At 42.8% G+C, this 144,179-nt stretch overlaps 1 protein-coding gene across 1 annotated transcript; it reads left to right on the forward strand.

The window, feature by feature from the left end:
• Nucleotides 1-38,608: 38,608 nt before the first annotated feature.
• Nucleotides 38,609-118,251, forward strand: TMX3 (thioredoxin related transmembrane protein 3). Its single transcript, XM_077270113.1, has 16 exons — nucleotides 38,609-38,939; nucleotides 40,468-40,519; nucleotides 48,963-49,002; nucleotides 51,878-52,001; nucleotides 65,974-66,019; nucleotides 69,431-69,511; nucleotides 71,083-71,182; nucleotides 72,579-72,656; nucleotides 75,207-75,273; nucleotides 93,589-93,687; nucleotides 95,422-95,479; nucleotides 105,363-105,416; nucleotides 112,989-113,045; nucleotides 113,636-113,765; nucleotides 115,980-116,048; nucleotides 117,784-118,251. Exons 1-16 carry the CDS (start codon nucleotides 38,903-38,905, stop codon nucleotides 118,045-118,047), a joined length of 1,356 nt encoding a protein of 451 aa, XP_077126228.1. The 5' UTR covers nucleotides 38,609-38,902; the 3' UTR covers nucleotides 118,048-118,251.
• Nucleotides 118,252-144,179: the final 25,928 nt, after the last annotated feature.

Below are 144,179 nucleotides of genomic sequence, written 5' to 3' on the forward strand. Positions count from 1 at the left end.
ATTTCCATGCTGCTTGCCTGTTTAGGCTTGCTGACAGGGAGGATTTCTGCCAACTCATGGCAGCAGCCGTCCCTCGGCACTCCGTCCCCACCTGCCACTTTTTCACCTGGTATGATGTAAATGCCAAATGGGCACATTTCCAGGCTGCTTGCCACGGAAATGTTGCCATTTAGGCTTGTTGACAGGATTTCTGCCGACTCATGGCAGCAGCCGCCCCTCGGTACTTTTTTTCCCGGTATGGCGTCCCCACCTTGTACCAGCACATGTCCATGAACATTGCCCATGCCATTACCACCTCACTTACTGAGATTGTCCACTTAGTGACCGACATGTCACAATTAAACATGAATTTATGCATGCGGAGCGGGTGAAGATGGAGAAAGACATGAGACAGGAAGATACTACCAAGCCAGGCCTCATGTCATCTGCTCAGTACGGATTAGGTAACAATGAGGAGATGGACGCTGAGGAGGAGGAGGAACAGCAACTGACTGCTAGCTCAAAAGAGGCTGGTACCCAACCAACTTAATCCTGTCTCTCCAATGTGAATGGGCTGAGGAGGAGGAGGAAAAGAAGGAAGAGGAAGACATGGAGAGTTGTCATCATGATGGAGACAAGAAAGTGTTGGCTGTAGGGAGCTGGGCAAATATGGCCGACTTTATGTACTGCTGCCTTTCTTGTGACCCTCGCATTATGATGAATGCAATGAGGTTTTCTGGGAGTAGGGACAGGTTTTTGTATTTAAAGAAGCATGCAAATTGTATTTTAACTCGTTAACCCCCAGAGCTTTTTTCGGTTTTTCACTTTCGTTTTTCGCTCCCCTTCTTCCCAAAGTCATACCTTTTTTATTTTTTTGTTAATATGGCTAAGTGAGGGCTTGTTTTTTGTGGGACGAGTTGTAGTTTTGAACGACACCATTGGTTTTAGCTTGCCGTATACTAGAAAATGGGAAAAAAATTCCAAGTGCGGTGATATTGCAAAAAAAAGTGCAGTCCCACACTTTTTTTTACTAGGTTCAGGTCAGGTATAATGCTAAAACTGACTTGCTGATATGATTATCCAGGTCATTACGAGTTCATAGCCACCAAACATGGCTAGGTTCTTTTTTATCTAAGTGAAGAAAATTCCAAACTTTGTTGAAAAAAAAATTTGTGCCATTTTCCGATACACGTAGTGTCTCCATTTTTCGTGATCTCAGGATAGATGAGGGCTTATTTTTTGCGTGGTGAGCTGACATTTCTAGTGATACTATTTTGGGGCAGATATAATCTTTTGATCGCCCGTTATTGCATTTGAATTAAAAAAAAAACAAACCAAAAAAAGTAATTTTTGCGTTTTGACTATTTTCTCGCTACACCATTTAGCAATCACGTTAATCCTTTATTTTTATTGATATATCAGGCGATTCTGAATGTGGTGATACCAAATATGTGTAGGTTTGATTTTATTTTTATTGTTTCAATTTGAATGGGGCAAAAGGTAGGTGATTTGAACTTTTATATTTTTTTAAAAAACTTTTTTTTTAACTTTTGGCATACTTCAATAGTCTCCATGGAAGACTAGAAGCTGCCATAGCCCGATCGACTCTGCTACATAGAGGCGATGGTCAGATCGTCTCTATGTAGTAGAATTGCTGACTTGCTATGAGCACCGACCACTGGGTGGTGCTCACAGCAATCCGGCACAGAAAACCATAGAGGTCTCCAAGAGACCTCAGGTTGTCATGCCGACACACCGGTGACCCACGATCATGTGACGCAGGTCACCGCCGTGCGTATTTCTGGCGCGATAGCCGGAAACGCCATTTAAATGCCGCTGTCAGACATTGACAGCGGCATTTAACTAGTTAATAGCCTCGGGTGAATCGCGATTACACCAGTGGCTATGGCGGGCACATGTCAGCTGTTCAAAACAGCTGACATGTCCCAGGAAAGATGTGGGCTCACCGCCGAAGCCCACATTAAATGGTGGGATACCAACATAGGCGTACTAATATGCCCGATGTCGGTAAGGGGTTAAACTTCATCCCTACTCCTCTTTAGATGAGTATCAAAGTGTGGAAATTGTGGTTTCACTGTTGCAAGGGGATCCTCAATCCTGGGCTTTTTCTCTGTCACAGGATTCTATGTGTCTCCAGTTTGTAGAAGGGTTTTTCAGGGCTTTAGCCCTTATCTATGATGATCCTGACCGCACTTCCTTGGCCGAATTCAGGCTTCGTCGCCTTCAGCAAGGGAATCGTTGAGTGGAGACTTATAGCTAATAATTCCGCAGGTGGGTGACCGGTACCAAATGTAAAGACCCAGCTCTTAGAAGCCAATTTTGTCAAAGTCTTATTGAAAGGTTAAAAGATGCGTTGGCAGTGTATGAAACTCCTGAGTCATTGGAGGCTGCCATGTAATTGGCTATACGGGTGGATAGATGCCTGCAGGATAGATGGGTAAGACCACCTTATCCTGAGCCTTCTTTCCGGGACAATACCCCTGTATCGATGGGACGGTCCGGGGTTGAACCCATATTTGTGGAGTTAGAGGAACCCATGCAGTTAAGAGGTGCTTCTACATCGTATGTCTACCCTGACATTCGCAAGAGAAAGGGCATGTGTTTTTTTTGTTGGAAGAAGGGACATTTTATTGGGGCCTGTCCTTTGATTCTTATACAAAAAGAGACTCTATTAACCCTTGGGAGCTTGGAGTTTGATAATCAAGGGGTATATTCATCTTCAACCTGTCATTCTTGGTTTGTCCTGACAGCAGAGGTGGTGCTAGAGAGCAGGACTGAGAATATTTCTGTGTTTGTAGACAGTGGAGCTGAGGTCAGTATGGTTGATGCTGAATTTGCTAGAACTCATGGACTTAGTTGCTCAACCTTAGCTAAGCCTATTCCTATTTACGCCATCGACTCAGCGTTACTTATACAGAGAACACTGATGCAGATTATACATGAAATAAGGCTGAGGGTGGGGACTTTTCATTATCAGGTAATTCCTTGTCATGTCCTAAAGGCCTCCCAATTCCTATTGTTCAGGGTTTACCCTGGTTGGTGAAGCATAATCCAACTGTGAATTGGCAAACCAGAGAGATTGTGGAGTGGGGAGATTACTGTCATGATAACTGCCTAAACATTTCCCTTTCTGCAGTATCTACAGGGAACTTACCTGCGTTTTTGTCTGGCTTTGAGGACGTAGTTTCGGAGAAAGGGTGTCAGGATGTGCCCACCCATTGGTCTTATTACTGTCCTATTAAACCGACTCCCGATGCTAAACTACCCAAGTCCAGACTGTGCAATTTGCCGGTCCTGAAAGACAAGCCATGAAAGATTTTATTGCTGAGAATATTGAGAAGGGACATATTAGACCTTTATCTTAGCCCGTGGTGACAGGGCTCTTTTTCGTGAAAAACAAAGATGGTGGTCTCCATCCCTGTTTAGATTTCCGGGAATTGAATCTAATTACTATCTGAGATCCATAACCTCTTCTTCTGATTCCAGATTTATTCAACCAGGTGGTGGGAGCTAAGGCTTTCTCCAAGTTAGATTTAAGGGGTGCCTATAACCTGTTTAGAATCTGGGATGGGGATAAATGGAAAATGGCGTTCAATACCCCTGAGAGACATTTCTTGAGTCTGGTTATGCCTTTCAGCCAGACCAATGTACCAGCTGTGTTCCAGCACTTCATTAATGATATTTTCCATCATTTGGTGGGTAGGTTTGTGGTGGTCTATCTGGATGATATTTTGATTTATTCACCTGATTTGGAGACACATCGGGGGCATGTGAGGCAGGTGCTCCAGATATTAAGGGATAACTGGTTTTATGCCAAACCAAAGAAATGTGTTTTCGCCGTTCAGAAGGTGCAGTTTTTGGGATACCTGTTGTCATCTTCAGATTTTCGGATGGATCCGGAAAAGGTTCGGGCTGTACTTGACTGGGACCATCCCAAGAATCTGAAGCCATTACAACATTTTTTGGGTTTTACAAATTTTTAACGGAAGGTTTTTCAAAAGTATTCGGTAATGGTGAAACCCCTTACTGACATAACAAGGAAGGGGTCTGATTTTTCTAAATGGTTGGATGCTGATTAGTAAACTTTTTCCTCCTTAAATAGTTGTTTTGACACTGCACCTATGCTCAGTCAACTGGATGTTTCTCAACCTTTTCTCATAGAAGTGGATGTGTTGGGAGGTGGGGGTTGGGGCCCCTGGTAAATGGTGCCCATGCACATTCTTTTCCAAGAAATTATCATTGGCTGATAGAGAAATTATGACATGGATGACATGGGTAACAGGGAGCTTTTGGCGATTAAGCTGGCATTTGAAGAATGGCAACATTGGTTGGTGGGAGCAGTACATCCTATTGCTGTTATCACGGACCACTAGAACTTGTGATTCAATTTTGTGGTCTCTTTCCGTCCAGGAGTTAAAAACACCAAGGCGGATGCTGTGTCCCGGAGCTTCCCTTGTGGTGGTGACCATGAGGACCCTGCCCCAATTTTGCAGAAGGGGGTAGTCATCTTGGCCTTATACCCGGATTTAGAGGGTGAGGTGCTGGAGGCTCAGGCGGACGCTCCTGCCTCCTGCCCTTCGGGTAGGTTACTTGTACTGTTTGATTTGCGCCATAATTAGGGAACATCATAATTCAGTACTTGCTGGGCATTCAGGGCTTAAGTCAACCGCCGACCTCCTTTCTCATCATTTTTGGTGGCCGGGGTTGCATCAGGATATGGTTGAATGGGTGTGTGCTTGCAGTGTTTGAGCGCGTTCGAAAGTGTCACATATAGTGTTGAGCGATACCTTCCGATACTTGAAAGTATCGGTATCGGATAGTATCGGCCGATACCCGAAAAATATCGGATATTGCTATCAATGAGGAGTTTAGGACCTGCGATGACGTCGCGGCCTGTGATTGGTCGCGTGAGCGGTCACATGAGCGGCACGCGACCAATCACAAGCCGCGACGTCATCGAAGGTCTTAAACTGCTCATTCTTAGGAACGGAGGCTGCCGGTTACAATCGGTAAGGTCCAGGGGCCTCTAGATGGGTGAGTATATCCATATTTTTTATTTTAATTCTTTATTTTTTACTTGAATATGGATCCCAGGGCCTGAAGGAGAGTCTCCTCTCCTCCAGACCCTGGGAACCATACACTGGGAACTTCCGATTCCGATTTCCGATACCACAAAAGTATCGGAACTCGGTATCGGAATTCCGATACCGCAAGTATCGGCCGATACCCGATACTTGCGGTATCGGAATGCTCAACACTAGTCACATACCCATCTGTCTGGTCTTCTTCCACTATCCATTCCTAGCAGACCATGGCACACTTGTCTAAGGATTTTATTACTGACCCACCAGTATTGGCAGGCAAGACTATGGTTCTGGTGGTTGTGGATATTTTCAGCAAAATGGTGCATTTCATCGCTTTACTGGCACTTTCGAATGCCAGGACTCTAGTGTAGGTTTTTGTTAATGAGATAGTGAAGCTTCAAGGAGTTCCCTCTGATGTGGTGTCAGATCTGGGGACCCAATTTGCTTCTAAGTTCTGGAAGGCATTCTGTACTCGACTTGGGGTGCAGCTGTCCTTTTCCTCTGCTTTCCATCCTCAGTCAAATGGACAAACTAAGCACACCATTCAGAATTTGGAGACTTAACTCAGGTATTTTGTCTCTGAAACCAGGAGTATTGGGCATCTTACTTACCATTTGCCAAGTTTGCGATTAATAATCACAATGAATCTACCGGCAGGTCACCATTCTTTGGTGCATATGGTTTCCATCCACAGTTTGGTACTTTTAGTGGGGGAGGGTCTACGGGAGTTCCTAAGGAAGAACATGTTGCTTTGTCTATCTCTTCAGCGTGGCAGGGGTTCAGAGTAATTTGAAGGTCATGGGAGACAGGTATAAATGTATGGCTGACAGAAAACGGCAGCCAGGTACGGATCTAAGTGTGAATGACTTTGTGTGGTTGTCTACCAGGAATATCAAGTTGAAGATCCCTTTCTGGAAACTGGGACCTAGGTTTATTCACCTCTATAGAATAACAGCTGTCATTAACCCTGCAGTTTTTCATTTTGAGTTGCCTCAGGCTCTTAAAATTCATAATGTGTTCCACACGTCTCTGCTCAAGAAGTATGTTGAACCTCTTGAGTCCTCTCCCCTGCCGCCGCCTCCAATCATTGTTGATGGTAATTTGGAGTTTCGGATTTTTAGGATTGTTGATTCTCGTCTTCAGCGGTCCAGAAGAGAGGATGTGGTTTTCAGCATCAGATGTGAATGCCCCTAGACTGGTTCATTCGTTCCATGCCTCTCATCCTATGAAACCGGGCCCTGAGTGTACAGAGGCCACAAGTATAAGGGGGATTACTGTCATGGGTGCGTCAGGTGTGACAGACAGTCATCCTGGATCCAGCTGTAGAAGGTCTTTGCGTTTTGTCAAGCACCTTCTTGATTTTTGCATTTATGTTATGGAGTGATATCCTTCTTTCTCAAGGATCCAATAGTTACCTCCACCTTCTGCTGGCAATCATACACCTGGGCTGAAGGATTAAATACATTCAATTGCTGCAACATTGTGCGGGTGCTAGCTCATATTTGCCTCAGTCTTGTTGGAGGTTCTAGCAGTCGGCTAGTATCTTTCCCTGAGGACTCTTGGAGGATTGCTGCTGTGACATCTCGGTTGTCTTGTCAAGCTAAGTGTTTTCCCCCATCTGTCTTCCCTCTATGTCCTTAGTTTTAGTGACTAGCGCTCATCCCGTCGTCCCCTCCTTATGTAGGGCCTATTGTTAGGGTTAGAAAGGGATTAGGTTCCTGCTTGGCGATAGGTGCAGAACCTATATAGGGATGTTTAGGGCAGACAGGGTGATTTTAAGTTCTATTTGTTTTTATTAATCAATTTTGAAAATACAAAAAAACACATAACATACAACCAAATATATTATGATCACATAAGTCACGCAGAACTTAACATAACTTGCAACACAGCAACAACCCATCTATTGGAAAAGTTTATAAAAATCCACTGAGTCCTGAAACAGGATCCAGTTGCTCCACAATCTCCTAAAACTATCACCGCATCCAGAGCTTTCGGCTGTGAGTTCTTACATCCTACAAATATTAACTATCTGGGCAAACCATTCAAACATTAAGTGATTAGGCAACTTTATTCTTCGGGTCATTGCGATTACAGCAATAACAGATTTATAGCGGGTTTTTAATGTTTGGCTGCTGTCACACACTAAAAGACGCTTTTTATTGCAAAAATTAGTTTTTGCATCAACACATTTTGATAGCTATAATTTTTATATTTAGGCCGACACTGATACTCCTGGTGGATACTCCTATTTTCTTTTTGGTGAGTCCCCCCCCCCCCCCTTTTGCCTTTTTTGTTTTTTAGTTTTTGTCATGCTAGTCCCTCTATATGTTGCTTTGTAAGTGTTAATCCTTCTAAAGTTGGAAGTCCAAGTTGTATTGGTATGATGGGACTGGCTCATTGTAGGAGCCACTTTTTTCTTACTATTATGATCCCTCTCAGTTTGTCTCGTGATAATTGTTGTGTGGGCCGAGTTCCTGTTAGTATTTGTATTACTGGGAGCAGATTCCTCCCACACTGTGGCTGTTTCCATCTCTTCTACTAATGATGAGAGTTGGGAGTATCTATCAGTAATTGAAATAGCTGTTTCTTCTATGGTGCACGGCTCAATGGGTAGAGTATGATCAGCAGTTTGTGATGCACTGGGATATACAGAAACATCCAGAATGATATTAAAGTGGCAGTTGGTTTCCTCTAGCCTTGGGTTATTCCTGGTATGAATAGATACAGAAGTATACTGGGTAGAGTTCGTATATGTGGAAAACACTACTGAAGTGTCTAATTGGTTATGTGTAAAGGTACCGTTACACTAAACGTCTTACCAACGATCACGACCAGCGATACGACCTGGCCGTGATCGTTGGTAAGTCGTTGTGTGGTCGCTGGGGAGCTGTCACACAGACAGCTCTCTCCAGCGACCAACGATCAGGGGAACGACTTCGGCATCGTTGAAACTGTCTTCAACGATGCTGAAGTCCACCTGCAGCACCCGGGTAACCAGGGTAAAAATCGGGTTACTAAGTGCAGGGCCGCGCTTAGTAACCCGATATTTACCCTGGTTACCATTGTAAAAGTAAAAAAAAAAAAACAGTACATACTCACATTCTGATGTCTGTCACGTCCCCCGGCGTCCACAGGGTTACGCGCTGCTGCTCAGAGCTTCCAGGACTGAATGTGTCAGCGCGGCCGGAAAGCAGAGCACAGCGGTGACATCACCGCTGTGCTCTGCTTTACTGCCGGCGCTGACACAGTCAGTGCAGGAAGCTCTGAGCAGCAGCGCGTAACCCTATGGACGCCGGGGGATGTGACAGACATCAGAATGTGAGTATGTACTGTTTTTTTTTTTTACTTTTACAATGGTAACCAGGGTAAATATCAGGTTACTAAGCGTGGCCCTGCGCTTAGTAACCCGATATTTACCCTGGTTACAAGTGAACACATCGCTGGATCGGCGTCACACACGCCGATCCAGGGATGGACAGCGGGTGATCAGCGACGAAATAAAGTTCTGGACTTCTAGCTCCGACCAGCGATATCACAGCGGGATCCAGATCGCTGCTGCGTGTCAAACACAACGAGATCGCTATCCAGGACGCTGCAACGTCACGGATCGTCGTCGTTCTCGCTGCAAAGTCGCTTAGTGTGAAGGTACCTTAAGAGTTAGATTATATTCATCCAGAACCACAAATTTGTTAGGTTTGTGTTGTGGACTGATGTTAGATGTATTCAGAAGGGTGGTAGGTGAAGTAGAGTTAGGATAAATCACTTGGGGTACGTGATCCCTAGCAAATTTCCTCATTTTTTTTATTAATGATTTCTTTCTCTTTCTCTCTTAATCTGCTCATATTGTTGGATGCAAGATCTTGAATGTCCCCTACATGGTTATAGCTGTTCAACTATTCGAACAAATGGGTAATCTGATGGTTAGTTTTATCAAGGTTGGATAAACGTTTTTCTACAATAAACTAGAGTGCTTTATTTGAAAAATTTAAGAACATATTATCCCATTCCTTTTGAATAGTCGGCTCCTCAAAGTCGCCTGCAAGGGATTTGTATATGACTAAACATCCCCGATGATAATGTGGGCAACCTGTAAAGCGCTGCGGAATATGTTAGCGCTATATACAAATAAAGATTATTATTATTATTATCCCCACGTACATGAGGAGAGCCACAGCAATGGGAGAACGCACCCAAGGCTCTCTACTCACTGCACAGAGTCTGCCCCAGCACTGGACCATCAGGTTGTCCACCACGCTCACGACAACTGAGTACTGTAAGTTATACCAATTCACACACACTTTACCAGTCACCGGCTTGCCATCTCTGCACACCGTTTGTCCAACTTTTCAGGTCTGTAGCGCAGTAGTTTAGTGTTTTATAGATTTTAGCATATGTTCAATTCAGACAGGAGCACGCACAGAGCCTGTCTTACCAACAGCAGCTTCAGCCTATCGTTTGTGAGCACCAATGTGTCTCTTTTTGTTGTTTTGAGAATTGAAAGACTCTTGACTAGCTACAAAAAGCATTTACAAGCTCAGATACCTGCAAAAGGTGGTGTTACTAGGTAGTAACCAAGCCGGGTGGCCAAACTTTTACATAGGCCCAGTTTCCTTTTTGTAGTTTTTATATATGAATATACACTCACTGGCCACTTTATTAGGTACACCTGTCCAACTTCTTGTTAACACTTAATTTCTAATCAGCCAATCACATGGCGGCAACTCAGTGCATTTAGGCATGTAGACATGGTCAAGACAATCTCCTGCAGTTCAAACCGAGCATCAGTATGGGGAAGAAAGGTGATTTGAGTGCCTTTGAACGTGGCATGGTTGTTGGTGCCAGAAGGGCTGGTCTGAGTATTTCAGAAACTGCTGATCTACTGGGATTTTCACGCACAACCATCTCTAGGGTTTACAGAGAATGGTCCGAAAAAGAAAAAAAATCCAGTGAGCGGCAGTTCTGTGAGCGGAAATGCCTTGTTGATGCCAGAGGTCAGAGGAGAATGGGCAGACTGGTTCGAGCTGATAGAAAGGCAACAGTGACTCAAATCGCCACCCGTTACAACCAAGGTAGGCCTAAGAGCATCTCTGAACGCACAGTGCGTCGAACTTTGAGGCAGATGGGCTACAGCAGCAGAAGACCACACCGGGTACCACTCCTTTCAGCTAAGAACAGGAAACTGAGGCTACAATTTGTACAAGCTCATCGAAATTGGACAGTAGAAGATTGGAAAAACGTTGCTTGGTCTGATGAGTCTCGATTTCTGCTGCGACATTCGGATGGTAGGGTCAGAATTTGGTGTAAACAACATGAAAGCATGGATCCATCCTGCCTTGTATGGAGCATCTTTGGGATGTGCAGCCGACAAATCTGCGGCAACTGTGTGATGCCATCATGTCAATATGGACCAAAATCTTGGAATGCTTCCAGCACCTTGTTGAATCTATGCCACGAGGAATTGAGGCAGTTCTGAAGGCAAAAGGGGTCCAACCCGTTACTAGCATGGTGTACCTAATAAAGTGGCCGGTGAGTGTATATATATATATATATATATATATATATATATATATATATATATATATTTTTTTTTTTTTTTTTCTTTTGCCTAAAATACAAAGAAAATTTATTATCTTTATCTTTAGACTTTTTAGGGATCATTTAATCTTCAACTTGCTTAACTGTTCACAGTAAGGCTGCTGCCACACTAGCAGTATTTTGTCAGTATTTTACATCAGTATTTGTAAGCCAAAACCAGGAGAGGAACAATTAGAGGAAAAGTATAATAGAAACATATGCATCACTTGTGCATTTATCACCCACTCCTGGTTTTGGCTTACAAATACTGATGTGAAATACTGACCAAATACTGCGAGTGTGACGGCAGTGATTTTTAACCCCTTAAGCCCGTATGACGTACTATACCGTCGAGGTGGGGTGGGCCTTAATTCCCGGTGACGGGATAGTACGTCATACGCGATCGGCCGCGCTCACGGGGGGAGCGCGGCCGATCGCGGCCGGGTGTCGGCTGCATATCGCAGCTGACATCCGGCACTATGTGCCAGGAGCGGTCACGGACCGCCCCCGGCACATTAACCCCCGGCACACCGCGATCAAACATGATTGCGGTGTACCGGCGGTACAGGGAAGCATCGCGCAGGGAGGGGGCTCCCTGCGGGCTTCCCTGAGACGATCGGTACAAGGTGATGTACTCACCTCGTACCGAACGTCTTCTCCCTGCAGGCCCCGGATCCAAAATGGCCGAGGGGCTGTATCCGGGTCCTGCAGGGAGCACTTCCGGGTCGCAGCAGGCTGCAGATGAAAGCTGCAGCCTGCTCCGATGAAAGTATGATCGCGGATCTGATAGAGTGCTGTGCACACTATCAGATCTGCGATCTGTGATGTCCCCCCCTGGGACAAAGTAAAAAAGTAAAAAAAAAAATTTCCACATGTGTAAAAAAAAAAAAAAAAAAAATTCCTAAATAAATAATAATAATAAAAAAAAAATATTATTCCCATAAATACATTTCTTTATCTAAAAAAAACAAACAAAAACAATAAAAGTACACATATTTAGTATCGCCGCGTCCGTAACGACCCAACCTATAAAACTGGTCCACTAGTTAACCCCTTCAGTAAACACCGTAAGAAAAAAAAAAAAAAACGAGGCAAAAAACAACGCTTTATTACCATACCGCCGAACAAAAAGTGGAATAACACGCGATCAAAAAGACGGATATAAATAATCATGGTACCGCTGAAAACGTCATCTTGTCCCGCAAAAAACGAGCCACCATACAGCATCATCAGCAAAAAAATAAAAAAGTTATAGTCCTCAGAATAAAGCGATGCCAAAATAATTATTTTTTCTATAAAATAGTTTTTATCGTATAAAACCGTCAAAACATAAAAAAATGATATAAATGAGGTATCGCTGTAATCGTACTGACCCGACGAATAAAACTGCTTTATCAATTTTACCAAGCGCAGAACGGTATAAACGCCTCTCCCAAAAGAAATTCATGAATAGCTGGTTTTTGGTTATTCTGCCTCACAAAAATCGGAATAAAAAGTGATAAAAAATGGTCACGTGTCCGAAAATGTTACCAATAAAAACGTCAACTCGTCCCGCAAAAAACAAGACCTCACATGACTCTGTGGACCAAAATGTGGAAAAATTATAGGTCTCAAAATGTGGAGACGCAAAAACTTTTTTGCTATAAAAAGCGTCTTTTAGTCTGGTTTCACACTTGCGTTTTTATCTGCATGCGTTTTTTAAAAAAAACGCATGTGTGAAAAAATGCATGTAAACGCGGTAAAACGCATGCGTTTTTATAGAAAAACACAAGAAAACAAGAAAGAAACAAAAAACCCTAACCCTACCCCTAACCCTACCCCTAACCTGAAATACGTGGCACTGAAATACGTGGCACTGAAATATACGTTTATATACGTATATACGTATATAAGTGCCACGATATTTCAGTGGCCACGTATATAAGTGCCACGTATTGAAGTGCCACGTATTTAAGTGCCACGTATTTAAGTGCCACGTATTTAAGTGCCACGTATTTCAGTGCCACGTATTTCAGTGCCACGTATTTACGTGCCACGTATTTTTCAGTGCCTGAAATACGTGGCACTGAAATACGTGGCACTGAAATATCGTGGCACTGAAATATCGTGGCACTGAAGTATTTACGTGCCACGTATTTTTCAGTGCCTGAAATATATGGCACTGAAATACGTGGCACTGAAATATGTGGCACTGAAATATCGTGGCACTGAAATATCGTGGCACTGAAATACGTGGCACTTAAATACGTGGCACTTAAATACGTGGCACTTAAATACGTGGCTCTTAAATACGTGGCACTTATATACGTGGCACACTGTTCAGGCACATCAGGGGCTCTCCAAACGCGACATGGCGTCCAATCTCAATTCCAGCCAATTCTGCGTTGAAAAAGTAAAACAGTGCTCCTTCCCTTCCGAGCTCTCCCGTGCGTCCAAAAAGGGGTTTACCCCAACATATGGGGTATCAGCGTACTAGGGACAAATTGAACAACAACTTCTGGGGTCCAAGTTCTCTTGTTATCCTTGGGAAAATAAAAATTTGGGGGGCTAAAAATCATTTTTGTGGGAAAAAAAATATGTTTTATTTTCACGGCTCTGCGTTGTAAACTGTAGTGAAACACTTGGGGGTTCAAAGTTCTCACAACACATCTAGATAAGTTCCTTGGGGGGTCTAGTTTCCAATATGGGGTCACTTGTGGGGGGTTTGTACTGTTTGGGTACATCAGGGGCTCTGCAAATGCAACGTGACGCCTGCAGACCAATCCATTTAAGTCTGCATTCCAAATGGCGCTCCTTCCCTTCCGAGCTCTGTCATGCGCCCAAACAGTGGTTCCCCCCCACATAGGGGGTATCAGCGTACTCAGGACAAATTGGACAACAACTTTTAGGGTCCAATTTATCCTGATACCCTTGTGAAAATACAAAACTAAGGGCTAAATTTCATTTTTGTGAAAAAAAAAATATATATATTTTCACGGCTCTGCGTTATAAACTGTAGTGAAACACTTGGGGGTTCAAAGTTCTCACAACACATCTAGATAAGTTCCTTAGGGGGTCTACTTTCCAAAATGGTGTCACTTGTGGGGGGGTTTAATGTTTAGGCACATCAGGGGCTCTCCAAACGCAACATGGCATCCCATCTTAATTCCAGTCAATTTTGCATTGAAAAGTAAAATAGCGCTTCTTCCCTTCTGAGCTCTGCTATGCGCCCAAACAATGGTTTACACCCACATATGGGGTATCGTCGTACTCAGGACAAATTGCACAACAACTTTTGTGGTCTAATTTCTTCTCTTACCCTTGGGGAAATAAAAAAATGGGGGTGAAAAGATCATTTTTGTGAAAAAATATGATTTTTTATTTTTACGGCTCTGCATTATAAACTTCTGTGAAGCACTTGTTGGGTCAAAGTGCTCAACACACATCTAGATAAGTTCCTTAAGGGGTCTACTTTCCAAAATGGTGTCACTCGTGGGGGGTTTCAATGTTTAGGCACATTAGGGGCTCTCCAAACGCAACATGGCGTCCCATCTCAATTCCAGTCAATTTTGCATTGAAAAGTCAAATGGCGCTCCTTCCCTTCTGAGCTCTGCCCTGCGCCCAAACAATGGTTTACACCCACATATGGGGTATCAGTGTACTCAGGACAAATTGCACAACAATTTTTGGGGTCCAATTTCTTCTCTTACCCTTGGGAAAATAAAAAATTGGGGGTGAAAAGATCATTTTTGTGAAAAAATATGATTTTTTATTTTTACGGCTCTGCATTATAAACTTCTGTAAAGCACTTGTTGGGTCAAAGTGCTCACCACACATCTAGATAAGTTCCTTAGGGGGTCTACTTTCCAAAATGGTGTCACTTGTTAGGGGTTTCAATGTTTAGGCACATCAAGGGCTCTCTAAATGCAACATGGCGTCCCATCTCAATTCCAGTCAATTTTGCATTGAAAAGTCAAATGGCGCTCCTTCCCTTCCGAGCTCTGCCCTGCGCCCAAACAATGGTTTACACCCACATATGGGATATCAGCGTACTCAGGACAAATTGCACAACAATTTTTGGGGTCCAATTTCTTCTCTCACCCTTGGGAAAATAAAAAATTGGGGGTGAAAAGATCATTTTTGTGAAAAAATATGATTTTTTATTTTTACGGCTCTGCATTATAAACTTCTGTAAAGCACTTGTTGGGTCAAAGTGCTCACCACACATCTAGATAAGTTCCTTAGGGGGTCTACTTTCGAAAATGGTGTCACTTGTTAGGGGTTTCAATGTTTAGGCACATCAGGGGCTCTCCAAATGCAACATGGCGTCCCATCTCAATTCCAGTCAATTTTGCATTGAAAAGTCAAATGGCGCTCCTTTGCTTCCAAGCTCTGCCATGCGCCCAAACTGTGGTTTACCCCCACATATGGGGTATCAGCGTACTCAGGACAAATTGTACAACAACTTTTGGGGTCTATTTTCTCCTGTTACCCTTGGTAAAATAAAACAAATTGGAGCTGAAATAAATTTTGTGTGAAAAAAAGTTAAATGTTCATTTTTATTTAAACATTCCAAAAATTCCTGTGAAACACCTGAAGGGTTAATAAACTTCTTGAAAGTGGTTTTGAGTACCTTGAGGGGTGCAGTTTTTAGAATGGTGTCACACTTGGGTATTTTCTATCATATAGACCCGTCAAAATGACTTCAAATGAGATGTGGTCCCTAAAAAAAAATGGTGTTGTAAAAATGAGAAATTGCTGGTCAACTTTTAACCCTTATAACTCCGTCACAAAAAAAAATTTTGTTCCAAAATTGTGCTGATGTAAAGTAGACATGTGGGAAATGTTATTTATTAAGTATTTTGTGTGACATATATCTGTGATTTAAGGGCATAAAAATTCAAAGTTGGAAAATTGCGAAATTTTCAAAATTTTCGCCAAATATTCGTTTTTTTCACAAATAAACGCAAGTTATATCGAAGAAATTTTACCACTAACATGAAGTACAATATGTCACGAGAAAACAATGTCAGAATCGCCAAGATCCGTTGAAGCGTTCCAGAGTTATAACCTCATAAATGGACAGTGGTCAGAATTGTAAAAATTGGCCTGGTCATTAACGTGCAAACCACCCTCGGGGCTTAAGGGGTTAAACACGGGTGCCCAAACTTTTGCATGCCACTGTATTACCACACTGACAGTACACATTAAATACAGTTATATGAAAAAGTTTGGGCACCCCTATTAATCTTAAGCTTAATGTTTTATAAAAATTGGTTTTTTTGCAACAGCTATTTCAGTTTCATATATCTAATAACTGTTGGACACAGTAATGTTTCTGCCTTGAAATTAGGTTTATTGTACTAACAGAAAATGTGCAATCTGCATTCAAACAAAATTTGACAGGTGCATAAGTATGGGCACCCTTATCATTTTCTTGTTTTAAATACTCCTACCTACTTTTTACTGACTTACTAAAACACTTTTCTGGGTTTTGTAACCTCATTGAGCTTTGAACTTCATAGCCAGGTGTATGCAATCATGAGAAAAGCTACTTAAAGGGAACCTGTTACCCCCCCCCAGGCGTTTTTAACTAAAAGAGCCACCTTGTGCAGCAGTAATGCTGCATTCTGGCAAGGTAGCTCTTTTAGTTCTGGCTGCTGTAACTGCCGAAATAATCAGTTTTGTAATTTGTCCTAAATACCTTTTCTTCAGTCAAGGAGGCAGGCCTTTCCCCCCTGCTGCAGACGCCACACAGCCATCACTCAAATCTTCTTGGCGCCGGGCGCTGCCTCCTCGCCGCTGTTTTGAAATGAGCCGGCGCCTGCGCTCTTTTCTCCTGCCTTGGGCAGGCGCAGTGAGCGCTGCCAGTCCTCATATGCAGTCTAGCGGACTGCTCCTGTGCGGCCGCCCTGGCTGTGAATCAGAGCCCCGCAGTGAGAATAAATCAGAAGACACTGCGATTTGCAAGTTGTTCTCCTGTTTGAATCTCCTCTGAAGAGTGGCATCATGGGCTCCTCAAAACAACTGTCAAATGATCTGAAAACAAAGATTATTCAACATAGTTGTTCAGGGGAAGGATACAAAAAGCTGTCTAAGAGATTTAACCTGTCAATTTCCACTGTGAGGAACATAGTAAGGAAATGGAAGAACACAGGTACAGTTCTTGTTAAGGCCAGAAGTGGCAGGCCAAGAAAAACATCAGAAAGGCAGAGAAGAAGAATGGTGAGATCAGTCAAGGACAATCCTCAGACCACCTCCAGAGAGCTGGAGCATCAACTTGCTGCAGATGGTGTCACTGTGCATCGGTCAACTATACAATGCACTTTGCACAAGGAGAAGCTGTATTGGAGAGTGATGCTCAAAGAAGCCGTTTCTGCAAGCACGCCACAAACAGAGTCGGCTGAGGTATGCAAAAGCACATTTGGAGAAGCCAATTTCTTTTTGGAAGAAGGTCCTGTGGACTGATGAAACCAAGATTGAGTTGTTTGGTCATACAAAAAGGCGTTATGCATTTGCGGCAAAAAAACACAGCATTCCAAGAAAAACACTTGCTACCCACAGTAAAATTTGGTGGAGGTTCCATCATGCTTTGGGGCTGTGTGGCCAATGCCGGCACGGGGAATCTTGTTAAAGTTGAGGGACGCATGGATTCCTCTCAGTATCAGCAGATTCTTGACAATAATGTTCATGAATCAGTGACAAAGTTGAACTTACGCAGGGCATGGATCTTTCAGCAAGACAATGATCCAAAACTCCAAATCTACTCAGGCATTCATGCAGAGGAACAATTACACTGTTCTGGAATGGCCATCCCAGTCCCCAGACCTGAATATCACTGAACATCTGTGGGATCATTGGAAGAGAGCTGTCCATGCTCGGCGACCATCAAACTTAACTGAACTGGAATTGTTTTGTAAAGGGGAATGGTCAAAAATACCTTCATCCAGGATCCATGAACTCATTAAAAGCTACAGGAAGCGACTAGAGGCTGTTATTCTTGCAAAAGGAGGATCTACTAAATATTAATGTCACTTTTCTGGTGAGGTGCCCATACTTATGCACCTGTCAAATTTTGTTTGAATGCAGATTGCACATTTTCTGTTAGTACAAAAAACCTCATTTCAAGGCAGAAAACATTACTGTGTCCAACAGTTATTAGATATATGAAACTGAAATAGCTGTGGCAAAAAAAAACAATTTTTATTAAACATTAAGCTTAAGATTATTAGGGGTGCCCAAACTTTTTCATATAACTGTACATATACACAGGTTTAGTGTTTAGTCCTCTTTGACACATCAATTTCTCCAGTATGTGTGGTGACAGTTTTCATACGTACTGGAGATACTTACACACAGCCAGCTGTTCCCATTGTCAGTTCAGTGGGTGCCTGACGATGAACTGCAATAACCTTCATGATGTTACTGCTAGCACTGTAAGAAATTTAAAATAAATAAATTGGAAGAAGAGGGTGGGGAGTGTTTATTTAAAAAAAAAGGAGTTTGTGTCTTTATTTCTATTAAAGGACTTTTTCTGTGTCTTTGTCTTTTTTACATTGAACTATGAGGTTAGTAATAGGGGTGTCTTAGGGTAAGTGAGAAGAGCGAGGCAAAAGTACCAGATTTTATGCATTTGGTTGATGCGCCATTTCTAGGGTGCCTGAGGGCTGATGTTCTTAGCCTGGGAGGGGGGCCATTATCCCTGTCCCTTTCCCATATTAGGATTATTAGCTCATAGCTGCCAGTTTAGCTTTTGTTGGTTAGAAATTCTTGGTGGCTTAACCAGTAAAGGCTAAGCAAACAGCTGTGAACTGTTATTAATAGCTTGGTAACCTTTTGGGATCTTGGCCCATTTCCCAGATTATTAATATCAGCCCCACGCAGTCTGATTTCCCTCTGATGGTTATAAAAATTACATGGGAAACCTCATCATTTAAAAAAACAAAAAGGTTTATTTAATACATGATGTACATTGTTGCTTATTCAAGCTGATCTCAAGGAGACCAGGCGACAATGCTGAGAGCTGCCTTCAGCACCAGGCACCTGGGAACAGCACAAACTGTATGGCTTTTCCCATGCGCCGGTACATGTCACACTGATGCGGCCCAAGGATGTCACACGTATGTAGCACACACACATGGATGGCATCGGCACTGGCTTTTCCAGTACCAGAAATATCAGGACGTGTGAAAGAGGCCTTGGGAACAGTGGCGTATCTAGGGGGGGCAGCTGGGGCATGTGCCCCGGGTGCAGCCGGCAGGGGGACGCAGTCGGACCGCCTAAAGCGGCGGTCCGCAGTGTCTCCCCCGGCGGCTGCTTTCTGCTGCCCCCCTGGGAGTCAGCTGTTCTCTGTGCCGACTGTCAAGCTGACGGCCGGCACAGAGAAGCTGCAGCGCGCCGGCTCCCAGTGTTCAATTGTACTGCATCTGAGATGCGAGTACAATTGAAGCTCTGACTGCCGGGTCAGAGTGACGCCAGCAGCGTGATCAGGTCATGTGATCACGCTGCTGACGTCACTCGCCCGCGCTGCAGAGCAGAGGCAAAGGCACAGATCGGTGGTAAGTGCTCCAGTGGAGCTGAAGACACCGAAGGTGTAGGGGTAGGGGGGGAGATTTAATGTGTGGGGATGGTGGGACTTATTGTGGTGGGGAGATTTAATGTGAGTGGGGATGGGGGATTTATCATTGAATGGGGGAGATTTAATATGAGTGGAGATGGGGGGATTTATTGTGGCGAAGGGATCTAATGTGAGTGGAGATGGGGGACTTATTGTGGGGGGGGAGATTTAATATGAGTGGAGATGGGGGGATTTATTGTGGCGAAGGGATCTAATGTGAGTGGAGATGGGGGACTTATTGTGTGTGGGGAGAATTGGCGTGGAGATGGGGGATTGAAGGTGTTGGGGGATTGAATGTGTGTGGGGGGATATTTGTCATGGGGATGGGGGATTTAACGTGTGGTGGGGGGATTTGGAGTGAGGATGGGGGATTTAATGTGGGGGGGATATTTGGAGTGGAGATGGGGTTATTTAATGTGTGTGGGGAGATTTGAGGACACAAAATGAAGAGCAAAGGGGAGATGGGGGGGCATGTATGAGGAAACAGTACCGGGGAATGGGGGGCATGTATGAGGAAACAGTATGGGGGATGGGTGCAGACAGTATGGGGAGCGAAAGGGGGAATGTATGCAGACACAGTATGAGTAGCAATGTGAAAAATGTATGTGGACAGAGTACGGGGAGTGAGGGTGTTAGGCACAGCCAGGAGGGGACAGTATACCAAGGAGGGGTAGTGTGATGAGAGAGTACAGTATAAATACTGGGACCTATAGGGGGGACACAGTGTGAGAGGACAGTGTGAAAATGGGGGTCGGTATGGAAAGGAGAGGTCCGTGTAAAGAGCATGTACCATATGTAGGACAGTGTGGGGGTCATAATCTGTGCAGACAATATAGTGAGGGGCAATTTTTATTCAGGAGCATTTTAATGACACTTCTATCTTTAAGGGCATCATGTGGAGATTTTCTGCAAAAGAGCGGAGAAGATGGAAGTCTGCAAAGACGGCTGTGGATGAGAAAACTCATCATGGGGTCTGGACAAGATGAAGAAAAGGAGATCGGCTCCAGAGACGACGTCCTCTATAAGATACCTGGATGTAAATGTTATTTGTGATACTGACTAACCCTCATGTTTTTATTTATGTTAGGAGCATTAAAGGGAATGTCCAGGTTTGTAATGAGTCTGCAGTCATTCTTTGTGACTGCAGACTTCTGAATTCTCACAGTGCGCACTGCACGCTGTCAGGATTCTCTCGTGCTGGCAATTTACATAGATGCAGTCCCGTGCTGACTAGACATGCGTGGCCTCACTCAATGAAAATGAACTGAGCGAGGCTGGGCACGTCTAGTCAGAGTGTGGTGAAGTATACAAATCGCATACTTGTGCTGACATGACCGTCCATCGGCAAGGGAGAATCCTAAAAGTGTGCAGTGCATTAGTTGTGAGAATTCAGAAGCTGCGATGTCAGGATTCAGCTCTGCAGGTTCCAGTAGACGTCACATGGACACTTCACTCATATGTGATTTTCATACTCATGGTCCTGTGACAATGAGCTTCTCTTCTGCTTCTCTCAGTTTTTCACAGAACATTGAGAGCATTAGGGGGAGCAGCTCGTGGGTACAAGACTAAGTGTGCAAATCGCATATGTTCGGAGGGGGGGGGGGCGCCAAACTGAATTCTTGCCCCGGTGCCAGAAACCCTAGATACACCTCTGCTTGGAGAGAAAAAAAAAGGTAATCAGAGGGCTTCTTTAATATTCAGCTGTACGATCTTACAGATAATCCAAGATAATTATTGTAATTATTTAAATGAGAGCAATGAAACTGCATTTTGTTGCCTCCCTAATGAGAAACCAGTCTGGCAAGTTTTCCATTTCAGCATACACACCTGTTTCAGTAAAGTAACTATCAGTCTGGAGTACACGTCAATGCCTGCACTTTATGCAATTTTACCAAACACCCAGTATTGGGGCTGCAGTTATTTCAGCATCTGAACGTACCTATTAATTGAAAATTTGGTGGAAATAAAAAAAGGGGTGACATGGCGTGACGACATGTGTTGCACAACAGCAATTTTCAGACGAGGTGTGCAACTCACAGTATCTGCACCTTAGCTATTTATTATTCTTACTTATATAGCACCATTAATTCCACAGCACTTTACAGTCATTATCATCACTAACTCCAATGGGGCTCACAAGCTAAATTCCTTATCAGTGGGTCTATGGAGTGTGGGAGTAAACTGGAGTACCTGGAGGAAACCTAAGCAAACACAGGGAGAATGCACAACTTGCACCCGTGCAACTATTTTAGGGCAGGGATTTTACTGTATAAAATAACCCTATATTGCATGCAAGTCGCAATTATGAGTCACCTGCGTCAGATATTCTAGCACATTGGGAAACATTTCAGACTTTTTCACAGCTGAAGGTTACAATGTGACACTATAGGAGCAATGAGATGCGATGTTTCAATGCGACACCTTTCTCAGTGTCACGTGTTGTTGTGTAGCCCTAGCTTAAAACTGAGAATAACAAAGAAAATTATTCCACACAGAAGTTTTCCACAGGGGCCACAGATGGCACATTGACCAATCACAACCTTCTGCAAGAAAATGCACCAGTTCACAACTCACATGCTGCCCAAATGGAAGCATGCGCCTGTGGCTTTGAAATTCTACCACATCCCCCTTCACCCGACCGTGCACCATCGGACTTCCACCTCTTTCCAACAATAAAGTTATTTTTGAAGGGCAACCATTTTCCAGATGATGAGATTCTGATTTCCGAAGTCACAAAGTGGCTTTTGGAGTAACCTGTTGACTTCTACAAGCGAGGTGCTTACAGTTGCTTAACCCCTTAACGACCAGAGGTATTTTTGATTTTGCATTTTCATTTTTTGCTCCCCTTCTTTCCAGAGCCATAACTTTTTTTTAATTTTGTGGTGAATATGGCCATGTGAGGGTTTGTTTTTTGCGGGACGAGTTGTACTTTTGAACGACACCATTGGTTTTACCATGTCGTGTACTAGAAAATGGGGAAAAAAATTCCAAGTGCAGTGAAATTGCAAAAAAAATGCAATCCCACACTTGTTTTTTGTTTGGCTTTTTTACTAGGTTCACTAAATGCTAAAACTGACCTGCCGTTATGATTCCAGGTCATTACGAGTTCATAGACACCAAACATGTCTAGGTTCTTTTTTATCTAAGTGGTAAAAAATAATCCAAACTTTGTAAAAAAAAAAGAAAATTGTGCCATTTTCCGATACCCGTAACGTCTCCATTTTTCATGATCTCGGGTTAGGTGAGGGCTTATCGCTTATGAGCTGAGCTGGCATTTTTAATGATACTATTTTGGTGCAGATACACAGACAGTCTCATTAGTTGATAGGGACCCGACTACTGTGGGGTTCCACTATGCAGACAGACACCTAATTTTAAGCATAATATTAGGTATTACTCTTGGTGGTGGATTGTCCATAGCAGGGTTCACTTAGGGCCTGTCCTTATTAGGACAGGAGGACTAAAAGGGGCATGACAGGGAGTTAGGAAAACAACAACCTCATACCCTTTTTAATTTTAATACAATGTCGCGGTGACCAAAAAAACATAATTCTGGCGTTTTGACTTTTTTTCTCGCTACGCCGTTTAGCGATCAGGTTAATTATTTTTTTATTGATAGATTGGGCGATTCTGAACAGGGTGATACCAAATATGTGTATGTTTTTTTTTTTTATTGTTTTATTTTGAATGGGGCAAAAGGGGGTGATTTAGACTTTTATATTTAAAAACAATTTTTTTTTTACTTTTGGCATGCTTCGATAGTCTCCATGGTAGACTAGAAACTGCCACAATCCGATCGGCTCTATGTAGTAGAATTATTTACTTGCTATGAGCGCTGACCACTGGGCGGCGCTCACAGCAAGCCAGCAGTGACAACCATGGAGGTCTCCAGATGACCTCTGGTTGTCATGCCAACAAACTGGTGACCTGATGGGGGTCACCGGTGGGCAGATTTCCAGCCCGATGGCATTGACAGCGGCTTTAAGCAGGTTAATAGTCACAGGAGGGTCACGATTCCACCCATGGCTGTTCCGGGCACATGTCAGGCTACTTTCACACTAGCGTCGTACTTGGCCCGTCGCAGAGCGTCGGGACGACGTACCGACGCTAGCAGTGAATGCGCCGCACAACAGGGGCAGCGGATGCTGTTTTTCCACGCATCCGCTGCCCCATTGTGAGGTGCAGGGAGGTGCGGTGACGTGGGGGCGGAGTTCCGGCCGCGCATGCGCGGTCAGAAATGGTGGTCCGTCGGCGGCAAAAAACATTACAAGTAACGTTTTTTGCAGCCGACGGTCCGCCACAACACGGCGCAACCGTCGCACGACGGTTGCGACGTGTGGCAAAGCGTCGCAATGCTACGATAATTTTGCAGGATGCGTTTTTTTCAACCAAAAGACGCATAGCGACGTGCAGTGCACAACGCTAGTGTGAAAGAGGCCTCAGCTATTCAAAACAGCTGACATGTCCCGGGAAAGATGTGGGCTCACCCCCACATCAAAGGAAGGGAGTCAGACGTCGGTGTAAATTTACACCCAACGTCGATAAGGGGTTAAAGAGATGGGAGAAGTGTGTGTCTATTATCTATCTATAAATATATTGATAGATATATCTATAGATAGCTAGATAGATATATCGATAGATAGATAATAGATGATAGATAGATAGATAATACCAAGCCCGATGTTTAGTATTTCTATAAATATATCTATAGATTATCCATCTATCTATATAATCATCTAAGGGGTACTTCCGTCTGTTTGTCTGTCTGTCTTTCTGTCTGTAACGGAAATCCAGAGTCGCTGATTGGTCGCGGCCGGACTGCTGGCCGCGACCAATCAGCGACTCTGGATTTGGCCCCTCCCTACTCCCCATCCCGGGAACCAACTTTTTTACTATTGATGCTGGCTATGCAGCATCAATAGTAAAAAGATATAATGGTAAAAAAGTAATAAAAAAATAAAAAATCATGCTATTCTGACCTTCTGTCGCCTCCGCAGCTTTCCCGCTCCTCCCAATGCTCTCGGCAGCTTCTGTTCCCAGAGATGCATTGCAAAATTACCCAGATGACTTAGTGGTCTCTGGCAAAGACCGCCAAGTCATCTGAGTAATTTCGCAATGCATCCCTAGGAACGGAAGCTGCCGGCCGCATCGCGATGAGCGGGACAGCTTCGGTGGATGACCGAAGGTGAGTATATAACTATTTTTTATTTTAATTCTTTTTGTGGGCTGTGTTACTTACTATGTGGCTGCTATATACTACGTGGCTGCTATATACTTCGTGGCTGTGCTATCTACTGCATTGGCTGTGCTATATACTACGTGGCTGTGTTATATACTATGTGGGCTGTGCTATATACTATGTGGCTGTGCTATATACTACATGGCTGCTATATAATACGTGGCTGTGCTATCTACTGTGTGGGCTGTTATATACTACTAGATTGTGGCCCGATTCTAACGCATCGGGTATTCTAAAATATGCATGTCCCCGTAGTATATGGACAATGATGATTCCAGAATTCGTGGCAGACTGTGCCCGTCGCTGATTGGTCGAGGCAACCTTTATGACATCATCATCGCCATGGCAACCATTATGACATCTACGTCAATACTGTGCCCGTCGCTGATTGGTCAAGGCCTGGCGGCTTCGACCAATCAGAGACGCGGGATTTCCAGGACAGACAGACAGACAGAAAAACCCTTAGACAATTATATATATAGATGTGGGCTGTGTTATATACTACATCACTGTGCTATATACTACGTGGCTGTGCTATATACTATGTGGCTGTGCTATCTACTGCGTGGGCTGTGCTATATACTATGTGGGCTGTATTATATACTACGTGGCTGTGCTATATACTACGTGGCTGTGCTATCTACTGCGTGGGCTGTGCTATATACTACGTGGGCTGTGTTATATACTACGTGTGTTAGGGGTCGAGTTCCCGCCTCTGCACAGGGGGAATCTCGGGCCATCTCCGCTGCGGTCTCCCATTCTTCTCCTGCCGCAGTGGAGCCTGCTCATTGGAGATGTCGGTCCCAGCATCTCGCTCAGGCTGACTCTGTGCAAAGAGTTACTGCTGCTTTTCCTGCTTCTGCCATTGAAGCCAGTGTTGGGCAGCGGCGAGCAGACGCTTCTAGGACTAAGTCCTGCTTTTCTCATTCTGAGCATGCCCAGAGTAAGATCTCTCAGTGGAGATCAAGGGTCACATGTTCAGATACTGCAGTCAAATCTATTGGTCCTTCTAGGAAGGTCCTGTAGGTGCGCAGGCTCTGTAGCAGCCTCTCATTGGTCCTTCTTGGAAGGTCCTGTATGTGCTGCAACTATTTAAGGCTCGCATGGCCGCACGGCCATGCACTAGTATCTTTCTAAGTTATGTGCTTTGCGCCAGTGTGGTCATGTGAGTTTGTGTTCAGGGACCCGGCTGAAATAAGCCCCTAGAATGCTGGCACCTCCGGCGATGAGATTGTGTTTGTATGTATTCAGGGACCTGGCTGAAATAAGCCCCTAGAATGCTGGCACCTCTGGCGAGGAGTTTTGTGTGCATGACCACTGACTGCTCTCATTTGGGTAGTTAGCCTGTGCCTCTGTGAAGTCTAACAGGGCACAGAGCTTTGCTTTCATGGCTACTCTGTGAAACTAACAGAGCTAGTTCATACCGTCATATAGTGCCGCCGTTTGCTAGCAGCAGGTTCTCCTGCACGGTGGACCCCGGGCTGCGAACGCATCTATTTCAATAAAACATTTATATTTACTTGGTGCGTTCCGCTAGCCCTAACAACGTGGCTGTGCTATATACTACGTGGCTGTGCTATATACTACGTGGCTGTGCTATCTACTGCGTGGACTGTGCTATATACTACGTGGCTGTGCTATATACTACGTGGCTGTGCTATATACTACGTGGCTGCTATATACTAAATGGCTGTGCTATCTACTGCGTGGGCTGTTATATACTACGTGGGCTGTGTTATATACTACATCACTGTGCTATATACTACATTGCTGTGCTATACACTCACTGGCCACTTTATTAGGTACACCTGTCCAACTTCTTGTTAACACTTAATTTCTAATCAGCCAATCACATGGCGGCATGTCAGTGCATTTAGGCATGTAGACATGGTCAAGACAATCTCCTGCAGCTCAAACCGAGCATCAGTATGGGGAAGAAAGGTGATTTGAGTGCCTTTGAACGTGGCATGGTTGTTGGTGCCAGAAGGGCTGGTCTGAGTATTTCAGAAACTGCTGATCTACTGGGATTTTCACGCACAACCATCTCTAGGGTTTACAGAGAATGGTCCGAAAAAGAAAAAAATCCAGTGAGCGGCAGTTCTGTGGGCGGAAATGCCTTGTTGATGCCAGAGGTCAGAGGAGAATGGGCAGACTGGTTCGAGCTGATAGAAAGGCAACAGTGACTCAAATCGCCACCCGTTACAACCAAGGTAGGCCTAAGAGCATCTCTGAACGCACAGTGCGTCGAACTTTGAGGCAGATGGGCTACAGCAGCAGAAGACCACACCGGGTACCACTCCTTTCAGCTAAGAACAGGAAACTGAGGCTACAATTTGTACAAGGTCATTGAAATTGGACAGTAGAAGATTGGAAAAACGTTGCTTGGTCTGATGAGTCTCGATTTCTGCTGCGACATTCGGATGGTAGGGTCAGAATTTGGCGTAAACAACATGAAAGCATGGATCCATCCTGCCTTGTATGGAGCATCTTTGGGATGTGCAGCCGACAAATCTGCGGCAACTGTGTGATGCCATCATGTCAATATGGACCAAAATCTCTGAGGAATGCTTCCAGCACCTTGTTGAATCTATGCCACGAAGAATTGAGGCAGTTCTGAAGGCAAAAGGGGGTCCAACCCGTTACTAGCATGGTGTACCTAATAAAGTGGCCGGTGAGTGTATACTACGTGGCTGTGCTGTATACTACATTGCTGCTATATACTACGTGGCTGCGCTATCTACTGTGTTGGCTGTGCTATATACTTCGTGGCTGTGTTATAGACTACGTTGGCTGTGCTCTATACTACGTGGCTGTGCTATATACTACACGGCCGGCCACGACAAATCAGCAACATTGGCGCGGAATTTAACCCCCACTCAGCACGACGTACATACATACATACAGTTAGGTCCATATATATTTGGACAGAGACAACATTTTTCTCATTTTGGTTATAGACATTACCACAATTAATTTTAAACAAAACAATTCAGATGCAGTTGAAGTTCAGACTTTCAGCTTTCATTTGAGGGTATCCATATTAAAATTGGATGAAGAGTTTAGGAGTTTCAGCTCCTTAACCTGTACCACCCTGTTTTTAAAGGGACCAAAAGTAATTGGACAATTGACTCCAAGGCTATTTCATGGACGGTTGTGGGCAATCCCTTCATTATGTCATTCTCAATTAAGCAGATAAAAGGCCAGGAGTTGATTTGAGGTGTGGTGCTTGCATTTGGAAGGTTTTCCTATGAAGTAAAAATGCGGTCAAAAGCGCTCTCCATGCAGGTGAAACAAGCCATTCTTAAGCTCTGAAAACAGAAAAAACCCATCCGAGAAATTGCTACAATATTAGGAGTGGCAAAATGTACAGTTTGGTACATCCTGAGAAAGAAAGAAAGCACTGGTGATCTCATCAATGCAAAAAGACCTGGGCGTCCACGTAAGACAACAGTGGTGGGTGATCGCAGAATAATCTCCATGGTGAAGAGAAACCCCTTCACAACAGCCAACCAAGTGAACAGCACTGTCCAGGAGGTAGGAGTATCAATATCCAAATCTACCATAAAGAGAAGACTGCATGAAAGTAAATACAGAGGGTTCACTGCACGGTGCAAGCCACTCATAAGCATCAAGAATAAAAAGGCTAGACTGGACTTTGCTATAAAACATCTAAAAAAGCCAGCACAGTTCTGGAAGAACATTCTATGGACAGATGAAACCAAGATCAACCTCTACCAGAATGATGGAAAGAGAAAAGTATGGCGAAGGCGTGGTACAGCTCATGATCCAAAGCATACCACATCATCTGTAAAACATGGCGGAGGCAGTGTGATGGCTTGGGCATGCATGGCTGCCAGTGGCACTGGGTCACTAGTGTTTATTGATGGTGTGACACAGGACAGAAGCAGCAGAATGAATTCTGAGGTATTCAGAGCCGCCATACTCTGTGCTCAGATCCAGCCAAATGCAGCAAAACTGATTGGTCGTCGTTTCATACTACAGATGGACAATGACCCAAAACATGAAGCCAAAGCAACCCAGGAGTTTATTAAAGCAAAGAAGTGGAATATTCTTGAATGGCCAAGTCAGTCACCTGATCTCAACCCAATTGAGCATGCATTTCACTTGTTAAAGACTAAACTTCAGACAGAAAGGCCCACAAACAAACAGCAACTGAAAACGACTGCAGTGAAGGCCTGGCAGAGCATCAAAAAGGAGGAAACACAGCGTCTGGTGATGTCCATGAGTTCAAGACTTCAGGCAGTCACTCCCAACGAAGGGTTTTCAGCCAAGTATTAAAAATGAACATTTTATTTAAAATTATTGAATCTGTCCAATTATTTTTGGTCCCTTTAAAAACAGGGTGGCACATGTTAAGGAGCTGAAACTCCTAAACCCTTCATCCAATTTTAATGTGGATACCCTCAAATGAAAGCTGAAAGTCTGAACTTCAACTGCATCTGAATTGTTTTGTTTAAAATTCATTGTGGTAATGTCTATAACCAAAATGAGAAAAATGTTGTCTCTGTCCAAATATATATGAACCTAACTGTACATATTCTAGAATACCCAATGCGTTAGAATCGAGCCACCATCTAGTATATATATAATCGTCTAAGGGTCTGTTTGTCTGTAACGGAAATCCCGCGTCGCTAATTGGTCGCAGGTGGCTGGCGCGACCAATCAGCGACAGGTGCAGTCCGGCCGTGAATTGGTGCGGGATTTAAACCACGCTTCGCTGATTGCTCGCGCCCGGCCCGCCGCGACCAATCAGCGATATTGCAGCAGGATTTAAACACCACTTTGTAAATAAACTACATACATATCCTAGAATACCCGATGCATTAGAATCGGGCCACCATCTAGTAGATATGTAATAGCAAGGCTGATGCTTATGAATGAACGTTAATTTAAAAAAAAAATGGGGAAAAAAATGGTGTGGGCTCCCGTGCAATTTTCTGTGCCAGAGGGGGAAAGCCGACGGCCGGGGGCCAATATTTGTAGCGTGGGAAGGGGGTAATACCCATGGCCCCTCTCTAGGCTATGAATATCAGCCCGCAGCTGTCTGCGTAGCCTTTACTGGCTATAAAGATAGGGGGACCCCCCCAAAAAAAACGTGGGTCCCCCTATATTTTATAGCCAGAAATGCTACGCAGACAGCTGCGGGCTGATATTCATAGCCTAGAGAGGGGCCATGGTTATTGGCCCCCCACTACAAATACCAGTAAGATGCACCAATTCCGGCACTTAGCCCCTCTCTTCCCACTCCCGTATAGCGGTGGGATATGGGGTAATAAGGGGTTAATGTCACCTTGCTATTGTAAGGTGACATTAAGCCGGGTTAATAATGGAGAGGCGTCAATAAGACGCCTATCCATTATTAATCCTAGAGTAGTGAAAGGGTTAAAAAAATAAAGACACAGCCAGAAAAAATGTTTTTAATATTCTTAATTTAACCATACTTACCATACTCGATCGCCTGCAAAAAATTAAAAATAATAAACCGTATACTCACTTTCCGCCGTAGTCCAATTAATAACGAATGTCCCACGACTATCTCCCTATAGAACAATGACATCGGGTGATGTCACTGCTCTATAGGGCCTTCAGTGACACACTGACAGGAGACAATGGCTCCTGCTGTGTATCACTGAGGTTACCTGAGTTCAGGGTCTCACTTTATGCAATTGCTGCATCGGAACTTTCTCACACCGCAGTGCCAGAAGTGAGACTAGGGACTATTTTCTCACAGGGGCGGAGGAATACATTGTGAGGAATACATTGTGGAAGGATACCTTCCATCATTGTATTCCTGGAGCTCCTGGAGAGCGGTCGCATCAGCTAATGCTGTTGCTCTCCAAGGGAGATCGTGGTGGGACCCTCGTTTTAATTGGATATCTGCGGATCAGGGAGCATATTATTTGTTTATTATTTTAATATTTTTTACAGGTGATACTGGCTTCGGGGATCAAAGTGACAAGTGATGGTGAGTATGTACTCTATGTTATATGTACTGTATGTCAATATGTATGTACTGTATGTATGTGTTGTATGGTGTATGTTGCATGGTGCATGTTGTCGCATGTTGCATGTTGTCGCATGTTGCATGTTGTCTGTTGTCGCATGTTGCATGTCACATGTTGTGGCATGTTGTCGCATGTCGTCGCAAGTTGCATGTCGTCGCATGTTGCATGTTGTCGCATGTTGTTGCATATCGCATGTTGTTGCATGTTGCATGTCACATGTTGTCGGATGTTGTCGCATGTTGTCACATATCACATGTTGTCGCATGTTGCATGTCGCCGCACGTTGCATGTCGTCACATGTTGCATGTCACATGTTGTTGCATGTCGCTGCATGTTGCATGTGACATGTTGTCGCATGTTGCATGCCGCCACATGTTGCATGTTGTCGCATGTCACATGTTGCCGCATGTTGCACGTCACATGTTGTCACATGTCGCATGTTGTCACATGTTGCATGTCGTATGTTGTCACATGTTGTCGCATGTCACATGGTGTCACATGTTGTCACATGTTGTTGCATGTCACATGGTGTATGTTGTATGGTGTTGCATGTTGTCACATGTTGCATGTCACATGGTGTATGTTATATGGTGTATGTTATATGTGCACACAGTGTAGACAAGTCCAGCTCTGCTACATCTGGATGCCTGACATCCAGATATAGCAGAGCCCATAGATGATCGCCGGAGATAACTTTCCAGCGATCACCTACACTAAAGCATTCTCACAAACAGCTGATCAGCTGTTTGCGAGAACCAGACTAGTGACCGGAGATAACTCCCGGTCACGTGCACGGCAGTTCTTGCGATAACATAAGTTATCGCGAGAACTGCAGTGGACGAGGGACTTCCGGCGGCGGGACAGGTGAGTGGGCAGACATGCGTAGTAAGCTGCGTGTACGCAGTTTCTACGCATGTGACTAATCATTAGATGCGATTTTATCACATGTGACTAATCATTAGATGCGATTTTATCACATCTAATGATAGTCTATGGTACATTTACGGCGCGGCGATGGAGTGTCGTCGCTTTGTAAACAGACCTGCTGCGTTCTGAATGTGAATTCTGCATGTCCGTTTACGCAGGTCTGCCGCCTGCGTGTTTTACCGCATACTGGAGACGGGATTTCATGAAATCCCCTCCACTATGCTGTAACATCTGGACGCTGCATGTTTGACGCTGCGGCTCTACGCAGCGTTTCCTGAATGTGGAAACATACCCTAAGATGAGTCACAGTCAATGACATGTCAAATTACTGCCCAGCTTATGGTTGTGGAGCTGTAATGAATGTTAGCAAATGTCACTTCAGACAAAGCAAGTGGGATTTTTAAAGTCAGGCTTGCTTGTAGCTGCATTGCCTGTATTGCTCTAAATTAATCAAGTGTTGCTCAAAAGTTTATAAACGTTCTGCACATTATGCTGCTGGCTAGAGCTGGTTCTCCAGGTAGCCCCCCCCACTACTGGAGGGAGACTTGCGTCTTTTCTGTAAGTCTTAAATCTTGCTTATACAATGCCCACTTTCCAAACCTCTTTATAAAAGTGGCAAGAGCAGTGTACAAAAACATATTGCAACACAATTTACAAATTTTTGATGGCCAAAAACTGGTACAAAAGCCTCGAAAAATCCCTCTTCCTCCAAATGTAAAACACAGTGAAAGACATAGAAGGGGATGTAATAATAATGGCAGCTCAGTAGTCATGAGCAAATGTGCTTGGATAAGGTATTGTGCTAACCAAGTGTCTTCCATGTGCTCGAAAAATACATTTGCTTCCCCGCGCCTGCATGTCTTGCGGCTCTCTCGCCTCTTTGTTAGGCAATCACTGCATGTGTTACGGCTGTCGACAAGACGGCGCGGGGACTCGACCATATTATTCAAGTACGCCAACGTCACTCGGTTAGCACACGAGCGTGCTCGGATAACACTTTATCCGAGCATGTTCACTCATCACTACAGCTCAGACCTGACCTGTTTTCAGCCACATCTGTAACCAGAAAAGCAGCTTTTCATATTCCTCTACAGCCCCATTCAATCTTCCTGACACATTCAGGTGGCCAGTAAATCATATGTAAATTATATTTGATCATAAACTAGTAATAAATCTGAAGGCCCCATCTCACACATTTATGTCTTATCTACATTTGCTTTGTAATTAAAAAGAAAATCATACTTAGTCACCACTGCACTGGATAGGTCCCGTTCTCAACATAGATGTGGGTCCCAGTGGTCGGACCTGCAGTTATCTATCACACATTAAGTACAAATACCCTGTCTGTGCTGTAAATAAGCAACATGGGAAGAGCCCCCTTGATTTATTTTCATTGATCTACAGTGGGCACGGAAAGTATTCAGACCACTTTAAAATTTTCACTCTTTGCTTCATTGCAGCCATTTGGTAAATTCAAAAAAGTTCATTTTTTTCTCATTAATGTGCACTCTGCACCCCATCTTGACTTAAAAAAACAGAAATGTAGAAAGTTTTGCAAATTTATTTAAAAAGAAGAACTGAAATATCACATGGTCATAAGTATTCAGACCCTTTGCTCAGTATTGAGTAGAAGTGGCCTTTTGAGCTAGTACAGCCATGAGCCTTCTTGGGAATGATACAACAAGTTTTTCACACATGGATTTGGGGATCCTCTGTTATTCTACCTTGCAGATCCTCTCCTGTTCCGTCAGGTTGGATGGTGAACGTTGGTGGACAGCTATTTTCAGGTCTCTCCAGAGATGCTCAATTGGGTTTAGGTCAGGCCTCTGGCTGGGCCAGTCAAGAATGGTCACAGAGTTGTTCTGAAGCCACTCTTTTGTTATTTTAGCTGTGTGCTTAGGGTCATTGTCTTGTTGGAAGGTGAACCTTCGGCCAAGTCTGAGGTCCAGAGCACTCTGGAAGAGGTTTTCATCCAGGATATCTCTGTACTTGGCCGCATTTATGTTTCCTTCAATGGCAACCAGTCATCCTGTCCCTGCAGCTGAAATACACCACCATAGCATGATACTGCCACCACGTTTCACTGTTGGGATTTTATTGGGCAGTTGATAAGCAGTGCCTGGCTTTCTCCACACATACCACTTAGAATTATCACCAAAAAGGTCTATCTTCCTCTCATCAGACCAGAGAATCTTATTTCTCATAGTGTGGGAGTCGTTCATGTGTTCTTTTAGCAAACTCTATGCGGGCTTTCATATGTCTTGCACTGAGGAGAGGCTTCCGTCAGGCCACTCTGCCATAAAGGCCAGACTGGTGGAGGGTTGCAGTGATAGTTGACTTTGTGGAACTTTCTCCCATCTCCCTACTGCATCTCTGGAGCTCAGCCATAGTGATCTTGAGGTTCTTCTTTACCTCTCTCACCAAGGCTCTTCTCCCACGATTGCTCAGTTTGGCTGGACAGTCAGGTCTAGGAAGACTTCTATTGGTCCCACACTTCTTCCATTTAAGGATTATGGAGGCCACTGTGCTCTTAGGAAACGTAAGTACTGCAGAAATTATTTTATAACCTTGGTCAGATCTGTGCCTTGCCACAATTCTGTCTTTGAGCTCTTTGGCCAGTTCTTTTGACCTCATGATTCTCATTCTCATGCACTGTGTGCTGTGAGGTCTTATATAGACAGGTATGTGCCTTTCCAAATCAAGTCCTATCAGTTTAATTAAACACAGCTGGACTCCAATGAAGGAGTAGAACCATCTCAAGGAGGATCACAAGTGTTGTGAATTCCGCTCTTGGGCTCCCTCCGGTGGTTGTAAGTAGCACTTTTGTGAATTCTGCTCTTGGGCTCCCTCCTGTGGTTTTGAGTGGTATAGCTGCTTCTTGGATTTAGCATCAGCAGCTGCTTCCACTGATCGTCTTTCTGGCTCGGCTATTTTAGTCTGGCCTTATCCCTCAATCAATGCCAGTTGCCAATTGTTCCTGCTTGGAGTCACTGCTCTTTTGGATTTCCCTGACACTCTGTCCAGTTCAGCAAAGATAAGTCCTTGCTTGTCCTTTTGCAGTCCACTTGTTGTGGACTTTATTGTTCAGCACATTCTATGTTTTGCTCATTTGTCCAGCTTATCAGTATGGATCTATTCAGCTAAGCTGGAAGCTCTGGGCTGCAGATTTTGCCCTCCACACATTTAGTCAGGTGTGGAGATTTTTGCACATCCCACGGCTACTGCTAGTGTTAAGATCAGGAACTGTGGTCTGTATAGTTACCACCTGCTCAGAGCTAGTCGCATGTCGCTCCTAAATTACCAGTCCATAACACACAAGGAAATGGACAGCATGTGACTTCAATATGAGTGTCTGAGCAAAGGGTCTGAATACTTATGACCATGTGATATTTCAGTTTTTCATTTTTAATAAATGTGCAAAAATTTCTACATTTCTGTTTTTTTTTTCAGTCAAGATAGGGTGCAGAGTGTATATTGAGAAAAAAATGAACTTTTTTGAATTTACCAAATGGCTACAATAAAACAAAGAGTGAAAAATGTAAAGGGGTCTGACAACTTTCCGTACACCCACTGTATATGTAATCCTCCATTTTGGGACTGTCCCAGGAACTGAACTGCTAGGGTATTTGCACATGACGTGTGTCACATACGGGCCAACTGGATGAAGTTTCCAAGAGAAACATGATCCAGGCAACGCTAGTGTTTTTGTTTTTTCTAAAGCATCTTTTTTTCTCATTTCCTGAGGGCTTTTTCTTGGCAGTCTGCATTTTTTTGCTGCTTGGAGTCTTTAGAAACCTGAAGAAGTTAAAAGACGTTGAAAGGACTGAAAATTTTTACACAAAAACGCATTCAGTATGTTCATTTTTTTGAGTGCCTTCTGGTTGCTTTTACATAAGTTTTTTCGGAGTAGACCAGCCTGAAAAAGACACTACATCACTATAACCTTAAGCTATGTTCACACGGTTTACATAGGCATTTTTTCATAGCGGATTTGCTCTAAATTTTTCCTCAAAACATTTTTCCTCAAAGCGTCCCTGCAAGATAAATAGCCGTGCTGCGGTCTATAAAGACATGCCGCATGTGCGTATACGCAGAGAAGCCGCGGGTGTCCCAGCACGCATAGTGGAGATGGGAGTTCATAAAATCCCATCCACTATGCTGTAACATCGGGCCGCTGCAGATTGGAAGCTGCGGCTGTACGCAGTGTCTAATCCGCAGTGTTTACTGACTGTGGAAACATACCCTATCTGTGGCGCTGATGTCCTGTCGACAGTGCAGCCTATGATGAGTGAGTTCATCTGCCCTGTCCATGTAGATGGAATGACTCACTCAGAGCGCACTTATTGGCTGACACGCTGTTGTTTTGACGTCAGAGCCGCAGCCAATGCTAGGCACCAGGAGCAGAAGACACTCACCGCTCGCTTACACTGGCATATAAATAGGACCAAGTCCAGTTAAAAAAATAGTCAGATAGCACTCAGACCAATGTTATTGAATGAGGCAGTGCAGATCTGTGTATTTTTCTCTCATGCTATAAGGACCATCAGTATGGCATCCGATTTTTACTGCTTCATTAGAATTCTGTGGCATGGGAAACTGTAACTGGTCCTGTAACGGATTAATAGCTGATGAGTGAAAAAACGGATTGTACACGGACGACAAGTGAGAAGATATCGTCCCATCCTCCTGGATGTGAATAGGGCCGAATTTAAACCCTGAGGCCACCTGCACACTGCTCTTGTTTGGTCAGTATTTCACCTCAGTATGTGCAAGCCAAAACCAGGAGTGGGTGATAATTACAGAATAGTGACGTGTTTCTATTATACTTTTCCTCTGATTATTCCTCTTCTGGTTTTGGCTTACACATACTGAGATAAAAAAAAACTCACCAAATACTGAACGTGTGAATGTGGCCTTTGACCCAAAGAAGTGGAGTACAGTAAGGCATATTTTTTCATACCAAATTGTGCTCAGGTACAAACATGAAAAGAACCCTTAAAAAATTCCATCAGACCAGATTATATTAAATAAAATATATTTTTTTATTAAAAATAAATTGCAATCACAAAAAACATCACCAAAATGTATGGAAATTTTTATTATTACTAAAATTGTATAATCTACAACAGATATTTATTTATTAAGAATATAAAACATACAACTATAGATAATATGTATCTCCTCCAATCGAGGTTTACTTAGGGATAGATAAAAAAAAATATATATAAAAATCCCGTATGTGCAAGACAGGGCAAGTCCAAACTGATCAGTATAATAAACATAAAAATATATATAATGCAGCAAATAATAATTTAATAATATAATATGTGATAAAAATCAGTCAAATAAATTTGTGAATAATATGTGTGTATATCCATATATACACACACACACCTATTGTGTGCAGCAAAATAAATCAATTCATAATAAAGTGCAATAGTGCAAAAAAATAAATTGCATACAAAACAACCAGTGTGTCCACAAAAGTTGTGAGCCAAAAACAAAAAACAAATAATTATATATTACCCAGTAAAAGCGCTGCCAAATGTGCCAAAATATATTATGAATACTGACCAGTTAGGAGTACCACTGCCCTGCACACACCACTCCAACGCCGTTTCGCTCACTGCTTCATCAGGTTACAAACATGAAAAGGCTTGGAAAAACACCTTGTGGGAAAAAGTGCATTTCCTTTCTTTGAAGTGGAACCTGATGAAATAAATACTCCTCAAAAACCACTTAAGGAAAAGAAAAATTCTTCTAAAACTCATGAAAAGAAGCATTTCCTGAACTGTTTTTCACTTGAAAACTTAAACGCCTCCAAAACAACTCTGTGGGAAGGTTTTCTGACATTGAATAGGAAAAGTCTCTCAAGAGTTATTTCTAACCGCTTCCAAACCGCCCATTAACTACACATCCAGTTGGTCCTGCTCCCACACTGCATATTAGTGGGGTTACATGGGACCATACAGCTTCAGGAGCGGGGATCCAGATGTCAGACATTCCCGGAGTCCCCTGGAGAAGACACAGATGGTTAAAAGGGAACCTGTCAGCAGGATTGTGCACAGTAACCTACAGTGTCAGGTCGGCACCGTTACACTGATTAAAATGATACCTTGGGTGATGAAATCCATCTTGTGGTTGCTTTTTAGGGTATGTGCACACGTATTCTGGTCCACTGCGGATTTTAAAATGCTGCGTTTTTGCTGCAGATTTACAGCGGTTTTCACTGCGGTTTTACAACTGCGGTTTTCAATAGGAGCAGCTGTAAAACCGCTGTGGAATCCGCAGAAAGAAGTGACATGCTGCGGAATGTAAACCGCTGCATTTCCACGCGTTTTTTTCCGCAGCATGTGCACAGCGTTTTTTGTTTCCCATGAGTTTACACTGAAATGTAAACTCATGGGAAACTGCTGCGGATCCACAGCAATTTCCGCATCATGTGCACATACCCTTAATCTTTATTTTCAGTTTTGAGTAAATAATAAGCTCGTGCTGCGGGGCGGCCTGAGGAGGGGGACAGCTTGTGGTGCTCTGATCAGGTATTCATAATACAGACTGCTGACAGGTCACTGATCCCTCACTGACTGGCCCCTAGTTTACATAACGAATACCTGTACATACTGAAGAAAAAAAACAAAAAACACTTCTGCAGGCAGGTGCCAGCCGTGGGGGAGGCAGCCACCAGTCCATCCTGGACTGGGAGGCAGCCTCCCCCATCATAGACTGGTGGCAGCCTCCCCCATTGTGGAATGGTGGCAGCCTCCTCCATCGTGGGCTTGGTCAGCCTATTCTACATAAACAGGGGGCAGCCTCCTCCATCATGGACTGGGGAAAGCCTTCCCCCCTCATGGACTGGGGCAGCCTATTCTACATGGATTGGGGGCAGCCTCCCCATCATGGACTTGGGACAGCGTTCCCCATCATGGACAGGTGGCAGCCTATCATGGACTGGGGGCAGTCTATTCTACATGAACAGGAGGGCAGCCTCCCCCATTGTGGACTGGTGGCAGCCTATCATGGACTTGGGACAGCCTTCCCCATCATGGACCGGGAGCATGGCCTGGGGACATTCTCCCCTATCATAGACTGGGGACATCCTCCCCTAACATAGACTGGGGACATCCTCCCCTATCATAGACTGGGGACATCCTCCCCTATCATGGACTGGGGACATCCTCCCCTATCATGGACTGGGGACGGCCTCCCCTATCCTGGACAGGGGGCTGCCAGTGCCTCACACATCATGGACAGACAGCGGGTGACGACCACGCTGGCTTATAAGAACCTACTAATATTGTGTAACCCGAGGACAAGGTCACGCCCGCTCCGGGTGTAGCCGCCCGCCTGTGTACGGAAACCGCGTCCACCCCGCACAGCCTATCACACTGAGGAGGAGGACGGCGCCATAGCGCTGCCGGACTGTTTCCTTCCGGTATCACATCCTCCCAACATGGCAGCTGCCGGGTTCTGCGCCTTCATAGCAACAGGTAATGACAGAAGCGATTTCTATGTCTTCGTGCCAAGAGCACCGGGCAGATCGGAGTTCTGTCTGTGCCCGTTGCTCTGCTATGTCCAGCGCGCTGGCAGGGAAAGGGTGTGTGCCCTGTGCAGATGCCACATCCATCCATCCATCCATCCATCCATCCATCATCATCATCACCACCGCCTCCTGTACGGACGGAAGTGTGTGCGGGTGAGATGTGCAGGGAGAGAGATCCCGGTCACTGTGTGTGCTGTGTATGGGGAACATCATCTACTGTACAGCAGGGAGCACAAGTGTGAGGGATGAGCTGTGTATATAATGCTATAATGTATGGGAATGGGCAGTATATGGTCCCATATAGGAAGGGTCATATATATATATATATATATATTAGTATATGATCCCACATAGGAGGGGACAGATAGTGTATATGTGAATGGGCAGTATATGGTCCCATATAGGAGGGGCATGTAGTATATATGTGAATGGGCAAAATATTATCCTATATAGGAGGGGCAGATAATATATATGTGAATGGGCATTATATGATCCCGCATAGGAGGGGCAGATACTGAATATGTAAATGGGCAGTATATGATCCCATATAGGACTGGGCAGATAGTGTGTATATATGTGATTGGACAGTATATGACACCATATAGGAGGGGCATGATAGTGTATATTTGAATGGGCAGCATATGGTCCCATATAGGATGGGGCAGATACTGTATGTGTGAATAGGAAGTATATGATCCCATATAGAACAGGACAGATACTATATGTGTGAATGGATAGTATATGATACCATATAGGAGGGGCAGATAGTATATATGTGAATGGGCCATATATGATCCTATATAAAGGAGGGACAGATAATATATATGTGAATGGGCAGTATATGATCCCATATAGGAGGGGCAGATAATGTGAATGGGCAGTATATGGTCCCATATAGGATGAGACAGATACTGTATATGTGAATGGGCTGGGCAGTGTATGATCCCATATAGGATGGGCAGGTAATATATATATATATATATATATATATATATATATATATATATATATATATATATATATATATATATATATACAGTATATGATCCCATATAGGAGGGGCAGATAGTATATTAGTGAATGGGCAGCATATGATCCCATATTGGAGGGCCAGATATGTGAATTCAGTATATGATCCCATATAGGAGGGGCAGATACTGTGTACGTGAATGGGCAGTATATGATCCCATGTAGGATGGGCAGATAGTGTATATGTGAATGGGCAGTATATGATCCCATATAGGAGGGGCAGTATATGATGCCATATAGGAGGGGTCTGATAATGTATAAGTGGATGGGCAGTATATGATCCCAAGTAGGGCAGATAATACATTTGTGAATGGACAGTATATGATCCCACATAGGAGGGGGCAGAGAGTGTGTATATGAATGGGCAGTATATGATCCCATATAGGACGGGGCTTATAATATACATGCCTGTCAATTTTCTTTTCCTGTGTTTTTTTTTTTTGCAGCCATCTTCCTGTTGGCCCGCTCCTCAGCATTTGTAGAGGACTTGGATGAGACGTAAGTGTGCAACTCATGTTGTTTTTTTTCTGGCTGTATGCAGTGTGTAGCTGTCGACGTATAGTCTCCCAGTATGTGCTGGAAGGTGAATGACTGTAACCTAAAGCTGCCATATGACAATGAGCTGGGCATTGATGCTGCTGGGGATATAAGCATTCCCATTATATACCGTATTTTTTCAGACAACAAGACGCACCGGACTATAAGTTGCACCCATGTTTTAGAGGTGGAAAATAGGGAAAAAAATATTTGAAGCAAAAAATGTGGTAAAATATTTAATAACATAATTAACATACTATTATATGTGGTGTTATTATATATAATAGCATGTTATTATGTTGGAAGCTACGGGTAGAAGATGGTGCTGCGGGACCAGTGTGGTGTCTGTAAAGTGCTATATGAATGGAGGGTGAGTATAACAATGGGGGCACAGGGCTTATATTTAAAGCACCACTCCAGCACTAAAAAATAACACTGGAGTGCTGCTTTAAGATCCCATGGGAGAACTTTAACTCTCAGCATGTCCTGCAGATCCTATGGTATGCCGGAAGTTATAGTTCACCACAGGAGTGGCGGAGTGCTTTTTTATGTGTTGTTGCTACTATCCTTTTAATTAATTCTTACTTGTATAGGCTGTGCTCACATCAGTGCAGGTCCTGCGGCCAGCCACGCTAGAAAACCAAAATGATCTCTCTACAGCTGACAGGACCTGTGGTGAGGTAATGAAGGGCTGAAGCATCACATGACTGCAGAGCCCTCCCTCTTATTACCTCACCACAGGTCTTGTAAGAGGAGGCTGCATTGTTTCTAGTGCGGTGTCTGCAGGACCTGTGGTGACATAATGAAGAGGGAGGGCTCTGTGCTTTCATGTGATGCTCCAGCCTGCACTTTTAATTATGTCACCACAGGTCCTATACGGGAGCACTCAGCGTCATCACAACCCGTTCTGGGCTGTCAGTTATGCAACTGCGATTCCTCCTGTGGCACCCTGCTCCTGCCACCTCCTTCTCCACCGAACACAGATCTCCCCAGCCGCTGTTTAAGTGAAGGAATATTCATTCACTGTTCGGGGCTGACAGGTGGGCGTGGAAGCGGTTAGTGAATATTCCTTCACTTTAAGCATCAGGACCACGTGGATTCCCCAGCGCCGGATTCCTGCAGCTGCGACATTTTCCTGCCTCCTGAGAGTGTGATCCCACTCTGCTGCTGCCCCCTCTCCACATGTTATATTCGGACCATAAAACGCACCCCACACTTTCCTCCCAAAATTTGGAGGAAAAAAAGTGCGTCTTATGGTCCGAAAAATACGATATGCCTATCCCTTGTGCTCTTATCTGATCACTTATTACTCCAGCCGGACATCTGTAGGTTCTGGCTTTCTCACAGATGTAATAGGTTCGCACTGTGATGGCTGACATACCAATAAAAGTCACTAATACCTTGCAGCTTCTGATAGTTTTTGACATAGCGACATACTTTTACTGACATAATCTGGGCGGTTTGGCTCTTGTTTTTCCCGGGATGTACATATCATCACGAGGACTAATCACAAGAATTCGGGAGCAAGCAGTCAGTCCTGTCATAGCTTTCATTCCCCAAAGGGCTTCCCAAAATTGTGAGTGGATATCTGACTGGTCTCTACAGGCAGCTGCTCCATTTTTTTTATAGCTTTTATTAATCTACCTGAATATTTAAACGAGTGCTTGTATGTGCATCACTGAAGTACCTCGGCCCCTAGATGTATGGATTACACTTTCGCTACGAGGTCCTCTCTTTTCCTTGATTATGGAAGAAGAACAGCGTGATTCTTCCTTCAATGGCATGATGACCTGTCGACACCCCAAGATGGAATGGCGCCTATAAAGAACCATGTGGCTGGGATCCATGCCAATACACATTAAACTCTTCTGCTGTGTTTTTATCATATAAGTAGGAATGACCATTGAGCAAATCTTCCATTCTTTTAGACCCTGTCCCATCAGCTGTTGGCCTGGTGTCTGATTGACAAAACTCTCAGCCATTAGCACAAATGTTGGTAATGCATGTCCTTGCCAGGTCTGATCCCCTCATTCTATTGGTACTAGAATGGGAACGTGAGCACAGCGATGTCCGTGTACCACAGATGTACAACCCTTTCAACAATTTGCTGCAACGGAACCAAACCAAGACATATTTGCTCATTATGGAAGAGAAGCGGTGCAGCCATAGGCAAAGTCGGACACAAAAGTTTGGATCCAAGAGGATGTCTACTGCTCTTTTTAATAACAAAATGAGCAGCCTGTCACTGCAGCCCAAACTTCCTCTTCATGTTCAATGTGTCCAAAGGCAGGGACAGTGACAACTGCTCTGTCTGGTCACTGGCATCACGTGTCATTCCACCACCTCACAGCCCCAGGAAAGCGAGTAAAGACTCTTCAACGGCATCAGCACGGGAGGTGAGTATAGGCTGTATTATTTTTCGGGGCATAACATTTTGTTTAAGAAGGGGTTGTCCTAGTAGTGGACAACCCCTTTAATCTGAGTCACAAGTCATGGCTCCTACAGGATAGTGACCCAAAACAGCTAAGAACAACCAAGAATGGCTAAGAACAAAGTAATGGACTCTTCTGATGTGGCCTTCCTGATATAAATCCTATTGAACATCTGGGGAAGGAGCTGTGTCATGCATTCTGGAGAAGGCACCTTCACTCCTGAGACAATATGTAGATAAACGGTATCCGGCACTCCTGGTTGAGCGACTCTGGTGCCTAAGTAGGATTCCAACCCGTAATCCAATAGTAGCAATAAACCTGGCACTCAGTATAGTAGGAACATATAACAGATTTATTTGGCAATCCACAAATTAGGCGCCTTTGTCAGCGCTGTTCTCTGGCAGTTCTGATGAAGGTCTAAACAGACCGAAACGTTAATTTGTGGATTGCCAAATAAATCTGCTATACGCTCATACTTTCACACCTGAGACACATGGAGCAGTTTGCTCATGAGGAGTGGGTCAAAATACCTCTGGAGAGGTTCAGAATTCTGTTTGAGTGTTAAAGATGATGTACAATAACAAATTGTATTGTGGTACCGTGTTAGCCTTGGCTATCTATGGACTCATCACACTTCGCTGCGGGTTTCAACCTGCACCAATAGGAAAAAGCAGCTGGAAACCCGCAGTGGAATCCGCAGTAGAAAAAGGACTGAAAACCGCAGTGAAAACCACCGCAGGTTTTGCACTGCGGTTTTCCCAAATCAGGACCTGAAAATTCCGCAGCGAAAAAAGGATCGTGTGAACATAGCCTAAATGTTGTGCTTGTTTCTTATTAATCTATTTGTAATCTTGCCTGAAGAAGGAGCCACTGTGCTCTGAAAGCTTGCAAGCATATTATTTTCTGGTTAGCCAATAAAGGTATCACTCCTAGAATACTTCTGTCATCATTGGGCAGAAAAGTGTTCACTTTGAGTGTTAAACAAATACTTTGTTTGCAGTGATTGCCTCAAAAGGTTGGGCAACAAAATGTTATGTGCACCATCATTTTTGTTCAGGCTATTTTCATTAGTGTTTTTTCTTTTTTTCTTAGTTTTTCTGTTGAACCGCAATTCACAATCAATGTTTGATTTTCATCAGTTGATTTTTAGTAAATTTAAATTGAAAATTACTTTTGTCAGTCAAGTAATTTCAGTGACCATTGTGGGTTTTTCTTACTTTAACAGAAGGTACCAGCTATCTTATCCACGTGTATGTGTTTGACTTATTTGAGTTGGGAGAGGGTTTTTTTTAATCTTTAAAAGAAGTTCATTGTGGCCCCATTATCTTATTCTGACTCATGACTCCATACCATAGCTATATCCTCCGAATATATAGGTTATACATCCAGAGAAAACCAGATCTGGCATGAAAGGGCAGGTCTCGCTACCACACCTGCCTGTTATTTCAAAATACCAAAGCACTTGGATAAGGAATCCATGAAAGCTGGATATTGTTTTCCGTCACCCAGCTTGTCCTGGATGAGATGTATACCGTACCTTCTGGAGCTAAGTACGCATGAGAGAGAAATCAGAAATCATTGGGCATTATAGTCCTGTCCTCTCAGTGCTGAAAACCTTTTCATGTTCTCTGTAAGACAGGTCGATCCCAGAGTCCTGAGCTTCATATAGAGATGTCAAGTAAACCTGAACATACTCATTAGATGTGAGCAGTCAGCAAGACCGGCAGAAAGTCATGAGCATGAGGGAAACGCTACTATACTGGTGAAAAATCCACAACCTATAGCGGTAGCATCAAAATGAATGAGATTTTCTGAAAGCAATGCTCTGCAAAAAAATGTTAACACTGTGCAAGTATGGCAGCCTAAATGGTGCTGATGCAACTGTGGCAGCCTGTAGGGTGCTGACGCAGGCACGGCGGCGCCTGTAGGGTGCTGACGCAGGCACGGCGGCGCCTGTAGGGTGCTGACGCAGGCATGGCGGCGCCTGTAGGGTGCTGACGCAGGCATGGCGGCTCCTGTAGGGTGCTGACGCAGGCATGGCGGCACCTGTAGGGTGCTGACGCAGGCATGGTGGCGCCTGTAGGGTGCTGACGCAGGCATGGTGGCGCCTGTAGGGTGTCGATGCACTATTGACAAGTGATTAGTACATCACTGTTTGAAGTCCCACATCCATGAAGGCTCTCCATGCATGTGTTGTGACTGTCACACAGCCGAGACACATGCAGCTGCGGAGCCGAAGAGCTGATCAGCCAGTGCAATCCAGGAAGCCGGGTTCCCTCTGCAGCTTATTCGGTAAGCAGAGTAAGCCCTGACCCGATCAAATTCGCTCATCTCTAGTAGGGATCTGACCATTTTGGCTACGTACATATGTTGTTTCCTGAAACAGGATGTTAAAGTCTAAAATAGCTCCAGTCATCCATGTGAAAATAGCAACATTGCCAAAGAAAATACTTTTAATACAAAAACCTGATTTAAAAAATTGCCAGGGGACAGCCGGGGAAAAAACTCAGATATCCCATCACTGCCACCAATTTGTCAGGAACCAGCAATCCATTCCCTCCAATCATTAGTACTATTGTGCAATTGATGACAATTGATGGGCGGTGACTATGCTGCTTTTGCTACTAGACACCGGTTATGTGCTCTTCCAGTGAATGTATAGTATATGCCGTATTTTTCGGATTATAAGACGCACTTTTTTTCCCCCAAATTTGGGGAGAAAATGGGGATGAATCTTATAATTCGAATGTACCTTACCGGCTGTGGCAGTGGAGCAGGACCCAGGGTGGCACATTGCTGCAGGCTGGGATGAGGGGGTGTTTGGATGTGCGACACTGCCGGTGTTCGGTGGTGCGGGGACCCCGACGACATTTTGTGAAAGCCCGTGACCCCCGCACTTCCATGGTTTACATTGCGGTGGACTCGGGAAAATGGCTGCCAGGGGCAGCGCATGCAGAGATGGAGATCTCGGCACAAAGATCTCAGGAGACAAGATCTCATCACAAAGATCTCCATCTACGCATGCGCTGCCCCTGGCAGCCATTTTCCCGGAGTCCACCGCAAAGTAAACCATGGAAGTGCCGGGGCTCCGGGCATTCACAAAATGTCGGCAGAGCTCCCGCACATCCGAACACCCCTTTCTCACAGTCTGACGTCTGCAGCGTAGCCCACCTTCTGCCTCTGCCAGCAGCGACCCTGGGACCCGCTTCACTGCCACCACCCCTGGTAAGCAATAAAACGCATGGATTGTGAGAAGCATCACCATTTTATTAAAAATAGTTTTTTTTCCTATTTTTCGCCTCAAAATTTGGGGTGCATCTTATCTGGTGCGTCTTATAAACCGCAAAATATGGTACACATCTGACTTTTAACTCGTTGAATACGTATACAACGAGTGAAATAAGTATTGAACATGTCTCCGATTTTCTAAGTACATATATTTCTAAAGGTGCTATTGACATGAAATTCTAACCCAAATTTGGTAAGAACCCATCCAATCCACATGGGCAAAGAAATCAAACCATAGCTGTCCATAAATTAAGTTGTGTGTAATAATGAGAAATGGCAATACAGTATATACAATCTCATAAAATAAAAAGGATAAACAAAAGAAAATTATTAGACCTGATGTCACAGAAATGGCACATATCTTAGTTTGCTGTAGGACTACGCTTCCTTCCACTATCTTCCATCACTGAGCATTGATTATATTTCAGAATCTGCTTTTATTAAATAAGGTTCACTCCCTCATACCTCCCTTTGGTGATGGGGGCTGGTCAATAGGATGTGGCTTGGTCCCCAAAAATGATGGGATTCCTAATCTTAAGGATATCTACCCCCTGGAGGTCCCAGGCGGGAGATATTCTATATTTCCCATTATGAATTTAGTTTTCTATAGATGGGGAAAAATGGCATATCCAATTTTTCCATCTGGCCGATATTAATTCAGGTCTGATGTGCAGACCTCAGGGTGGTGTAAGTAAATGCGTTATGTTCACCACTTCATCACAATGCTAAATATATGTCTTTCATAACTATATGACCTTCGACTATCACAAAAAAACAATATTTGTAACTGGACTTCGATGCTGGAGCATCTGCTTGTAGTTTTTGTTGAACATAGGAAGCCATATCTCCTCCACAAGTGCTAAGTGTCACTTCCCCAACCTTTGGTATAGACTTTGAGTCTGCTCTCCATCGGATAACCCACTTCAATTACCTGTTCACAACGGTGGGGGGTTGTATCTCAACGGGGTCTTGTGGAGTGTTTAGAGTGCTAGCTCTTGTTAGCTTTCCAAGTTATGTTTAAATCCTCATTATGAGGATGACATGTCAACATTACATTTACGACAACTGGCTCATTTTCTGAGAGATTCCCTTTTTATGTATAATTGACTCGTGTATGTAAAACATTACATAATCACACTGTCTGTACATCTTTGCCACCTAACTAAATTGCTGTATGCAGCAGTCTGAGTCCTGGGAATCCTTTCATGGTGGGATATATTATTGCACGGTTCACGGAGTAGTCATCAGATAATGGGCTCAGTGGAGCGGACAGTGTGCTACCATGTGTACTCTACTAATGAATGTCGAGAAAAGTAAACTGCAGATGAGTGTCAGGTTTCCACTTGTGCCCATGATGCAAGTTTTTCTTTATAGATGACGAAACTTTGTGCCATAATCCTAGGGTGATTGGTTATAGCAGGAGGAGTTGAGGGAACGCTTGTGAGAACCTCTGGGGGACGTTCTGCTGCAATAGTGATGAGCTTCCGAAGACTATGTGCCATAACCGCATCAGTAATGGCATTCTAGGCATTAGAGATAAACTATCTCATGTGCATTTTTTCCTGATGTCCTGAAAAATAAAAAAAAATAATCCATGGTATATGTAAAAGGAAAATAATGCAGGCAGATTAAACACAAGTCTTAAGAAGGCTTAGCACATCACTGACTAAAGTCCATGTGAATAAACCCTTATGGTCGTGGGTGCTAGTCCTGTTGTAGACCATCAACACTTGGCACAATCCAAAATGCGTGAACGGCACAGAATTTTGAATAAAACATTGCTTCTTCTTTACGGAATCCATTAAAGGGTGTGGAAAGTATATTCCCCATTGGCCACAGACTGACACGTTTCTGGCATACGCAGTGTCTTACTGACTAGGGTTAGGGGGGCTGTGTACATCACAAATGCGATGGTCTGTGGCCAATAATTTTTATACCCATTTAAATGGATTTTCAACAAAGCAGCAGGAGCAGTTTTATTATAATCATGTCGATGTGCTGTTCACTCTTTCTAGGGATTACTAATGTTTTGCAGTCCTAAGTAAAAATATGTGAGGTGGGGCTGTACACGTGGCATTAGTGACTCGCGTACCATTTTGCAATGTGGTTTTTGGTTGCACGACTGCTGGCCATGCAACTATTCAAGATGCCCTGGTGACCAAGTCTTCTCTTATTATCTATTCCATGGCATTTTACATGTGAGGAGGGTTATACAACACATACAATAATCTTAAAGAATACAAGTCACGACTGGTACAGGAGGAGAGAGGACCCTTCCCGTGAGGGCTCACAATTCCTTCACCCTTATCAGAGTTTGACTGCTCCCTGTCCCTACTCTGGTGGCCTGATCCACAAGCGGAACAGAGGCTGCTTGTTCTTCAGTCATCTGACGCCTATGATTCGCTGAGCCGTGTCCCTTGGCCTAAAACGGTGCGTCGTCTGATGTTCTGCCGGCGTGCTGTTCCACCTGATGAAAAGGACCAAGGATGGTGTAGATCATGGATAAGAATCATTGCTTGTGATGGATTTGATGGACAGTAGGACTGGAAAATATATCTATTTTTTAAATATTTTGTTAATTTCTAGAACTAAATAGAAGAATATGGTGTAGATACACGTTGGAAATCATACATTATATAACGGGGAACGTCTCACTGTTTAGTTACTCTTGTTTATTTTTGTAGTTTCAAAGAAACCCGAGAAGAGGATGTATGGCTCGTTGATGTAAGTCTTATTATTGACAATCTTGTATTTTCTCTGTAAGGTGTATACATGTCACACTACTGATCACAAAACGTCACTTTTTATTATATTTTGCTTCACATTTTTTTTGGTTCGTTCAGAAACGCTTTATGAATTTTCTTTTTTTTGTTGTTGTTTGTACTCTGGAAAAAAGCTTGAAAAACCAAAAACAGCACCACATGGACAATATGCAGATTATGATAGTCTTATTTTCTAAGCTATACTTGTACTTTGATTTTAATTAAGGGCTAAATCTGTTACACTCTCTTTCTGAACTAATCTTTCACTCCCAATATTCTGAATTCATAGGTAAGATCTGTCTTCAGTGAATACAGATTTTCCCATTAATGAGAGAGGATATAATAGTTGGTGCCTATAAGGTTCGATGGAGAACTCAAACTCCTTTCAGGAGAACTTGCAGCACAATGCCTGTGTCTAGCTCCTCTCTCCGTTGACCTTTCTGAGCACCAATTGACATCTCCTATCTCATTAATGGGAAAATCTGTATTCACTGAAGACAGAAATTACCAGTGAATTTAGAATGAAAGATCAGTCTAGGAGTAGAAGCAAGAAGCAGCTTTTTTAATATGTTACAAACTTCTATTTTCATGTGTACTATTGATTAATGAAGAAAAAAATTAAAATGATTGTTACTCTTTAAATCAACTGAAGAGAAGCTTAAGGTTCTTATTTTCCAATTTCTTTCTCATTTGTGCTGAAAAGAAGAAATCTTGAATGTAAAGCTTTATATTGCAAACTTAAGTAAAAATAGTTTCCTGTTGTCTTTAACAACAGACCGCCCAACATCTTATTACACCATGCTGCTCCGCATCTGACTCTGTGTTGGACTTTTAGAACGTCATTGCAGTCAGCAGCTGTACAGAAATCTTGCAGCTGGAGGAGCGGGAAGATAGCCAGACGTCTCGCAGAGAGGGCAGAGATGGTTGACTACCATCTCTGCCTTCCAGATCGCTGTCTACACATTGCAAAACGCTATTTAGGAAATAGTAAACACGCCTCCTCATCTGGTCCCAGAGATCATGTGAGTGCTGGGAGGTGACACGAGCTGCTTGGTCACAGATCAGGTCTGCCGTCAGTCAGCAGTAGAGGCTTGAAGCTGAATTTGCCCTGAAACTAAGGGGTATGTTAAATGTTGAAATGATTTCCTCCCCAAACCCACCACAAAAGGCCTCTTATGACCTTGAAGAGTTGTCCCATGAACACTACATTTTAATCAGTAAATTTTGGAATAATAAGTTCTACCAATGAAAGTGTTAACAAAAAAAAAAGTTCCTGCAATGTACTGTCTGACTGTGCAGAGGTGCTCCCTTACATTGTCTGCGCATACCACCGACCCACCCCTATTCCCCTCCTCGAAAGCATAAGTGAGTATACAGACTAAGCAGCAGGGACTCAGTTGCTGCTGCCTGAGGTGACACGTCTCCGTGCCTGAGGTGACACGTCTCCGTGCCTGAGGTGACACGTCTCCGTGCCTGAGGTGACACGTCTCCGTGCCTGAGGTGACACGTCTCCGTGCCTGAGGTGACACGTCTCCGTGCCTGAGGTGACACGTCTCCGTGCCTGAGGTGACACGTCTCCGTGCCTGAGGTGACACGTCTCCGTGCCTGAGGTGACACGTCTCCGTGCCTGAGGTGACACGTCTCCGTGCCTGAGGTGACACGTCTCCGTGCCTGAGGTGACACGTCTCCGTGCCTGAGGTGACACGTCTCCGTGCCTGAGGTGACACGTCTCCGTGCCTGAGGTGACACGTCTCCGTGCCTGAGGTGACACGTCTCCGTGCCTGAGGTGACACGTCTCCGTGCCTGAGGTGACACGTCTCCGTGCCTGAGGTGACACGTCTCCGTGCCTGAGGTGACACGTCTCCGTGCCTGAGGTGACACGTCTCCGTGCCTGAGGTAACACAGGAGTTGGGTGTTCCTACCATATATCCAGCCCCTTGAGCTCATCATAAATCAAGTCAATGAGGTAAGAACTCCAGCAGCCACTGAGCTTGTGTCTCTAACTTGATTTATGATGAGCTCCCAGGACTGGTGATGCGGCAGAAACTCTTATTCCTGTTATAAAGCAGACAGGGAAATGTGTTCACCTCAGAAAGCAGCTGGGAGCACCTGTTGTTTTGTCTATATACTCGCTTATCATAAGTGATTTATGCTTATCCCCCTACCCTGACCTGAAGCTGTGTTATGCGCGACCATGAACTGGAGCATCTGTGCAATGCTTTTACACAGTACAAATTTATAAGAATATCTCAACACAGGAACTTTTTTTTAACACATCCAATTTTGGAACTCATAATTCCAGGATCTATTAATTCAAATGCACTTTGTGTGAGAACCCCTTTAAGGTAGGCACTATATCTGAAATAAATAATATTAAAAAAAAAACAAGAAATCAAAATGGTAAAAAAGAAAGCCTCTGCCTGTCCACATTTGTTTTCAGTGTCTCCCCTGAAAGTGTCACATGTGTAATTTTTACAAAAGGGAGCAAAATTTAAAATGTATTTAAAGGTCCATAATATGTGAAAAACTGACTTTTTTTTTTTTTTTACTTTCATCAGTATCCACAATAAGGGGGAAACGTAGGGATTGAGAATGGGTTATAGTGGACGACCCGTTTCAAACCGTGTGTACATAAAATAGGCATAACGTCTTTGTCCTTAGCCAGTCCTTCATGCTAGGGGTTGCAGGCAGTTGAGACAAGTGTCTATTGAGCAAGCAATGTAATACCATGTACTATATTTACTAGTCTTTTGGCTATTTCAAGATTGAGGGTTATGAGAAGACCAGATGCATGAGAACGGCGGTGCTAGCATTTGTATCCATTGTTTTTTGCCCAGTTTTATGCGCCTTGGTGCGGCCACTGCAAGAAACTAGAACCTGTTTGGAATGAGGTCGGTATTGAGATGAGGTCTAGCGGTTCTCCGGTGAGAGTTGGAAAGATGGATGCGACCGTTCATTCAAGTAAGTGTTTGCACTGTGAATATCGTGTTACTCTTCTAAGTGACAGTTACATTTCAGCAGAACGGTGCATCTAATATTCCGTGGTTCTCATATTAAATGCAATCTGCCACCAGGTTTTTGCTATGTAATCGGATAGCAGCGTGATGTAGGAGCATAGACCCCTATTCCAGGGATGTCACTTATTAGGCTCTATGCTGGAGATTCAATACAATCAGTGTTTTATCAGCAGGAGATTTTCACTGTAGGACTAGGTGTCCTGTGCATAGCAGTCGGGCTCATCTGTGTAACTCCGCCCCCACCACTGATTGGCTGCTTCCTGTGTGCAGTCAGTGCTGTGGGTGTGGTTATACACAGCTCAGCATTCATAGCACTGCTCTCTGCTATTTCTAGAGTAGAGAAAACGGATTCTGTGCAAACTGCGCCAAACAGTCCAATAAGTAATACATTGCTGGAATCGGGCTCTCTGCCTCTACATTATCCTGTTCTTAGACTCAATAGCAAAAACCTGCTGACAGATTCCCTATGAAGCAGTAATCTGCTCTCCATGTTCCCTTTTCTCATGCATGCGCCTTTCTGTTCCTTATCACATGGCAGTTTCCCTCCTGTCACTTTGCTGTTTATATAAGGAAGGAAATGAGGAGTACCTCGGGGGTGGGTCACTAGCACTAGCCCACCCTGGCTCTTCTTCCCTGGCTCTTGGCACATTTGCGTTATTCTTCTAGCTGGCCTTTCCTATGAATTCCTGTGGCATTTCCCTCCCTGTGCTCATTGTCGTCCTTCCGTATTGCAGTGATATTACAATGCACATAAAAGGGGCTGGTTTGGCTATTGAAATAAGCCGGTCATCGACCCCCTTATACTCTTACTAGATGGTGGCCCGATTCTAACGTATCGGGTATTCTAGAATATGTAGGTAGTATATAGCACAGGCTACGTACTATATTGCACAGTGATGTAGTATATAACACAACCTACGTAGTATATAACATAGCTACGTAGTATATAACAGAGCTACGTAGTATGTAACACAGCGTACGTAGTATATAGCAGAGCTACATAGTATATAACACAGCCACGTAGTGTATTGCACAGGTATGTAGTATATTGGTCAGCCACGTAGTATATTGGACAGTCACGTTGCATATTGCCCCGCTACATAGTATATAGCACAGAGATGTAGTATATAACTGAGCCCACACAGTATGTAACACAGCCCACGTAGTATATAGCAATGTGGGTACTATATGTGTGGTTAAAAAAGACTTAAAATAAAAAATAAACATATACTCACCTTCCGAAGGCCCCTTGAAGTCCTGGCGCCTGTGTGCGGTGCACGCGGCAGCTTCCGGTCCCAGGGTTGGTATGAGCACAGGACCTGTGATGACGTCGCGGTCACATAACCGTAACGTCATGGCAGGTCCTTCTCGTATAGCATCCTTGGCACCGGAACCTGCCGCTTGCACTGCCGAGGACAGCGCGCGACGTCAGAAGGTGAGAATAACCTTTTTATTATTATTATTATTTGTAACATTAGATCTTTTTACTATTGATGCTGCATACGCAGCATCAATAGTAAAAAGTTTGTCACACAGGGTTAATAGCTGCGTTAACGGAGTGTGTTACACCGCGGTCCGTTAATGCTGGCATTAACCCTGTGTGAGCGCTCAGCGCTGACTGCAGGGCAGTAAAGCAGCGGCCATTTCGCTGCCAGACTATGGCCGTCGCTGATTGGTCGTGGCAATGGTCGTGGGCGTTTTGCCACGACCAATCAGCGACTTGGATTTCCATGACAGACAGAGGCCGTGACCAATGAATATCCGCGAAAGAAAGACAGAAAGACGGAAGTAGACCTTAGACAATTATATAGTAGATTATTTACCGACACAAGAAGTGAGAGGAAGTTCTTTGTGTCCAAACAATCCTTAATAAAATAAGCAACAGTTAAAAAAAAAAAAAAGTGATAAAGCCATGCTGGCGAGTGACAATGCTTCCTCTGGCCAGACCACCAAATAATAAAATGAAGACTATAAGAAAACATTTCCTGTTTGTTTGGGGCCATGTGGTGTGATGGCAAATTTGTGATTTTCTTTTTTTGACCATTTGCCACTTTAGTGGCTTTTCAGTGGTTGTAATATTGCACAGAGAAAGCTGGTTCTGACATTGGCCGGGGTCAAGGGTTATTTTTTTTTCCCCTGCATGATGCCTCCTGCTTATGATTGGTCATTGTCATGCAAGGGAAAAAGGAACAGCCCCCAGAGGAGAATCTCTATCACCTTCTTGCTTACAGTGGAAATTAGCATGTAAACCTTCCCCAACGGAGATGAGAAATAATGAATAAAAGTTTTCTTCATCTATTCAGCAGCGTATTATCTTTTATTTATTTACAGCACTTTACAAACATCATCATCACTGTCCCCATTGGGGCTCACAATCTAGATTCCTTATTAGTATGTCTCTGGTGCGGGAGGAAACTGGAGAAAACCCACACAAAATAGGGGTAACATACAAAATCCTTGCCGATATTGTCCTCGATGGGATTTGAACCCAGGACCCCAGCGCTAAACTGCCGTGAACCACTTAATCATGACATGGCCAGTGTAACATGTACAATGTGGTGACCGGTCCTCCATAAGGGAAGGCGCGCTCTCTTCCTGCCTCATGTGTCACAAGGGGGCGTTAGTTTTTCTTATTGAGTCTGGTGTATAAGGGTGTGTTTCCACGGTCTGGATTGGCTCAGGATTTGACGCAGGTGAAATCTGCACCAAATCTGCATCTGTGGTCATTGGCAGGTCACCTGCGTTTTTGATGCGTTTTTTCATTACATGCATTTTTTTGTCACTTGAAATAAAGCGAATTGAAAGTTGGCTTCTGGGAAGGAAAAAAAGTGATTTCCTGTTTGCAGATGTATTAGGGTATGTTTCCACGGTCAGTAAACGCTGCAGGTTTGACGCTGCGTACATCTGCAGTGTCCAGCATGCAGCGTCCAGATGTTACAGCATAGTGGCGTCCCTGCGTATACGCACATGCGGCCTGTCTTTATAGACTGCAACATGTTTATTTATCTTGCGGAGACACCCAGTCTCCACAAGATAAATATCACCGTCCTATGTATAGGATGCGGTGATTCCACATGGTTCAATGAACACATGCGGAATCACCATGCGCACAAAAGCCGGCAGCGATTTGAATGGACCGGGTATCTGCTGTGTTCGAAGCGCTACCGTTTTTGACCGTGGAGTCACGGATGCGGTAAAACTGCATCTAATTATTAGTCACATGCGTATTAACTGTGGAAATGCAGCTTACTACGCATGTGTACTAATTTACATATGTTGAATCTTATGTCGCATCCGGAAGTACGTGACAGGCCGGGGTCACACTTGCGTGTGTGATGCGAGAAACTCACCGAGTCTCTCGCATCAACACCCGGCACTGCCGCCGGCACTCGGACCGGCGTGTGCGGCTGCATAGAAATACATGCAAGTGTGATACCGGCCACACAGGAAGTTCCTGAAAGCATAGAGAAGTCAGTAATATGTAATGTCCTTTTTATTGTGTAAAAAAAAATAAAAAATTAAAATAGCGTGGGGTCCCCCTTTATTTGTTAACCAGACAGATTAAAACAGAGTACTGGGACTGGTATTTCAGGCTGGTAGGGATCAAATCTCCATGAACCTTACCAGCCAGATAATACCAAGCCGCAGCAGTATGCTTTGCTTACCTTGGATGGTTAGCAAAAATAAGGGGATCCCCTCCAAAAGAAATAGCGTGGGGTCCCCCTATTCTTGTTAACCAGCCAAGTATAAAGCAGACTGCTGCGGCCTGGTATTCTCAGACTGGCGAGGCCCATGGATTTTGACCCTCACCAGCCTGAAAATAACAGCCTGCAGCTGCCCCACAATTGGCGCATCCAAAGATGCGCCGATTGTGGCACTTTAGGCTTCTTTCACATTTCCGTCTTGACTCTCCCATCCTGCTGCGTCGCCGAGACGTAGCGACGGACATTAACAAAATAGTGTCAAAACGTATGTGACGGGTGCACTGGGCCTGTCTTTCTGACGGACCCGTCGAGCCTATGTGCACCTGTTGTATATGCGTCTTTGCAGCGGTTTTCCGCTGCGAAAACGCATACACAACACAAACCAGGTTAAAAATAACTAAAATAAAAAATATTAATATTCTCACCTACCGGTGTCCCGCGCAGCTTTACCGATGCTCCCGGCAGCTAGCGTTCCTAGTAATACATTGTGAAATCTCGCGAGAAGTCACGGTCTCGTGAGACCGTGACTTCTCGTGAGATGACCGCGACTTCTCGCGAGATTTCGCAATGTATTACTAGGAACGTTAGCTGCCGGGACGCCGGTAGGTGATAATTTTGCAATTTTTTTTTGTATTTTTAACATTATATCTTGTTACTATTGATGCTGCATAGGCAGCATCAATAGTAAAAAGAGAAAGAGAGCGAGAGAGAATTTCCCTGATGGGAAATTCTTCCACACGTGCTCTCTTTGAAAAGGCGGGACCCGTCGCTGGATTCCTGATTTTTTTTTTTTTTCCAACGTGCAGAAAAAACGTTCCTCTGAACGTTTTCTCTGCCCGACGGACCGTTTTTTTATGCAGGATCCAGTGTACGACGGATGAAACGGATGGCCATCCGTCACAATCCGTCGCTAATACAAGTCTATGAGAAAATGCAGGATCCTGCTCGACGGGAGCTGAAAGACGGAAGTGTGAAAGAGGCCTAACCCGGCTCTTCCCACTTGCCCTGTAGCGGTGGCAAACAGGGTAATATTTGTGGGGTTGATGTCACTTGGGTATTGTCTGGTGACATCAAGCCCACGGCTTAGTAATGGAGAAACGTCTATAAGACACCTTTCCATTACTAATCCTATAGTTGTTACGGGTTAAATAAAGACACATCCAGAATAAAGTATTTTATTGAAATAAAACACAACACCGTTTTTCATTTTTATCATATTCCTAATCCATGCAACGCCCTTGTTCTCCTGTAATAAAAATAAAATAATAAACCAATACAAATAGTCCCTGTCCGACGTAGTCCTAAATAACGAGTGTCCCACGACGATCTCCAGGTCTGCTACATCTGGATGGCTGGCACACACCAAAACTTTCCTAGTGACCAGAGATAACCCTGACGGTCACGTGTACGGCAGTTTTCGCTCTCAGCTCAGTCATCCTGAGAACTGCAGTGGACGCGAACTTCTGGCGGAGTCACAAGGTAAGACATTATTTAAATTAGTAGACATGCGTAGTAAGCTGTGTTCCCACAGTTATCATGCATGTGACTAATAATTAGATGTGGTTTTACCGCATCTAATGATAGTGTATGAGAAATTTACGCTGCGGGGACGGAGCGTCTCCGTATTGTAAATAAACAATAGGAAGACGCGCCGCATATGCGTGTACGCAGGTCTGCCGCCTGCGCCTCTGAACGCATAGTGGAGATGAAATTTCATGAAATCCCATCCACTATGCTGTAACATCTGGACGCTGTGGGTTTTGCACTGTGGCTGTACGCAGCATCAAACCCGCAGCGTTTACTGACCGTGGAAACATACCCTCATAGTATGCAGTAAGCTCCCTCTAGTGGCAGTTACTGGTACCAGCCTGTTCTCTCCTATATGGAGACTCTCAGATTTGACCTCACATGGTGCTAGAAAGGTATGAAGTAAAATAATGCTCACATGCCTTGGTTGATGGACATATTACTTGCAAGATTAAGAAAAAAAAGGTTAAGTTCTCCTTGTGGAAGTGACAGGGTGCGTTCCCTTCATGTAAAGTGTCCTGACTTAACTCCGAACCCTTCCCAACCACTGCTCTCTGCTTTTGAGCGACAACTCTGGGCTTTTCCTATATTGAAACTGTAGTCTGTGTTAAATATAAAAAGAAACGCTGAAATTGCTGTTTTTATGTCTGTTGGCCTCCCCAAAATGGAATAAAAGAGCAATTAGAAAGGCATAACTCAACGCAAGCCAAATTATTTTATAAATGTATTAAAACTTATTATTATTTATTTTTTTTAACTTTTACTGATGAGTGAGTGTGCTGGGATAAGGTGTTATCGGAGTTTTTCCATGTCAAGTTTCATAGACTAGGTATAGCACCCCTTCTCTTTTTTGTATAATCTCAAATTGAGTACAAGTGCGCCCTTTTTCTTCCTCTTTGGTTTAAGGAGTTATCGGAGCACCTACGTGCATTAATACAGTATCTTCGGCGTGCTCGAATACTATGTTCGAGTCCCCGCGGCTGCACGTCTCACAGCTGTTCGACAGTCACAACACATGCAGGGATTGGATAGCCTTACAGCTGTGTGACGTGCAGCCGCAGGGACTCGAACATAGTATTCGAGCACGCCGAAGATACTGTATTAACCACAAGTGTGCTCCGATAATAATTAGTTGTTCATCTATTCACCTTGTTCTTGTTTCATTGGTTTACAAGAAGCAGAAAGTTTGTAGATTTTACTTGAAGGGGTTCTCCTTGTAGTAGATGACCCCTTTAATGTCCAAACTTAGGCTACTTTCACACGAGCGTCGTTTTGCCTACGTAGCAATGCGTCGTTTAGGAGAAAAAACGCACCCTGCAAAGTTGCCCGCAGGATGCGTTTTTTCACCATAGACTTACATTAGCGACGCATTGTGACGTATGGCCACACGTCGCAACCGTCGTGCGACGGATGCGTCGTGTTTTGGCGGACCGTCGGCACAAAAAAACGTTCCATGTAATGTTTTTATGTGCGTCGAGTCCGCCATTTTCGACCGCGCATGCGCGGCCGAAACTCCGCCCCCTCCTCCCCGGAGTGCAGAATGGGCAGCGGATGCGTTGTAAAACTGCATCCGCTGCCCACGTCTTGCAGAAATTTCACAGCACTGCGACAGGCCCGTACCGACGCTAGTGTGAAAGTAGCCTTATCTGAGCCCAAACCCTGAATTCAGTGATTTTACTTTTGCTGGTATTGCGGATGTAGAAGAGACCACACACTTGCTGTGCCATCTAGCAGGCCAGACCCAATGGTCCATCGCGGCACTAGACTGGGCGCGGCCTCGCTCTCCATACACTTAGATGGCACAGCCAAGCTCCATATATCAGGCCACACCCACTGGTCCATCGCCGCACTAGACGGGGCGCAGCCTTGCTCTCCATACACTTGCTGTGCCATCTAGCATGCCACACCCACTGGTCCATCGCGGCACTAGACGGGGCGCAGCCTTGCTCTCCATACACTTGCTGTGCCATCTAGCATGCCGCACCCACTGGTCCATCGCGGCACTAGAAGGGGCGTGGCCTCACTCTCCATACACTTGTATGGAGCTAGGCTGTGCCATCTTGCAGGCCACACCCACTGGTCCATCGCGGCACTAGACGGGGCGCAGCCTTGCTCTCCATACACTTGCTGTGCCATCTAGCATGCCACACCCACTGGTCCATCGCGGCACTAGACGGGGCGCAACCTTGCTCTCCATACACTTGCTGTGCCATCTAGCATGCCGCACCCACTGGTCCATCGCAGCACTAGACGGGGCGTGGCCTCACTCTCCATACACTTGTATGGAGCTAGGCTGTGCCATCTAGCAGGCCACACCCACTGGTCCATAGCGGCACTAGAAGGGGCGCAGCCTAGCTCTCCATACACTTGCTGTGCCATCTAGCAGGCCACACCCACTGGTCCATAGCGGCACTAGACGGGGCGCGGCCTTGCTCTCCATACACTTGCTGTGCCATCTAGCAGGCCACACCCACTGGTCCATAGCGGCACTAGACGGGGCGCGGCCTTGCTCTCCATACACTTGCTGTGCCAACTAGGAGGCCACACCCACTGGTCCATCGCGGCACTAGACAGGGCGCGGCCTTGCTCTCCATACACTTGCTGTGCCAACTAGGAGGCCGCACCCACTGGTCCATCACGGCACTAGACGGGGTGCAGCCTAGCTCTCCATACACTTGCTGTGCCATCTAGCAGGCCACACCCACTGGTCCATCGCGGCACTAGACTGGGCCTGGCCTTGCTCAGTGCAAGTGTAAGGAGCAAGCCCGTGCCCACTTGCCGGGAGTATGTATAACGCATACATACAGTCCGATCCCGGGTCAGAAACCAGCGAATCCCAGTACATCTTCTGGGGGGGATTCATATGTCTGAAGTCACACAAAGTGACTGCAGACTTATTGATTTGGACCGGACAGCCCCTTTAAAACAGCCGGCTAAGATGCTGTTACCTCCAAGGGGTTGATGCTTTGGAATAAGTGATCTTATCTCTGTCCACATCTCCCCTCTCTTCCGAAGCCGTTTGTTTTCTAGAAATGTCACCATCTGCTCTTGTTGCAGGAATGAAATCTACAAAGGGTAAACTGATGAATGCAGAATACACAACCGCAGTGTGAATTGCCATTAACCCTTGCTGTATTACCGAATTCATTCCCTATTTTTTTATATACATGTTTAGGGCAAATGTAATCTTTTTATTTTTTATTTTCTGGTATTGGTGGGGTGGGATAGCCAACCCAATTGTTTCCAAAGATGACCTACCTCTATAATCATCCACTGTAATTCTGCTTTAAAATCCTTTGCCTTGTGTATTGATCTGTAGCCCGAATACACACTAGGCTAATGTCATCCAAAGCTTCCGATATCAACGGGTTTGACTGCGCAATGTGCGTGGGAGCCACGGACAATCATTGTCAGGGTTAATAGTGATCTGGCATTCTGACTTGTCCGATGTCAGATTGCGGATCATAAGGTCTCACTGAGATAAGCTATTATCATGGAGAACACAGGAGTGTTCAGCCAAGCAAGCATTCCAGTATTTGGGAGAGCTGGCTGAGATAGCGGTCAGCCATTTAAAGGGAATCTGTCACAGGTTTTTCCTACCTCGTCTGAGAGCAGCCTGATGTAGTCAGAGACGCTGAAGCCAACGATGTATCAGTTATTTTACTGGGTGCAGTAGGTGTGACAGAGTTCTTATATTTAGCAATACAGCAGAGCTGAGGAAGCTAACCCCGCCCACACCAGGCTCTGAATGCAATGTCCATAGACAGTGGCCTATTACTGGAGGGGGCGTGTCAGACTAGCATGCACGCGCTGCTGTGTCCAGCAGTGTTAAACTCCTGGTGCCAGATCAATCATTGCAAGGAAGAAAACCCACAAAGCTTCATAAGAGACATCACTGAAATCTGTGTTTTAACCCTTGCATCACGTTGTCCTCAGATTACATAGTAAAAAGCTGTTGACAGATTCCTTTTAATGTATATGGGTGAGAGGGCTAAAGTTTCAAAATGTGACTTTTTCAGTAGACCAGTAAGTGAGAGAGAGCTCCAGATCCTGGAGAAATGGTGTGATTGCAGCTTTTTGAGTTGAAATTAGTACAATACTTAGCCACCAGTGTTATGGCTGCTAGTTACGGTATTTGCTCTGCAACTCGGAGGAAGTGAATATGGAAAACACTTTGGAGGAAATGTGTTCTCACCTGTGTTCTGGTCACAAATTTGTCCCCACCTGCTTCTTGTCATTTTTTGGGTTATTCTTTCTCTTTTTTTGCCTATGTGCCTGCGATCGGGAAATACCAGGGCTTTGGCCGCAGCGTATTTTCGCTGTGTTCTAATCACGCAGGTAAATCTGCATGCGTTCACTGAATCATGTGGATTTACCGCATCCGATACGTTTCTATTGTGGAAATTTCTGTTACTTACATCCTGCGACTCGTCAAATAGAAGCACAGTGGGCATGGAATTTCTATATATCCCATCCAGTGTGCTTGTACTGTGCAACGCTGCTTGTGAACGCAGTGCAAGTGCTCTATGTACAAAACGCTGCTTTTCCTGATCCTGAGGGTCCGCACACAGGTTGCGGTTTTCTCGCAGTTTTTAAGCTTTTTTCCCTGAGCTCATTTGTCACAAAACCTAAAGAATTTCCTAGTGCCAGCAAAGTGTGGGATTCCTGAAGTCTCATGCACACGATACTTATTTTTCCTATCTAATGTCTCTGTGGAGGTTTTAGCTGCAGCAGGGAGCTACCTATCTAATATGAATCCTCTCCTAGGATGAACCCTGCATTTCTGGGTAGGTAGGTCCCTGCTGCAATTAAAACCGCCACCGAGGATTCACATTAGGCAGGTTCCCAGCAACCGGAGATCGCCTTGTCGTTGGCTGCTGGGCACTCATGAATTGGCCAAATTATGTGCTAAGTATCTCCATTTTTTTTTAAATTATCTAGAACAGTAATGCTATTCATATTTCATATATTTCATGTTTACATGCTATAGCGCTACAGAGTGCTACTTTATTTGTTAGTTATATACAGAGATGGCTACTCGAGGCGCGACCACGCGCCCGGGAGTATAGTATATCTGATCGTCGTTCTCAGCAAATCCCCGCAGCGCAGAGTGCGTGTCCTGGGAGGATACACAAGTCTGCAGTTACACAGAGTGGCTACAGAGATTTAATTTTATACCCAACAACCCCTAAAGTGTCCATCTTTTCTCTATTTGAGCATTTTTTTGCTTTTTCCCATCCTCAATTTTCAAGAGCCAAACATTTTTATTCTTTTGTCAAAATAGACATAGGAAGCTGTGGATATTGTGGGGCGAACTTTGTTTTATTGCCACTAGTTAATTTGAAAAATAAGAGAAATAATGGAAAAAAACAGCCGTTCCCAATCCGTTTATCTTACGGCATTCGTTGTGCAGTAAAAATAGCAGGTTAATAATCAGTGCGTGTTATCAGATTTATGCAATTAAGTTTAAAAAAAATGTTTTAGTACTTTAACAAATAAAAAAAAAATCTGCATAAACTTAAAGGGATTGTTTGCTATTGGGCAACCCCTTCGTAATTGCTTAAGTACCCCAAATAACCTTAAAGAACATATACCGTACTTACCTGCTGGACCAGCGCCGCTCCTGCGCTGTCGTCGCTGTGTCTCATTGTGGTCACATGACACTGGTGGAGTAAGAAGCAGATTTCTCTGATAAGATATGTTACAAAGTTGCTTATTTTCGTATATACTATTGATTTATGAAATAAATATTATAACGACAATTACTCTTTAACCCCTTCCTGACCTCGGACGGGATAGTACGTCCGACGTCAGGTCCCCTGCTTTGATGCAGGGCTCCGCGGTGAGCCCACATCAAAGCCGGGACATGTCAGCTGTTTTGAACAGCTGACATGTGCCCGCAATAGCGGCGGGAGAAATTGCGATTCACTCGCCGCTATTAACTAGTTAAATGCCGCTGTCAAACGCAGACAGCGGCATTTAACTACCGCATCCAGCCGGGCGGCCGGAAATGATGTCATTGCCGACCCCCGTCACGTGATCGGGGGTCGGCGATGCTTCAGTATTGTAACCATAGAGGTCCTTGAGACCTCTATGGTTACTGATCGCCGGTGGCTGTGAGCACCACCCTGTGGTCGGCGCTCACAGCACACCTGATTTTCTGCTGCATAGCAGCGATCTGATGATCGCTGTTATGTAGCAGAGGCGATCGAGTTGTGCCTGCTTCTAGCCTCCCATGGAGGCTATTGAAGCATGGCAAAAGTAAAAAAAAAAAAAAAAGTGAAAAAAATAAAAAAAACATAAAAGTTTATATCACCCCCCCCTTTCGCCCCAATCAAAATAAATCAATAAAAAAAAAATCAAACCTACACATATTTGGTATCGCCGCGTTCAGAATCGCCCGATCTATCAATAAAAAAAAAAGCATTAACCTGATCGCTAAACGGCGTAATGAGAAAAAAATCCGAAACGCCAGAATTACGTTTTTTTGGTCGCCGTGACATTGCATTAAAATGCAATAACGGGCGATCAAAAGGACGTATCTGCACCAAAATGGTATCACTAAAAATGCCAGCTCGGCACGCAAAAAATAAGCCCTCAGCCGACCCCAGATCATGAAAAATGGAGACGCTACGAATATCGGAAAATGGCGCAATTTTTTTATTTATTTTTTTTTAGCAAAGTTTGGAATTTTTTTTAACCACTTAGGTAAAAAATAACCTAGTCATGTTAGGTGTCTGTGAACTCTTAATGACCTGGAGAATCATAATGGCAGGTCAGTTTTAGCATTTAGTGAACCTAGCAAAAAACAAGTGTGGGATTGCACTTTTTTTGCAATTTCACCGCACTTGGAATTTTTTTCCCGCTTTCTAGTACATGACATGGTAAAACCAATGATGTCGTTCAAAAGTACAACTCGTCCCGCAAAAAATAAGCCCTCACATGGCCAAATTGACGGAAAAATAAAAAAGTTATGGCTCTGGGAAGGAGGGGAGTGAAAAACGAATACGGAAAAACGGAAAATCCCACGGTCATGAAGGGGTTAAAGGGTGATCCTATCACAATATGTAGGAGGTATAATAATAATATTAGCAAATGCCTCCAATTATAAATGTAGTATGGTTCTTCTGATTCACTATGTCGCTTACCCCTTGTGCAGGGCATTGCAGTAGCTCAGGTGTCCGTGGTTACGACCACTAATAACTCACTATATGAGTGGTCGTAACCATGGATACTTAAGCTACTGCAATTCCCTGCACATAGGGTTTGTGACATAGTTTATCAGAATAATTATACTACATTTCTAACTGGAGATATTTGCTAATATTATTACATATTGGGATAGGATCTTGGAGATCTTTACGCTTTTTGATATCTTGCTGATAATGAATGAACCTTAATAAATGTGTTTTATTTTCTATATACTATTTCTTGGCACATAAGTTGCACAAGTTAGGAGTACTGTATGGCTCAGATACTACTGTTCTATAACGCTCTAAATCTTGTTTCAATCCCTTCCGTTTTTTGAATCCTTATATAGTGCAGGATAAATGTCATAGTCTAAGAGTGACAGATGTTCCACGAGGATAAATATTCTTTGCAGATTAGTCTATGCTAACATGATTATAAAACAGATTAGTATTGCTATAATGTGTTGCCAGCAAATCTCTCACCGTCCAGCTGCTGGGAAGTCCAACCATGTTAGATCATTGATCTTTGATAACTGATCTGTCCGTCTGTTGTCTAAATGAAACTGCTAGAGAGAAGAAAAAAATATCCAATGTCCTTCAGCAAAACACAAATATTGGCCGTATCGGCATGGTGGTTATTGACGAGAATGCTGGTGGAGTGGAAGTGGCCATTTCTGTAATGCATGGGTCCTTGGGGTGCGGTGGGGCAGACCCTGATTCTATAGAACGGCTTCCCATTATGGCACACAGAAGGGGATCCCAAGTCGGGGACTCTCCTCTATGATGTCTCTAAATCCTAAGGTGATTGTCCTGATGTGACAACCTCCCGTAATAAACATGGTGACAGTCTAACCTGTTCACATCTGGTCCACTACTCAGCGAATGGCTGCTCATCGGTGATTTGGCAAATCTCTTCATGGTTGTTTGGAGAATTGGTCATTTTCACCAGGTCCTTCGTACTCGCGGGGCCCCAGGAATTCCTCTTACATAGTGCTGCCCATGTGGTTGCTTGTCATCTCGCATTTTTCATTGATGGCTTTGATCTATCTAATAGGGGGCTCCATGGTCAGGAGTAAAGGGGGAATCCTTCCCTTGTGCCTGTAACACCATGGTATTAGGAATGGTAATATTCTCTGAGCTCTTTGCTTGGAAACAAAATTCTGATGGCAAGTACTATGCAACATTATAGTGTAGCCAAGGCAGCTATCCTCCATAATGCTGCAGTATCTTGTAAAACCCCTCCATGTCTCCATACATCTGTCATACGTGATGATATTACTCAATCTCTTACCCTCTCCGAGTGTATCCCCGCCTATCCCCTGTAGACTGTGAGCCCTCGCGGGAAGGTTCCTCTCTCCTTCTGTACTTTTGTGTGTCTATGTATGTTTATTGTAATTGTCTATGTATGCCCCTTTTTTCACATGTAAAGCGCTATGGAATAAATGGCGCTATAAAAATGAATAATAATACTAATAATAATCTTTCAATATTGCAGGCATTGCTTCTGAATTTGGGGTCCGGGGATTTCCAACTATAAAATTGTGAGTATTTCTTTAATTTTATTTCTAACATCTGTTCTACTTTACTTTTTGTTATAATAACAATATGTCTGTGCCCTATAAACCTCATTATATGACACTGAAGAGTGCGTATAGTGTAAGAATATGTCAGCATAAGTTCTATCTTAACCATTGTCTAATCAGTGCTTAAGAAAAGTGGTGCTGACCAAGAAAATCTGCCCTTTTCCTGGAGCTGTCCAGAGCAGGAAAGGTGCGATTTACAACCTAGAGGACTATGAATGATGTCAGGTACTCCTGTGCATGGTATAGGGTGGGGTGCTACAGTCTGTGCATATGGTAAAGTCTGCAGCAGGCAATCTCTGCTACGTCTTAACCCCTTCACGCCACAGCCCTTTTTCGTTTTTGCCTTTTTAGTTTTTCGCTCCCCTCCTTCCCAGAGCCATAACTTTTTATTTTTCTGTCAATATGGCCATGTGAGGGCCTTGTTTTTTTGCGGGACGAGTTGTACTTTTGAACGACATCATTGGTTTTACCATGTCTTGTAGTAGAAAACGGGAAAAAAATTCCAAGTGTGGTGAAAGTGCAAAAAAGTGCAATCCCACACTTGTTTTTTGTTTGGCTTTTTTGTTAGGTTCACTAAATGCTAAAACTGACCTGCCATTGTGATTCTCTAGGTCATTACGAGTTCATAGACACCAAACATGTCTAGGTTATTTTTTATCTAAGTGGTGAAAAAAAATTAAAAACTTTGCTAAAGAAAAAAAAAAAATTGTGCCATTTTCCAATACCCATAGCGTCTCCATTTTTTGTGATCTGGGGTCGGGGGAGGGCTTATTTTTTGTGTGCCGAGATGACATTTTTATTGATACCACTTTTGTGCAGATTCGTTCTTTTGATCGCCCGTTATTGCATTTTAATACAATGTCGCCGTGACCAAAAAAATGTAATTCTGGCGTTTCAAATATTTTTCTCGCTATGCTGTTTAGCGATCAGGTTAATCCATTTTTTTTATTGATAGATCGGGCAATTGTGAACGCGGCGATACAATAAAAACAAAAAATCACACACACACATATTTAGTTTTATTTTGGATGGGGCAAAAGGGGGCATGATTTAAACTTTTATATATATTTTTTTTTTTTCATATTATTTAAAACACAGCTGGCACAACTGGATCAGCTCTGCTACATAGCAGGGATCATCAGATTGCTGCTATATAGCTGAATTGCAGGCTTGCTATGAGCTCCAACCACAGGGTGACGCTCACAGCTAGCCGGCATCAGTAACCATAGAGGTCTCAAGGACCTCTATGGTTACTATCCTGACGCATCGCTCATTTCTGTCCGCGCGGCCGGAAGCGGTAGTTAAATGCCGCTGTCAGTGTTTGACAGCAGCATTTAATTGGTTACTAGCGGCAGGTGGATCGCGATTCCACCTGCCGCTATTGCGCGCACATGTCAGCTGTACATAACAGCTGACATGTCGCGACTTTGATGTTGGCTCAGCGCCGGAGCCCACATCAAAGAGTGAGACACGACATGGGCCGTACTAGTACGGGGCATGTCGTGAAGGGGTTAAGCCAGTTTCTCTCACCTGTTTTGTGACCCATGTACTTACCGCCATTCATGGACCTAGGCATGGACCTTTATATGCGTATGTATGTTCAAGTGCTTCTCACTAAATTAGAATATCGGCAAAAAGTTAATTTCAGTTCTTCAATGCAAAAAATGAAACTCATGTTATATAGAGTCATTACAAACAGAGTGATCTATTTCTAGTGTTTATTTCTGAATGAAAACCCAAAGGTCATTATCTCAATAAATTAGAATACTTTATAACACCAGCTTGAAAATTTTTTATTATTATTATTTATTGTTATAGCGCCATTTATTCCATGGCACTTTATATGTAAGGAGGGGTATACATAAAAATAAGTACAATAATCTTAAACAATACAAGTCATAACTGGTACAGGAGGAGAGAGGACCCTGCCCGCGAAGGCTCACAATCTACAAGGGATGGGTGAGAATACAGTAGGCGAGGATAGAAAATCTGAAATGTTGGCCTACCGTAATGTATGTTCAGTAAATGCACTCAATACTTGGTCGGAGCTCCTTTTGCATCAATTACTGCATCAATGCGGCGTGGCATGGAGGCGATCAGTCTGTGGCACTGCTGAGGTGTTATGGAAGCCCAGGTTGCTTTGATAGCAGCCTTCAGCTCATCTGCATTGTTGGGTCTGGTGTCTCTCATCTTCCTCTTTACAATATCCCATAGATTCTCTATGGGGTTAAGGTCAGGCGAGTTTGCTGGCCAATCAAGCACAGTGATACTGTTGTTTTTACACCAGGTATTGGTACTTTTAGCAGTGTGGACAGGTGCCAAGTCCTGCTGGAGAATTAAATGTCTATCTCCGGGAAGCATGAAGTGCTCTAAAATTTCCTAGAAGATGGCTGCACTGACTTTGATCTTGGTAAAACACAGTGTACCTATACCAGCAGATGACATGGATCCCGAAACCATCACTGATTGTGGAAACTTCACACAAGACCTCAATCAGCTTGTATTGTGTGCGTCTCCACTCTTCCTCCAGACTCTGGGACCTTGATTTCCAAATGAAATGCAAAATTTACTTTCATCTGAAAACAACACCTGGGACCACTGAGCAACAAACAGTCCAGTTCTTTTTCTCCTTTGCTCAGAAAAGACGCTTCTGTTGTTGTCTATTGGTCATGTGTGTCTTGACAGAAGGAATTCAACACTTGTAACCCATGTTGTGGATATGTCTGTGTGTGTGGCTCTTGAAGCAATAACTCCAGCAGCAGTCCACTCCTTGTGAATCTCCCTCAAATTTTTGAATGGCCTTTTCTTAACAATCCTTTCCAGGCTGTGGTTAGCCCGGTTGCTTGTGCACCTTTTTCTACCACACTGTTTCCTTCCACTCAACTTTCCATTAACATACTTGGATACAGCACTCTGTGAACAGCCAACCTTGTTAGCAATGACCTTTTGTGGCTTACCTTCCTTGTGGAGTGTGTCAATGACTGCCTTCTGGACATCTGTCAAATCAGCAGTCTTCCCCATGATTGTGAAGCCTACTGAAACAGACTAAGGGACCTTTTTAAATGCTTAGAAAGCCTTTGCAGGTGTTTTTTGGTTAATTATTCTAATTTACTGAGATAGTGACTTTTGAATTTTCATTGGCTGTAAGCCATAATCATCAACATTAACAGAAATAAACACTTGAAATGGATCACTCTGTTTTTAATGACTCTATATAATGTTTCACTTTTTGTATGGAAGAACTGAAATTAACTGTTTGAAGATATTCTAATTTTGTGAGAAGCACCTGTACCTGTATTCAGTAACATGGCTTTGTATCCATTCTGACACATTTTATTATTACTCATTATGATTATTTTTAATGCACAGGTTAAAAGCTGATATGGCCTACAATTATCGGGGTCCTAGAACTAAGGAGGATATTGTTGAATTTGCAAATCGAGTTGCTGGGTAAGTGTGCGATGTACTGAATATGTAACACTTCTGATTCTAGCTGAATTTTTAGATGCCCAATATGAAATGCAATTTGTAGCTACAAGTAGTTACATTTATAATAGTTTCTTCCTTTTTATATGCTTGAAGAGATGTAATCCTAATCCTCTATTGTGTATTTAGTTAATATAAACTTGGATGAGGTGGCCTTAAAGAGGTTGTCCACTACTTTTACATTGATGGCCTATCCTTATAGATCATCGATGTCTCATAGGCCGGGATCCGACACCTAGCACCTCGCTGATCACCTGCTTCCGGTTGCGGTGGCTACCGGCAAGAAGTACTTACCCGCGGAGCTGGCCGTCTACTTGTAGTGGCCACTGCATGGTACTACACATCCGCCTTCTATTCATATCAATGGGAGGTTGATGTGCAGGAATAAGCCCCGGCCACTACAAGTAGTCTGCCAGCTTCGCAAGTAAGTACTTCTTGCTGGTGGCCGCTGCCGACGCCAAATGTCACCTGATCAGCGGGGGTGCCGGGTGACGGTCCCCGGTTGACCAGACGTTGATGACTTGTCACACCCAAAAAAAAATGCAAGCCCTCATAGAGCTATGTTTAAAATAAGGCTTTTTTTAAGGCAAGGAGGAAAAATAGAAGCGGAAGTAACAAGAGAAAAATGGCTCCGTCTTCTAGATGTCTAAATCTATAGCAGTGGGGCAATTAAGTACTGAGTGGCACTACTTATCAAATGGTGCTAGGCTATGTACAAAGAAAAGCTCTTAAAGTATCAAGAGATCTGCCACCCTACTGCTCGCTCCGATCGCATCAGTTTAACCACTTTGTCAAGTGTGACAGCGGCATTTAAGTGTCCAAGGTGGCAGCTGTCACCTCTAACCCCGCGTGATATGATCATAGGGTGTAAATCAGGTGATATGGCACCTAGGGGCCTTCTGAAAACCTCATGTCTGCCATGTGAAATCAACTATGAACACCTGCCTATGGCTTGGCTTCGTAGGAGATCGTCTATTGTACAATGCAATACTATTGGGTTTGAGAAGAAAAATGTAGGAATCCAGCTCCAGGATGTAAAATATCAAAAAATACTTTATTCAAACATTTAAAAATTGGAACTAGGGCTTACAAATGACCTGCAAAATAGCTAGGGAGCAGCCATGGACGGCTGAACGCGTTTCGAACAACTGCTGTGTTCTTAGTCTTCAGTACTAAAATAAAGTTGTTTTTTTTATTTCAATGTAATTTTTACAATGAACGCTGTAAAAATTAAACCCCCAAATCATTGCTTATTTGCATTTTTCTATTCACCATTTCACAGCAGGTAGAGTTTCTTCTTGTTTTTCAGTACATTATATGGTAATTTGCATGGTGTCATTCAAAACTACAGCTCATCCCGCAAGGAGCAGACCCTCCCAGACTTTTTGTCTAAAGAGGCCTGTATTTAACACCTCCGTTTATCAGTTCTTACTAATTTATCCCCCTTGTTTCTGTTCATTGTGCTGTAGTTTGGTGGTCTAATGGTAAATCTGAGTTCGGTAATTTATCTTCCGTCATATATTTCTCTATTTAAGGCCATTAATCCGACCGCTCCCAAGCCAGCAGATGTTTGATCACGTCCAAAAACGTCATCGTGTGCTGTTCGTGTATGTCGGTGTTGAATCAACCCTGAAGGTGAGTCATGGTAGTTTTTAGTTTTGTTAGAGAAGAACTACCAATCTTTTTAAGTGTCTTGTGGTATGTGCTAAAAAATTCTGCTGTAAAACACTGATGTGTTGGCAGGAGAATCTGTAGAGGGGAGATGCCGCCAAAGACCTTCCTGTTCACCTAGTCTCCCGTGTGGCTCTGTCCCCGGAGGGTTTTTACAGTTTTTTTTATTACCTCTACTACTGTTTCCATCTGAAACGTTGCAATGTTTCAGAGTTGAACTTAAGTAGCAGAGATCATACAGCCAGGGTCTGATACCTGCTGCCTGTGGATCAGCTGTCAGGTTCGCTTTAAAGAGAATCTGTAAATAAAATCAATAGCCTCGCTCACCACCCCTCCCCACCCACCTCATATAGGAGCATGCAGGTTTTTGAAATGTAAATCCACCGACACCTTTGACGCTTTCATTTGTATGAAAATGGAAGTTAAGTGCTCCATCACACCCAGAGAGTTAACAAGCCACTGACTCCTGAGGTTTTTTCTCCACCCAACACCAACCTCTTTAGTGGATTTCCTTGCCTGGTCCTTGATGTCATGCAGATAGTGAGCTATCGGTCAAGCTGAAGAGGCTGGTGATGGAGGGGCAGGCAACCTTGGGTTGTATAGGTTTAAGGCTATGTGCACACGTTCAGGTTTTTTCGTGTTTTTTCGCGCTCAGAACGCTATAAAACCTCACTAAAAACGCATGCATTATGCATTCTATCATTTAGAATGCATTCTGCATGTTTTGTGCACATGGATGCGTTTTTTTGCGCGAAAAAAACACATCGCGGTAAAAAAATGAGCATGTTCATTAATTTTGCGGATTTTCGGCGTTTTTCCCGCAATTCTATGCATCTGGGAAAAAAAGCAAAAAAAACGCGTCAAAAAACGCGAAAAAAAAACGCATGCGGATTTCTGGCAGAAATTTCCGTTTTTTTTTGTCAGGAAAATTTCTGCAAGAAATCCTGACGTGTGCACATACCCTAAGTGCTCTGGCCCAACTAGAGCACTTAACTTCTCATTTGCATATAAATGGCAACAAAAGATATAAAGACATCCCATGGATTTCAAAGACCTGTCTGACATTTATCTGGTCTGGAGGGTTGCTTTACTGGCAGATTCCCTTTTAATATGTACACTTTCTACTTTTCATTAGACTGATACAATACAATACTACATTAGTATAATTCTCGTGTACTCGGCCAGCCGCCTCATCAGTTCTAATGGAGTGGTGCCTTTATAACCATGAGCATTTACACCGAAGTTGGAAAGTTTTATTTTTTGGGTGAAGAATTTTTTTTTCTTACATTTTTGTATTAGAAATATAGTTGACATTTTTTTTCTTTTCTTGCTTATTATTTGAAAATATTTCTTTTCACAGGAAAAATTCATTGAAGTTGCGTCTGAACTTATTGTATATACCTACTTCTTTTCTGCTTCAGAAGAGGTCTTGCCCGAGGTAACCATTTACTATAGTGGTTAGTAAAGTAATATAAAAGTATATAAATGATCCACACAGGAAAAATGGTCAAAAGCTGTTCCATGTAAAACGCCCTCCGATTGGAGTAAAATTTCAATCTATAGATTAGACAGGTATTCATTACCATAACTATTAACTCCTTCCCGACTATATAGATTTGCAGTTTTTTTCCTCTTTTTTGCTTCCAAGAGCCATAACTTTTCTTTTCATTATCCATCCACATAGCCGTTTGAGGGCTTGCTTTATGTGGGCGCCATTCATTGTACCATTAAACGTATTGGAAAACGGTAAAAAAAAAAAATTCCAAGTGCAGTGAAAGTGGGGAAAAAATTGCTATTTCTTAAACGGAGTTTTTGCTTCTCTTTTTTCTGTTTGTTGTATGGTAAAAGTGACTTGTCAATATGATTCTCCAGGTCCGCACATTTACAGAGATACCAAATGCTTCTATCACTTAGTGATTCCCATTTGATTTTTTGCGGGGTTGCGACAACCGAAAAGCAGTAGTTCTGATGACTATTGTATACCAATCTGGTTAATTAATTTTATATTTTCGTTGAACTGATTTTTTTAAGAATACAGGGATGCAAATGTTTTTTTTTTTTTTTTTTTAAGTAGGGGATTCTAATTTTAGATTTTTGAAAACAATTTTTTATTTTGTTTTTAAGATGCCCTTGGTGATTTGAACCTGCAATCATCTGTTCACCATACCATTAGTATTGCAGTATTTGTAAAACATCAAGGTCTCTTATGAATGGCAGGTAGAGTTGTCATAGGTGCACAGTCACGGGAACTCATAGGCACCTCAATTACTTCACGGATGGTAGCAACAAACTGGAGCAAGTTCAGAGAAGAGCGACCAGAATGATGACCGGTCTGCAAACCATGTCTTACGAGGAACGTTTACAGGATTTGGGAAGGTTTAGCTTGCAAAAAAGAAGACTGAGAGGAGACTTAATAGCGGTGTACAAATATCTCAAGGGCTGTCACATTGTAGGAGGATCATCTTTATTCTCATTTGCACAAGGAAACACTAGAATCAATGGGATGAAACTGAATGAGAGGAGACACAGATTAGATATTAGAGAAAACATTTTAACAGTTAGGGTGATCAATGAGTGGAACAGGCTGCCACTAGAGGTGGTGAGTTCTCCTTCAATGGAAGTCTTCACACAGAGGCTGGACAGACACCTGTCTGGGATGATTTAGTGAATCTTCTAGCATTGAGCAGGGGGTTGGACCAGATGACCCAGGAGGTCCCTTCCAACTCCTCCATTCTATAATGCTATGACATGGGATTCGTCAGTGAGACTTTGCCTCAGAGTTGGTCACATCAGAAAATCACTATTTTCATTTAAAAAAATAAATACTTTTAAATCTAATTATTTATGTAAATGTGTAAAATTTTTCTTCCAAATGTTGATTCAGTCTATTGGCACTTGGGATCAGAAGGGAAAATTTGCTCTTTTATGATCTCCTTAATGATGCACGTTCTGATTTTTCTGAGAATCGAAAATGGAATTTTGCCACCCCCCCACAGCATTGCTGTGCTACCATTGGTGGGAGTAGGGCTGTTGAATTCCTTGATTGGTCAGAGGAGCTCTGTCTTAAGAAGGATCCCACCTGTGGAGAGCGGCTTGTACAAAACTGCTGCTCAAAACCAGGAAACCACCAGTTCGCAATTACTGAAGGTGATTTATCCAGATACGCATGGGCTAAGTGTTCCTTATACATACAAAGCCCACCTGTGAAGCGCCCACCTACTCTTGTTCCCTTAGTGGAGCCTGCAAAGGTAACCTCTCCCCTTTCGCCTCCTCCCCATTTAATGCTAGTGTGCTCCATTCCCTAATTGCCTCTTCTTCTTTCGATGCCACCCCCTTGAGTAAGAATATTTTCTGTCTCCTCACCTTTTTGTATAAGTGGGTTAACTCTTTTCTGTGTCTAGTTTCTGTCATATTCCCTGTATTGTTCTCCAGAAGAGGGGGTAAGGGTTAGCCCTCTCAAACCGGTCCCTGTGGTCTTACCATTTTCATTCCATAAATTGTAATAAATATAATCATTGACCCTGGTAACCCCCACATGTACTTATGCTGGCTAACAGATGTAAATCACTCAGCTGCGGCAATAAAAACTAAATCTCCGAGCACTAAAAAATACTCGGAGGACCCCCGAGCGTGCTCGGGAAATCTCGAGTAACGAGTATATTCGCTCATCACTAGTCATAATAATGTAATAAATAGCTGAAATTGGGGGAAATAACGTCTTCTGCATCTCTCTCACTCATTCATCTTTCCCGTCACTGAACAGGTATTTACCGCTCATTCGGCTGGTAGAAAAGGATTAAGTTCCTACAAAACTTTTAACACTTTAAATGCTGAAGTATTGTTATAAAATCTTGTTCACATTTTACAGGTAGAACCTGCAAGCTACAGGTATTCTAATGTTTGAGGTACACCGGCTAATAAAGCTGTCTGCCTGGGTTGCGTTACATGGCATTACTTTATCTCCCCCTTTTTCTCTTCTTCTTCTTAGTACGTCACTCTGAATGAGGTCCCTGCCGTCTTGGTGTTTAAGGACTCCACTTATTTTGTATATGATGGTAAGTTGTTTTTTATTTATTTAGTATGCCATATCTGTTACTGTTGAGACCATTTTATATACCAAATAAATCATACAGGAACATTGTGGTCAATCCAGTATATTAAAAAGGAGGTTTATATATTTTGCTGATGAAGATTAAGTTTTGAATACATTTGTTTTAAACCTGTTGTTTCATGTGACGTTTAATAATAAGGTGTTTTGTCTGAATTGGGATTAGATACGGAGGACACTGCCAAGCGGGGATTTCATAGAGCATGCTAACTAGCAAAAGGGCAGAAAGATGCATGCTTAAAGGCAGGGGACACCCAATAATTAGCAAAAGATATATCAATTTTATGAAATGGTAACAACAACACATTAGACAGGCTAATAAAAACATTTAACCTCTTTCTGACCTCGGACAGGATAGTACGTCCGAGGTCAGATTCCCCTCTTTGATGCAGGGCTCCGGCGGTGAGCCCGCATCAAAGCCTGGACATGTCAGCTGTTTTGAACGGCTGACATGTGCCCACAATAGCGACGGGTGGAATCGTGATCCACCCGCCGCTATTAACTAGTTAAATGCCGCTGTCAAACGCTGAAAGCGGCATTTAACAGCAGCATTTAACTACCGCTTCCAGCCATCGGGCCAGAAATGAGCGCATTGCCGACCCCCGTCACATGATCGGGGGTCAGCGATGCGTCGGCATAGAGACCAGAGGTCTCCATGAGACCTCTATGGTTGCTAATGCCGGTTTGCTGTGAGCGCCACCCTGTGGTCGGCACTCATAGCAAGCCTGTAATTCATCTACATAGGAGCGATCTGATAATCGCTCCTATGTAGCTGAGCCAATCCAGTTGTGCCAGCTTCTAGCCTCCCATGGAGGCTATTGAAGCATGGCAAAAGTAATAAAACAAAATGTTTAAAAAAATATGAAAAAGAAAAAATATATATAAAAGTTTAAATCACCCCCCTTTCACCCCATTCAAAATAAAGCAATAAAAAAAAAAATCAAACCTACACATATTTGGTATCGCCGCGTTCAGAATCACCCGATCTATCAATTTAAAAAAAAAAAAGGATTAACCTGATCGCTAAAAATGGCGCACCGAGAAAAAAATTAGAAACGCCAGAATTACATTTTTTTGGTCACCGTGACATTTCATTAAAATGCAATAACGGGCGATCAAAAGAACGTATCTGCACCAAAATGGTATCATTAAAAACTCCAGCTCGGCGCTCAAAAAATAAGCCCTCACCCAACCCCAGATCATGAAAAATGGAGACGCTACGGGTATCGGAAAATGGCGCTTTTTTTTTTCTTTAGCAAAGTTTGGAATTCTTTTCACCACGTAGATAAAAAATAACCTAGACATGTTTGGTGTCTATGAACTCGTAATGACCTGGAGAATCATAATGGCAGGTTAGTTTTAGCATTTAGTGAACCTAGCAAAAAAGCCAAACAAAAAACAAGTGTGGGATTGCACTTTTTTTGCAATTTCACCGCACTTGGAATTTTTTTCCCGTTTTCTAGTACATGACATGGCAAAACCAATGATGGTGCTCAAAAGTAAAGCTCGTTCCGCAAAAAATAAGCCCTCACAAGGCCATATTGACGGAAAAATAAAAAGTTGGGAAGGAGGGGAGCGAAAAACGAACACGGAAAAACAGAAAATCCCAAGGTCATGAAGGGGTTAAAAAAACCAAAAACATGGTTAGCTGATGTGCTATGCCCATAATGTGGCAATAACAATCCTCCACTAGTTTCCCTTGGCAAGCAAGTAATACGTGGCTCGCATGAAATGGTTAAAGCACCAAAAGTTTGAACAAAATACCAGTTAGAGAAATATGGATACAACCGTGCTGAATTAGTGTGCCAATAAACCCATTAATGCACAATGAATAGAAAAAATATTTTAAGGACTTATACTGCCAACCTGTAGACATAAAGCCCCTATTCCCAGCACCATGCTATAGCCTGACACCTTGGCGGATGGAAAGAATGCGGTTTGGAACATACAAACAGCCACAAGATGCACAAGTGCAGCCGGTATAAGCTAAGTGGTATTACCGAGTCAGATGACCCTATAAGAAGGTATCAGCTGCACAATAAAGCATGTTAGCAGCAAGGAGACGCTTCTTATAGTAAATTGCATCTGTAGAAAACAGTCGGAAATCAGACCTTCTGGTATCAAGGTAAGAAGAGGTTTACGAGAATCTTATGGAGGAGCAGACCCCGCGCGTATCGCCACCAACATCTGTAGCTTCTTCGGGGGAAGTGTCTTCATCTTTCTGCCCTTTTGCAGTTGTATTTTGTGTGAATAGCTCAGCTCCCAGCCATTATGTGACTTATAACCTACATTTTCCCCAGTATTCCTTTCTGCATGGTCTAGCTCTATTTTTTTCGGTTGTCACTGAATTTTTGGAAAGAGTCTTGGTGCTATGAAGTCTTTGATATAAAGTAAACACAGACATAGCATTCTTACACACCGGTCTCAATTTTGCACAGGTTCAAAAGTAGCAGAAACATGATGAATAGTACTGTGCAGTGTAGCTGTACATCCAGCTTTGGGGTGTGATACAACATTTACCAGAAAGCTACAGCATGATCTATCTGCATGTCTCTCCCCATCTGTTTATCCTTTGCCATAGATTTTAATGGATTGTGATGATTTGAAACCTCAATGAGTTGGAAATCCATCTCTTATCGACTAGACAGATTTTAGCTATTTGTCAGAGTGAATAATCCATTTTAAACCATAGAGGAAGGAGAAGTGGTGACTCTTAAGTGGTGAAAGCAGATTTTTCTGATGTTTTACAAATTTATCATATTCGCTTGTATTATTACTGGGGTGAGATGGTACTTTTATATTAACGTCTTATCGATAGTATAGGTCATCAAGATCAGCTGTGCCAGAGGTGGTTGGATGTTCTCAGTTGCGAAGAGAAATAACACAGCTCCGTCAACTGTTTAGTGGTCGAAATCATACGGGTGGATCTGCAGTATGCCGCTACACCCACTATACAGTTGACGTAACTCTGCAGCGGAGCATATCCTGTTACTTCTGTTACCAAGAACAGCTGATTGGCTGTTGTGCCGAGTGTCGCACCCCCTCGATCTGATATTGGATAGGCCATCAGTATAAAAGTACCGGACAACCTCTTTAACCCCTTCACGACCAAAGGTATTTTTGTTTTTGCTTTTTTCCTTTTTTGCTCCCCTTCTTCCCAAAGCAGTAACTTATTTGGTTTTTGGTCAATATGGCCATGTGATGTCTTGTTTTTTGCGGGCCGAGTTGTACTTTTGAATGACACAATTGGTTTTAACTAGGTTTGATCGAATAGCTTTGGATAAGTGCATATCCAAATAGCTATAGCGCTACCTGAATATCTGCCTCTGTAACCTGAATACCTTTTGATCGCCCTTTATTGCATTTTATTGCAATGTAGCAGCTACCAAAAAAACATAATTCTGATGTTTTGGTGAGGTCACTGATGGGTGGGATTAGTGATGCGATTTTGGTATGAGCAACTTAAATGCTGCTGTCAGATATTGACAGCGGCAATTAACAGCCACGAGTGGATCGCGATTCCACCCGCGGCAGTTGCAGGCACTTGTCAGCTGTATAGATCAGCAGGCACATGTCAGCTGTATAGATCAGCAGGCACATGTCAGCTGTATAGATCAGCAGGCACATGTCAGCTGTATAGATCAGCTGACATGTGTCCGGAAAGGTACAGGCTCACCTCTGGAGCACACACCAAACATGGGGAGTGCGACATTGGTGTACTATTACTCCCGATGTCGAAAAGGGGTTTGTTTTTACTGAGTTGTTTGTTTGTTTTTTTATTAACAGTAACCATTTAAATGAACGAAAACCTACTGGAAAAATAATATTTTCTGAGTGACAAAAGAAGTTAGAGTAACATTTACATTTTTATTTCATAAATCGATAGTACACTTGGTAATGGGAAAGTCTTCACTGAATACAGATTTACCTCAGAATTGAGTATTTTGTTAATGACTGATCAGTCCTGGCAGAGACCTAAGCCGAGCTCTCTGATGAAAATAAGTAACTTTGTAATATGTTATCAGAGAGATCTTCTTCTTTGCCTGAATTGATCAGTCATTATCAAAATTCTCTATTCTGAGGTAAATCTGTATTCAGTGAAGACTTTCCCTTTACCATGTGTACTATTGGTTTATGAAGTAAATATTAAAACGACAGGTATACTTTAAGGGGATTTTCCGTTCTTAAGATACTGATTACTCAGCCGCTGTTGACGATCTGATATTGATGACATTTCAAAAGAATAAGCCTGGAAAAAATAAAGGCTGCCTCAGTTTCAGATTTCCTTTCACTTTCCTTTTACTAACATTCACTAAGGCTAGTTTCACACTAGCGTTGTGTGACGTGCGTCGCAATGTGTCGGTTTGGAGAAAAAACGCATCCTGCAAAGTTGCCTGCAGGATGCGTTTTTTTCTCCATAGACTTACATTAGCGACGGATTGCCACACGTCGCATCCGTCGTGTGACGGTTGCGTCTTGTTTTGGCGGACCATCGGCACAAAAAAGTGTTCCATGTAACTTTTTTTTGTGCGTCGCGTCCGCAATTTTCAACCGCACATGCGTGGCCGAAACTCCACCCCCTCCTCCCCGGACATCACAATGGGGCATCCGCTGCCCCCCGTTGTGCATTTATTTCACAACGTGCGTCGGTACGTCGGGCCGACGCATGGCGACAGCCCCGTACCGACGCTAGTGTGAAAGTAGCCTAAGTGACATTCGGCCGCCTTACTCCTGCACGCTGATCATTAACTGTTGTATGAAATGCAAGTATTAAAGAATCAAGCCCTTTTGTGTGAAATGCTATCTGGCATTATTTAGTAATACATGTAAGCTTGAATCCTGGCATCCCACAAGCCTATTGAAGGACAGTTTGTACATTTCTTCTTTCTTTACTTCACATGCTTTACTTATCGGCAGAGCTATCACAAAGATCTCAAAAGATTGTTGGAACAGGCCATCAGGGATGCAATTAACCCCTTCATGACCGTGGGATTTTTCGTTTTTCCGTGTTCGTTTTTCACTCCCCTCCTTCCCAGAACCATAACTTTTTTATTTTTCCGTCAATTTGGCCATGTGAGAGCTTATTTTTTGCGGGATGAGTTGTACTTTTGAACGACATCATTGGTTTTACCATGTCGTGTACTAGAAAACGGGAAAAAAATTCCAAGTGCGGTGAAATTGCAAAAAAAGTGCAATCCGACACTTGTTTTTTGCTTGGCTTTTTTGCTAGGTTCACTAAATGCTAAAACTGACCGGCCATTATGATTCTCCAGGTCAGTACGAGTTCATAGACACCTAACATGCCTAGGTTATTTTTTACCTAAGTGGTGAAAAAAAAATTCCAAACTTTGCTAAAAAATAAATAAATAAATAAATAAATTGCACCATTTTCCGATACTCGTAGCGTCTCCATTTTTCATGATCTGGGGTCGGTTGAGGGCTTATTTTTTGCGTGCCGAGCTGGTGTTTTTAATGATTCCAATTCGGTGCAGATACGTTCTTTTGATCGCCCGTTATTGCATTTTAATGCTATGTCGCGGCGACCAAAAAAACGTAATTCTGGCGTTTCGATTTTTTTTCTCGTTACGCCGTTTAGCGATCAGGTTAATGCTTTTTTTTTTATTGATATATCGGGCGATTCTGAACGTGGCGATACCAAATATGTGTAGATTTGATTTTTTTTTTTATTGATTTATTTTGAATGGGGCGAAAGGGGGGTGATTTAAACTTTAATATTTTTTTTATTTTTTTCACATTTTTTTTAAACTTTTTTTTTAAACTTTTGCCATGCTTCAATAGCCTCCATGGGAGGCTAGAAGCAGGCACAGCACAATCGCCTCTGCTACATAGCAGCGATCTGCTGTTTGCTGCTATGTAATAGAAAATCAGGTGTGCTGTGAGCGCCGACCACAGGGTGGCGCTCACAGCTACCGGCGATCAGTAACCATAGAGGTCTCAAGGACCTCTATGGTTACAATGGACAAGCATCGCCGACCTCCGATCATGTGACGGGGGTCGGCGATGCCGTCATTTCCGGCCGCCCGGCCGGATGCGGTAGTTAAATGCCGCTGTCTGCATTTGACAGCGGCATTTAACTAGTTAATAGCGGCAGGTGAATCGCGATTTCACCCGCCGCTATTGCGGGCACCGGCTTTGATGCGGGCTCACCGCGGAGCCCTGCATCAAAGCAGGGGAGCTGACATCGGACGTACTATCCCGTCTGATGTCAGTAAGGGGTTAACAGCAACACTTTTTTTCTCTATCCCCATGATGGCACCACGGAGAGAGGGGTCCGCCCCCAGGGACAGGAAACCTACAGGTGAAAAAGGGCGTACCTCTCTCCCACATCAGTTGGTTTCCTGTCCCTGACGGGGAACCTACAGCACGTACCTGAAGGATTCTTCGTGGGATTCCAGGGGCTGGTCCAGTCAATTCTTGATAGGGGGCGCCCTGTCACGGCTGGGTCGAGCGGTTTTCTCTCCCTCTTTTCTCCTTTCCCTGAAGCACCACCACAGGGGTCGACGGGCCTCATGGGTGAGTGGGGGGGGAGGCAGTGAAAGTATCAAGTCTGCCTTCCCCACAAAAAGAAGAAAAAAAAAAAAAGGGGGGTAGAAAGGAGCGGGTGGCGGCGGTCACCAAAAGAGCCCTATACCACAGCATGGAGGTAGCGGCGGCTGCCTTTCCATAAGTCCCAGACAAAATCTGGGAGGAAGTGACTGGATGCAGTGGGACCGCGGAGACACCGGTGCCATTACCGCCCGGACCAGGGCAGGCGCCGACAAACGGAACGCTAGCGCGCGCGCGCAGGCTTCCCAGTTCATATCTTCCCCCATGTGGGGCCGGCGATCCAGGAGAACCGGAAGTCAGGCGGGCGCATGCGCAGATCGCCACTTCCGGCGTCGCCGGCACAACCTATTAAAAGAACGCTCAGCAAGCGAGAAAGTGTGGCAAATTCAAATCCCCTGTGCACCAAACAGTGCGGAGGCCACTATGAGTGAGAACGAGCAGCAGGATGTGCAGGAAGTCGTCCAGCTATCCCCTGAGCAAGCGCAGGTGCAGCGGCGCCAGCACTCACAGCATCAGCGCAAGGGGAACTCTTCCTCCTTACAGCGCAGCAGCAGCGGACGCTCAGAGTCACAACGCAGCCGGGGCTCTGCAAAGACCACACGGCCGGCGACGAATCCAGCGGACACAGTCCCCAGGCCTGAGACGGTATCTCTGATCCACAGGGGGTGAGTGATCTACGTGAAAGCGCTGAATTTAATACGGGGTTACTCTTTTTTCCTAGGGAAGGAAATGTACAGGCAAAACAAAGCACAGAGTTTGTGCTATATGTTCAGAGGAGCTGCCTTCCTCCTGGGAGAAGAGACTGTGCAGCACTTGCATAAAAAAGACGATTCAGGAGGAAACCCCAGCATTTGCCTCAGATCTTAAGTCATTAATAAAAAGTCAAGTGGAGAGTGCCCTTAAAAGCATTAAAACCACAAAGAAAAAACACAAAGCAAGTCATGGGTTCCCTGAATCTAGTGTAGACGAGTCAGAAAGCGAGCTATCTGACTCAAATGGTTCATCAGCCTCTGACACCTCTTCAGTATCCTCAGAGGGGGGGCGCAGTTGCTTCCCTATCGAGGAGACAGATGCCTTAGTGAAAGCCGTCAGAACGACAATGGGGCTGGTAGATGAACGGCCTAAAAGAACAGCGCAGGACATAATGTTCAGCGGTCTGGAACAAAAGAAAAGAAGAGCATTACCAATAAACGAGAAAATTCACTCTCTAATAAAGAGAGTGGAAAAAGCCAGACAAAAAAGCTCTCCTGACTCCCAAAAGGAAGTACCCTTTCGACGACCCAGCCTGCTCATCCTGGAGTAAGGCACCAAAATTAGATGTGGCCATAGCAAAGGCCTCTAAAAAGTTTGCCCTGCCCTTTGAGGACATGGGTACCTTAAAAGACCCAATGGACAAAAAAGCCGAGACTTTCTTAAAAAACTCCTGGGAAGCTGCAGGGGGTAGACTAAAACCAGCCATCGCGGCCACCTGCACGGCCCGCGCCCTAATGGTGTGGCTCGAGCATTTGGATTCTCAATTAAAGGGGAAAGTCTCAAGAGAGACAATTCAAAAATCGGTGTCTGTAATGAAAGGTGCAGCAGCCTTTTTGGCTGACGCATCCGTAAATTCAGTTAGACTAGCAGCCAGGTCAGCCGCCTTCTCAAACGCCGCAAGACGTGCCCTGTGGCTAAAATGCTGGCCAGGGGATCTGCAAACGAAAACGAGACTATGCTCAATACCTTGCGAAGGCGAATTCTTGTTCGGTTCAACGCTAGACGATATCCTCGACAAAGCCGGGGATAAGAAAAAATCTTTCCCTGGATTCCCCAACCAGTCTTACAGGCGTCCCTTTCGGAATAGAAAGTTCATGCGGAGGAGACCTCCGAAAGGGAACAAAGAGGCATGGGAAGACAAGAGAAATAAGAACAGAGGGGTTTTTTTCAACAAAACCACTCCCGATAATAAGAAAACTCAATGAAGGTATTCCCCGGGTCGGTGGGAGACTAGCCGGTTTTCTTCCTGCCTGGGAAAAAATTTCAAACAGTCCCTAGATATGAGGCATAATACGAGAAGGGCTCAATCTAAAATTCCGTGTTCACCTAAACAACTCCTTTATGGTAACACCACAGAGACAATCACAAGAACAGTCAGCTCTCTAGGAAGAAATTTTAAGCTTAATCCAGAAGGGAGTCTAAAGGCCCCGTCTCACATAGCGAGATCGCTAGCGAGATCGCTGCTGAGTCACTAGTTTTGTGACGCAACAGCGACCTCAGTAGCGATCTCGCTATGTGTGACACGTACCAGCGATCAGGCCCCTGCTGTGAGATCGCTGGTCGTGTCGGAATGGCCTGGACCTTTTCTTGGTCGTTGAGGCCCCGCTGACATCGCTGAATCGGTGTGTGTGACACCGATCCAGCGATGTCTTCACTGGTAACCAGGGTAAACATCGGGTTACTAAGCGCAGGGCCGCGCTTAGTAACCCGATGTTTACCCTGGTTACCAGCGTAAATGTAAAAAAAAACAAACAGTACATACTCCCCATCTGATGTCCGTCAGGTCCCTTGCCGTCTGCTTCCTGCTCTGACTGAGATCCGGCCGTACAGTGAGAGCGCAGCACAGCAGTGACGTCACCGCTGCGCTCTGCTCTCACTGTATGGCGGCTCAGTCAGAGCAGGAAGCAGACGGCAAGGGACCTGACGGACACCGAAAGGCGAGTATGTAGTGTTTGTTTTTTTTGGTAACCAGGGTAAACATCGGGTTACTAAGCGTGGCCCTGCGCTTAGTAACCCGATGTTTACCCTGGTTACCCGGGTGCTGCAGGGGGACTTCGGCATCGTTGAAGACAGTTTCAACGATGCCGAAGTCGTTCCCCTGATCGTTGGTCGCTGGAGAGAGCTGTCTGTGTGACAGCTCCCCAGCGACCACACAGCGACTTACCAACGATCACGGCCAGGTCGTATCGCTGGTCGTGATCGTTGGTAAATCGCTATGTGTGACGGGGCCTTTACAGGAAGTCCCACACCAGGAAAGAGGCATGGGCTTCTACTCCCCCCTCTTCCTCCGGAGGAAGCCAGACGGATCGTACAGGACGATCATAAATCTCAAAAAATTAAACAGTTTCTTCGAAATCCCACACTTCAAAATGGAGACAATAAAATCTTGCGTGAAAATACTCTTTCCCTTGTGTTTCATGACTGTTCTAGATTTACGAGATGCATATTACCATGTGCCGATCCACAGGGATCATCAAAAGTATCTCAGACTAGCAGTGAATATCCAGGGGGAAGTGAAACACTATCAATTTCGGGCCCTCCCCTTTGGGTTAGCTATCGCACCCCGGGTATTCACGAAAATAATGTCCGAAGTGATGGCTCACATACGGGAACAGAATATCCTGATAGTTCCCTATCTGGACGACCTCCTGGTAGCAGGGACATCATTCCATCACTGCAAACAACAGTTGGATTTGGTCATGACTTCTCTGTCGAGTCTAGGTTGGCTACTAAACCTTCCCAAATCCAGAGTAGTCCCTTCTCAGGTACAGGAGTACTTAGGGATAGTCCTGGACTCAACCACACAAATGTGCTATCTTCCTCAGGGGAAGATTCAAAAAATGACAGGCTGTGTTGCAGTTGTCGACATCCCCAGTCACCACTCTCAGAAAAGCTATGTTCCTGCTGGGCTCCATGACAGCCTGCATCCCGGCCGTACAGTGGGCACAGTGTCATACCCGGGACCTGCAATGGGAGACTTTAAATTCAAGCCTATATCTGGGTGGAAATTTAGACGGGCAATTAAGTATATCATCAACTACGATACACTCCCATGAATGGTGGGCGGACCCAGTAAATATTACCAAGGGGGTCCCTTGGGCACTACCGACGGAGAAAGTCCTAACGACGGATGCAAGCCCCTGGGGGTGGGGAGCACATGTAGACGGTCAAATGGCACAAGGGAATTGGAGCAAAAATCAAGAGCTAACTTCATCAAACATGAAAGAACTGTTAGCGGTAAAGCTCGCCCTGACACACTTTTTAAAACTCCTTCGCTCCCACCACGTAAAAATCTTCTCAGACAACCAAGTGGTGGTAACATATCTAAACCACCAAGGGGGTACCAGGTCGCAAGCACTGATGGAGGAAACTCAATCCATCTTTCACATAGCGGAGCACAATCTGAAGTCCCTAACAGCTCTCTACATAAAAGGTTCGGAAAACCAAACCGCAGACTTCCTCAGCAGGACTCGCTTAAAACAGGGGGAGTGGGAGCTAAAACAATCAGTGTTCAACCAGATAGTAAAACGTTGGGGAGAGCCAGAAATAGACCTATTCGCGGACAGTCAAAACCGGAAAGTAAAAATGTTCTGCTCAATCGATCCCCGGGGGGGCCCAGTAGCTCTGGATGCCCTTACAATCCCCTGGAACTATCGCCTCGCCTACGCGTTCCCTCCAATATCCCTCATCCCCCTAGTTCTGAGGAAAATCCGGGAGGAGGGAGCAACAGTGATAGTAATAGCTCCGGTCTGGCCTCGTAGAATATGTTTTTCTTGGTTAAGAAAAATGTCCATAGAAAGACCGTGGGTTCTACCACACACTCAGAATTTGTTATCCCAGGGCCCAGTGTTTCACCCCAGTGTAAAAAGCCTACACATGACAGCTTGGCTTTTGAAAGGAGGCTATTAAGTGATAAAGGTTTCTCACCCAATCTAGTGTCCACACTATTACAGAGTAGGAAACTCGTAACCACCAGAATATACGGGAAAGTGTGGAAAAAATTTATGTCGGTATCGGGTGTAGATCCATCGGGGGAAATCCCAATAGGGAAAATTCTTGAGTTCCTGCAGAAGGGATTGGGAAAAGGTTTAGCTACGAGTACTCTGAAGGTTCAGGTAGCAGCCTTGGGAGCGTTGTATAATCATGATCTAGCCAGAAACCGATGGATCATGAGATTCATTAAAGCCTCGGGTAGATCAAGGCCTATCCCTCTTCATAATGCCCCTCCATGGGACCTAAACCTTGTGTTAAACGCACTAACCAAACCTCCCTTTGAACCCCTGGCAGACGCACCCCTAAAGATCCTATCGCTAAAAACCACACTCCTAGTGGCCCTAACCTCGGCCCGTCGTGTCAGCGACATACAAGCATTATCCGCGTGTCCTCCCTTTACTCAAATTCTCGACGATAGAGTCATTCTAAAAACTGACCCGGCTTACCTCCCTAAAATCGCGTCACAATTTCATAGGACACAAGAGATCTCTCTGCCCTCATTTTGTCCCAACCCCAAAAACGAGGGAGAGAAAACACTGCATACCCTTGATGTAAAAAGGTGCCTAGTCCAATATTTGTCAGCCACTAGGGAGTGCAGGAAGGATAGGGCTCTGTTTGTCTGCTTCCAGGCTCCACAGAAGGGACAAAAAGCATCGAAAGCCACGTTAGCGAGGTGGATAAGAGATGCCATCGCCCTATCCTACTCATCCAGCGGGACGGCCATCCCGGAGAATATAAAAGCTCACTCAACCAGAGCAGTGGCATCATCCTGGGCGGAGAGAGCTGGTGCTTCGATACAACAGATATGTAGAGCGGCCACTTGGTCTTCCCAGTCTACATTTTTCAAACACTACCGCTTAGACTTGACCTCCTCTGATCTCACATTTGGGCGAAGGGTTCTAGAGGCAGTGGTCCCTCCCTAAGAGTTACAATCTATGCAAATCTCTCTGTGGTGCCATCATGGGGATAGAGAAAATTATAGTTACTTACCGATAACGGTATTTCTCTGATCCCATGATGGCACCCGTATATTCCCTCCCTTTTCACACACAGGTGTGCACATTATAATGTATTAATAGTTAGCTTAGTCACGGTGCCTCTGTTAAGTTAAAATTGTTAAGCTTAATTTGTGTAAATATTAAGTTGCAGCTGAAGTTTTGTATAAAGGCTCTGTAAACCAACTGATGTGGGAGAGAGGTACGCCCTTTTTCACCTGTAGGTTTCCTGTCCCTGGGGGCGGACCCCTCTCTCCGTGGTGCCATCATGGGATCAGAGAAATACCGTTATCGGTAAGTAACTATAATTTTTCTCTGCTGAGCCACTATATCTGGGGCCTAGGAACATTCCTATTTTAGGGTAAAGCTGAATCATCTAAGTAAAAAGAGCATTTGAAAAATGTTATAGCTTCCCCGCAAAGCTCACCAAAAGTCTAGACCATATGTAATATTATGATCTACATGCTTTAGGTACAAGTTTATGTTCGGAGATTAGAAGTCCTAGTAAGCCACATATGCTGAATTATGTTTTCCACTACATCAGGCTGTGGTTTAACCCCTTAGTGACGGAGCCACATTTTTAAAATCTGACCAGTGTGGAAATAACTCTGGAACAAGGCTTCATCAAATCGCAGTGATTTTAAGATTTGTTTTTTAGTGACACATTATACTTTATGATAATGGTAAACTTAGGTCAATATGTTTTGTGTTTATTTATAAAAAATATCAGAAATTTGAGAAAAATGATAAAAAATTAGCAATTTTCAAACTTTGAATGATTATCCCTTTAATCCAGATAGTCATACCACAGAAAAACATTAATAAATAACATTTCCCTCTTGTCTGCTTTACATCAACACCATTTTTAAAATGCTCTTTTAGTTTGTTCGCATTTTAGGAGGTTTAAAAATGTAGCAGCAATTTTTCATTTTTTTTATATTGGGAAACCCCCATATGTGATACCATTTTAAAAACAGCACCCCCTGACATTTTGAAAACTGCTGTCAGTAGGTTATTAACCCTTCAGGTGCTTTTCAGGAATTAAAGCAAAGTGGCATGAAAGAAATGAAAAATGTGTATTTTTACCACCTAAATGTCGCTAACTTCTGAACAGGTTACAACAGCCGGCAGACTCTAAGGCCGCTGTTTGGTCATGAATTGCCATGGCAAACATCAGGACCACACAGTCATGATCTGAGGGCATCAATTGGGATAAAGAGGAAGCCCCCACACTCTGTTAACCATTTATATGATGTAGTCACTATAGACAACAGCATCTAAGGCCTCTTTCACACTTCAGTTGTTTGGCGTCAGTCACTTCCGACATAGTGACTGATCGACGGATCCGTCACAGTTGTTGAGAAAACGGATGTAACGGATCCGTTTTTTTGACGGATCCGTTACTTGGGGGTTGTATATACTTTTTGGAGCATGCGCAATTGAAAAAACGGATTGGGGCGACGGATCTGCCGAAATGACGGTCGCGATGGATCGGTCGCCCATAGGCGGCCATTCTATGGAATGACGGACGCGACGGATCCGTCGCTATCCGCCATTTCGGCGTTGACAAAAAACGTTTCAATGTCCGTCTATCTCTAGACAACGTCCACCAAATTTTGACGGATCCGTCGCATGACGGATGGAACGGACGACCATCCGTCACAATCCGTCGCTAATGCAAGTCTATGGGGAAAATAACGGATCCGTCACAAAAAATGACGGATCCGTTATTTGAGGAAAATGACGGTTTTAGACTGACGCCAAACAACTGAAGTGTGAAAGAGGCCTTACATGTGAAACTGACTTGACACAAAAATACACTCTGTGCATGTGCAATGTTACATATTTATAGGTCACAGTCTTTGTAAACGTCCTAAGGTCATTATTTCAGTCCAGTTGAGATCTGTTTCTTTTTCCAAGGAGTTCCCATACTGCTAAACTGTTTAGTAAGGTATAACATATACATGTGCAGATTGAACACCATTTGTTACACAGGTAGATATAAACTGATTCATTTTTCATTGCAGGGAAATAGGACAAAAGTTCCTTTTCTCTTTTCAATTGTAAAAGCAATTCGTTGATCATTTCCTTAACCTCTAGTGAATCAAATAGTAAAACTTCTTCCACCAAGATGATGAATTCCAGTGTGAGATGATTCCGTACGCTCGTCTCCGCCTGACACATGTTCTTCGGAAGTGTAAATTGATGAGTCTTCAAAGTATCTATTATGTCAGTATTGCTGCAGTAGAGCTGTAGTTTGAGGACTTTCTTGTCCAGCTTGGTTATAACTTGAAGATGCAGAACTTCAAGGCACCACCAGTAGAACGGTACCCTAAAAATAAAAGGACACAAGTGAATAAAAATATTTCCATCTACCAATAAAGCATAATGAACGCTGACCACAGGGTAGATCACCCAAACTCATGTTGAGTATAATTCAATATCCAGTACGTTACAGTGCACGCCGAACGCAAGAAAATGCAACATGTTGCGTTCGGTGGGCACATCTAAACGATGCACACAGACACATCCGCATCCAACGCATGTCCCTGCGTACCCAATGTTAAAGATAGGTACGCAAGACGCATTCGGAAGTAGGTGGAGCTATGGAAAGAAGTCCGCAGCACCACGCGGCAGACTCAAACACTAATGTGAACCCGGCCTTACTGCATCCCAAGGATACTTTTCTTTCTTTTTTTGCAATTTCTCCGGCTACAGCACATACCCCTGGAGGTACATGTACCATTCCTTTATAACCACTGCTCTAGCTGATATTTACAACTAGGATTGAGCCCCTAGTTATTTGGTTTGTTTTGGTTTTTATAACATTCAGTGTTCGCTAATTTGGGGGGTCATGTTTTTTTTTAATTAAGAACTCATTGGCATATATGGGCAGATCATTTTGGTTTATGTAAACTCAATACATTATTCCGACTGATGGCAGATGATAACCTGTATAGCAATGTATAAGTTGCTGCCGAACAATACATTTTGTTTCATTGTTTTTAAAAGTCTTCAAGTCTAATGGAAAACCATTTACACATAATCTCTACAGTCTAAAAAAGAATCCTTGTGTACTTACATAATTACAGCCAGCATGATCAGAGAGATCCCAAGGGCAGATTGCAGGGTCCTGGAACACATCTCGAAGCTGTTCCTTGGCTCTTGGAAAAATCTATCTTTCATGACTAATTTTTTTCTAATCCTTATTGTAGGTGGGTCATTTCAGAAAGTGAAACTTACCGTACATGCTAAGAAACCTCATGTTCTGAAAGCTATGATGATTCATGTGTCTGATCACATTGCAGTTGAGGCTACCTTGTGTGCACAGCAGCCAGGGAATCTTAGAAAAAAAACACCCAAAACTTCCTCTTCACCCAATCAGCAAATAGCTGAGATATAATAATAGATACAAACACGAATTCCATACATGTGAGCAATTATTTATTAACTTATTTGTAAAACCCATGGGCTTACACAATTTCCTTTGGTCAGTGTACAGTAGGTATTATCATAGTTTCCTTTCTCATGTGAAAAGAAAACAACATTTCACCCAATGGAGGCCAGGAGGCTGTGCTTCCTCATACAGTGGGAAGTATACCATCCAATGTAAGTTACTTTCCCCAATAATCTTGTACAGTTGGATCTGGATAAAAATTTAAAAAGAAGAAAGGGAAAAAAAGAACGAGAAATGTCACTTCTAGTAAAGTATCTTGTACATGGTTTACGAACTGAACTCGTTTCTATATTGACTTTTGCCCTCGGTTTTTTTGTTCTATTAAGATGTCCCTTGAATTCTTGTACTTTTTGTTTTTTTAATTCCCTTTTATTGTACTATTTTTTTTTTTTTTGTAAGTGTTAATTCCAACCAAAAATGAAGTTAACCATGTTATACCAAATACGGTGTTTGGTCTTCATATGCATTTTCTGTGCATTATACTAGGGATCTAAATGTCTTGGCAATAGAAGTGTTAAAACACTATGTAAGGAGGTGGCAGTGATCCTTGTGTGCTTCCTCTCTCCTGAACACTGAGCACATGTGTTACCTGTGGCACCCTGACAGTTATTCATGTTCACTAATGCTAATGTAATGTGTGGTTCCCTAATGTTTATTAATGTGTCATGTATTGTAATGTGATGCATTTGTTATATACTGTGTGTAAGCTTAGGGACAGTATAGGACCATAGGGGAATTAGAATAGAGGGGGCACATTAGATATAGAGAATAGGATAGATAAGAGTATTAGTTTAGGCACAGGCAGCAAGGAGATAAGTAGATGGGAGGGGCACAGAGCAGAACAGCACAGAGTAGGGAGATATAGGACAGACACTTCCTGGTTCTGTCAGACACCCTGGCAGTCTGCCCAAGGGGTAGAACACATACAGTGAGACAGTTACAGACTGTGTTGGATACTTCTGTAGATGGCAGTAAGGGGTCCCCCAGCTGAAGAGTAGTGCTGTCGGGCACCAGCTCAACAGGACCATCCCCAAGAAGGATCCGGGGTCTACAACCGTGGCGGGAGCAGCTGAGATGGCGTTCCTGGGACCTTTCCCTATTGGAACTGGACAAGCGGCTGACAGGAAGCTGGTGATGCTGAAGGTACAGATGGGACATGACTAGCGATGAGTGAATATACTCGCTACTCGAGATTTCCCGAGCACGCTCGGGTGTCCTCCGAGTATTTTTTAGTGCTCGGAGATGTAGTTTTCATCGCCACAGCTGAATGATTTACATCTGTTAGCCAGCATAAGTACTTGTGGGGGTTGCCTGGTTGCTAGGGAATCCCCACATGTAATCAAGCTAGCTAAGAGATGTAAATCATTCAGCTGAGGTGAGGAAAACTAAATCTCCGAGCACTAAAAAAATACTCGGAGGACACCCGAGCGTGCTCGAGAAATCTCGAGTAACGAGTATATTCGCTCATCACTAGACATGAACTGTCCAAAGATGCTGCTTGGATGGCAGAGGAAAGGAAAGTGCAGACAGGACAGAGTCTGGCTAGAGGTTCGGCCGTGAATGTTGAGAGAAATGACAGAGATACTAGAGTCTGTATGGCCTGAGGAAGGGAAAGTACAGGAAACATTGCCCTGTGTTAACTGTGCTACTGATGGGAATAATGCAGATGTCTCTGTGTTTGAACAGTGCTGTCTGTGAGATGAATACGCAGCTGTCCAGTAAAGTTAAGCTGTTGGAAAAAGACTCTTGTCTCTGTAGTGATTTGCGGAGCTCATGAATGCGGAGCTGGCATGGCAGCAGCTGAGGGGAATCTGACAGAGCCTGTGAGTGTGCTGTGGTGCATGCTGCACATGCAGCACAAGGGATTTTATTTATCTTCTCATGTACAAGGTGCCGGGGTGCTCACTGACTGTTGGTTAGTTTACTCGCCCATGACTACCACCCCATGCCACCCTGTTACAACTACATATAATGTACTATAGTGTATAGATTATACAACAATATGGCAGTTCAGACAAAAACCCTTCGGCTATGTGCACACGTTGCGGATTGGGGTGCAGAACTTTCCGCACAAAATCTGCATCTCCTGGCAGAAAACGCAGGTGCAGATTTGCCGCGGATTTTGTGCGGTTTTGCTGCGGAATTGATTTTTCGTTTTTTAACCTTGCAGATTTCTATAATGGAAGGGGTCAGAAACGCTGCAGTTCTGCGCAAAAGAAGTAGCATGCTGCTTCTTTTGATCCACAGCGGTTTTCATGCGGATTTTTCCGCACCATTAGCACAGCATTTTTTTTTATTGATTTGCATTGTACTGTAAATCACTTTTGCGGAACTGCAGCGTTTCTGCGCAGAAAAATCCGCTGCGGATCCGCACTAATTCCGCATCATGTGCACACAGCCTTAAAGTTCAATTACAAAACCATTTGATAGAAATAAATTCCTCAGGTTGTAATGTTTGTATGTTAACCTTGCCATGTATTTCTTCATTGCTATTTAGAGTATGAAGATGGCGATTTATCAAGCTGGGTAAATAAGGAGAGATTTGAGGGGTACCTTCATGTCGATGGATTTACATTGTATGAGCTGGGCGACACAGGTAATTAATCCAATGGTCGCATACTTTTTTTTTAATGAAAAATTAGTATGTCATAACTTGTTCAAGGTCCTTTTTTGTATCTGCCTTTTGTGTTAGGGATGTGTTATAAAGGTTTTTATAAGGGGAAAACAAAACGCTCCCTGTTTATTATCATAGGGCTTTCTAGTTATGAGAACATAGAATTGTCAGTGAATATATGTGTGTGTATGTAGATGTTTGCGTGTACTAACACACACAGACACACATACACACACAGGTATATTGTGAGGGGTTGACTCACTCCGCTGCTTTCCAAGTTAAGGCCCCGTCACACATAGCGAGATCGCTAGCGAGATCGCTGCTGAGTCACAAGTTTTGTGACGCAACAGCGACCTCAGTAGCGATCTCGCTATGTGTGACACGTAACAGCGACCAGGCCCCTGCTGCGAGATCGCTGGTCGTGTCGGAATGGCCTGGACCTTTTTTTGGTCGTTGAGGTCCCGCTGACATCGCTGAATCGGTGTGTGTGACACCGATCCAGCGATGTCTTCACTGGTAACCAGGGTAAACATCGGGTTACTAAGCGCAGGGCCGCGCTTAGTAACCCGATGTTTACCCTGGTTACCACAAACAGTACATACTCACCATCTGATGTCCGTCAGGTCCCTTGCCGTCTGCTTCCCACACTGACTGAGCGCCGCAAAGTGAAAGTACAGCACAGCGGTGACGTCACTGCTGTGCTCTGCTCTCACTGTACGGCGGCACTCAGTCAGAGCAGGAAGCAGACGGCAAGGGACCTGACGGACATCAGATGGTGAGTATGTACTGTTTGTTTTTTTTTACTTTTACGATGGTAACCAGGGTAAACATCGGGTTACTAAGCGCGGCCCTGCGCTTAGTAACCCGATGTTTACCCTGGTTACCCGGGGACCTCGGCATCGTTGGTCGCTGGAGAGCGGTCTGTGTGACAGCTCTCCAGCGATCAAACAGCGACGCTGCAGCGATCGACATCGTTGTCGCTATCGCTGCAGCGTCGTTTCGTGTGAAGGTACCTTAAGACAGAAGAATGCTTCTTGTAATAAATCACCTGCTGGTTTATTAAGGACAGCTTAAACCACAGCAGGGTTTAGCAAAACAAATAGAGCCTTTCTGGCTTAACAGCAAACAAAAAGATAACCTATAGCGAAGTCCGATTGTCTGAGGGATTCGCTTGCTCAGACCACCAGGTGTCTTCAGCTCTACCTCGAGCCATCGTTTGGAGTCTTGCAGCCCCGATTAAGTTCCAAAGAAATTCAAGCTGTCCTGAAGGCGCAGGGTGCATTAGTGTATATGCGAACTATCCGTCAACATTCAAATTAAATGAAACACTATGACAGGAGACCCATGAGGACCCCACTTCTGACACTGGCTAGACTTCTTTCTGCTAAAATGTATTAAGCCAAATACTTCTGGGAAAGCATCTTGTGGACAGATGAGACCAACATACAGCTATTTGGTACAGTAAATCCTTCTACTGTTTACTGAAAATGAAATGAGGCCTACAAAAAAAAGAACACAGTACCTACAGTCTAATATGGTGGAGGATTAAAGATGCTTTGTGCTTGTTTTGCTGCTTGTACTGGGTGCTATATACACACACACACACACACACACACACACACACACACACACACACACACACACACACACACATTATTTAGTGTGTGTATATATTACACAATGATGTTTTGTTTTGATTGGTTTTTTTTCTTTCAGGAAAACTTGTGGCTGTTGCAGTTATTGATGACAAAAACAATTCACTTGAACATACCCGGTAAGAACATTCAGTTATTGCTTATTATAATGCATTAACCATTTCACTGCCTTTCCCTTTTATTTTTTAGATGGGGGTGGGAGTGTTTTTTTTTTGTTTGTTTGTTTGTTTTGTTTTGTTTTACTTAGGTTCGAAAAACAGTTTTGTTTTATAAGCAGCGAATTAAAAAATATATTCCTGACTGGAAATGAAAATGGAGTAGGCTAGCTATTACTTATTTCATTGTTCTTTTTTATTGTTTGCGTAATTTAATACTCTCAGCAGCTCAGTAACACATCAAGATCCAAACAGCGTGGTATACATTTATGGCCTTTATATGCATTTGAGGGGTCAGTGGGTTTGCAAATCCCTTCCTTATTCCTACTGCATATGTACAACTTAAAGGAGTTGTTTAGAGTGGACTTATAAGTGTAGCCCGCTCCATTAGCTGCAGGTGCCAGCGGTATTATACAGCTGATACCCGCCTGCCTCTATTGGAAACAGATATTAATCCAGTTCCTGTAATTGTAACCTACTAGATAATTTGATTGAAATGGCTGGAATATCTAAACCGTTATAAGCCATAGTTATTAAAGGGTTTGTCCAGGCTTGGGGCTCAAGTCTGTAGTCACTCTCTTTACTTGTATTGAGTGAGGCTGCTTACGTCTAGTCTGGATATGATCTCATGTAGGCAAATCACACACTTACGATCATGCGCCCACGCACCCCCGTACAATAAGGCAGCTGTAATGTCAGCTGAGGCCTAATAAAGGAGCTCAGGACTGGCATTTTGGTTCTGACAAGGCTGTGCAGTACGTAAGTATTGCAGTATATTGTACTTGGTCAAATAATTTCCAGTTCAAATTCCATAGTAGGACCAAACAACAACAAAGTAGAAAAAAAATTTTTTTCGAAGACACAAAGGCCACGACTCATCATTGCATTTGCTTTTTTGTCTAGTTTTGTGCATTTTGCACCTTTTTTGTTTGCACCCATTTCATAACACTATTTCCACCTTTTTAAAGTCTGTTTTATGCACTCTCGTGTGTTTGTTTCTTTTCTGTTTTTATGTGCTTTTTCCACTTTGTGGGCGGACTTTATCTATTGCAGATGTTTTTGAGTGTGCCAGTATTTTGATGCCATTTTGTGCAACATGTAATTAATAGCGCTAAAGAGTCCACAAAATAGTATCAATTAATATTATAGCTCAGCCATCTAAAATAAAATCTCATATAGCTCGACCGACAGAAACATTACTTCTGGGTCTAGGAATAAAGTGACACAAGCATAACTTAGTTTTATTATTTTAGGTTAAAAAAAAAATGGTTTTGCTGTTTTTGTACTCACCTGAAGAATAATGATAAAGGGAATGTCAGCCCAAACAAACAGTGGGAAGTAAACCAACACACGTAGTCTTATAGGGGATATATCCCCCCTAACAACCTCAACCATAGTGTTTTAATCGCAGCCTCCATTCTGGAGAAACTGATGTTTAATCAAATCTGCTAGTGCATTGTTCTGGTGCCTGACAGCGATGGCCTAAGCTTTCTCTGTAGACTTGGTAAAAGTAGCGGGATGGAATGATGCACTGCGCCTCTTGGCCACACCAACGCTGCATTGAGCTCCTTAATGATCATGTTTGATTATTCTTCATTTACTGCAAATCAGAGGCAGAGATTCGAACACTAAAGGTACAATGTTGGGCCATATCCCATTGAAGTCTGTGCTTAGGTCTACACTGTCAATTTGGGCTGGCTCACTGTGTTTGGAAGGGGTGATAATTGAAGCTCCAAAGTGTAATGAACCAAACTATCACATAGTTCTTTTACCACCATAATCTATTTGAAGGGTTATTCCCATCTGCATGGATGGCTATTGTTGGATAGCTCTTGTAAACACAAACACTTTTGTAATCTTCTGTATATTAAAATTTTGCTTCATTCCCCCAATATTGTAAATGTTGATTACAGCTCTGTGCCTAGAGGACTAGCCACTAGTGGTGGCCCAGCATGGCCATTGATTGACTCTTGTAAGCCCTGCTTTGAAGCGGTCTGGGATTGCTGGAGCTCAGTTAGCTCCTGATCCAAACCAACTTCATTGCCTCACACGTGTTTTTATTTTCTAGCCCTTCTAATAAAATTCCTCCATGATGAAGTTCTCTATATGCTATGACTGGGTATGGATGTTACCCTTGACACGGACCTGCGTCCATCTGCAAATGCTGTATGCCCCGCGTAATTCTGGACGTAGGAGATGAACTGCTTACAACCTCTTCGCTGTCTGTTTACTCTCATATGTTACTGATTTACTACATGATATGCTATACATCTCTGCATGTGAACCACTATTTACGAGACTATGACTTTTTATGCTGCCTTTTTTGACATTTATTATCACCTGTATTAATATTGGTCCGGTGACAGCAATATATTTGGGTTCCTGCATCCAATCATTATTATGTCAGCCTGATCCTAGTACGCGTGCGCTGCATGGTCCCAGTTCCCTCGCCGGCCCGTGGCGTCTCTGTGTTCTTGTGAGAGTCAGCTGACATCACTTGACACATGACGCCGCCGCCGGGCGTCCTGTTGCCATGGTAGCGCACGCGTCACAGGAAGTGACGGCGAGGTTACAACATCTCCGTGATGTCCGCTCGGTGTTGAGCGTCCTGTTGCTGTGACTACGTCTGCGTCACATGCAGTGATGGTTCTGGACTCTCCGCCTTGATTGGGTGTTATTTGGGTGTTATTTGCAGGGTCTGTTACAGCATTTTTGCCACTTTACGGCTTGGGCCACCTGGTCATTAGGTAAACTGCAACTTGATTGGAGCATAGGGCTTTTTAATGTGTACACGCTCTTTTCCCTTCTCACCCCTTGAGAAAGGCTACAGTGCCGAAACGTGCGTCGGGGAGGACGCTTTTGGACATTTCCTGGCTGCAATACGGGTAATATGCTCACTGTTATGTTAACTTGTCACGAGTTCCCTTTATTTTCATTTTGTTGCCTGGGTTGATTATAGTTTAGGCTAGGTGGCGATAGTGCAATATTTATATAGAGTGATACTTACCTAGCCCTCTATTTAAAGATATGTCCTGACGGGCGTCCATTTCTGGCATGTGCTAGTGGTTGTACCCCTTCCTCTTCCTTTTTTGTCATCCTTACCTGTTTCCCTAATAAATATATTGTGTATTATTTGATATCATATTTTGGAGTCTATAGTCGTGTTTTCTTCGTGTTTCGCACTTATCTTTAAATGTTAAACCTATTAAAGATTTTATTTGTAGAGAAAAATATGCATTTCTTGATTTTTACTGATGGTTTCTATTTCGGCCTTACTTATTCCATTGCAGAAAGAGACTCTCTACATGGAGAAGCTTGTTAATGTATTGTGTCATTTTCAGTTTGATGTTTTTGAAAGGGAAGGAATTCCCTTGCAACATAGTTATGTCATACAGTACAGACGTAACCTGTTTAACCATCCTAAAGGTTTTCCCCTAAATCTCATATTTTTATTTCGAACCATATAGTAGTCAAGAACAAGTTTTTCGACATGCCTAAGTGTACATGGATAGAAATTCTTGTTTAAATTGGGGATGGGTAAAGTCATGGTATGGCTTGACTTTTAACTCCGAGATAGATAGTATAGTGCTGTCCTCCTGGATGATATCATCAAGAGAAATCAACCAAGAAACCTAATAACACATACAGTGAAGGAAATAATTATTTGATCTTTTGCTGATTTTGTAAGTTTGCCCATTGACAAAGACATGAACAGCCTATAATTTTAAGGTTAGGTTAATTTTAACATTGAGGCATAGAATATCAAAAATTAAAACCCAGAAAATCACATTGTATAGATTATATAAATGTATTTGCATTTTGTAGTGAGAAATAAGTATTTGACCCCTCTGGCAAACAAGACTTAATACTTGGTGGCAAAACCCTTGTTGGCAAGCACAGCAGTCAGATGTTTTTTGTAGTTGATGACTTTTGCGCACATGTCAGGAGGAATTTTAGTCCACTCTTTTTTGCAGATCATCTCTAAATCATTAAGATTTTGAGGCTGTCACTTGGCAAGGCCACTCCATGACCTTAATATGCTTCTTTTTGAGCCACTCTTTTGTTGACTTGGCTCTATGACTAGGTGGTTGTCACTCACGATTTTACAGTACATGGCTCCATCCATTCTCCTATTAATGCAGTGAAGTAGTCCTGTGGACTTATCAGAGAAACACCCCCACAACATAATGTTTCCACCTTCATGCTTGACAGTGGGGACGGTGTTCTTTGGGTCATAGGCAGCATTTCTCTTCCTCCAAACACTGGGAATTGAGTTAATGCCAAGGACCTCAATTTTTGTCTCATCTGACCACAGCACCTTCTCCCAATCACTCACAGAATCATCCAGGTGTTCATTGGCAAGCTTCAGATGGGCCTGCACATGTGCCTTCTTGAGCAGGGGGACCTTGCGGGCACTGCAAGATTTTAAACCTTTACGGCGTATTGTGTTACCAATGGTTTTCTTGATGACTGTGGTCCCAGCTGCCTTGAGATCTTTAACAAGTTTTCCCTGTGTAGTTTTATGCTGCTCTCTCGCCTTCCTCATGATCAAGAATACCCCACGAGGTGAGATTTTGCATGGTGCCCCAGATCGATGTCGATTGAGTAATTTTGTATTTCTTCCATTTTCTTACTATTGCACCAACAGTTGTTTCCTTTTCCCCAAGCACATCTGCACCCTTCAAATTGAGGTGCAGCCTGTCCTAGAGCAAGTAGCCGACAGAGAAGTCATCCCAGTTCTCCCAAACACTTCCTTCCTGCACCAATTTTTAAGCCACTTACTTATCTCCCACAGTCTTTCTAGTGACGCTCATGGCATCTGCAGTATTTCTGAAAACACCACCTTGGAGGTCCTAGCCTTCAGTTTCTTACCTAGTTCCCTGTAATCATTTTAAGGACCCTCCATGTCCCTCTATCTTTGTCACTGGTACCGATGTGTAACATGGGTTTTTCCTATCCCCACCCAGCAATCTATCTGATCCTCAATATGCCGATCCCAAGCACCGGGCAGACCACACACTGTTCAGCATTCACGGTATCGGCGGCAGATGACCCTGTCTGCCTAATTATAGAGCCCCTTACTACCAACATCTGTCTGGCCTTTGCTGTACTCCTATTTTCTTCCTACATCAGCCGTTTTCATGGTTGCTAAGAGCAACGTACTGCTGTAATCAGGACTGTGGAGTCGGTGGCATGGAAATTGAGGAGTCGGAGGTTTGGCTTACCAATTCCACAACCCTGTCAGGGCTGTGGAGTCAGTTGGAGCCCATTTTGGTGGAGTCGGAATTAGAGGTTTGGCTTGCCGACTCCACAGCCCTGGCTGTAATGATCCTAGTCCTGGGCTTGTATTCCTAATTTCAGGCAAACAGGCGTATCTACTAGGTTGTGCCCGATCAGGACTGAGCTCCCTGGCACTCATCCCCCTACCCCCTCTTCTAACTGTTATCCAGTTGCGTACTTCTCTCTCCTGATCTTCCCCACGTCCACCCTCCTTCATATCGCTGGCCCTAGACAGAGCATGCTCAGTGAGCTCTAAACTCCTCCCCAGGTTTGCAATGCTCCTGGGTCTTGCAAAGCTGCACATTTAGAACCATTATCTGGGCTTCCAAACATGTAAGATGCTGGCATCAAGCGCAGATATATTCACCCTGAAAAAAACGGCTGTTCAAGGAATACATATATCTCACAAGATGCCCACCTGGTAGCATTGTCCATTGAGCACATATTAAATGGGGTTAAATAGTATAGATAAAAGCAGAAAAACAATGGAAAGCTAGTAAGGAAAACGCCAAAATACGCTCTCTTGTGAAACTATTATATTGCATTTAACAATGCACTTATTTGACGCCTCTGCTCCTCTCTGCAGGCTCGCTTAGACTCCCTGGAATTTGTAGTTCTCCAGGCAGCACAACACAGGTGAATCTGCTAGAAACTTCTAGAACTCACACAGACACCGGGATCTGGTCTATTAGGTTTTGAAAAGACTTTAGAGTATGCTACGTGCGGATCCAGATCTAAAAGATATCATCCTGCTGAACCCAAACATCACGTTTAGGAAAGGTCGAACCATTCGGTCTCAACTGGTTAATAGTTTTAATAATTGAATAAACGCATTCTCCAGGAGGAGTGCCCGTGGGTTTTCCAGTTAGATTAACAATGCCCTGAGGGTGTAAATGAGCGATTGACGTACGGCTGTTTCTTATGACAGACTTTTGATTTTGTTTGTATGAAGGGACTGGATTTAGGTCAATCTTTTGTAGTGTTCTGGCTGCTTTAAATGGGCCATGGATATAGAAGCGTTATTGTTTTTCCTCTCTATTCTACATTCTGTGTGAATAAACAGAATTGTTTTGCTCACCAGTGTGCATTCTTTTCTCCGAGCGCTCCTTATTTCAGGGCCTAATCTCTTAATTCTGCCTTACTGGTGATCCGGCGGTCTGACTTTGGGCCAGAACAAAAACGGATACATCATCAATTGTGATTCTAGGTCACGGGTGTCATAATCAAATTAGGAATATATTGATGTACTGTATATACACACAATCCTTGTCTAATAAGGGTTTTTTGCCAAGATTTTTTTTCAGGTATATAATTGAGCGTATGGTTGGGGCTGATATGTACAATTATACCTGGAAACATTCTGACTTATCTACTATATAATTGGATTAAGATGTGTGCTTATTTTAATATTTGCTATGAAATTTCTAACGATAAGTAAAGACAGAAATCTATTAAAGGCATTTGTGTAGGTAATAATGGATCCGACCTTTAACACATGCACATTGGTATGCGTCGTTAGAGCTGAGAGTATCGTCGCATGGGCCAGTACTTTGACCCTCTGTTCATGCGCCTGGTGCTTGGCGAGAAAGCTGAGACCTCGATGTCTAGACCGCCCACCTGAAATATACCGTATACGTCATCGCAACCTTCAGTGTTGAGTTTATAAGCGTGTGCACCCCAACAACACATTCGATAGAAGCTCATGGACAGGGATTTTGTTTTGGGCTAATCCCCCTGCATGATGTCATCAGTATGTCCCCTATATACGGGAAGTAAGCGTAAGAGTGCACGCCAGAGCTGGTCATCCATTGCCATTTGTTATGTGAATGATTATCCTTCAGACCATGGGCCTCATGGGGAACCAGTCTCTAGAGAAGAAACGCGTTGCAGCCAGTATGTGATCAGAGACGTACAATAGACACTTATTGGATTTATCTATATGAAGTTTTGAAGGTAGTATGACTTATTGGGGGGATTAGCCTTTCGATGTGTGTGTGTGTGTGTGTGTATATGTATGTGTGTATATATATATATATATATATATATATATATATATATATATATATATATATATATATATATATATATATATATATATATATATATATATATATATATATATATATATATACACACTCACCGGCCACTTTATTAGGTACACCATGCTAGTAACAGGTTGGACCCCCTTTTGCCTTCAGAACTGCCTCAATTCTTCGTGGCATAGATTCAACAAGGTGCTGGAAGCATTCCTCAGAGATTTTGGTCCATATTGACATGATGGCATCACACAGTTGCCGCAGATTTGTCGGCTGCACATCCCAAAGATGCTCCATACAAGGCAGGATGGATCCATGCTTTCATGTTGTTTACGCCAAATTCTGACCCTACCATCCGAGTGTCGCAGCAGAAATCGAGACTCATCAGACCAAGCAACGTTTTTCCAATCTTCTACTGTCCAATTTCGTTGAGCTTGTACAAATTGTAGCCTCAGTTTCCTGTTCTTAGCTGAAAGGAGTGGTACTCGGTGTGGTCTTCTGCTGCTGTAGCCCATCTGCCTCAAAGTTCGACGCACTGTGCGTTCAGAGATGCTCTTAGGCCTACCTTGGTTGTAACGGGTGGCGATTTGAGTCACTGTTGCCTTTCTATCAGCTCGAACCAGTCTGCCCATTCTCCTCTGACCTCTGGCATCAACAAGGCATTTCCGCCCACAGAACTGCCGCTCACTGGATTTTTTTTCTTTTTCGGACCATTCTCTGTAAACTCTAGAGATGGTTGTGCGTGAAAATCCCAGTAAATCAGCAGTTTCTGAAATACTCAGACCAGCCCTTCTGGCACCAACAACCATGCCACGTTCAAAGGCACTCAAATCACCTTTCTTCCCCATTGGCTGATTAGAAATTAAGTGTTAACAAGAAGTTGGACAGGTGTACCTAATAAAGTGGCCAGTGAGTGTATATGTATATATATATATATATATATATATATATATATATATATATATATATATATATATATATATATATATATATATATATATATATACTCACTGGCCACTTTATTAGGTACACCTGTCCAACTTCTTGTTAACACTTAATTTCTAATCAGCCAATCACATGACGGCAACTCAGTGCATTTAGGCATGTAGACATGGTCAAGACAATCTCCTGCAGTTCAAACCGAGCATCAGTATGGGGAAGAAAGGTGATTTGAGTGCCTTTGAACGTGGCATGGTTGTTGGTGCCAGAAGGGCTGGTCTGAGTATTTCAGAAACTGCTGATCTACTGGGATTTTCACGCACAACCATCTCTAGGGTTTACAGAGAATGGTCCGAAAAAGAAAAAAAATCCAGTGAGCGGCAGTTCTGTGGGCGGAAATGCCTTGTTGATGCCAGAGGTCAGAGGAGAATGGGCAGACTGGTTCGAGCTGATAGAAAGGCAACAGTGACTCAAATCGCCACCCGTTACAACCAAGGTAGGCCTAAGAGCATCTCTGAACGCACAGTGCGTCGAACTTTGAGGCAGATGGGCTACAGCAGCAGAAGACCACACCGGGTACCACTCCTTTCAGCTAAGAACAGGAAACTGAGGCTACAATTTGTACAAGCTCATCGAAATTGGACAGTAGAAGATTGGAAAAACGTTGCTTGGTCTGATGAGTCTCGATTTCTGCTGCGACATTCGGATGGTAGGGTCAGAATTTGGCGTAAACAACATGAAAGCATGGATCCATCCTGCCTTGTATGGAGCATCTTTGGGATGTGCAGCCGACAAATCTGCGGCAACTGTGTGATGCCATCATGTCAATATGGACCAAAATCTCTGAGGAATGCTTCCAGCACCTTGTTGAATCTATGCCACGAAGAATTGAGGCAGTTCTGAAGGCAAAAGGGGTCCAACCCGTTACTAGCATGGTGTACCTAATAAAGTGGCCGGTGAGTGTATATATTTATTTATTATATCTCTGGGACTGCTTAGAAGTGACACTATGCCTTTTGGACTTTTTTGCACATGTATGACTATTGACACAATGTTTCCTGTATTATGGAGAGGGAAAACTAGTGTACCGTAGGGTCAGATAATGGTGAGCAGGGTGCCAACCTCCGCAGCCAGGCAGTGCCACCAATCATCAAATGGGGTCTTATCTGACAATAAAGGATTTATTAAAAACCGAAAACAGGATATGCTTACCTGATATAGTTGTATAACACAACATTTTGTGAGTAATGAGCTGCTGCAGATCACGGATCACCAGACCAGATGCAAATAAGAAGGAAATATTGGTGTATTATTCCGCGCTACTGGAGAAATTGGGAAACGTGTTTTCTCATCAGACCAGATGCTCATCATTTCTCCAGCAGCGTGGAATAATCCACCAATTTTTTTCTTGATTTTCAAATCCTCTAATATATGTCTGAGTGATATTTTGTACATGTGAAATGTTTTTGTTTATTTGGGTTCTTTTTTATTATCTAATATGTTTTTAGGGGATTTTTTGTTAGGTGAATAAAATCACAGTGTGGACCTAAATGAATTATGCTCTTTCTGTTTCATATTCCTTTCTTTTATAGGTTGAAGTCTATTGTTCAGGAAGTAGCAAGAGACTACAGAGACCACTTTCACCGGTATGTGCTGATTTTCTTTGCGTGCCGATTTATTGTTGTGGTCTTCCTTTTAGGGTTCCTTCTCTGTCACTTTTAAAAGTGCTCTCGATCCCCTGGCTATTCGATACTAAAGCATTAGCCCTATTCAGGATGTTGTAATAGGGCCTTCCTCCGTATTATGGCCACTAGTCCAGCTGAGCTGTTTGAACGATTTCATAGAGATTTATGACGTCTTTATGTGAAGTCAGTCAACCCACAGTCAGGCTGGAACTTTGTCTCTGAGGGTGGTTTGCACGTTAATGACCGGGCCAATTTTTACAATTCTGACCACTGTCCCTTTATGAGGTTATAACTCTGGAACGCTTCCATGGATCCCGGTGATTCTGACATTGTTTTCTCGGGACATATTGTACTTCGTGATGGTGGTAAAATTTCTTTGATATTACTTGCGTTTATTTGTGAAAAAAAAAACAGAAATTTGGCGAAAATTTAGAAAACTTTGCAATTTTCCAACTTTGAATTTTTATGCCCTTAAATCAGAGATATGTCACACAAAATACTTAATACGGAACATTACCCATATGTCTACTTTACAACAGCACAATTTTGTAACATTGTTTTTTGTTAGGACGTTGTAAGGGTTAAAAGTTGACTAGCCGTTTCTCATTTTTACAACACCGTTTTTTTTTTTAGCGACCACATCACATTTGAAGTCACTTTGAGGGGTCTATATGATAGAAAATACCCCAGAGTGACCCCATTCTAAAAACTGAACCCCTCAAGGTGCTCAAAACCACATTCAAGAAGTTTATTAACCCTTCTGGTGCTTCACAGGAATTTTTGGAATGTTAAAAAAAAAAAAAAAAATTAACATTTAACTTTTTTTCACAAAAAAATTACTTCAGATCCAATTTTTTTTATTTTCCTAAGGGTAACAGAAGAAATTGGACCACAAAAGCTGTTGTACAATTTGTCCTGAGTATGATGATACCCCATATGTGGGGGTAAACCACTGTTTGGACGCATGGCAGAGCTCGGAAGGGAAGGAGCGCCGTTTGACTTTTTCAACCCCAAATTGGCTGGAATTGAGATCGGACGCCATGTCGCGTTTGGAGAGCCCCTGATGTGCCTAAACAGTGGAAACCCCCACCCCCCACAAGTGACCCCATTTTGGAAACTAGACCCCCAAGAAACTTGAGTGGTGAGCACTTTGAACCCCCAAGTGCTTCACAGAAGTTTATAATGTAGAGCTGTAAAAGTAAAAAAATCATATTTTTTTTCCACAAAAATGATCTTTTCACCGCCAATTTTTTATTTTCCCAAGAGTAACTGAACAAATTGGAAAGTGTTATTGTGCAATTTGTCATGAGTACGCTGATACCCCATATGTGGATGTAAACCACTGTTTGGGCGCATGGCAGAGCTCAGAAGGGAAGGAGTGCCATATTTTACTGTTATGGTCTGCAGGTGCCATGACCCACTGAGAGAGCCCATGAGGTGCCAGAACAGAAGAACTCCTCATAAGTGGCCCCATTTTACAAATTACATCTCTCGATGAATTCATCAAGGGGTGCAGTGATCATATTGGCACCATGGGTGTGCCACAGAATTTTATACCACTGGGCAGACATGCGGAGAGACTCGGGAGGAATGGAGCACGATTTGCCTATTCAAGTGAATGGGTCTGTGCACGTGTCAGTGTGTTTCCACGGACTGTTTGTCCTTGGGCAAAACATTCTGACATGTCCGTTTTTTTAATGTCAGCAGGGGCCACAAAATATCCAGCACACGTGCATACGCATAACACACATGGATGTCATCCATGTGACACGCATCGGCACCGGGGAAGAAGCTTTACAGTAAGCGCTGTTCTCCGGCGCCGGGTGCTGAATGGCTCTCATAATTCTTCCCTGCTCTGCCGGCGATCGGCACAAGACAGGCAGACGCCCCTTCTGCAGGCAGACGCCCCTTCTGCAGGCTCCTTCCTTTCCGCAGTGTTTTTGGCACGCTAATCCGCAGACCTTTATACACCTGCAGTTTAGCTGCAGATTTGACTGACTCACTGTAAGTCAATGGGTGCTGAAATGCTGCAGATCCTCAAAAAGAATTGACATGCTGCGGAAAATAAAATGCTGAGAATCCGTGCGGAATTTTCTGCAGCATGTGTACACCAATTCTGGATTCCCATTGATTAACATTGCCTTAGCTACCCTTTGCGGATTTGGTGCAAATGCGCGTGGAAAAAACGCTGCTGATCCGCAACGTGTGCACATAGCCTAACACTTGGGGCAGAGAACATGGACTAGTGATACCATTCCGGAGGTGAAATACAAAACAAAAACGCTATTGGTCTCATTACCGCATAGTAAAAGGTTACATAAAAAGGGGCCAGGGAGAGAACAAGAGAGAAACATGTCGCCTTCTGGAGCAATAACTTCAGGGTGTGTTTATAGCCCCAACCTAGCACCAACCCACCGAAAGGCTTAGGTAATTGTGCAGCAGGCAGGCCCAACACTAAGGGAGTCAGTGTATGGCATACCTCCCAAGTTTTGAAGATGGGAAAGAGGGACAAAGTTTGCGGCGCGCGAAGCGCGCTGCGGCAAATTTTAGGCCACGCCTCTGACCACACCCATTCATAATTAGTCACACCCATATCCACGTCCCAAGCACACCCATTTAGCACTGCTGATCACACTGTTTCATATACAATAGTTATAAACAAAAAAATATGGCCACACAGTGCTCCATACTGTATAATGACCACACATGATGCCCCATACTGTATAATGGCCACACATGAGGCTCCATACTGTATAATGAACACACATGACGCTCCATACTGTATAATGACCGCATGCATACTGTATAATGGCCGCACATGATGCTCCATACTGTATAATGACCGCACATGATGCTCCATACTGTATAATGACCGCACATGATGCTCCATACTGTATAATGGCCGCACATGATGCTCCATACTGTATAATGACCGCACATGATGCTCCATACTGTATAATGACCGCATGCATACTGTATAATGACCGCACATGATGCTCCATATTGTATAATGACCGCACATGATGCTCCATACTGTATACTGGCTGCACATGATGCTCCATACTGTATAATGAACACACATGATGCTCCATACTGTATAATGGCCACACATGATGCTCCATATTGTATAATGACCGCACATGATGCTCCATACTGTATAATGACCGCACATGATGCTCCATACTGTATAATGACCGCACATGATGCTCCATACTGTTTAATGACCGCACATGATGCTCCATATTGTATAATGACCGCACATGATGCTCCATACTGTATAATGACTGCACATGATGCTCCATATTGTATAATGACCACACATGATGCTCCATACTGTATACTGGCTGCACATGATGCTCCATATTGTATAATGACCGCACATGATGCTCCATACTGTATAATGACTGCACATGATGCTCCATACTGTATAATGACCCCACATGATGCTCCATACTGTATTATGGCCACAGTTCTCCATACTGTATAATGACATACAGGCACGCAGCTCACACACATGCAGCATCACACACAGTATCACACATACACACGCAGCATCACAAACGCAGCTCACAAACACATGCAGCTTTGACACAAATGCATCACACATGCAGCCATCACACACACACAGCCATCACACACACACGCAGTCATCACACACACACGCAGCCATCACACACACACACGCAGCCATCACACACACACGCAGTCATCACACACACACGCAGTCATCACACACACGCAGTCATCACACACACACGCAGTCATCACACACACACACGCAGTCATCACACACACGCAGCCATCACACACACACACACCCAGCCATCACACACACACACCCAGCCATCACACACACACTCAGCCATCACACACACACACTCAGCCATCACACACACACACCCAGCCATCACACACACACACCCAGCCATCACACACACACACCCAGCCATCACACACACACACCCAGCCATCACACACACACACCCAGCCATCACACACACACACCCAGCCATCACACACACACACCCATCACACACACACACCCATCACACACACACACACACCCATCACACACACACACCCATCACACACACACACCCAGCCATCACACACACCCAGCCATCACACACACCCAGCCATCACACACACCAGATACCTCATACACACATGACACACACACAAATGCAGCATCACACATCTCACACACACACACACATCACACACACACAATCTCCTCTGTGGTGCAGGGGCGGCTGATCTGTCCATGTGCACTGCAGCTCTTCAGTTTCTCCGGCTGCTCACAGCTCTGCACTGTCCCGGCTAAGAGCAGGAGACGCCAGAGCTCCGTGCACACACAGGAGGAAGTGAGTCGCTGACCTCTCATCTTGATCGCTGCTGGCTCTCTTCCTCAGCGTGGCAGCGCCGCACACACAGGGGGCGTGGGCGGGGGGGGGGGGGGGTGGTGAGGGATCGGTCGGGAGGAGACCCAGCATGTATAAGAAAAAAAAAACAGCCACAAACCTAAGCTACTCAGGTGCCGCCCCCTGCATTGTCCCTGCCCTAGGCACGGGACATTAGTGTCCCGCCCGGGATCCCGGGGCTGGCTGTCAAAATCAGGACAGTCCCGCGGGATCCGGGACGGTTGGGAGGTATGCCAATGGTATGGGTCTGAGTGAACGTGGGGCCAGCTGCAGCATGCCAGACAGAAGCGTTTTTGGTGTCTGGGTATCCGCACAAAAACTAAACATGAAGTACGGAAACAACTACTGAGCCGTGGGTGCTTCCGCTTGGGAATGTCCAGATGAATTACAAAGTGCACCCAGCATGATGTAGTCTAAATGAATATTTTATTGCTAGAAGGTACTTAAAAATATTTTAAAAAACAACAAACCGGCATAAAGTAGGAGGTAAAAAGTCCACGCAATGCGTCTCAGAGCTAGACCGGCGGCTTCGTTGGACGATCCACTTTTTATATTCCCTGACCAGAAGTGCACAAGGCTTAGTATTTTTCTCTTCATGTTAAAGTCAGTGTGTCCTTGCACTGTATTCTTATTAACACCACTTTGTGCTCCATGACTGACATTTGCCATACTGATCTTGTGGTACTGTCACTGTACCCATGGGATCATTGCCACGAGTCCGGCTGATACTTTATGATCAGGTTCTTTCTAAACCTGTGGCGATCAGAGAGAAGGCTCCTTGTGGTTGCTGATATGTTGTGGTGGCGTCCAAAGGCCGAACAATGGCACAAATAACTACAACCGTAGGACTCCTGTTAGATCCAGCCTGGGGCAGGGTGGCTTCATTATGCTGAGTGTACAGATGTGTTGCAGCAATATTAGGGAGTCTAAGGGGTTACGTTTCTTCTTACGGAGAGTGACATGCCAGGGTAAGGAGGCTTACAGGGCATGAAATGAATGAATTTGTAAATTGTCTCTTCTGAGAGGTTGAGAACTAGGACTTTGGTGCCACCTATTAGAAGTAGCAATCCTGAACATTAATATTGAGCTTTTAACGAGCCTTGTCACATGAGTTCTAATATGTCATATGGCTAGTCTCCTTAAAGGGTCAATAGTGACTTGTCGGATTGCTAGTCCCAGTAGGTGGCACTAGAGTTCCAGTTCTCTTCCTCTCTGAAGAGACAATTTACATATTTAATTTCCCTCAGGGAGTCTCACACCCCAATACTTGATTTACACGACTAATACAGTAATATAGGGGATTGGCCCCTATCATAATCATCTTTGTACTGTAGTTTTTTACTCGCTCCAGTTTAAAGTCATTTTGTTTCTTATGCAAATGAGCACTGAATCAACACATGGGGAGGTACATGGTATGTTTTCACTGATACCACTCGTGCCTGTAATAGTCTGTGCAGCCATTCACATGTCCATGGTTTTTCGCAGTCCATAGAAGATAGCAGAGAAATGTACGATTTTAAATCCGAGGGTCAGATCAAAATCAGCAATGCCTATGGCGCCGTGAAACAAATCTGATGTCATCCGACTGTCATGTCTATCAGAAAAAGATGAACAAGCTTTTTTTTTTTTTTTTTTTTTAATGTATGAGAAAAATTGTTGACACTTAATCCGAATCCTTAACCCTCCTCCAATCATATGGCTCGAGCCCCCATACACATTAGATTTTCAGCCGAGCCCGTCCATATTGACGGCAGATACTTGTCTAATGTGTATGGAGGACATAAGACCTATGTGTATCTTTACTTTATTTATACATTATTGAGATGCACAATAATGATCATTTATTATGTAACATTTATAACTATCAAAAACCAAGGTAACCGAATGTGCTGACACAAACAAGAACTTAGCGTATGGTATTGTGCAAAACCATTTACGTTTGGTATCGCTGAAGTTGTTCTGACCTAGAGAATACAGTTATCAGGTCACTGGCACTACGTGGTGAGTGCTATAAAATGGAACTCCCCAAGATAAAAGAAGCTGAAAGAAATTGCAATATTTTTAGTTATCCAGGCCCATAATAGCTGCGTCCCAAAGGGGTTAATTGAAATTGCCCAGCCATACAGTCCTTGTCATGTTCTTTAGGTTCTGTTTCTTCCAGCATCTGCTGCTCCTTATGTGGAGACTGTCAAGGACAAGACAAGGCGGCTGCTCTGTCTGTGCCGGGAACAGAGGTTCCTGCTGTTGTACGCGGCCTCATCTGGTCGGTGACAGCCCATCGGCGCAGACAAGCCTGCAGATGTGTAGGGAAGCAGATGGCCCGGTCACTGTGGGGTTCCCATTAACTACTGCCCACGCTGTTTAGGTCCTGCAAAATGGCAGCCCCTACAGAAGGACCCTGATGGAAGTCAGAGACACAGGACTTGTTCAGCGAATTTTGTCTTTCTCAGGGGGGGGGGGGGGGGCTATAAGCCATATATATTTTTGCCGCTATTGCTAAGAGTATGCCCCAAGTGCCACACGCGATGGCAGCGGCCCAAGTGTTGAATCTGTATCATACACAACTCCCTCTCTGCCACAAATAACATTGTGTTAAAAAAAAGTATTAAAACTACATAATACCGTTGTAATCTTGTTATTAAGCTCACATGGTGAGTAGTGCAAATAGGGGAATAAAATGCAATGACATAATTTTTTTTTATTAGGTCTAAAAAAAAAAAATTATTTAAAATCACCATAATTGTATGGATTCATAGAGTAAAGTTAACATGTCGATAATACCATAGAATGAACACTGTGAAAACGAACCCCTAAAATGTTTAGAATAGCTTTCTTCTCCTCCGTCCCATCCCCTCTGCCTGTCACAAACAGATACGGGCATGTTCACATAGACACATGCGCAAAAACTATTCTTATACAGAGCATATTTATACATATTTGTAAAAAAAATAAAAATGGATACTGTTAAATTAGCATAAAATTAAAAGGTTCTGACTGATATGACAAAACTAAGAAAAAACCCACTGAAAGCCAAATTAGTACAAAGTTCACTGATAATGTGATACATCTTGAAAGTTGTTTATTTGTCACTTTTTCTACATTTTCTATATAGGGACTTTCAGTTTGGACATATGGATGGCAACGATTACATTAACAGTCTGCTTATGGAGTAAGTGCCTTCAATGTTTCTCTCGTTTCAGTTTGCCTTATAACTATGGTAGTTAAGTCCAATTTGTTGTCAATACAGTCCAGCAAGGATATCTACAAAAAAGTAGTTTACTTTTGATGCATATTTCTACCTTTGAAGGACATTGTTGTAGATCCACAGGAGAAACTCCTACACGCTGAGACACTGCAAGGAGGGACCCTGTGTGACATTTCTGGGGTAACCTCTACCTTCTTGATGTTTTGAAGAAAGGATGGTTACCCAAAACAGGATGTTGTGGAGAGGTTAAAAATATATTGCTAAGTCTTCAATGGCTATAGTCATACTTTTTTAGAAATTGAAAGTGTTAAGTTGTGGTTTGTATTAGTTATTAAAATAACAAAAATCATGATTGTCTATATGTGTATATCCTGACGTTGTAGTCCATATAGCTTCTCCATTAGCTTCAGATCCAATATGACATTTTGTAGCTTGATCAAAGTTGGAATTGGGGTCCATGTTGCTGGTAGGTCATTGTCCTGCCATGTATCGTTAGAATGAGATCACTTGCAGCGTGACAATGGCTCATTGTATTTGCTCGTCTCTGTTTGCAGTGAGGTCCAGGTGCCCACCATTGTCGTACTCAACACTTCCAATCAACAGTATTTTCTCCCTAACAAGAAAATTGAAAATACCGAAGACCTGATTCAGTTCATTAACAGCATTCTAGACGGAACAGCAGAGGTGAGCTACCATACATAGCCCTCTCACATTCCTAAAATATCATTTCTGATAAAATATCCATGAAGATTAATGCTTCTAAAAATGTAGGGGGATGCCATGACGTTTCTTGTACTAATGGGCTTAAAATAGTAATTGACCAAATTTTATTATGTCTTTTATAATAAACAAGAGCAAAAATGAATATGTAATGAATGGTTGGGGGGGTTAAGGTTCCTTTACCATCTCAGAAAAATGGTGACACCATCCCTCATATAGCTATGTTGACACAAAAATAAAGTATGGCTCATGGGAAAAGTTGGAGGGGGGACAAAACACAAAAATGAAAAATGGCCCCATCTCAAAGGGATTAACAGGTACCATACAGTTGTGGCCAAAAGTATTGACACCCCTGCAATTCTGTCAGATAATACTCAGTTTCTTCCTGAAAATGATTGCAAACACAAATTCTTTGGTATTATCTTCATTTAATTTGTCTTAAATGAAAAAACACAAAAGAGAATGAAGCAAAAAGCAAAACATTGATCATTTCACACAAAACTCCTAAAATTGGCCAGACAAAAGTATTGGCACCCTCAGCCTAATACTTGGTTGCACAACCTTTAGCCAAAATAACTGCGACCAACCACTTCCGGTAACCATCAATGAGTTTCTTACAATGCTCTGCTGGAATTTTAGACCATTCTTCTTTGGCAAACTGCTCCAGGTCCCTGATATTTGAAGGGTGCCTTCTCCAAACTGCCATTTTTAGATCTCTCCACAGGTGTTCTATGGGATTCAGGTCTGGACTCATTGCTGGCCACCTTAGAAGTCTCCAGTGCTTTCTCTCAAACCATTTTCTAGTGCTTTTTGACGTGTGTTTTGGTTATTGTCCTGCTGGAAGACCCATGACCTCTGAGGGGGAGACCCAGCTTTCTCAAACTGGGCCCTACATTATGCTGCAAAATTTGTTGGTAGTCTTCAGACTTCATAATGCCATGCACACGGTCAAGCAATCCAGTGCCAGAGGCAGCAAAGCAACCCCAAAACATCAGGGAACCTCCGCCATGTTTGACTGTAGGGACAGTGTTCTTTTCTTTGAATGCCTCTTTTTTTTCTCCTGTAAACTCTATGTTGATGCCTTTGCTCAAAAAGCTCTACTTTTGTCTCATCTGACCAGAGAACATTCTTCCAAAATGTTTTAGGCTTTTTCAGGTAAGTTTTGGCAAACTCCAGCCTGGCTTTTTTATGTCTCTGGGTAAGAAGTGGGGTCTTCCTTGGTCTCATACCATACAGTCCCTTTTCATTCAGATGCCGACTGATAGTACGGGTTGACACCGTTGCACCCTCGGACTGCAGGGCAGCTTGAACTTGTTTGGATGTTAGTCGAGGTTCTTTATCCAACATCCGCACAATCTTGCGTTGAAATCTCTTGTCAATTTTTCTTTTCCGTCCACATCTAGGGAGGTTAGCCACAGTGCCATGGGCTTTAAACTTGATGACACTGCGCACAGTAGACACAGGAACATTCAGGTCTTTGGAGATGGACTTGTAGCCTTGAGATTGCTCATGCTTCCTCACAATTTGGTTTCTCAAGTCCTCAGACAGTTCTTTGGTCTTCTTTCTTTTCTCCATGCTCAATGTGGTACACACAAGGACACAGGACAGAGGTTGAGTCAACTTTAATCCATGTCAACTGGCTGCAAGTGTGATTTAGTTATTGCCAACACCTGTTAGGTGCCACAGGTAAGTTACAGGTGCTGTTAATTACACAAATTAGAGAAGCATCACATGATTTTTTGAACAGTGGCAATTCTTTTGTCCACCCCCTTTTTTATGTTTGGTGTGGAATTATATCCAATTTGGCTTTAGGACAATTATTTTTGTGTCTTTTCATGTAAGACAAATTAAATGAAGATAATAATACCAAAGAATTTGTGTTTGCAATCATTTTCAGGAAGAAACTGAGTATTATCTGACAGAATTGCAGGGGTGTGAATACTTTTGGCCACAACTGTACCTTTTTGTAAACTTGTTGTATTGGGCAATGTCCAAAGATCTAAGGCATCGGAGAAGAGTTAAAATTTCATCTGTTATTCATTCCATCCGATTAAGACATAAATGGTAGCAAAAAATGTAGCAATCAATGCTTTTTTGCAATTGCCATTGCAGTACTTTGCAGAAAGAAAGGTTACAGATTGATACTATTTTTTTTTTTTATTTTTTTTTAAATTTCAGGCTCAAGGTGGCGATGGAATTCTGCAACGTATCAAAAGAGTTGCTTATGATGCCAAGTCTACCGTAGTAGTAAGTAAAACTGTACTGGGATCATACAACTGCTAGAGGGATTTCTACATAGATAATACAATTGTTCTTCCCCTTTTAATAGGTTTGTTTGCTGGAGAAACATTTACTTAGGTTATTTAGAAATACATACAATGCAAAACAAATCTGGAGATAACCCCATGGCTAAAGGGACTATAAGCACAGAATGACTGCTCAAACCAAGCCCAGCTTTTACACCTTCCCACCTGTTTGTTTTCCATTTATATCCACTCTTCTCTGGCTCTATGAAGCCAAAGCCGTCAATCAAAGACTAGGGAAGGAAGTTGGAGATTGAGGGAAGACAAGAAGGTGGAAAAGTGTAAAAGTTAAATGATTAGCCACGCCAAGGGTGCACCGAGCAATAGTACTTAGTTTGGACAGTTATTCTGTGCTCACAGTCCACCTTAAAGGGTTCCTTAGGGAATATTTTTTATTCTGTGTCCATATGGCTTAAGCTCTTTGAGATAAAACAAACTCTACTCTGTCTCCATTGGTTATTAATGCTACCCTGAATCTAAATTCCCTCTTTGGAGTGTGGAAGGAAACCCATACAAACACAGGGAAATCCTATAAACTCCTTGCAGATGTTGTACTCCGTGAGATTTTAACCTACGACACCTGCACTGCAAAGCAACAGTGCTAACCACTGAGCCACCGTGCTGTCCCCATCAATTTCTTTGGTGGCGACACAAGCCTCTGAGCCCAGTGACTAGCTGCAGCGGTCACATTCACTGTTTTTGTGACATCATGACTAAAGCCTGTTTACAAAGACAGAGCAATCTGAGAAAGGCATCTCAGAGGATGGTGAGTAACTGCTTAGCTTATTTCCAGTGAGCTCAAGCCATTGGACCCCAAAAATGAACTATTCCCAGAAAACCCCTGTAAGTTATTGCTCTCTCAACAACTTTACGTAAAGACATTCGTGTGTGTGTTCTTGAACTTGTTTCTAAACCTGTCATGAGATGTATGAGATTCATACAATCCGGTAAAAAAAAAAACAAAGGTGGGCACATCCATGTATTTATGTATATTGCAGTTTAGTAATGGCAGCTGGTCTTCACTCCTGCGCTTGGCATCCTTGGGAGCTTCTGATGCCTACTAGGCCTCATGGTGTTTGGTGCCACACACTTCATTACATGAGCCCAAGTAGCCAAGCTTCATGTGACATCATGACCTCGCCGGTAGTGATGAGCTTAAATGCTCATTACTCCTGTTTGCGTAGGGTGCTTGGGTATGCACCAAGCATCATGGGTGCTCAAGTAACATGGTAGAGTCCTCGCGGCCGCATGTTTCTCAACTGTTAGCCGCAAAACATGTGAGGATTGCCTAACGAACACAGGCAATCCTCAAATGTTTTTGTGGCTAACAGCTGCAAAACATGCGATCTCAGGGACTCGAACATGTAACTTGAGCACTCGTGATACTCGGTGCAAACTCAAGTAACGAGCACACGCTCTCATCACTAATCGTTGGGTGTGATAAGTGGAGGAGGTAAAGACCAGCTGCCATGGAGGACCAGACCGGACATCAGACCAGGCAAAGTAAATGGAACTTCTCATCTCAACTTATTTGACTTGTGTTCTATCAATCTCTGATATAATATAGAGATTAGACAGATATAAAATTCAAATGTTCTTATAGATCTTTACATTTTATGGTGTGTGACGCCATTGTGACCTCTATTAAGTGTGAAGCATCTGTAATCCTCTGTTTCCAGTCTGTATTTAAGAGTTCTCCTCTGCTCGGCTGCTTCCTCTTCGGCCTGCCACTGGGTGTCATCAGCATAATGTGCTATGGAATCTGTACGGCCGACTCAGATGACGGCTCCGAGGAAATGACCAGAAAGGACGTAATTGATCCAAACGTGTCGGACGAGGGCAGCGACGAGGAACAAGATGAGGACAGAACTAGAGAGAACTCTTCAGAAGTGACGGATGAAGACCAAGACGAAAAGGATATTATGGAAAAGAAGAAAGATTAACTTTTATGAAAATTGGATTAACTAGGATTCCAAAATAAACTTATTTATTAAATTCAACCACTGACACAGCTTTATTAAAAAAAGAAAGTCTAGAAAATAAAAAAGAACTGCTTCACTGGTTCTTGGCATGCAACTTCATTTTTAGGGCATCAAGACTATTTCTCATGCATTATAGAATTTAATAAAAAGGCTTTGAAAATAGAAGAGACACCTATGGAGCTTTTATTATACCTCTGTCCTCCAAATGGTTTATTTTTACATTCAGCTCAAATTCTCAACTGTTTCTTCCTTCACCTTAGGAATATTGCTAATAATTGATTTTTTTTATAGGCTACTGAGATTAAGCAGTATACTTTTTTTTGTTCTGGTGTTTTTTTTTTTTTGTTTTGTTTTTTTACAATGGTGAAACTTTGAGGCCTTGTGCACTTAGATTAAAGCCAATTAAAGCAGTAATAAACATTGCAGAGTTGAGATGTATTTTTGTTGTAACTGAATTGGTGACACAAAAGGATGTTAAACCTAGTTATTTTAATGTATATATGTTTGATTTAGTTGTAGCTATCTGCCTTATAGCAACACTTATCTACCTTCGGCGTAGAGAACAGTAGTTTGGTCAGGTGTCTATTTTTGCAGATGAGCCCTGTTAGTTGGGTTATTATACTGTGATTTTGTTTTCAATTTCATTCATTGTAAATTCTGTTTCCTTGCAAATCACTCTGAGCCACTGGGGCAGATTTACTAAAACTATCTCGGTTTTAGACCATGGAAATGTAGACTTTTAGTGTTAAAATACATCAATTGCTTTTACATTTTATGCATCTTAAAGGGGTTTTCCCACGAACAAAAGTTGGTCTTAATCAATAGATCTTAGAGTAATAATAATTTCTACAATTGGATGTATTTAAATAAAATGTTCCTGTGCTGGGATAATCTTATAAATGTGCCCCTGCTGTGTACTGTGTAATGGCCGTGTCTGATTGTGCAGGGACATGAACAGCAGGGGATCACAACTCATTCTTTTTGTGAGGTAAAACATTTTCCTGCCCATTTTTAAATAATGTTTTACTTCAAAGGAAGAATCCGCTGTGATCCCGTCTTGTAATATCTGTATTTATTTTTTTTCTCTCTCTCCCAATGACCAGCAGCTGTGGTATGATGCGACCATGTTCCTGCACGGTCAGACACAGCCATTAAACAGTACATAGCAGGGGCACATTTATAAGATTATCTCAGCGCAGGAACATTTTATTTAAACTCATCCAATTGTGGATCTTATTATTATTCCAAGATCTGTTGATTAAATAAGGCTGTCTAGTCTAATTTTACACAATACTTGTGCCAGTAATTGGCATAGTGGTGCATTTCGAGCTACTTTACCACAAAACCACTTCCAATTGACAAGCAAGTCAGAAAGTGTCTACGTGCATAATAAATCTGGTGTATGGCACGTAAGCCAGTATTTTTCTTTTTTTTGAGGGGGCTCAAGTTAAGTCTTTGGAAATGAATAACTCAATAGACAATCCAAAATGTGTGCATTTGACCTATTGTTTATGTGCATATATGTGGTATATGTTTTAGGGAGAATTGTCATGCTCCTCATACATATTTTAGGAGCTTTTATTCCCTCTGTGAGTGGCTGACTTTCATGAATGTGTAGAAATTGCTTCACACTCCCCAAAAAAAGATCTAGACTAAGACCAGTTTCATACATGGGACATTCACGGTCCAATTATGGGCTAAAATGTTTACAGTGGCTGCTAGTCTCCTGACCCAAACACAGCAGTCTAAGGCCGGGGTCACACAGCTGTAGATTCTCTTAGGCCAGGTTCACATTAGCGTTTCTGTGCGCAGCGTATGATCCGCATGCGTACAGATCTTAATATGATGTATGCAGGGGCATGCTTTTGCATGCGTCGTTTCGCGGTGTGCGGCGGTTTCCGGCGAACACAACATGTTGCATTGTTTGAGGCGTCAAATATTGCGCAGTCATGCGCTTGCGGATGATTGCGTCAAAAAAAGCATTACTGTCTATGGAAACGCATTGGTACGCAAGGACATGCGTACGCATGCATTCGATACACATGCGTAATTTAGACTGCGCATGTCCAGAAAATGATGTCACCAACTCCACCATGCGCATAAAAACGCAAACGTATTCCAAAGCGCATTTAAACGCATGCACCCGCAGCGTTTTTTTGGGGGGCGTCATGTGTAAGATGATGCGGAGCTGTAAGCATGCGTTTTGGCATGCGTTTGCGTATACAGATGATACGCTAATGTGAACCTAGCCTTATCTGGGAGAATCGGGCCAATAATGAAAATGACACTCTGATTAAAATCTGATCAGAGTGTGATCGGATTCTCTCAGATGAGGAGAAGAGGAAAAAAATGTCTCCCTCTTTTCCCAGTGCTCGGAAATTGGACCACACTCGGTGTCATCCGAATGCAGTCCGATGATTTCCACTCATTGACTTGCATGGCTGAGTGTGATGCGAATTTCAGGTCAAACTCTGACATGCTGCCATTTTTTTTCCTCATATTTTGTGCATGTCCCCATGGGAAAACATTGACCTGTGTGCGAGTCGATGTTTTGTCGAATCGCACTAATTCCAATAATACGGTGGTGTAAGGCCCAAAGCGGGTTTGTCCCTCACGTTTCTTGCTCAGAATGAATGTTGGATGCGTGAGACCAGCCTAGAAGGAGTGGACAAGGGAGGAGAGGGAAGATGCACATCACTCAGGAAGGGTCCACCCCTTCATTCCCACCTACCTGGAGGAAAAAATGAACAATTGTGTAAATGATGCAGAGGGAATTAGAAAAAAAATAATGAAGGTTTCACACAATTTACTTTTTACATTACAATCATTGCACATTTATATAGCTGCTTGTTTATTCCTAATAAATAGGGTTCATCTTGACATGTCTGAATTTTTAAAGATCCCATCAACTACATTTTTCTATGTCAATTCTTTGCATATAAATCTATGCTTGAGATCAACAGGTGTAGATTAGCACTGTCTACAGTTTCTATTGTAATTGATAATTAACTTGTAAGGCCATGTGCACACGTTAAGTATTTTTCGCGTTTTTTCGCTATAAAAACGTGATAAAAACGCGAAAAAAACGCTTACATATGCCTCCTATTTTAAGTGTATTCCGCATTTTTTGTGCAAATGTAGCCTTTTTTTCCGCGAAAAAATCGCATCGCGGAAAAAAAAGCAACATGTTCATTAAAATGCGGAATTGCAGGGGATTCCGCACACCTAGGGGTCCATTGATCTGCTTACTTCCCGCACGGGGCTATGCCCACGATGCGGGAAGTAAGCAGATTATGTGCGGTTGGTACCCAGGGTGGAGGAGAGGAGACTCTCCTCCACGGACTGGGCACCATATAAGTGGTCAAAAAATAAGAATTAAAATAAAAAATAGTCCTATACTCACCCTCGATGTCTTCCCGCCTCTCAGCTGCATGCTGCCGCTTCGGTTCCTGTAGCTGGTGTGCGGTGAAGGACCTGCCGATGACGTCACTGTCCTGTGATTGGTCGTGAGCGGTCATGTGACCGCTCACGTGACCGTGACGTCACGGAAGGTCCTGTGCGCACAGACCAGCTATAGGAAGAGGAACGGACGCCGCTGAGGAGATGTCTGGGTGAGTATAAGCATTTTTTTATTTTTTTTATTATTTTTAAACATTCTATCTTTTACTATAGATGCTGCATAAGCTGCATCTATAGTAAAAAGTTGGTCACACTTGTCAAACGCTATGTTTGACAAGTGTGACCAACCTGTCAGTCAGTTTTCCAAGCGATGCTACAGATCGCTTGGAAAACTTTAGCATTCTGCAAGCTAATTACGCTTGCAGAATGCTAAAAAAAACGCGAAAAAAACGGAAAAAAACCGCAAAAAAAAAAATGCGGATTTCTTGCAGAAAATTTCCGGTTTTCTTCAGGAAATTTCTGCAAGAAATCCGCAACGTGTGCACATACCCTTAGACTGTAGTTGACCATATATCCTTTTACTTAAACTCACCCCATTTGTTTGCCATGTGATATATTGGCAGAAAAAAAATTCTACTCAAAACTTCTGACACAAAGCCCTTTAACGGGTTGTCCACTACCTGGACAACCTCTTTTTAATGATGTAGCGTCCCTTGTAAAATAACACTAACATTATTATTCCACGGGAATCCTGTGGCCAATCAGCAGCTGCTATCAGGCTGCTGCGCGCTCGCTTCTTCTATTTGTCTGAAGTTCATTCGACAGAATTGATAGCGTAGCAGCAGAATGGGTGCAGGGCCTAAAAATGTCCCAGGAGACCGGGCAATGACCTCACCAGTTCGGCTAGTGAGTATATGTTATTATTATGTTACAAGGGGGACTACTTAATATAAAGTGCTAGGACAACCCCTCTTAATAAAATCTCCCCAATGTGTATAAAGATGTTTTGCATTCTATCAGCCTTTTTCATCATGTGCAATCGTTCTAAATGTTTAATCCTATTGGAAGTCTGACACCTATATGTTACGAACCCTGGTTTTGCTTTCTTTTACTTATTGCCGAATACTTTTTATCATGGAGATTTTAAAATGCAGTATAATACATGTATTTTAGACCTGCTGAATGTTTTCTGTATATAGTAGTATTATGTTGTGCTTTACATCTATGGATTGATCAGTGATCTCCTTATCCCTTTGTTTTACAGTTTTTCATTGTTTTACAGTTTTTCATTGTTTTACAGTATTTTAAATCTAACTTTAGTATAGTTATTACTTATCTAGGTTATTTAAAAATAAAAAGTTACTGCAGCTTTATACTTAAGCAAGAAGTGCAGTTCTATACTTTATGATCATTGTCCGTATTTGCCAGATAAGCTGAAGGGGCTGAATTTCCGCACAGATGGGGGCACCTTCAGGCATCCCAATCTGGGATCGCAATGTACGGACCGGCCAAGATTCCTTCCGACGATGAGCATGACAGCTTCATATATTTCTGAGGTTTTCAGGCTCCAAGTCGGTAGACGCGGGACCAATCCATTGATTACGATCCAAGATCGGTACCAATGATCACGGACATCTGAAGGAGCCCATATTCAGAGGGCTCTGGTCCACAATATCTTGATTTTCACGGTATGGATATATACATTTGTTTTCCTTTCAAAGGACAGTTATTTTATAGGCTTACTGGATGTTTTCACTATTTTTTTAAAGCCACTATTGGGTTATTTTTCTGTAATTAAAGTGAATGTGTGAGAAAGAAATCAAAATATCTGTAATAAATTATCAGAAATACAAACAAACCTATTGACCTTCTGTATTTGTATTTATGATAGAATTAATGATGGGAAACTAAATGAGCGGAAAGTTGATGTTATGTTTAGCCTGACGTTATTCCATAAGGGCACAGTCCGATGGCCTTATACCGTATTTTTCGGATTATGAAGCGCACTTTTTGGGGGTGCGCCTTATAATCCGAATTTAAGCTTCTGTGGACCTTACCAGCTGTGGTGGTCCCAGGGTTGCTGCTGCAAAAAGCTTCTGACGGACGCAGGAGTGGGACGATGCTGCTTGCCTCAGGCTGGTAGGATGGGGCGTTTGGCAGTGCGGGGGCTCTGCCAACATTTTGTGAAAGTCCAAGAGCCCCTGCACTGCCAACATTTTGTGAAATCCTGGAGCCCCGCACCTTCTATACTCTTCAGTGGACGCTGGTAAAATGGCCGCCAAAGGCAGCACATGTGCAGATTGAGATCTCAGCACCGAAATCTCATCTCCCGAGATCTCAATTGCGCATGCGCCGCCACCTGCGGCCATGTTCCTAGAGTCCACCACATTGAAGAGTATGGAAGGTGCTGAACTCCAAACTTTTAGAAAATATGGGTGGTGCAGGAACCCATCCTACCAGCCTGGGACCCGCAGCATTGCTCCACTCCTGCCACTGCTGAACAGGCCAGCCAGTCTGTGCACTGCGTTACGATCTCATTTATACGGCCGTGTACGCCCTAACGGAAAGCGATAATCAGAAAACGACCTATTGTTTAAAACAGGTTTTTGTTACATATATCTTTCAAAATAATTTTGGCAAAGGATTTTTGATTTTTTTTTTTCACACTGCAATCTTTATTTTAAAAAAAAAATGTAATCTTACAGTTTTCACACTGGCCACTGAGGCTTTTCTTATTTGTAAAGGCTAGATTACAATGACAGGTAACACTTTATACACAATTGATAACACAGGATCCACGAATCATAATGGGCGATGTCATACCTGACCCATTTCTTTCTTTACAATGACCTGTGAACACACTCATTAGAGAATACAAAAAATAGGGTTGGGGTCTCACCATGGTGGCTATGTACATGTGTTATTTCCTGAAACAAAAGGAAGAGACTAAAAAAACGTGACCACTATGAAAATTGCAAGATGTCTATTTTTTTTTTACCTATTTTATGATATGTTAAAAAGAAAAAAAATTTGCAAAAATAAAAAAATACATCTAACGCAAGAACCTGATTTAATAAATAGTTTAGTGTCTGATGGATTTCCTTTTAACCAATTTTTTTATTTTGTCACTGTAAAAACAGCAAGCCTGATATGTTCCCAGCAACCGCTATCACTTACAGCTGTAATTGTGGCACCACAGCGTCTCATGGGAAAAGTCAGAGTAAGCTTCACGGATACCATGGCGATTGCCATAGTAACTGAATTTGCATTGTTTTTTATGTTTGTGTTCGAGTTTGAACTGTTTTAGGTCAAGCTTGTACTATTTTTTTTCCAGGACCCGAACACACAAACACATTTATTTTTTAATAAGTTGATATTTTTTCATATCTATATATAGTATATATTTCTGTTCCAAAAACCTATTTTGATGACACCATCACGTATTGTATTCCATATAGTTGGTAAATCTAACATTTTCCAGTATATAAAAATTAACAGACTCAAAAACAATTTAACATTCTTTGTTGAAGGGATTGATGAGGATATCATTTTTGTGGAAAGACATGGAATGTTTTAAAGTAGAAAAAACCATAACTGTTTAATCCCTCGCCATTCTAGAGCTGACTTTCTTGCAACTGATCTGCTGGAGTCAATCACTAGTTTTGCTAGAATGTACATCACAATTCCACTGATTAGCTGCAGCGGTCTCATGGGTAGGTAGCACTGGATCAGCTGAAGAAATGTAATAGGAACTACCATAGTCCAGCGACGCCTTGGGAGATTAAATGGGTATATATAAATAAACATTTTTTTAAATCTGTACATTGAATATTTTTAAAGGAATTGTCCAGATTATATTTTTTTTATAGGCGATCAATGCCTTGAAATATAATTTCTTTATTTTTTATTTCAAGGCATTGATCACCTATAAAAAAAAAAAATTATAAATCCCTGTAAATATCTTCAATGTATAGATGAAAAAAATTGTTAACCCCTTCATGACCTTGGGATTTTCCGTTTTTCTGTGTTCGTTTTTTGCTCCCCTTCTTCCCAGAGCCATAACTTTTTTATTTTTCTGTGAATATGGCCATGTGATGGCTTATTTTTTGCAAAACAAGTTGTACTTTTGAACGACATCATTGGTTTTAGCATGTCGTGTACTTGAAATCGGGAAAAAAATTCCAAGTGCGGTGAAATTGCAGAAAAATTGCAATCCCACACTTGTTTTTTGATTGGCTTTTTTGCTAGGTTCACTAAATGCTAAAACTGACCTGCCATTATGATTCTCCAGGTCATTATGAGTTCATAGACACCAAATATGTCTAGGTTCTCTTTTATCTAAGTGGTGAAAAAAAATTCCAAATTTTGCTAATAAAAAAAAAAAAATTGCGCAATTTTCCGATACCAGTAGAATCTTCATTTTTCATGATCTGGGGTCAGGGGAGGGCTTATTTTTTGTGTGCTGAGCTGGCGTTTTTAATGCCTTCTTTTGATCGCCCGTTATTGCATTTTAATGCAATGTCGCGGCGACCAAAAAAACATAATTCTGGCGTTTCTAATTTTTTTCTCGCTATGCTGTTTAGCGATCAGGTTAGGCTACGTTCACATTTGCGTTGTGCGCCGCAGCGTCGTCGCCACAACGCAAACAAACGCAGTTGCGTTTTGAACAAAAAATGCAGCGTTTTGCGCCGCATGCGTTTTTTTGGCATTGAGTCATTCTTCATCCCCCCCCAAAGTCTAGACAATGTTTTGCATTTTTTATTGGAAAACGCATGCGTCGTACAACGCACCACGACGCAACTACTTGCGTCGTCTGCGTTGTCAATACAAGTCAATGGGAAAAAAGGCGCATCGACGACGCAAATACGACGCAAACACGACGCATGCGTTTTTTAAAAAGTCTGCGCCGCACAAAAAATGCAACATGTTGCGTTTGCCGCGCCCTGACAGGTGCGCCCTAACGCCGCATGCGGCGTACAACGCACCAAAACGCATGACAACGCATGTAGATGCGGCGCCATGCGGCCCCAATGTTAAATATAGGGACGCACGACGCATGCGTTTTGTTGCGGCGACGACGCTGCGGCGCACAACGCAAATGTGAACGTAGCCTTAATCCTTTTTTTATTGATAGATCTGGCGATTCTTAACACGGCGATATCAAATATGTGTATGTTTGATTTTTTTATTTTTTTTATATTGATTTTATTTTGAATGGGGTGAAAGGGGGCTGATTTAAACTTTTATATATTTTTTTTTTTTTTTTTTACTTTTGCCATGCTTCAATAGCCATGGGAGGCTAGAAGCTGGCGCAACTCGATCGCCTCTGCTACATAGAAGCGATCATCAGATCACTGCTATGTAGCTTAATAACAGGCTTGCTATGAGCACCGACCACAGGGTGGCGCTCACAGGTAGCCGGGATCAGTAACCATAGAGGTCTCAGGGACCTCTATGGTTACCATTCTGATGCATCGCTGACCCCCGATCATGTGACGGGGGTCAGCTATGCGCTCATTTCCGCCTGGAAGTGCCGGTTAAATGCCGCTGTCTGCGTTTGACAGCAGCATTTAACTAGTTAATAGCGGCGGGTGGATCGCAATTTCACTCGCCGCTATTGCGGGCACATGTCAGCTGTTCAAAACAGCTGACATGTCCCGGCTTTGATGCGGGCTCACCGCCGGAGCCCACATCAAAGCGCGGTATCTGACCTCGGACGTACTATCCCGTCCGAGGTCAGAAAGAGGTTAATTGAAGATTAAAGACCTTTACGGAACCTAGTATGGTACCACCTGGTGTTCACAATGTAAAGCAATGTCCATGTCCACCAGGAACCTGAGAGCTGGTGCACACAAGCTCCATCACTGACCCCACAGTCGGCTATTTTAGTGGACCGCTATGCAGAGCAATGTGCCCTGCTTGTCGGAGAAGGACCACAACATCCTCAGGAGCCAGTATTGCTTACAGCTCTCCACCAGCTGGAAAAGTAAAGAGTTTCTAGGCCAGGTTTACCGTGACTGGTGTTAAATCCACAAAATAAAAGATCGTTATGACAAATTAAGTGCACAACACGTAATAAATATGGTACATTGTTAATCCTAATTTCAGTAAATTAAAACTAATTCTATGAGCAGTTGCAAAAGTTCCTAGATATGACAACCCTCCCCCTTCACTCTGAGGGTTGACTATGGCCATTTTTTTCACATTTTTGGAGCTTGAGGCAAAAATGTGCTCATATTGCGATTCCTTGACCCTTGATTCATGACAAAAACTGGTGTAAACAGTATGATAAATGTTGGCCTCTATCTGCCAAAGGCGACTTTTATGTCTAAAGCCCTACCCCAGAAGCAACAAGCGAGACAGATAAAAGCATAAAATGAGGAAAGGGGTACTTTTAATGCTTATCCAACACTAAGGTCTTTAAATGGGGTATAAACAAAAGTTCAGGACTTCTGATTGGAAACTGATTCATTGGATAGTCCCTATTAAAATCCATCCTCCTATCACTTTAGGCGTTTTTCATGAAGTGCCTACTCACCTGTCCTGGCTTCAGCTCAGAGGCTTTCTCCGTTCTAAGGGTAAGTTCACACAGGGCGTTTTTGCTGCGTTTTTTATGCTAATTTTCAGCTGCTTTTTACAGCACCAGCAAAGCCTATGAGATTTCAAAAATCTCATGCACACACATTGGGTTTTTGTGTGATCAATATTTTGTGCTTTGCTGCATTTTTTGGACATAGAGCATGTCACTTCTTTCAGCGTTTTTCACCCATTGACTTGAATGGGTGTTGAAAAAACGAAGCAAAAAAGCAGGTATCATTATTTGCTGCGTTTTTGCTGCTGAAAATTCAAGGACATTAGCATGGACAAAAAAAAAAAAAACGCACCAAAATCTGTGTTTTTGACTCTGCTTCTTTCCTGCCTAGAAGATCAGGTTTTGTGGCAGAAAAAAAAAGCAAAAACGCCCTGTGTGAACTTACCCTAAGCCGTTTCTGTCTGTACTAGTCCATATCGGGTTATTCTGGTAATCCAGCAAGCATCTCCAATGTCATCTCCTGAAGCCGGCTTGGGCAGTCATGTATTACATAGTTACATAGTTATTAAGGTTGAAGGAAGACTTTAAGTCCATCTAGTTCAACCCACAGCCTAACCTAACATGCCCTAACATGTTGATCCAGAGGAAGGCAAAAAAAAACCATGTGGCAAAGAGTAAGCTCCACCTGGGAAAAAAATTCCTTCCCGACTCCACATACGGCAATCAGACTAGTTCCCTGGATCAACGCCCTATCAAGGAATCTAGTGTATATACCCTGTAACATACTTTTCTAGAAAGGCATCCAGTCCCCTCTTAAATTTAAGTAATGAATCACTCATTACAACATCATACGGCAGAGAGTTCCATAGTCTCACTGCTCTTACAGTAAAGAACCCGCATCTGTTATTATGCTTAAACCTTCTTTCCTCCAGACGTAGGGGATGCCCCCTTGTCCCTGTCTCAGGTCTATGATTAAAAATGTCATCAGAAAGGTCTTTGTACTGTCCCCTCATATATTTATACATTAAAATAAGATCACCCCTTAGCCTTTGATTTTCCAAACTAAATAGCCTGAAGTGTAATAACCTATCTTGGTATTGCAGACCCCCCAGTCCTCTAATAACCTTGGTCGCTCTTCTCTGCACCCGCTCCAGTTCAGCTATGTCTTTCTTATACACCGGAGACCAGAACTGTGCACAGTATTATAAGTGTGGTCGAACTAGTGACTTGTATAGAAGTAAAATTATGTTCTCATGAGCATCTATGCCTCTCAATACATCCCATTATTTTATTTGCCTTTGTAGCAGCTGCCTGACACTGGCCACTAAATGTAAGTTTGTCATCAACCCATACACCCAGGTCTTTTTCATTGACGGTTTTGCCCAGAGTTTTAGAATTAAGCACATAGTTATTCATCTTATTACTTATACCCAAGTACATGACCTTACATTTATCCCCATTAAAGTTCATTTGCCATTTATCAGCCCAAGCTTTCAGTTTACATAAATCATCCTGTAATATAAAATTGTCCTCCCCTGTATTGATTACCCTGCAGAGTTTAGTGTCATCTGCAAATATTGAAATTCTACTCTGAATGCCCCCTACAAGATCATTAATAAATATGTTAAAAAGAAGAGGGCCCAATACTGACACCTGTGGTACCCCACTGCTAACCGCGACCCAGTCCGAGTGTGCTCCATTAATAACCACCCTTTGTTTCCTATCCCTGAGCCAGCTCTTAACCCACTTACACATTTTCCCCTATCCCCATTATTCTCATTTTATGTATCAACCTTTTGTGTGGCACCGTATCAAAAGCTTTGGAAAAGTCCATATACACTACGTACACTGGGTTCCCTTGGTCCAGTCCGGAACTTACCTCTTCATAGAAGCTGATCAAATTAGTCTGACATGAACGGTCCCTAGTAAACCCGTGCTGATATTGGGTCATGAGGTTATTCCTCTTCAGATACTCCAGCATTGCATCCCTTAGAATACCCTCCAGGATTTTACCCACAGTAGAGGTTAAGCTTACTGGCCTATAATTTCTGAGTTCAGTTTTTGTCCCCGTTTTGAATATTGGCACCACATTTGCTGTACGCCAGTCCTGTGGTACAGACCCTGTTATTATGGACTCTTTAAAGATTAAAAATAATGGTCTATCAATGACTGTACTTAATTCCTGCAGTACTCGGGGGTGTATCCCATCTGGGCCCGGAGATTTGTCAATTTTAGTGATTTTTAGACGCCGTCGTACTTCCTGCTGGGTTAAGCAGGTAACATTTAATTGGGAATTTTTATCACTAGTCATATTGTCTGCCATGGGATTTTCTTGTGTAAATACTGATGAATAAAGTCATTTAGCATATTGGCATCCTCATCCACCATTTCACCCAGACTATTTTTAAGGGGGCCAACACTATCATTTTTTAGTTTCTTACTATTTATGTAGTTAAAGAATGTTTTGGGATTATTTTTACTCTCTGGCAATGAGTCTCTCTGTCTCAATTTTTGCTGCCTTGATTTGCTTTTTACAGAATTTATCTAATTTTCTGTATTTATTTAATGCCTCATCACTACCTACTTCCTTTAATTCTCTAAACGCTTTCTTTTTGTCACTTATTGCACCCTTACAGCTCTATTTAGCCATATTGGTTTCCTCCTATTTCTAGTATGTTTATTCCCATACGGTATACACTGTGCACAGGTCCTATCCAGGATGCTAATAAACATCTCCCATTTTCTTTGTGTATTTTTGTCTCAGGATATCGTCCCAGTTAATTGTACCAAGATCATCTCTCATCCGTTGGAAATTTGCCCTCCTGAAGTTTAGTGTCCTTGTAACCCCTCTACTACACATCTTATTAAAGGATATATGAAAACTTATTATTTTGTGATCACTATTCCCCAAGTGACCCCCAACCCTTATATTTGATATGCGGTCTGGCCTGTTGGTTAATATTAGGTCTAGCAGTGCCCCCCTTGTTGGGTCCTGAACCAGTTGTGAAAGGTAATTGTCTCTCATAGTTGTCAGAAACCGATTACCTTTGCTGGAACTGCAGGTTTCTGTTCCCCAATCTATTTCAGGGTAGTTTAAGTCCCCCATAATAATGACTTCTCCTTGAGTCGCAGCTTCATCTATTTGCTTTACGAGGATATTCTCCATTGCTTCCATTATTTTTGGAGACTTATAACTGACCCATATCAGTAATTCAGTAGTTTATTATTTTTTATCCCTCCCCTTTTCTCCACCCACAGGGACTCTACATTTTCATTAGATTCACCTATATTATCACGCAGGATGGGTTTTAACCCCTTAAGCCCCAAGGGTGGTTTGCACATTAATTACCAATTTTTCCAATTCTGACCACTGTCCCTTTATGAGGTTATAACTCTGGAACGCTTCAACCGATCGTGATGATTTTGACAGTGTTTTTCGTGACATATTGGGCTTCATGACAGTGGTAAAATTTCTTCTACAAGACTTGCGTTAATTTGTGAAAATAATGGAAATTTGTCGAAAAAAATTTCGCTATTTTCTAACTTTGAATTTTTATGCCCTTAAATCACAGAGATATGTCACACAAAATACTTAATAAGTAACATTTCTCACATGTCTACTTTACATCAGCACAATTTTGGAACCAAAATGTATTTTTGTTAGGGAGTTATAAGGGTTAAAAGTTGACCAGCAATTTCTCATTTTTACAACACCATTTTTTTTTTAGGGACCACATCTCATTTGAAGTCATTTTGAGGGGTCTATACGATAGAAAATAACCAAGTGTGACACTATTCTAAAAACTGCACCCCTCAAGGTGCTCAAAACCACATTCAAGAAGTTTATTAACCCTTAAGGTGTTTCACAGGAAATTTTGGAATGTTTAAATAAAAATGAACATTTATCTTTTTTTCACACAAAATTTACTTCAGCTCCAATTTGTTTTATTTTATCAAGGGTAACAGGAGAAAATGGACCCCAAAATTTGTTGTGCTATTTGTCCTGAGTACGCAGATACCCCATATGTGGGGGTAAACCACTGTTTGGGCACATGGCAGAGCTTGGAAGGGAAGGAGCGTTATTTGACTTTTCAATGCAAAATTGACTGGAATAGAGATGGGACACCATGTTGCATTTGGAGAGCCCCTGATGTGCCTAAACATTGAAACCCCCCACAAGTGACACCATTTTGGAAAGTAGACCCCCTAAAGAACTTATCTAGATATGTGGTGAGCACTTTGACCCACCAAGTGCTTCACAGAAGTTTGTAATGCAGAGCTGTAAAAATAAAAAATCACATTTTTTTCACAAAAATGATCTTTTCGCCCCCAATTTTTTATTTTCCCAAGGGTAAGAGAAGAAATTGGACCCCAAACATTGTTATCCAATTTGTCCTGAGTACGCTGATACCCCATATGTGGGGGGGAACCACCGTTTGGGCACATGGCAGAGCTCGGAAGGGAAGGAGCGCCATTTGGAATGCAGACTTAGATGGATTGGTCTGCAGGCGTCACGTTGCGTTTGCAGAGCCCCTAATGTACCTAAACAGAAACCCCCCACAAGTGACCCCATATTAGAAAATAGACCCCCCAAGGAACTTATCTAGATGTGTTGTGAGAACTTTGAACCCCCAAGTGTTTTCACTGCAGTTTATAACGCAGAGCCGTGAAAATGAAAAATATTTTTTTCCCAGAAAAATGTTTTTTTAGCCCCCTAAATTTTTATTTTCCCAAGGGTAACAAGAGAAATTGGTCCCTAAATGTTGTTGTAAATTTTGTCCTGAGTACGCTGATACCCCATATGTTGGGGTAAACCCGTTTGGGCACACAGGAGAGCTTGGAAGGGAAGGAGCACGGTTTTACTTTTTCAACGCAGAATTGGCTGGAATTGAGATCGGATGCCATGTCACGTTTGGAGAGCCCCTGATGTGCCTAAACAGTGGAAACCCCAATTCTAACTGAAATCCTAACCCTAGCCCCAACCCTAACCCTAGCCCTAATCCTAACCCTAATGGGAAAATGAAAATAAATACATTTTCTTAATTTTATTATTTTTCCCTAACTAAGGGAGTGTTAAGGGGGGGTTTGATTTACTTTTATAGCTTTTTTTTTTTGTGTGGAATTTTATGATTGACAGCTGTCACAGACTAAAAGACGCTTTTTATTGCAAAAAATAGTTTTTGCATCTCCAACTTTTGAGAGCTATAATTTTTCCAGATTTTGGTCAACAGTCACGTGAGGTCTTGTTTTTTGCGGGACGAGTTGACGTTTTAATTGGTAACATTTTCGGGCATGTGACATTTTTTGATGGCTTTTTATTCCGATTTTTGTGAGGCAGAATTACCAAAAACCAGCTATTCATGAATTTCTTTTTGGGGGGGCGTTTGTACCATTCCACATTTGGTAAAATTAATAAAGCAGTTTTATTGTTCGGGTCAGTACAATTACAGCGATATCTCATTTATATCTTTTTTTATGTTTTGGCGCTTTTATACGATAAAAACTATTTTGTAGAAAAAATAATAATTTTTGCATCGCTTTATTCTGAGGACTATAACTTTTTATTTTTTCGCTGATGATGCTGTATTGTGTCTCATTTTTTGCGGGAGAAGATGACGTTTTCAGCGGTACCATGGTTATTTATATCCGTCTTTTTGATCGCATGTTATTACACTTTTTGTTTGGCAGTATGATAATAGAGTTGTTTTTGGCCTCGTTTTTTTTTTTGTTTTTTTTACCGCATTCACTGAAGGGGTTAACTAGCGGGACAGTTTTATAGGTGGGGTCGTTTCGGACGCGGCGATACTAAATATGTGTACTTTTGTTTTTTTATTATTATTTAGATAAAGAAATGTATTTATGGTAACAATATATATATTTTTTTCTTTATTTAGGATTTGTTTTTTTTTTACACATGTGAATATTTTTTTTTTTACTTTACAACATTGCCCCAGGGGGGCATCATGTTATAGGGTAAGATCGCTGATCTGACACTTTGCACAGCACTGTGTCAGATCAGCAGGCTTACCAGCGCTTGCTCTGAGCAGGCGCTGGTAAGCCACCTCCCTGCAGGACCCGTATGCAGCCTCGTGGCCATTTTGGATCCGGGGCCTGCAAGGAGAAGGTAGGAGACCCTCGGAGCAACGCGATCACATCACGTTGCTCCGAGGGTCTCAGGGGAGCGCGCAGGGAGCCCCTGTCATAATTTTGCTCCAATAACATTAATTCTAATTCTTCCATTTTGTTGGCGATGCTTCTGGCATTCATATACATACACTTTATGTATCTCTCTGTACCTCTATTCTTTCTTAAATTAACTGTTCTAACCCCATGCCACCGCCACCCCAACTTCCTTATTTGTGCCCAGGTCTCTATCTGCACTATCATCCCCTCCTATAAAATGAATACCCTCCCCCCCCAATCCCTAGTTTAAACACTCCTCCAACCTTCTAGCCATTCTCTCCCCCAGCACAGCTGCACCTTCCCCATTGAGGTGCAGCCTGTCTCTAGAGTAGAGCCTGTAGCCAACTGAGAAGTCAGCCCAATTCCCCAAAGAACCCAAACCCCTCCTTCCTACACCAATTCTTGAGCCACTTAATAACCTCCCTAATCTCCCGTTGCCTCTCTGGCGATTGCCTGAGTATACAAGAAGTGAAGCAGCATACTACCACATGCTTTTGCAGGCGTTGACCACATCTTTCACTAAACTCTGCTTCAGACAGATGGCTTGTCATATTCCCCACATCTCCGGTCTGTGTTCCAACTACTATTACTTGGCTCAATTCAGTGAATCCTGTTGCTTCTGCTCTGTCAAGCTACTAGTTACAAACTAAATCCTTGGACTTTGTGTTTTTGGTGTTCATTCTGCAATAAAAATGACTGGGAAATATAATTGTCCACGTCAGTATGATTACGACGAATACAAACTTATAATATTATTTATTGTTATTATTACTATGAATTATTTACTTTTGAAACGGTGAAAAACAATTAGCTTGAGTCACCATTTTCCGAAACCTGTAACCTTTCTATTTTCAGTCAATATAGCTGGGTGAGGGCTTGCTTTTTATGTGGGGACCTGATGTCTGTATTAATTCTATGGTATTTTGGAGTAGAGACAATATTTTTATGCATTTTTTGTGACGTTACAGCAAGCAAAAACGTGTAATTCTATAATTTCATTTTTTTTTTTCAAAGTTTTTACAGGTCAGGTTAATTTGTTATTAAGATAGAATGGACTTTTGTCTTTACTTTTTACTTGAACCTGCAGTCGCCTGGAAAAATCACTGTCTTCTTTGGCATCCAAGCGCAGACTGGATGGCACAGAAGCGATCACATGATGGGCACAATGATGTTTGCTTGGATCCCGGCTATTATATCAACCCATCGGTTCCCTGAGATCTCGACACAGTGATGCTGATGGCCGCCTTAACTGACATCCGGCCTTGATGTTGCCGTTTAAATGCCGCTGTTAGCAATTGACCATGGCATTTTATGAGGTTAACATCAGTGATTAGCAGGTATGACAATCTGCTTCTGAACCCACTCCAAAGTCTGACACACTTTGACGGATATATCTGTTAAGGGGTTAATGTCGCTGGTCTGTTCATTTAAACGGACACTTAGAGAATCGTGGAGAGCCCATATCTACTGTGCGAGTGAAGAAAATACATTTGTCTCAGTAATCTAATATAGTCTGTATGATTATGCGGAATTCTGTGTAATGCTCTTCTTTTTGTCGTATTAGTTTGTTTATGGGGAAACTTCTTCAGTAGTATTCATATGTGCTATTCAGTTATTTTTTTCCATTGCAGGATTTTATCAAAGTGGCCAGATGTTGCCTGTTTTCGATCAGGATTTTAAAAGCTTTAAAGCTTAAGTTTCTTCCCTGAGATTTACCACGTAACAATCAAAATTCTAACTGATGGAGCTCAGCATCTGCAACTCGCCAAACGCTTTCTGAGAAAGTGACATTGTGTAGTCAGATGCTCAGCGGTGAAAGTTTTGAATGTCATGCAACACACTTCAGAGATCGTAGGCTTATTTTTAAAGCTTCGCTGTATTTAGGACAGGCTTTTATTTTTTCAACCTGCATTTCTTTCACAGTTATTTTTTTTTTTTTTTATGAAAGTGCAAAAACCATTTCAATGTATTATGGTAGATCATCTCACTCAGCTGCTAAATATGGTAGAGGAATGCTTTTCATTTAACTCTTGAACAGGTTTATTAAAAAATGTTTCATAAACCAGTCCAAAATAAAGTAAACCTGCTCAGACTTGCTAGCATAACAAAACAAATACAGCACTCACTACAGTCCGTAAAACTGCGAGGTCCGCCTGCTCATAAACAGCTCTGTTTAACACAAGCACAGCTCTGGAGGTCTCACCTTGAGACACACAACCCTGAGTCCAGAGGCTCTACCTCCTGGACCACACCCTAGGGTAGAGATATAGTAAACAGCCATTCCACTCTGCTCTTTAGCTGTTCACTAAAACCTGGCCCTGTCATGGCCGATTAACCCCTCTCAGCACGTAGCATGCTGGAGCATAATTCCTGGTTCATATCATTGAAGCTAACAACCTCAGTGAAACGCATTCTCTCCTACAGTATTTTACCACTGACCCTCTTACAATACCTTAAGGTGCCACACTGACACCATGATAATTTGACATTTTACAAGATATTCACACACAAGTTTATCTGAAAGTCAGATTTATTAAAATTCTTTTTATTGCTCATTATAGAAAGTTTAATTTTGTGAGTGATTGGGAGAAGGTGCTGCTGTCAGATGAGACAAAAATTGAGGTATTTGGCATGAACTAAACTCACCGTGTTGGGAGGAAAAGAAATGCTGCCTATGACCCAAACAACATCATCCCCACTGTTAAGCATGGAGATGGAAACATTATATTTTGGGGGTGATTCTCTGCTAAGGGCACAGGACTATTTCACCACATCAATGGGAGAATGGATGGAGCCATGTTCCATAAAATTCTGAGTGACAACCTCAACCACCACATTAAAAATGGGTCGTGGCTGGGTCTTCCAGCAAGACAATAACCCAAAACATACAGCTAAGGCAACAAAGGAGTGGCACAAAAAGAAGCACATTAAGGTCATGGAGTGGCCTAGGCAGTCTTCAGACCTTAATCCCATAGAAAACTTATGGACGGAGTTGAAACCTTGAGTTGCCAAACGACAGCCTCAAAATCTTAATGATTTAGAGTTGATCTGCAAAAAGGAGTGAATCAAAATTCCTCCTGACATGTGAGTAAACTTCATCATAAACTACAAAAAACATTTGACTGCTGTGCTTGTCAATGAGGGTTTTGCCACCAAGTATTAAGTCTTGTTTGCCAAAGGGATCAAATACTTATTTCTCACTGCAAAATGCAAATTAATTTATAGAATGTGATTTTCTGGATTTTATTTTTGATAATCTCTCAATGTTAAAATTAACCTACCCTTAAAATTATAGACTGTTCATTAGTGATGAGCGAGTGTACTCTTTGCTCGGGTGACCTCCGAATATTTGCTATTGCTCGGAGATATAGTTTTCATCGCCTCAGTTGCATGATTTACAGCTTCCAGATATGCTGAATACATGTGAGGAATGCCTGTTTGTTAGGGAATTCCCACATGTATTCAGCTTATCTGGAAGCCGTAAATCATGCAACTGAGGCGATTAAAACTATATCTCCAAGCAATAACAAATATTCGGTGGTCACCCAAGCGTGCTCGGGAAAACCCAAGCAACGAGTATATTCGCTCATCACTACTGTTCATGTCTTGGGACTTGCTCCTCACAACCTCTTTCTAAAACCTGGAGCACCTATTCTGCTATTGAGAAATTTGGATCCACCAAAGCTGTGTAATGAAACAAGACTCTTGATTAAGAACCTGTTTTCACATGTAATTGAGGCAAACATTTTGACAGGATGTGCCACAGGAAAAGATGTTTTCATTCCAACAATTCCTCTCATTCCATCTGATTTGCCTTTTGATTTTAAACTCCTCCAGTTTCCTGTTCGACTGGCATTTGCTATGTCCATCAACAAAGCTCAAGGACAGTCCTTGAAAGTAGTTGGAATCGATTTACAATCTCCTTGCTTTTCTCATGGTCAACTTTATGTGGCCTGTTCAAGAGTTGGAACAGCCAAAAATCTGTTGATCTTTGCACCTGAAGGAAAAACTAAGAATGTCGTAAATCAAAAGGCTCTCAAATAAGTTATAGAAGATTACTTCACATTACTTGGCCACTTTAGTTAAATCTGTGTGGAATATCTCTGGTGTTGAAATATATGTTGTGAAATGCTTACATTAGCTTAGTTTTTGCCTTTTAATAATTATATTTCTATCTATTTGTTTTGTGGTTTTTGTGTGCAGAATAAATTTTTATTGCCAACAGCAGTTATTAACCCAGGCGAAGCTGGCTAGTACAGCTAGTGTGTGTGTATGTATGTATGTATGTATGTATGTGTATATATATATATATATATATATATATATATATATATATATATATATATATATGTGTGTGTGTGTGTGTATATATATATATAGATATATGTGTGTGTGTATAGATATATATGTGTGTGTGTGTATATATATATATATATATATATATATATATATATATATATATATATATATATATATATATAATATAGATATATATGTGTGTGTTTATATATATATATATATATATATATATATATATATATATATATATATATATATAGATATATGTATGTGTGTGTGTATATATGTGTGTGTATATATATATAGCGGCTGCTGTAGCCAACTTGTAGAAATGGACTCTGACGTGGCGTACCTTGACCAGATGACTTGGCAAATCTGGTTATGTTTTCATAAACCGCTGAACTACTATGTTGAGCACAGGTGCCAAGCATGGTGCGTGTGTGAGCTTGCCAATGTCATGATTCCTTTGCTCAGAGTGTCTGGGACTCTGTGATGGAGAGCTCTGTCAGCCTATCCTGTGCTGGGGCATGCTGAGCTGTTGGTGCTTTAATTGACAGCTCGGTTGACCTATCTGAATGGGAGGTGCAGAGATTTCCACAGGTGCTCCCTGTTCTTGGTAATTGCCCTGCTATTTAGGTGAGCTGTCTGGCCCAGACCATTGCCAGTCAAAAGCTTGTTCTAAGCTTGTGCTCTCTGGTGTGTTCGCCTGTACCCTGTGCTGTAAGTTCTCATCTTCTGCTGCTGACCTTTGGACTGTGTTCTGACTACCCGTTTGATAGTGCCCCTTTGCATCTGATATTCTGCTGCTGACCTTTGCACCATGTTCTGAATACTCGCAGGCGTGTACTCCGGAGGACAGAGAATGAACTTCAATCCAATATTGCGGCCAGCATGCAGCCAGCGGGTAAGGAAAGGGTGAATCAAACACACAAAAACCCCGCCCATATGACCCAAAACTGGTCCCGCCAAATTCAGGTGACAGGTTCCCTTTAAGTAACTCTGCCTAGGTGTGCAGTTTGTCTCCTACACAAATTAGCTTCAACAGAGCCTGTTGCCGATTTGCGGCAATGCTGCAGAGCTTGCAGCATCCTTCTGACGTGACCGATGTACTCTGAGATATCATATCGGAGATGGAGGATTTGGAGGAACAGAAGGGGGTGCTGAATTGCTGTAGTAGGTGAAGGAAACCCTGATAGAACTAGGGCCAGCAATCCAAGACATCAGGAGAACATGCATCATGCCAGGGTGTGACTCGGCCCCAGCCTTCACAATGTTCAGAATGTGCAATGATAGATGCAAGGCAGGAGTAATCTGTGCCAGTATTTTGGTCAGGGCATTAGGTTGGTCACAGAAGAAACTTGTGAGAGTAAATTATATGAGGTAATTCAACTTTTATCTACACAGAACATGAGGTACATGCATCAACTTCTTAATACAACATAACTGGAAGTCTAAAATGACCTTTTACCAGAGAGAAAGTGAAAGCAAAGTACAAGTATATGCATTACATTCAACTAAGCATATAACAGTATCGCCATCTACTGTCAGAAAAGTGTAAACTCCTCCTGCACACAAATAAGTCTGTATCTGTTGCTTATCTGCCAACAAGTTTGATGGCTCAGCTTCAGCACCAGTATCTACACTACAGGCCTCTGATTCATTATACTGTGCAAGCACAGGCCTTGCCTTCCTCCAATATGAAGTGTCACAGAGCTGTGCAATGGCTTCAGTGTGCCGAGCCGGGCGGTGCCTGTCATTTTATATCTCATTATGATGTCACATGGCCTGCCAATCACAGTAATGCCACAATCAAGATGGCTACAACATTACAGTGAGTCACAGGCAATCCCCACAATGAGTACATCTGGGCACCGTGATACTGGAGTGATAACTAAGTATCACTGAGCACGTTCGCTCATCCCTGGTTGAATATAATTTTAAAATCAAATTAAATTATGACCAAATGTGAATGATTGAATAAGCAACATGACATTTGTTTATTGTCTTCTTTTATGGTCACCATGTTCAGCTGTAATTTTACAGAATTTCTGATAATCCATCACGATAGCTGTGCCTATGGCGATAACATTATGGACATCTAGAGATCCCATAAGTCCATGCAAAGTTCTCAGTAGAACATATGCTCATTCCCAGCTGCAAAATATCTGAACAATTATACTAAAATGTTGACAGTTATGCTAGACTATAACAAGCACCATGGGAGAGCCAGCACACATCGAAGCTTCCCAGCGGAGCAGCATGTTTCTTTGCTGATACCTCATAATATACTGGCAACCAGAGACGTTTTGTCATCTGTGCAAAGCTTTAGTGCAAATTCTGTCTGACAAGGAATTTTAATGCATTATGTGAATAATGGCCAGCTGAACTTAAGTACTTCCCGTATGCAGCACACTGTTTTTTTCTCTTTTAAAGAGGTAAATATGTTAGAGTAGCAATTAGTGCTGGAGAGCGTATTATGACAAATGAACAGGCAGGCGTTCCCATAATTATTTCACATAATAAAGCTGCCTCAAAGCACTTTAAAACATTTAATTACTGAAACATAATGCTTCAAGGATGATGCTGTGTAGGTGAAAGTTCTTAACAGCATTTTGCTCTGAATTGCGAGCAAATTCATTTTTGGTCCAGAGTTCCGTTTTATTACGGTGTATTTTTAGGATTCCTTTTCCCTTGAAATACAGAAGAGGCGTTACGTAAAGTCTTCGAATTCTGTTAAAAACGGGGCAAGAATATGAAGACTTGTGTTTTTACAACCGTAACATCTTCAATTCTTATTAGGATATTTTTTTAGGAAGCTTGGATAAGTCCATTACATTGACTGTTGTTCTGTACTTTTCCTTAAAAAAAAAAAAGAATAAAAAAATTATAGTTGTCTGACATTTATTAATTCATTTCCCATATATGTGAAACCCTTTAGTATCTGTTGAATTATGTGTTATGCTGTAATGTCTATTGTCTGTACAAGTCGCCTCTAAAATGTAAAGTGTTGCGGAATATGTTGCTATTATTATTGTTATTATTATTATTATTATTATTATTATAATAAAGGCATTTGTATGTAACAATTCATTATTTTTAGGGTTTTTTTGGCATATTTTCCAATTTTTGGGTTAACCAGTATTGATGTGTCCACATGAATGATGATAAAATCATTGCTGCTTTGTGTAGTATTAGGCATTCTCACCGAACCATATATTGAGAGCCAAGGACTAAATTGATTCTATCCCGTGAGATCAGAAAAGCCACACTTAGAACTAATATAAGTTTGGATCCTGTCCTAATCACACAAAAAAAATGCTCTTCCCCAAAAAGCCCTCTAAGTTCAGGACTCCTTGTAGTCATATTGCCTTTGCCATTTGTATGTGCAGTTTTCTCATTCCCTTATTTTTATAGAGAATTGTATCCGGTAACGGTCACAGTGATTCATGTCATTATGCCGGGATCAGCTCCTTTCTATATGCAGAGGTTTCTTCTTCACTGGGAGGGGGGTTGCATCCAGTAGTAAAACATGTTTGTATATAACCCACAAAAAACAAGTTTTTTGCATAAATGGCCTATTTTTTTGTTTTGTATGTATTTATAAGCTTTCTTTCCTTTTTGCTCATAGAGACTGAACCCACATAAAAAATCATGACACAATTTACACTATATGGCAATTTCTACTTTTTTTAGCTACTACACAGATGGTGCTTTTTTCAGTTTGGAAAAAAGAGCATTGTCACTTTACATTTTTTTTTTACTATTTTCTGTGGAAAAAAAATGTACCAAATCAATAAAAGATAAAAGCAAACACATAAAAAGGGCTAAAAAGCATGTTTTATGCAGTTTCCATGTTACATTTGGAAAAAAAACCATGTAACTCTACCTGAACATAATCTAATACTTTATCTGTCAGACTGAGCTGCCAGAGGCATAGGAAAGAGTCAAAGTAATTACCAGTCTCAAAAACCCAACGGTAAATACAAGATTCTAGAACTGTAAGGCCATGTGCACACGTTCAGGATTTTTAGCGTTTTTTTCGCGTTTTTTCGCTATAAAAACGTGATAAAAACGCGAAAAAAACGCTTACATATGCCTCCTATTATTTACAAGGTATTCCGCATTTTTTGTGCAAATGTTGCGATTTTTTCCGCGAAAAAATCGCATAGCGGAAAAAAAAGCAACATGTTCATTAAAAATGCGGAATTGCGGGGATTCCGCACACCTAGGGGTCCATTGATCTGCTTACTTCCCGCACGGGGCTGTGCACACCATGCGGGAAGTAAGCAGATTATGTGCGGTTGGTACCCAGGGTGGAGGAGAGGAGACTCTCCTCCACGCACTGGGCACCATATAAGTGGTCAAAAAATAAGAATTAAAATAAAAAACAGTCCTATACTCACCCTCGATGTCCAGCGCAGTGTTCCCGCCTCTGTGCTGCACGCTGGCTGGTTCCTGTAGCTGGTGTGCGGAGAAGGACCTTGCCGAATGACGTCACTGTCCTGTGATTGGTCGAGACCGCTCACGTGACCGTGACGTCATGGAAGGCCCTGCGCGCACACATCAGCTATAGGAATGGACGACGGTGAGGAGATCTGATGTCTGCGGGTGAGTATAAGCATTTTTTTTATTTTTTTTATTATTTTTAAACGTTCTATCTTTTACTATAGATGCTGCAAAAGCAGCATCTATAGTAACAAGTTGGTCACACTTGTCAAACAGTATGTTTGACAAGTGTGACCAACTTGTCAGTCAGTTTTCCAAGCGATGCTACAGATCGCTTGGAAAACTTTAGCATTCTGCAAGCTAATTACGCTTGCAGAATGTTAAAAAAACGCAAAAAAAACGGAAAAAAAACGCAAAAAAAAAAATGCGGATTTCTTGCAGAAAATTTCCGGTTTTCTTCAGGAAATTTCTGCAAGAAATCCTGAACGTGTGCACATACCCTAAAACTTAAGCATCCGAAACAGTCGTTTACATATTAGAGATCAAGAGTCAATAAAAAGTAGACAAGCTGTGCTAAAAAAATTGTGTACCCCAAATCTAAAGGATGCTTTCTTATTTATTTGCTTTATCATTGGTTCAGTTCATATGTTGCCCTTTCATATTTAGAAAATAGTTTATAAAATAAAGTTTTTACCAAACAATTAGCATGAAAAGTAATCAAAAACAAAATGCTGTAATAAACAATGACATTAAGGAAGCGAGGTCGGTGGGTGGCCCATAGGAGTTTACAAGCTAAATACAATGGAAGGAGTGACACAATAGGAAAGTAAAAATGGATATACGTTTCTCTAAGGCTACTTTCACAAGGTTTGGTCAGAAATTTGCATCTAGATTTTACAGCCATTGGTAGGTATTGGTCCACAGCCCGGAGGAGGAGAACGTTTTCTAATGATGCATTTTCTCTGTTTATAATGGAGTACCTAAGGGCTCATAGAAGTGTCCAAAGGTCTAACAGAAGACGAGACCAATAAAAGGTGACTGCGGAACCAATCACTTCCCAATATGGTCTATTTCTTAATGTATGATTTGACAAATAACTTACTAGAGCTTACTAACGATACAGTATTTCCATGTTCGCAATAAAAAAGCATAAAAAGTACATTGCAATTAAAGTGGGCATGCACATGTTCTGTACAGATGTTGAGGGGGCCTAATGAGTCCCAATCAAGTGCTG

The sequence above is a fragment of the Ranitomeya variabilis genome, chromosome 6 (genome assembly GCF_051348905.1).
Source record: "Ranitomeya variabilis isolate aRanVar5 chromosome 6, aRanVar5.hap1, whole genome shotgun sequence".
In the NCBI taxonomy this organism is placed as follows: Eukaryota; Metazoa; Chordata; class Amphibia; order Anura; family Dendrobatidae; genus Ranitomeya; species Ranitomeya variabilis.

Excerpts from the sequence above, each read along its gene's own strand:
- TMX3 (XM_077270113.1), top strand. The coding sequence starts at position 38,903 with ATGGCAGCTGCCGGGTTCTGCGCCTTCATAGCAACAG. Across the intron at positions 113,046-113,635 it reads ATTAACAGTCTGCTTATGGA|TGAGGTCCAGGTGCCCACCA; the intron begins GTAAGTGCCTTC and ends CTCTGTTTGCAG. Across the intron at positions 113,766-115,979 it reads TTCTAGACGGAACAGCAGAG|GCTCAAGGTGGCGATGGAAT; the intron begins GTGAGCTACCAT and ends TTTAAATTTCAG.